Consider the following 144,179-nt stretch of genomic DNA (forward strand, 5'->3'; position numbering starts at 1 on the left):
TCATCCATAAGTATACTAGTATCCATCCATCTCTATTGTTTACCTGAGGTGCCTTTTAGTTGTGCCTATTAAAATATGGAGAACAAAAATGTTGAGGTTCCAAAAATAGGGAAAGATCAAGATCCACTTCCACCTCGTGCTGAAGCTGCTGCCACTAGTCATGGCCGAGACGATGAAATTCCATCAACGTCGTCTGCCAAGGCCGATGCCCAATGTCATAGTACAGAGCATGTAAAATCCAAAACACAAAATATCAGTAAAAAAAGGACTCAAAAATCTAAAATAAAATCATCGGAGGAGAAGCGTAAACTTGCCAATATGCCATTTACCACACGGAGTGGCAAGGAACGGCTGAGGCCCTGGCCTATGTTCATGGCTAGTGGTTCAGCTTCACATGAGGATGGAAGCACTCAGCCTCTCGCTAGAAAAATGAAAAGACTTAAGCTGGCAAAAGCACAGCAAAGAACTGTGCGTTCTTCGAAATCACAAATCCACAAGGAGAGTCCAATTGTGTCGGTTGCGATGCCTGACCTTCCCAACACTGGACGTGAAGAGCATGCGCCTTCCACCATTTGCACGCCCCCTGCAAGTGCTGGAAGGAGCACCCGCAGTCCAGTTCCTGATAGTCAGATTGAAGATGTCAGTGTTGAAGTACACCAGGATGAGGAGGATATGGGTGTTGCTGGCGCTGGGGAGGAAATTGACAAGGAGGATTCTGATGGTGAGGTGGTTTGTTTAAGTCAGGCACCCGGGGAGACACCTGTTGTCCGTGGGAGGAATATGGCCATTGACATGCCTGGTGAAAATACCAAAAAAATCAGCTCTTCGGTGTGGAAGTATTTCAACAGAAATGCGGACAACAGGTGTCAAGCCGTGTGTTGCCTTTGTCAAGCTGTAATAAGTAGGGGTAAGGACGTTAACCACCTCGGAACATCCTCCCTTATACATCACCTGCAGCGCATTCATCATAAGTCAGTGACAAGTTCAAAAACTTTGGGCGACAGCGGAAGCAGTCCACTGACCAGTAAATCCCTTCCTCTTGTAACCAAGCTCACGCAAACCACCCCACCAACTCCCTCAGTGTCAATTTCCTCCTTCCCCAGGAATGCCAATAGTCCTGCAGGCCATGTCACTGGCAATTCTGACGAGTCCTCTTCTGCCTGGGATTCCTCCAATGCATCCTTGAGTGTAACGCCTACTGCTGCTGGCGCTGCTGTTGTTGCTGCTGGGAGTCGATGGTCATCCCAGAGGGGAAGTCGTAAGACCACTTTTACTACTTCCACCAAGCAATTGACTGTCCAACAGTCCTTTGCGAGGAAGATGAAATATCACAGCAGTCATCCTGCTGCAAAGCGGATAACTGAGGCCTTGGCATCCTGGGCGGTGAGAAACGTGGTTCCGGTATCCATCATTACTGCAGAGCCAACTATAGACTTTATTGAGGTACTGTGTCCCCGGTACCAAATACCATCTAGGTTCCATTTCTCTAGGCAGGCGATACCGAAAATGTACACAGACCTCAGCAAAAGACTCACCAGTGTCCTAAAAAATGCAGTTGTACCCAATGTCCACTTAACCACGGACATGTGGACAAGTGGAGCATTGCAGACTCAGGACTATATGACTGTGACAGCCCACTGGGTAGATGTATTGACTCCCGCCGCAAGAACAGCAGCGGCGGCACCAGTAGCAGCATCTCGCAAACGCCAACTCTTTCCTAGGCAGGCTACGCTTTGTATCACCGCTTTCCAGAATACGCACACAGCTAAAAACCTCTTACGGCAACTGAGGAAGATCATCGCAGAATGGCTTACCCCAATTGGACTCTCCTGTGGATTTGTGGCATCGGACAACGCCAGCAATATTGTGTGTGCATTAAATATGGGCAAATTCCAGCACGTCCCATGTTTTGCACATACCTTGAATTTGGTGGTGCAGAATTATTTAAAAAACGAGAGGGGCGTGCAAGAGATGCTGTCGGTGGCCAGAAGAATTGCGGGACACTTTCGGCGTACAGGCACCATGTACAGAAGACTGGAGCAACACCAAAAACGCCTGAACCTGCCCTGCCATCATCTGAAGCAAGAAGTGGTAACGAGGTGGAATTCAACCCTCTATATGCTTCAGAGGTTGGAGGAGCAGCAAAAGGCCATTCAAGCCTATACAACTGACCACGATATAGGAGGTGGAATGCACCTGTCTCAAGCGCAGTGGAGAATGATTTCAACGTTGTGCAAGGTTCTGCAACCTTTTGAACTTGCCACACGTGAAGTCAGTTCAGACACTGCCAGCCTGAGTCAGGTCATTCTCCTCATCAGGCTTTTGCAGAAGAAGCTGGAGACATTGAAGGAGGAGCTAACACTGAGCGATTCCGCTAGGCATGTGGGACTTGTGGATGGAGCCCTTAATTCGCTTAACAAGGATTCACGGGTGGTCAATCTGTTGAAATCAGAGCACTACATTTTGGCCACCGTGCTCGATCCTAGATTTAAAACCTACGTTGTATCTCTCTTTCCGGCAGACACAAGTCTGCAGGGGTTCAAAGAACTGCTGGTGAGAAAATTGTCAAGTCAAGCGGAACGCGACCTGTCAACATCTCCTCCTTCACATTCTCCCGCAACTGGGGGTGCGAGGAAAAGGCTACGAATTCCGAGCCCACCCGCTGGCGGTGATGCAGGGCAGTCTGGAGCGACTGCTGATGCTGACATCTGGTCCGGACTGAAGGACCTGACAACGATTACGGACATGTCGTCTACTGTCACTGCATATGATTCTCTCACCATTGAAAGAATGGTGGAGGATTATATGAGTGACCGCATCCAAGTAGGCACGTCAGACAGTCCGTACGTATACTGGCAGGAAAAAGAGGCAATTTGGAGGCCCTTGCACAAACTGGCTTTATTCTACCTAAGTTGCCCTCCCACAAGTGTGTACTCCGAAAGAGTGTTTAGTGCCGCCGCTCACCTTGTCAGCAATCGGCGTACGAGGTTACTTCCAGAAAATGTGGAGAAGATGATGTTCATTAAAATGAATTATAATCAATTCCTCCATGGAGACATTCACCAGCAGCAATTGCCTCCACAAAGTACACAGGGAGCTGTGATGGTGGATTCCAGTGGGGACGAATTGATAATCTGTGAGGAGGGGGATGTACACGGTGATGAATCGGAGGATGATGATGAGGTGGACATCTTGCCTCTGTAGAGCCAGTTTGTGCAAGGAGAGGTTAATTGCTTCTTTTTTGGTGGGGGTCCAAACCAACCCGTCATTTCAGTCACAGTCGTGTGGCAGACCCTGTCACTGAAATGATGGGTTGGTTAAAGTGTGCATGTCCTGTTTATACTACATAAGGGTGGGTGGGAGGGCCCAAGGACAATTCCATCTTGCACCTCTTTTTTCTTTCATTTTTCTTTGCGTCATGTGCTGTTTGGGGAGTGTTTTTTGGAAGGGCCATCCTGCGTGACACTGCAGTGCCACTCCTAGATGGGCCAGGTGTTTGTGTCGGCCACTAGGGTCACTTATCTTAGTCACACAGCTACCTCATTGCGCCTCTTTTTTTTCTTCTTTGCGTCATGTGCTGTTTGGGGAGTATTTTTTGGAAGGGCCATCCTGCGTGACACTGCAGTGCCACTCCTAGATGGGCCAGGTGTTTGTGTCGGCCACTAGGGTCACTTATCTTAGTCACACAGCTACCTCATTGCGTCTCTTTTTTTTCTTCTTTGCGTCATGTGCTGTTTGGGGAGTATTTTTTGGAAGGGCCATCCTGCGTGACACTGCAGTGCCACTCCTAGATGGGCCAGGTGTTTGTGTCGGCCACTAGGGTCACTTATCTTAGTCACACAGCTACCTCATTGCGCCTCATTTTTTTCTTCTTTGCGTCATGTGCTGTTTGGGGAGTATTTTTTGGAAGGGCCATCCGGCCTGACACTGCAGTGCCACTCCTAGATGGGCCAGGTGTTTGTGTCGGCCACTAGGGTCGCTTAGCTTACTCACACAGCTACCTCATTGCGCCTCTTTTTTTCTTTGCGTCATGTGCTGTTTGGGGAGTGTTTTTTGGAAGGGCCATCCTGCGTGACACTGCAGTGCCACTCCTAGATGGGCCAGGTGTTTGTGTCGGCCACTAGGGTCACTTATCTTAGTCACACAGCTACCTCATTGCGCCTCTTTTTTTTCTTCTTTGCGTCATGTGCTGTTTGGGGAGTATTTTTTGGAAGGGCCATCCGGCCTGACACTGCAGTGCCACTCCTAGATGGGCCAGGTGTTTGTGTCGGCCACTAGGGTCGCTTAGCTTACTCACACAGCTACCTCATTGCGCCTCTTTTTTTCTTTGCGTCATGTGCTGTTTGGGGAGTGTTTTTTGGAAGGGCCATCCTGCGTGACACTGCAGTGCCACTCCTAGATGGGCCAGGTGTTTGTGTCGGCCACTAGGGTCGCTGAGCTTAGTCACACAGCTACCTCATTGCGCCTCTTTTTTTCTTTGCGTCATGTGCTGTTTGGGGAGTGTTTTTTGGAAGGGCCATCCTGCGTGACACTGCAGTGCCACTCCTAGATGGGCCAGGTGTTTGTGTCGGCCACTTGGGTCGCTGAGCTTAGTCATCCAGCGACCTCGGTGCAAATTTTAGGACTAAAAATAATATTGTGAGGTGTGAGGTGTTCAGAATAGACTGAAAATGAGTGGAAATTATGGTTATTGAGGTTAATAATACTTTGGGATCAAAATGACCCCCAAATTCTATGATTTAAGCTGTTTTTTAGGGTTTTTTGAAAAAAACACCCGAATCCAAAACACACCCGAATCCGACAAAAAAAATTCGGTGAGGTTTTGCCAAAACGCGTTCGAACCCAAAACACGGCCACGGAACCAAACCCAAAACCAAAACACAAAACCCGAAAAATTTCCGGTGCACATCTCTAGATACTGCATGTGAAAAGAATTTGGAATCCACAAAAATGGTGGTAATATTAACTTGTAGGCTACAGGTTTGATGACTCCTTCCACTGGAAATGGACCGATGTACACATATAGCTAAGCTCAGCTTGGCTGCGACTAGGTGCACCCAGGGCCAGTGCAAGTTCTCTCTGCACCCTAGGCAAAGATTCAGCCTAGCACCCTCTAAACTGCAAACCCCACCACCACCACCACCACCAGAGGGAAAATGCAGGTGGCCACTAGGTGGGCTGGGGTGAATTGCATCATTATACATATACAGAGAAAAGGGACAACACTTTTAAAGTGATAATTTTAAACAAAATCACTAAATTTTGTGTTCACAATATACTTTCACTTTGAAAGTCCTTGAGTGCCATCTATTCTTTATGTATACATGTTAGCTTGGTAGCTGGCATGTTTGGAATCATATAGGACACTGAGGCCAATTTCATATTTTTTTTTTGCTGCATGCCGGGATTCATTCTATCTATCTATCTATCTATCTATCTATCTATCTATCTATCTATCTATCTATCTATCTATCTATCTATCTATCTATCTATACATATACATATATATATATATATATATATATAAAATCTCATACTAACTTTCAGGATGCTAGCTGTCGGTATTCTGGCTTTCGCATTCTGACAGGTGTCAGTATTCTGGCGCCGGTATTCTGAATGCCGGCATCCTGTATGACAGGATGCCAATTACATCCCTTTAATTGTATGTGTATACATACATATGTACACAAAGACATACATATATTTGTATGCTCCTTATTGTGTTTCTTCCTCTTGTCTGCAAGTTCATTACTGTCCCGCACACAGAGACATCCTTCAGTTTTTTGCTAGATGATTTCAGTTGTGCCCTCCAGTGCCCGGCGCCCCCTAGGAAGCCACCTAAAGCTGCCTAATGGTAGAACCGGCCCTGGATGCACCCGCGATCCATTTGGCATGGGGCGCATGCGCATATACATGGCATGCACATTATCATATAGCTTTTTATTTTTCTATCACAGGTGAGAATAGACACAGCCCAGCGTACCAAGTTGCACCAGCAGCACAGTTGCTTGTGCAGTCATGCAGTGGGATGAATGAATGCAGCTATATCTGTAGCAAGGGGCAAACTTCATGGAAGGCACCTCTAGTCTTAAATTGCTAGTTGAAACCCAGAGTTGACTTCCAGGTCTGAGACTCTGAATTGCCCGTTGCTTGTGGTCAGCAAAAACTTTATAATCGAGAAGAGGCCTTTAGAAGTGAAGAACCAATTTCCTTCCAGATCTTGCCAAATTAATCAACAGAAAAATAGGCCCATATTGCTTGTCTAGGGTTGAGGCATTAAGCCGACTTCATATATAGCAGATCATCCATAAGCATTGGCGTTTCTATAATGGGTGCAATGGGTGCGCTGCAAATGGGCCCCTGGGCCCAGGGGGGGCCCACACCGCACCCATTGCACCCACTTTAACACTTACCTTTCCGGAGTCCAGCGCCGGGACCTGCAATCACGGCGGAAATTGCCGCCAAAATGGCCGCCGCGCATTTGTGGTAGCCAAATTGGTCTCCGGATCATGGTGGGCGCCATGTTTACGGAGACCTGTGCATGCACAGTAGACTCCGGCACAATGCCAGAGTCTACAGTGTCGTACAGAGGAGGGGGCCCACCCAGAGGTGCACACAGGCCCCCTCCTCTGTAGAAACGCCCTGTCCATAAGAATTGAAATTGAATGTTCCCACTCCTCCAAGGCCAGTCTAATTTCAAGCAATTCTTGGTCGGTGATGGTATACTTTTTCTCCAGGCTAAAAGGAATTGGCAAGAGAAAAACATGAAATGGTGAAGTTGTGTGTCTTCAAAGCACTGGGATAATACAGCACCGACTCCCACAGCTGAAGCATCCACTTCTAAAATAAATTTTATTGATTTTATTCCAGGAAAAACACCACCGAGAGGCCATACTTAAGACATCAGGTTGTCTTAAGACAGGAGCTGAGCCGAAGGCCTGTTTAAGGTACTGCAAGGTTGCTCTAGCTTTCTCTGACCTGAGACAGGTCAGACCCCTTACAGGTAAGAGCAGTAATATGTGCGACTAGAGTTGAGAAGTTTCTGCTGAATTTATAATGTGCGAATCCAAGAAATCATTAAACTGCCTTTAGAGATGTTAGAAGAGACCAATTATGGAGTGCCAGAAGTTTCTCTGGGTACATCTGTAGACCTGATCTTGAAATAATATTTCCCAGAAAGAAAACTGAGGCTACTTTAAAAGTGCATTTTTATCAATTTACAGAAGAGATGATTGGAGCCGAGATGGCAGAGGACCTCCTTGACATGTAGACAATGAGACTGTCAGAAAAGAATATAATATCGACCAGATATACAACCACAAATAAAGAAATTAACAAAATGTTGGAATACTTCAGGTGCATTACATAGGCTGAAGGGCATGACTAGAGCCGTAAACTGGGCAGTGCGGCCACTGCAGTAGCACAGGGCAGTGCCCTGGAGGCAGCACCCTTGCTGCTTGTGCATCTGTTTATCACTCTGCAACCAGTTTCACTACTGCAGTGCCAGCCAGAGTGTCCTTCGGAGTGGTGAAGTAGTGCTTCAGAGATGGCGGAACTGCCCAACCCACCCCGATGGGTGCAGACGTACTGTATGATGATTAGTGATGAGCAGGTTCGGTTAATTGGAATCCGAACCCCCCCGAACTTCACCCATTTTACACGGTTTAGAGGCAGACGCGGATCCTCCCACCTTGCTCGGTTAACCCGAGCGCGCCCGAACGTCATCATCCCGCTGTCGAATTCTCGCGAAATTCGTATTTTATATAAGGAGCAGTGCGTCGCCGCCACTTTTACTCGTGCATTGGAGATAATAGGGAGAGGACGTGCAGCGTTCTCTCAGTTGTGTTCAGTGTGCTGCAAATTTCTGTGCTCAGTGTGCTGCAAATATCTGTGCTCAGTGTGCTTGCAAATATCTGTGCTCAGTGTGCTGAAAATTAGAGATGTGCACTTGAAATTTTTCGGGTTTTGTGTTTTGGTTTTGGGTTCGGTTCCGCGGCCGTATTTTGGGTTCGACCGCGTTTTGGCAAAACCTCACCGAATTTTTTTTGTCGGATTCGGGTGTGTTTTGGATTCGGGTGTTTTTTTCAAAAAACCCTAAAAAACAGCTTAAATCATAGAATTTGGGGGTCATTTTGATCCCAAAGTATTATTAACCTCAAAAACCATAATTTCCACTCATTTTCAGTCTATTCTGAACACCTCACACCTCACAATATTATTTTTAGTCCTAAAATTTGCACCGAGGTCGCTGGATGACTAAGCTAAGCGACCCTAGTGGCGACACAAACACCTGGCCCATCTAGGAGTGGCACTGCAGTGTCACGCAGGATGGCCCTTCCAAAAAACACTCCCCAAACAGCACATGACGCAAAGAAAAAAAGAGGCGCAATGAGGTAGCTGTGTGAGTAAGCTAAGCGACCCTAGTGGCCAACACAAACACCTGGCCCATCTAGGAGTGGCACTGCAGTGTCACGCAGGATGGCTCTTCCAAAAAACACTCCCCAAACAGCAAATGACGCAAAGAAAAAAATAGGCGCAATGAGGTAGCTGTGTGAGTAAGCTAAGCGACCCTAGTGGCCGACACAAACACCTGGCCCATCTAGGAGTGGCACTGCAGTGTCACGCAGGATGGCCCTTCCAAAAAACACTCCCCAAACAGCACATGACGCAAAGAAAAAAAGAGGCGCAATGAGGTAGCTGTGTGAGTAAGCTAAGCGACCCTAGTGGCCGACACAAACACCTGGCCCATCTAGGAGTGGCACTGCAGTGTCACGCAGGATGGCCCTTCAAAAAAATACTCCCCAAACAGCACAAGACGCATATTTTAATAGGCACAACTAAAAGGCACCTCAGGTAAACAATGGAGATGGATGGATACTAGTATACTTATGGATGACGAGCGACTGCCGACACAGAGGTAGCTACAGCCGTGGACTACCGTACTGTGTCTGCTGCTAATATAGACTGGATGATAATGAGATAAAATTAAAATATATATATATATATCACACTAGTACTGCAGCTGGACAGGTATATATTATGTAATGACGGACCTGCTGGACACTGTCTGTCAGACTCAGCACTGCAGACTCCTAAAGTAAGCTACTAGTATCAAGAAGATAGAAAAATAAAACCACGGGTAGGTGGTATACAATTATGGATGGACGAGCGACTGCCGACACAGAGGTAGCTACAGCCGTGGACTACCGTACTGTGTCTGCTGCTAATATAGACTGGATGATAATGAGATAAAATTAAAATATATATATATATCACACTAGTACTGCAGCCGGACAGGTATATATTATGTAACGACGGACCTGCTGGACACTGTCTGTCAGCACTGCAGACTCCTAAAGTAAGCTACTAGTATCAAGAAGATAGAAAAAAAAAAACCACGGGTAGGTGGTATACAATTATGGATGGACGAGCGACTGCCGACACAGAGGTAGCTACAGCCGTGGACTACCGTACTGTGTCTGCTGCTAATATAGACTGGATGATAATGAGATAAAATTAAAATATATATATATATCACACTAGTACTGCAGCCGGACAGGTATATATTATGTAATGACGGACCTGCTGGACACTGTCTGTCAGCACTGCAGACTCCTAAAGTAAGCTACTAGTATCAAGAAGATAGAAAAAAAAAAAACCACGGATAGGTGGTATACAATTATGGATGGACGAGCGACTGCCGACACAGGTAGTTACAGCCGTGGACTACTGTACTGTGTCTGCTGCTAATATAGACTGGATGATAATGAGATAAAATTAAAATATATATATATATCACACTAGTACTGCAGCCGGACAGGTATATATTATGTAATGACGGACCTGCTGGACACTGTCTGCAGAATGCGTTTATAAAAACACCACACGACGAGTGTTTAACTTTTTCAGGCAGACAATCACAATTATACTGGTGGTCAGCAGACAATCACAATACTGGTGGTCAGTGGTCACTGGTCAGTCACACTGGCAGTGGCACTCTGGCAGCAAAAGTGTGCACTGTACTTAAAATATGTACTCCTGCTATAACTGCTCCCCAGTCTCCCCCACAATTAAGCTGTGTGAGCAGTGAGCACTCAGCACAGTCAGATAATGATATACAGTATTACATATGATGCAGCACACTGGGCTGAGCACAGATATGGTATGTGACTGTGTCACACTGTGTATCGTTTTTTTTCAGGCAGAGAACGGATTAATTAAACTGGTGGTCACTGGTCACACTATCAGCAGCAAGTAGTACTCCTCCTAATAATATGCTCCCCAAAATTTGTGTCTCTCTCTAGTACTCTAGTCTAAACGGAGAGGACGCCAGCCACGTCCTCTCCCTATCAATCTCAATGCACGTGTGAAAATGGCGGCGACGCGCGGCTCCTTATATAGAATCCGAGTCTCGCGATAGAATCCGAGCCTCGCCAGAATCCGACAGCGGGATGATGACGTTCGGGCGCGCTCGGGTTAACCGAGCAAGGCGGGAAGATCCGAGTCGCTCGGCCCTGTGTAAAAAAACATGAAGTTCGGGCGGGTTCGGATTCCGAGGAACCGAACCCGCTCATCTCTACTGAAAATATCTACGTTCTCTGCCTGAAAAACGCTCCATATCTGTGCTGCATTGTAGTATGTAGTAGGAGGACAGTGCAGAATTTTGCTGACCAGTGACCACTAGTATTATATCAGTACAGTACAGTAGTCCACTGCTCTACCTACCTCTGTGTCGTCAAGTATACTATCCATCCATACCTGTTGTGCATTATAGTTGTGTGCAGTATATATAGTAGGAGGACAGTGCAGAATTTTGCTGACCACCAGTATATAATATATAGCAGTACGGTACAGTAGGCCACTGCTCTACCTACCTCTGTGTCGTCAAGTATACTATCCATCCATACCTGTGGTGCATTTTAGTTGTGCGCAGTATATATAGTAGGAGGACAGTGCAGAATTTTGCTGACCACTAGTATATAATATATAGCAGTACGGTACAGTAGGCCACTGCTCTACCTACCTCTGTGTCGTCAAGTATACTATCCATCCATACCTGTGGTGCATTTTAGTTGTGCGCAGTATATATAGTAGGAGGACAGTGCAGAATTTTGCTGACCACCAGTATATAATATATAGCAGTACGGTACAGTAGGCCACTGCTCTACCTACCTCTGTGTCGTCAAGTATACTATCCATCCATACCTGTGGTGCATTTTAGTTGTGCGCAGTATATATAGTAGGAGGACAGTGCAGAATTTTGCTGACCACCAGTATATAATATAAAGCAGTATGGTACAGTAGGCCACTGCTCTACCTACCTCTGTGTCGTCAAGTATACTATCCATCCATACCTGTGGTGCATTTTAGTTCTGCGCAGTATATATAGTAGGAGGACAGTGCAGAATTTTGCTGACCACTAGTATATAATATATAGCAGTACGGTACAGTACGCCACTGCTCTACCTCTGTGTCATCAAGTATACTACAAAAGTTCAGTAAAATGACCCAAAAATCAAAAATTAAAAGCGTCTGATGAGAAGCGTAAACTTGCCAATATGCCATTTACGAGACGGAGTGGCAAGGAACGGCTGAGGCCCTGACCTATGTTCATGGCTAGTGGTTCAGATTTACATGAGGATGGAAGCACTCATCCTCTCGCTAGAAAACTGCAGTGCCACTCCTAGATGGGCCAGGTGTTTGTGTCGGCCACTTGTGTCGCTTAGCTTAGTCACACAGCTACCTCATTGCACCTCTTTTTTTCTTTGCATCATGTGCTGTTTGGGGACTATTTTTTAAATCTGCCATCCTGTCTGACACTGCAGTGCCACTCCTAGATGGGCCAGGTGTTTGTGTCGGCCACTTGTGTTGCTTAGCTTAGTCACACAGCTACCTCATTGCACCTTTTTTTTTCTTTGCATCATGTGCTGTTTGGGGACTATTTTTTAAATCTGCAATCATGTCTGACACTGCAGTGCCACTCCTAGATGGGCCAGGTGTTTGTGTCGGCCACTTGTGTCGCTTAGCTTAGCCATCCAGCGACCTTGGTGCACCTCTTTTTTTCTTTGCATCATGTGCTGTTTGGGGACTATTTTTTAAATCTGCCATCCTGTCTGACATTGCAGTGCCTCTCCTAGATGGGCCAGGTGTTTGTGTCGGCCACTTGTGTCGCTTAGCTTAGCCATCCAGCGACCTTGGTGCACCTCTTTTTTTCTTTGCATCATGTGCTGTTTGGGGACTATTTTTAAATCTGCCATCCTGTCTGACACTGCAGTGCCACTCCTAGATGGGCCAGGTGTTTGTGTCGGCCAATTGTGTCGCTTAGCTTAGCCATCCAGCGACCTTGGTGCACATCTTTTTTTCTTTGCATCATGTGCTGTTTGGGGACTATTTTTTGAAGTGCCATCCTGTCTGACACTGCAGTGCCACTCCTAGATGGGCCAGGTGTTTGTGTCGGCCACTTGTGTCGCTTAGCTTAGCCATACAGCGACCTTGGTGCACCTCTTTTTTTCTTTGCATCATGTGCTGTTTGGGGACTATTTTTTAAATCTGCCATACTGTCTGACACTGCAGTGCCACTCCTAGATGGGCCAAGTGTTTGTGTCGGCCACTTGGGTCGCTTAGCTTAGCCATCCAGCAACCTCGGTGCAAAATTTTAGGACTAAAAATAATATTGTGAGGTGTGAGGTGTTCAGAATAGACTGGAAATGAGTGGAAATTATGGTTATTGAGGTTAATAATACAATGGGATCAAAATGACCCCCAAATTCTATGATTTAAGCTGTTTTTGAGGTTTTTTTGTAAAAAAACACCCGAATCCAAAACACACCCGAATCCGACAAAAAATTTTCAGGGAGGTTTTGGCAAAACGCGTCTGAATCCAAAACACGGCCATGGAACCGAATCCAAAACCAAAACACAAAACCCGAAAAATTACCTGTGCACATCTCTAATGATGATATATGCTTAGTGGGGTAAGCAGTGGCTGCACAGTGCTGGATGCAATTCAGATATGGGGCTGGGCATGACAAGATATTCTTAGTGCATACCCCGCCGGTTGAATGCCTTCTTCCATTCATCTGCCTGTATTCGGATCAGATTGTATGCTCCCTTCAAATCCACTTTAGTAAAGATTGCTGCCCCTCTGACTCAGTCAGATAACTCTGTAATTAGTGGTATTGGGTAATGATTCTTAGTTGTAACTTAATTCAGGCTTCTGTAGTTGATACAGGGATGGAGGATGGATACCCCGTCTTCTGCAGGAGAAGAGGATGGATGAATAAAACCCTTTTCAAGATTTTCTTTGATGTACGCTGCCATAGCCTGATTTTCTGGAAGTGACTGGGGATTAATATGGCCTCATGGAGGTGTTTTTCCTGGAATTAAATCAATGGGGCAATCCAACTCACGATGAGAAGGTAGTGAAACTGCATATTGTTTACTAAAAATGTCTGAGAAGTCTCTATAAGGCATGGGGGGGGGGGGAAAGATTTTGTTTGGGAGTATTTGTAATCCAAAGTGGAAGCATGAATTGGAGACAGGTATCTCTACAGGAAAGACCCCATTAGATAATTTGTAAGGTAGTCCAATCCATCTAAAGATCATGTTTCTGAAGCCACGGAAGAACGTATGAGGGGCTTTGGGAATGACCAAGAAAGTAAACTTCTGAATGTAATACTCACACTTTAAGCTTCAATGGCAAAGTTTGGTGAGTGATGAATTAAGCTACAAGCTGTCAAATACAGTATATGGATCAAGTTAACAGATCCGCGGGAAGGAGTAGCTCCTACCTAAAGCTGAGGTTATACAGTTCCTGGCTGCTCCAGAATCAGGTAGAAGAGTGCAGGTAGAAACTTGGACTTTTGAGCAAATTCCAAAGTTACTGTGCTGCAAAGGTACAACCTGGTTTTCATGGAGAAATAGTAGCTACTCCTAACCTGGCTTAGTATCTGCAAGCAGAGGTGTATCTAGGGGTCCGAGCGCCACTGGCAAAGTAAAGGACTGGCGCCCCCCATGTTTGAAATAGGGAAGGCATGTGTGTCATAAAACTGATGGATTGATGGCTATGAGAAGCTTTATGAGTAAATATCTGAATTTATCTGTGTTTGATCATAACCTGTTTATGCAGTTTCTTGAACTGACAATGGTTCGCAATTATTTTCTATATAATAGTCAGTACTTCCTGCAGCTACGTGGCTGTGCTATGGGGTCGGCGGTTGCCCCCTCAAATACGAATGTATATATGTTCGGTATTGAAGAGAGAATGTTTCTTGATAGACCTGGGGTCAGTCAATACATCAAGATGTACACCCAGTACATAGATGATATCTTCATTCTATGGGCAGGGGGTGCAGATAATCTTGAGAAATTGCTGACAGAGGTTAACCAAATGAAGTCAACTATTAAATATACTTATTCATACAGTGCGGAGGTAATGCAATTTTTGGATGTCAAGGTTTTTATAAATTCTGGCTGTCTAGAAACCGATATTTATTTTAAAGATGTAGATCGCAATACCTTTCTAACTGCTAGCAGTCATCATTCTTCCACCTTGAAATTGGGGCTACCTTGTCGCAAATGATGAGGGTAGCAAGAATTGTTGATGACCCTTCTAAGATACCGGAGAAATTAGATGTGTTAATTGCTAAATTTATTCAACGAGGGTATGACCCATCAACAGTGCAGTTGCAGAAACAACAGATATTGCAGATGCCAAGATCTCAGCTATTAGAACCCAATAAACGCAATGATGGTAATGTGATTCCATGGGTAAGCACTTACACTGTGGCTAGCCCACTCATTAAACAGGCTACAAAAGCACTTTGGCCTGTCGTTAAGTCGGATAAGGAGCTTACATGTTTTAAAGATAGTAGACCTCTAGCTGCCTTCAAGAGGGGGAGTAATCTCAGGGATAGGCTTGTTAGAACCGTTATCTCTGGTCGTGGGTTACCAAAATTGCCAAATGTGTATAGTAAACCGCCGGGATGTTATAGCTGTCATAGTTGTGTAACATGTCAATATATATTCCCGTGTAAGAGTTTTAAATACCCACAGACAAATTGTATGACAACCAGTTTGCACAACAAACTGCATTTGTTGTGTATGTTATATGCTGTCCTTGTGGTCTTTATTATGTGGGCCAGACCACACAAATGTATAGAGATCGCATGGCCTTGCATCGATCTAGTATAGATTTGTCTCTGTCTGGCAGAAGTATTGATCAACCCTTTTTTAAACATCCCAGTGGCAGAGACCCCTTTTTTACACATCAGGATGGCAGAGACCCCTTTATTACACATCACGGTGGCCGAGACCCTTTTTTTACACATCAAGCTGCCAGAGACCCCTTTTTTCTTTGACACATCACGCTGGCAGAGACCCCTTTTTTACACATCACGCTGCCAGAGACCCCTTTTTTACACATCATGCTGCCAGAGACCCCTTTTTTACACATCACGCTGGCAGAGACCCTTTGTTTACACATCACGGTGGCAGAGACCCCTTTTATACACATTACGCTACCAGAGACCCCTTTATTACAGATCATGGTGGCAGAGACCCCTTTTTTACACATCAGGATGGCAGAGACCCCTTTTTTACACATCACGCTGCCAGAGACCCCTTTTTTCTTTTACACATCACGCTGCCAGAGACCCACTTTTTTTTTACACATCACACTGCCAGAGACCCCTTTTTTACACATCACGCTGGCAGAGACCCCTTTTTTTTTACACATCCCGCTGCCTGAGACCCTTTTTTTACACATCACGATGGCAGAGACCCCTTTTTTACACATCACGCTGCCAGAGACCCCTTTTTTACACATCACAGTGGCAGAGACCCCCTTTTTTTTTACACATCACGCTGCCAGAGACCCCTTTTTTACACGTCACGCTGCCAGGGGAGGAAAAAAGGAGAGAGAGAGAGAGAGAAAGAGAACATCCACACTCACCTCCAATGCTTAGGCTGGCCGAGTGCTGTGCTGCTGCCGGGATCCCGCACTGCGTGGATGGCAGCTGGCAGGGCTCCTTGTCAGTGGTGGGGGCTCAGGCGGGATTCAGGCCTGGCACTGGCTGATGCTTGTGGGCGGGTAGGCAGATGGGAGGCCGCGTGTAGAACACCACATCCCGTCGCTCCCACCACCGAGTTCGCTCCAAGATGGAATGCCTTGCACTAAGACCTAGCACCCGCACCAGCATTCTGGGAAGGTGGGGGAGGGGGGAAGACATCACTGTACATTGGAACTGTGAGAAGTACATTTTTTACACATCACGCTGCCAGAGACCCCTTTTTTACACATCATGATGTCAAAGACCCCTTTTTTACACATTTCGCTGCCAGAGACCCCTTTTTTCTTTTACACATCATGCTGCCAGAGACCCCTTTTTTACACATCACGCTGCCAGAGACCCTTTTTTTACACATCACGCTGGCGTCGCTCCCACCACCGAGTTCGCTCCAAGATAGAATGCCTTGCACTAAGACCTAGCGCCAGCACCGGCATTGGAACTGTGAATGGGAGTGTTGAGTGGGAGGCAGGGCTGCACGGGCAGGCTCCGGAGCTGTCCTAACACCTGCTTCTTCCTGCATTCAGTGTGCTGGCTCCTGGCTGACCCCGCAGCTCAGTGGGGAACTCTCCAAGTCTCTATCACCAGAGTTATGCTCCCTCCACGAGTGCACTGTGTGCAAGGCACAGTTCGCACACACCTAGTTATGGCACTGCCTCCCACACACCCTTATTTTGTTTAAACATGACTTGCACAGTTTAATAAACCCATCATTTCAGTGACAGGTGGTTGCCCCTGGAAAAATATCGCTAAGTTATCGGAGTCATAGATAGCTACAAAAATACCACCTCCATGTTTGATGACTTTTTCCCATTATGAGAAGAGGCAAGAGAAAGAGGACAGTGTCAAGAAGGTGATTAAAAATTAGAGAGGCGGACTTCCGGTGTCGGGTTGGATGTAGCTGGCCACGAGGTTCCGGAGCTCCGTTGCTGCATCGGGCAATCCATTACCATCGCCATTTTTACGGCATCCATCTGCTGCAGCGAGCCTCCCTAAGTGTGTGGGACAGTGGCGGGCACCTATATGGAGCATTATCTCACATCCCCAATGCCTCCTAAAGCACAGAAAACCCTTAAAGGAAAGACCAGGGAATCCAATATGGCGGCCGCCAGTGGGGAGCATGGGCTTCTCCCCACAGGTATTCCTTCCAGCACTGTCCTGTCTTCTGCTCTGGATTTAGCATCTCCTTCTTAAACTGTGGAGCCTCCTATTACGTATTCTGTATTGGTGCAAGCTATTACTAACACTATGAAATCGCTCCTGCAGAAGCAAGTGACACAGCTTCCACAAGCTATACAACAGGTCTGTGCACAGGCTACACAGCTCTGTACTGATGTTGATACACTTGAAAATAAAGTGGGTGCAAATTTTCGTGATATACAAGTCATCAAGTTTGCAAATAGCCGCCTACAGAAAGGTTCTTACCAAATATGGAACAAATTACAAGATTTGGAAAATCGATCGCGACTTAATAATCTACACATAGTGGGGCTCCCGGAGTCAGTGAAGGGTTCCACCATATATCATTTCTTAAAACACTCATTGCCTGTTATGCTTGGGATTAAAGATATTTGTTCTGACTTAGTTGTTGAAAGGACACACAGGCTGGGACCGGCACGGGACCGGAGCAATACCAGAGCGAGAGTAGCGATATTCCATTGCCTAAACTATGTGCATAAGGAGGCTATATGGATGGTGTCATGCAGGAAACGTGATTTGACTTGGAAAGATGCTAAACTTTTAGTGTTTCAAGATTACTCCGCGGGAGTGCAGAAAGCCCACAGGGAATTCTCCCCTATCTGTTCACTGTTCTCTCTACTGTTTCCGGCCAAGCTTCCATATTTGAGGGCGACTCCCCAGTTGACTTTACTTCAGCTGAGGATGCAGCTGCTTATCTCCAAGATGCTGCCCATTCTCCCCGTCTCTCTACTGATGATTCTGCGATGACCTTCATGGATCAACCTGGTTGATTCCACATATATATTCCTTTGCCATACTTGTTGCTAGCTGTGAGAGAGCCGAACCCTAACGAACTTCACCACCCAAGCCCGGATCTGAGTCAGGCTCGGGTTTTCCCGCCTGACTCGGAAACAAAAACGAGGCAAAATGTCATCATGCCGCTGTTGGATTCTCAAGGGTTTTGGATTCCATATAAGGAGCCGCGCGTCGCCGCCATTTTCACTCCGGCATTGGAGAGTGTAGAGAGAGGACGTGTCTCCATCCTCTCAGTGTCCTCAGTGTCCGTGTCTTGTGCTGCATCTGTCCAGTCAAAGTGGTTGTGTCCTCTGCTGTCATATGTCCAGTGCTGCTGTATAGGGTGCTGTGTTGTGCTGTATCAGTTCAATGGTGGTGTATTGTGCTGCATCAGTTCAGTCACAGTGGTGGTGTACTCTGCTGCCATATGTCCAGTGCTGCTGTATAATAAGTCCCTTACAGTGTTGCTGTGTTGCCCTGCATCAGACCAGTGGTAGTGTCCTGTGCATCAGTCAGACCAGTGTCCAGTCACAGTGGTGTCCTCTGCTGCCATATGTCCAGTGCTGCTGTATAATAAGTCCCTTACAGTGTTGCTGTGTTGCCCTGCATCAGACCAGTGGTAGTGTCCTGTGCATCAGTAAGTCCAGTGACCAGTCACAGTGGTGTCCTCTGCTGCCATATGTCCAGTGCTGCTGTATAAGTCCAGTCCATTGCAGTGGAGCTGTGTTGTCCTGCATCAGTCCAGTGGTGGTGGCCCTGTGCTGCCATATATGTCCATTGGTACTGCCGTATATGTCCAGTGATCCTGCCATATATAGTATGTCCATTGATACTGCCGTATATGTCCAGTGGTACTGCCGTATAAATCCCGTGATCCTGCCGTATAATTCCAGTGATCCTGCCGTATAATTCCAGTGATCCTGCCGTATAAATCCAGTGATCCTGCCGTATATATCCAGTGATCCTGCCGTATATGTCCATTGATACTGCTGTATATGTCCAGTGGTACTGCCGTATATGTCCAGTGATCCTGCCGTATAATTCCAGTGATATTGCCGTATAAATCCCATGATACTGGCGTATAATTCCAGTGATATTGCCGTATAATTCCAGGGATATTGCTGTATAATTCCTGTGATACTGGCGTATAATTCCAGTGATATTGCCATATAATTCCCGTGAAACTGGCGAATAATTCCAGTGATATTGCCGTATAATTCCAGTGATATTGCTGTATAATTCCAGTGATCCTGCCATATAATTACAGTGATATTGCTGTATAATTCCCGTGATATTGCCGTATAATTCCTGTGATACTGCCGTATAATTCCAGTGATATTGCCGCATAATTCCAGTGATCCTGCCATATAATTACAGTGATCCTGCCATATAATTCCAGTGATATTGCTGTATAATTCCTGTGATACTGGCGTATAATTCCAGTGATATTGCCATATAATTCCCCTGATACTGGCGTATAATTCCAGTGATATTGCTGTATAATTCCAGTGGTACTGCCGTATAAATCCCGTGATCCTGCCGTATAATTCCAGTGATCCTGCCGTATAATTCCAGTGATCCTGCCGTATAAATCCAGTGATCCTGCCGTATATATCCAGTGATCCTGCCGTATATGTCCATTGATACTGCTGTATATGTCCAGTGATACTGCCATAGTTGTCCAACGGTACTGCCGTATATGTCCAGTGGTACTGCCGTATATGTCCAGTGATCCTGCCGTATAATTCCAGTGATATTGCCGTATAAATCCCATGATACTGGCGTATAATTCCAGTGATATTGCCGTATAATTCCAGTGATATTGCTGTATAATTCCTGTGATACTGGCGAATAATTCCAGTGATATTGCCGTATAATTCCAGTGATATTGCTGTATAATTCCAGTGATCCTGCCATATAATTACAGTGATATTGCTGTATAATTCCCGTGATATTGCTGTATAATTCCAGTGATCCTGCCATATAATTACAGTGATATTGCTGTATAATTCCCGTGATATTGCCGTATAATTCCTGTGATACTGCCGTATAATTCCAGTAATATTGCCGCATAATTCCAGTGATATTGCCGCATAATTCCAGTGATCCTGCCATATAATTACAGTGATCCTGCCATATAATTACAGTGATGTTGCTGTATAATTCCTGTGATACTGGCGTATAATTCCAGTGATATTGCCATATAATTCCCCTGATACTGGCGTATAATTCCAGTGATATTGCTGTATAATTCCAGTGATATTGCTGTATAATTCCAGTAATCCTGCCATATAATTACAGTGATATTGCCGTATAATTCACGTGATATTGCCGTATAATTCCTGTGATACTGCCGTATAATTCCAGTGATATTGCCGTATAATTACAGTGATCCTGCCATATAATTACAGTGACCCTGCCATATAATTACAGTGATCCTGCCGTATAATTACCGAGGTACTGGCATATAACTAAAGTCCAGTGATACTGCTGTATATGTCCAGTGATACTGCCGTATATGTCCATTGATACTGCCGTATATATCCAGTGATACTGCCGTATATGTCCATTGATACTGCCGTATATGTTTATTGATACTGTCGTATATGTTTATTGATACTGTCGTATATGTCCAGCGATACTGCCGTATATGTTCAGCAGTACTGCTGTATAAATCCAGTGATCCTGCCATATAATTCCAGTGATCCTGCCTTATAATTACAGTGGTACTGGCGTATAAATCCAGTGATCCTACCGTATAATTCCAGTGATCCTGCCGTATAATTCCAGTGGTACTGGTTTATAAGTCCAGTGATCCTGCCATATAATTCCAGTAGTACTGGGGTATAAGTCCAGTGATCCAGTCACATAATTACAGTGGTACTGGCGTATAAGTCTAGTGATCCTGCCGTATAATTACAGTGGTACTGGCATATAAATCCAGTCCAGTGATACTGCCATATATGTCCAGTGATACTGCCGTGTATGTCCATTGATACTGCCGTATAAATCCAGTGATCCTGCCATATAATTACAGTGGTACTGGCGTATAAGTGCAGTGATCCTGCCATATAATTACAGTAATCCTGCCGTATAATTCCAGTGGTACTGGCGTATAAATCCAGTGATCCTGCTGTATAATTCCAGTGCATAGGCGTGCGCAGCTAATTTTATTAGGGGGTGCACTGCTGGAGGGGCGTGTCTAGCACCTCCTTTTGGGCGTGTCTCGCACCGCCTTTTGGGCGTGTCTAGCACCGCCCAGGGACATGTTGACCACTTATTTACATTCTCTCAATACACATCACGCTGGCAGAGACCCCTTTTTTTTTTACACATCCCGCTGCCTGAGACCCTTTTTTTACACATCACGATGGCAGAGACCCCTTTTTTACACATCACGCTGCCAGAGACCCCTTTTTTACACATCACAGTGGCAGAGACCCCCTTTTTTTTTACACATCACGCTGCCAGAGACCCCTTTTTTACACATCACGCTTCCAGGGGGGGGGGGGAAGGAGAGAGAGAGAGAGAGAGAAAGAGAACATCCACACTCACCTCCAATGCTTAGGCTGGCCGAGTGCTGTGCTGCTGCCGGGATCCCGCACTGCGTGGATGGCAGCTGGCAGGGCTCCTTGTCAGTGGTGGGGGCTCAGGCGGGATTCAGGCCTGGCACTGGCTGATGCTTGTGGGCGGGTAGGCAGATGGGAGGCCGCGTGTAGAACACCACATGCCGTCGCTCCCACCACCGAGTTCGCTCCAAGATGGAATGCCTTGCACTAAGACCTAGCACCCGCACCGGCATTCTGGGAAGGTGGGGGAGGGGGGAAGACATCACTGTACATTGGAACTGTGAGAAGTACATTTTTTACACATCACGCTGCCAGAGACCCCTTTTTTACACATCATGATGTCAAAGACCCCTTTTTTACACATTTCGCTGCCAGAGACCCCTTTTTTCTTTTACACATCATGCTGCCTGAGACCCCTTTTTTACACATCACGCTGCCAGAGACCCTTTTTTTACACATCACGCTGGCGTCGCTCCCACCACCGAGTTCGCTCCAAGATAGAATGCCTTGCACTAAGACCTAGCGCCAGCACCGGCATTGGAACTGTGAATGGGAGTGTTGAGTGGGAGGCAGGGCTGCACGGGCAGGCTCCGGAGCTGTCCTAACACCTGCTTCTTCCTGCATTCAGTGTGCTGGCTCCTGGCTGACCCCGCAGCTCAGTGGGGAACTCTCCAAGTCTCTATCACCAGAGTTATGCTCCCTCCACGAGTGCACTGTGTGCAAGGCACAGTTCGCACACACCTAGTTATGGCACTGCCTCCCACACACCCTTATTTTGTTTAAACATGACTTGCACAGTTTAATAAACCCATCATTTCAGTGACAGGTGGTTGCCCCTGGAAAAATATCGCTAAGTTATCGGAGTCATAGATAGCTACAAAAATACCACCTCCATGTTTGATGACTTTTTCCCATTATGAGAAGAGGCAAGAGAAAGAGGACAGTGTCAAGAAGGTGATTAAAAATTAGAGAGGCGGACTTCCGGTGTCGGGTTGGATGTAGCTGGCCACGAGGTTCCGGAGCTCCGTTGCTGCATCGGGCAATCCATTACCATCGCCATTTTTACGGCATCCATCTGCTGCAGCGAGCCTCCCTAAGTGTGTGGGACAGTGGCGGGCACCTATATGGAGCATTATCTCACATCCCCAATGCCTCCTAAAGCACAGAAAACCCTTAAAGGAAAGACCAGGGAATCCAATATGGCGGCCGCCAGTGGGGAGCATGGGCTTCTCCCCACAGGTATTCCTTCCAGCACTGTCCTGTCTTCTGCTCTGGATTTAGCATCTCCTTCTTAAACTGTGGAGCCTCCTATTACGTATTCTGTATTGGTGCAAGCTATTACTAACACTATGAAATCGCTCCTGCAGAAGCAAGTGACACAGCTTCCACAAGCTATACAACAGGTCTGTGCACAGGCTGCACAGCTCTGTACTGATGTTGATACACTTGAAAATAAAGTGGGTGCAAATTTTCGTGATATACAAGTCATCAAGTTTGCAAATAGCCGCCTACAGAAAGGTTCTTACCAAATATGGAACAAATTACAAGATTTGGAAAATCGATCGCGACTTAATAATCTACACATAGTGGGGCTCCCGGAGTCAGTGAAGGGTTCCACCATATATCATTTCTTAAAACACTCATTGCCTGTTATGCTTGGGATTAAAGATATTTGTTCTGATTTAGTTGTTGAAAGGACACACAGGCTGGGACCGGCACGGGACCGGAGCAATACCAGAGCGAGAGTAGCGATATTCCATTGCCTAAACTATGTGCATAAGGAGGCTATATGGATGGTGTCATGCAGGAAACGTGATTTGACTTGGAAAGATGCTAAACTTTTAGTGTTTCAAGATTACTCCGCGGGAGTGCAGAAAGCCCACAGGGAATTCTCCCCTATCTGTTCACTGTTCTCTCTACTGTTTCCGGCCAAGCTTCCATATTTGAGGGCGACTCCCCAGTTGACTTTACTTCAGCTGAGGATGCAGCTGCTTATCTCCAAGATGCTGCCCATTCTCCCCGTCTCTCTACTGATGATTCTGCGATGACCTTCATGGATCAACCTGGTTGATTCCACATATATATTCCTTTGCCATACTTGTTGCTAGCTGTGAGAGAGCCGAACCCTAACGAACTTCACCACCCAAGCCCGGATCTGAGTCAGGCTCGGGTTTTCCCGCCTGACTCGGAAACCAAAACGAGGCAAAATGTCATCATGCCGCTGTTGGATTCTCAAGGGTTTTGGATTCCATATAAGGAGCCGCGCGTCGCCGCCATTTTCACTCCGGCATTGGAGAGTGTAGAGAGAGGACGTGTCTCCATCCTCTCAGTGTCCTCAGTGTCCGTGTCTTGTGCTGCATCTGTCCAGTCAAAGTGGTTGTGTCCTCTGCTGTCATATGTCCAGTGCTGCTGTATAGGGTGCTGTGTTGTGCTGTATCAGTTCAATGGTGGTGTATTGTGCTGCATCAGTTCAGTCACAGTGGTGGTGTACTCTGCTGCCATATGTCCAGTGCTGCTGTATAATAAGTCCCTTACAGTGTTGCTGTGTTGCCCTGCATCAGACCAGTGGTAGTGTCCTGTGCATCAGTCAGACCAGTGTCCAGTCACAGTGGTGTCCTCTGCTGCCATATGTCCAGTGCTGCTGTATAATAAGTCCCTTACAGTGTTGCTGTGTTGCCCTGCATCAGACCAGTGGTAGTGTCCTGTGCATCAGTAAGTCCAGTGACCAGTCACAGTGGTGTCCTCTGCTGCCATATGTCCAGTGCTGCTGTATAAGTCCAGTCCATTGCAGTGGAGCTGTGTTGTCCTGCATCAGTCCAGTGGTGGTGGCCCTGTGCTGCCATATATGTCCATTGGTACTGCCGTATATGTCCAGTGATCCTGCCATATATAGTATGTCCATTGATACTGCCGTATATGTCCAGTGGTACTGCCGTATAAATCCCGTGATCCTGCCGTATAATTCCAGTGATCCTGCCGTATAATTCCAGTGATCCTGCCGTATAAATCCAGTGATCCTGCCGTATATATCCAGTGATCCTGCCGTATATGTCCATTGATACTGCTGTATATGTCCAGTGATACTGCCATATTTGTCCAACGGTACTGCCGTATATGTCCAGTGGTACTGCCGTATATGTCCAGTGATCCTGCCGTATAATTCCAGTGATATTGCCGTATAAATCCCATGATACTGGCGTATAATTCCAGTGATATTGCCGTATAATTCCAGTGATATTGCTGTATAATTCCTGTGATACTGGCGTATAATTCCAGTGATATTGCCATATAATACCCGTGAAACTGGCGAATAATTCCAGTGATATTGCCGTATAATTCCAGTGATATTGCTGTATAATTCCAGTGATCCTGCCATATAATTACAGTGATATTGCTGTATAATTCCCGTGATATTGCCGTATAATTCCTGTGATACTGCCGTATAATTCCAGTGATATTGCCGCATAATTCCAGTGATCCTGCCATATAATTACAGTGATCCTGCCATATAATTCCAGTGATATTGCTGTATAATTCCTGTGATACTGGCGTATAATTCCAGTGATATTGCCATATAATTCCCCTGATACTGGCGTATAATTCCAGTGATATTGCTGTATAATTCCAGTGATATTGCTGTATAATTCCAGTAATCCTGCCATATAATTACAGTGATATTGCCGTATAATTCACGTGATATTGCCGTATAATTCCTGTGATACTGCCGTATAATTCACGTGATATTGCCGTATAATTACAGTGATCCTGCCATATAATTACAGTGATCCTGCCATATAATTACAGTGATCCTGCCGTATAATTACCGTGGTACTTGCATATAACTAAAGTCCAGTGATACTGCTGTATATGTCCAGTGATACTGCCGTATATGTCCATTGATACTGCCGTATATGTCCATTGATACTGCCGTATATATCCAGTGATACTGCCGTATATGTCCATTGATACTGCCGTATATGTTTATTGATACTGTCGTATATGTTTATTGATATTGTCGTATATGTCCAGCGATACTGCCGTATGTTCAGCAGTACTGCTGTATAAATCCAGTGATCCTGCCATTTAATTCCAGTGATCCTGCCTTATAATTACAGTGGTACTGGCGTATAAATCCAGTGATCCTACCGTATAATTCCAGTGATCCTGCCGTATAATTCCAGTGGTACTGGTTTATAAGTCCAGTGATCCTGCCATATAATTCCAGTAGTACTGGTGTATAAGTCCAGTGATCCAGTCACATAATTACAGTGGTACTGGCGTATAAGTCTAGTGATCCTGCCGTATAATTACAGTGGTACTGGCATATAAATCCAGTCCAGTGATACTGCCATATATGTCCAGTGATACTGCCGTGTATGTCCATTGATACTGCCGTGTATGTCCATTGATACTGCCGTATAAATACAGTGATCCTGCCATATAATTACAGTGGTACTGGCGTATAAGTGCAGTGATCCTGCCATATAATTACAGTAATCCTGCCGTATAATTCCAGTGGTACTGGCGTATAAATCCAGTGATCCTGCTGTATAATTCCAGTGCATAGGCGTGCGCAGCTAATTTTATTAGGGGGTGCACTGCTGGAGGGGCGTGTCTAGCACCTCCTTTTGGGCGTGTCTCGCACCGCCTTTTGGGCGTGTCTAGCACCGCCCAGGGACATGTCGACCACTAATTTACATTCTCTCAATAAAATCACATGGTGTAATCTAATTTATCCCTAGTTCCTAAAAATACAAGTAGAAATAATACACCCCAGAGAAATAAAATGAAACATAATGGTGCAACCAGTAGCCACTACTGACTCTGCTACGGCATAATCCTGAGTCCTAGCTGCCGCTGCATCCTATCACTACTTACACTTCCCCAACCTATCTCTGACCTAGTGGTGGAACTAAAGAGTGGTGGGCCTTGGTGCAAAATTCACATTACCCCACATGGTATTACCCAAAAGTCACATTATGCCCAACAGTATGATAGAAAATGCACATTACGCCACACAGTATGATAGAAAATGCACATTACGCCACACAGTATGATAGAAAATGCACATTACGCCACACAGTATGATAGAAAATGCACATTACGCCACACAGTATGATAGAAAATTCACATTACGCCACACAGTATGAGCCAAAATTTACATTACACCACATGGTATGAGCCAAATTTGACATTATGTCACACAGTATGAGCCAAAATTTACATTACACCACATGGTATGAGCCAAATTTGACATTATGTCACACATTATGAGATAAAATTTACATTACGCCTCTCAGTTTGAGATAACATTTACATTACGCCTCTCAGTATGAGATAAAATTTACATTACGCCTCTCAGTATGAGATAAAATTTACATTACGCCACACACTATGAGCCAAAACCTACATTACGCCACACAGTATGAGATAAAATTCACATTACGCCACACAGTATGAATCAAAATTTACATTACGCCGCACGATATGAGCCAAAATTTACATTACGCCACACGGTATGAGCCAAAATTCACATTACCCCACGTGTGAATGCGCGTCTGCGCCCCGGCCTGAATAGACCCCATACTACCCCCCAAACACATTATATAATACACAGTGCCCCCTAAACACATATGCCACACAGTGCCCCCACACGCACATTATGTGATACATAGTGCCCCACCAAATACATTATATAATATACATTATACATTACTTGTTGTGGGTGTGTTCGCAGCTGAGCGCTCCTCACCACCTGCCACTCCATGCATAGACAACTACTGACGTCCTTTCTCTCTCCTTCACCCCATCCTTCCCTGCAGTCCTGTATACATGTGGGTTCCAGTAGCGGGTGCAGCTGACAAATGCACCATCTGCTGCCCCTGCAGTGGCATGTCTCTTCCCCTATCGCCAAGCCTGCTGACCGGGTGTAGCGGGCAGGTGTAGAGAGGGAAGCGGTGAGTGGAGGGCGGGCGCGGGTGTATAGAGCGGGGGTGGGCGGGGCATAGCGAGCGGGCGGACGGCCGTAGAGAGCAGGCAGTCTGTGCTGGATGGTGGGAGGTCTGTGCTGGTGGGCGTACAGTCAGGAATAGAACTGCAAGCTCGGCAACGACTCAGCTACAGGCGTGTGTGAGGGGGGTGCTGGACATTAGGGGGTGCCTGTGCGTACCAGGCACCCCCCCTGCGCACGCCTATGTTCCAGTGATATTGGCGTATAAGTCCAGTGATCCTGCAGTATAGTTGCAGTGGTACTGGTGTATAAGTCCAGTCCAGTGATACTGCCGTATATGTCCATTGATACTGCCGTATAAATCCAGTGATCCTGCCGTATAATTCCAGTGATCCTGCTGTATAATTCCAGTGGTACGGGCATATAAATCCAGTGATCCTGCCATATAATTCCAGTGATCCTGCAGTATAATTCCATATAAATCCATATAATTCCATATAAATTCAATCCAGTGGTTCTGCCATGTAAATTCAGTGGTGCTGTCCTGTGCTGTATATTATTTACTCCAATAAAGGGGTTATTAAAATTTTATCCAAATAGTTTTTACAGGGTTTGCTCTGTGAGGTGTAGGGGCAGGGGTGTATCTAGGGGTCTGAGCGCCCCTGGCAAAGTAAGGAACTGGTGCCCCCACCTCCCCCACCCAGGGACACAGAGGGGGGAGTTACAGATAGGCTGAGGTCAGGGACACAGAGGGAGAATTACAGGGAGGGTGCCGGTAGGGACAATAAGGTGGAGGGCTTACAGGGAGGCTGAGGTCAGGGACACTGAGGGGCAATTACAGGGAGGCTGAGGTCAGGGACACTGAGGGGCAATTACAGGGAGGGTGTGGACAGGGACACTGAGGGGGAATTACAGGAGTGTGCGGGCAGGGACACTGAGGGGAAATTACAGGAGTGTGCGGGCAGGGACACTGAGGGGGAATTACGGGGAAGGTACGGGCAGGGACACTGAGGGGGAATTACAGGAGGGTGCAGGCAGGGACACTGAGGGGGAATTACGAGAAGTGTGCAGGCAGGGACACTGAGGGGGAACTACGGGGAGGGTGCAGGCAGGGAGACTGAGGGGGAATTACAGGAGGGTGTGGGCAGGGACACTGAGGGTGAATTACAGGAGTGTGCGGGCAGGGACACTGAGGAGGAATTACGATGAGGGTGCGGGCAGGGACACTGAGGAGGAATTACAGGAGGGTGCAGGCAGGGAGACTGAGGGGGAATTACGAGAAGTGTGCAGGCAGGGACACTGAGGGGGAATTACGGGGAGGGTACGGGCAGGGATACTGAGTGGTAATTATGGGAAGGGTGCAGGCAGGGACACTGAGAGGGAATTACAGTAGTGTATGGACAGGCTCACTGAGGGGGCAGTTGCAGGGATGTGCAGGCAGGGACACTGAGAGGGAATTACAGCAGTGTATGGGCAGGGTAACTGAGGGGGCAGTTACAGGGATGGTGTGGGCAGGGACACTGAGGGGGAATTACAAGGAGGGTGCAGGCAGGGGCACCAAGGGGATATATGCACACATACATACAGTTAAAAACCCCTCTCTGGGTGTGATGGCACTACATGTCCCAGCAAATCCAGTTGACAAGGTGTGCTGGGACTTGTAGTCTCAACACAGCTGGACAGGCAGTCACTGGTCTAGATACCTCTCCATACAGAGCTCTTTGTAACCTGTGATCCAGACTGCCAGGATAGACCATGCAGTGCAGCTACGGTACCGCAGAAAATGTACAGGTATGCTCATGCTGACTGGTACTGATTGTAGTGGCTGCTGTGTGGTGACAGACCGCGTGGGACCAATGAGAAGGGGAGCAGATGAGGAAGAGGAGGTGCCTCGCCCCTCCCCACACCTGGAAGTGCCCTGCACCCTGGCTATATTCACCATCATTGTGACTGTAGTCACAGAGAGTGTCAGAGTGCAATATGCTTCTGAGAGTCCTGCAGTGGATGAGCACTGCTAAGGGATGTACTCAGTGAGAACTACTATGTCATTCTATCCCCTGGCCCAGGTGGCACTGCCAGGTGGCGCCCCCCTCTTGGCCGGCGCCCCTGGCAAATGCCATCCTGGCCAATAGGAAGATACACCCCTGTGTAGGGGTACGCTCTCCTGCCAATGTGATAGTAGAAGGCATGTAAAATCCAAAATACCAAAGTTCAGTAAAAAGACTCCAAAAAATAAATGTAAATCATCTGAGGAGAAACGTATACTTGCCAATATGCCATTAACGATATGGAATGACAAGGAACGGCTGAGGCCCTGGCCTATGTTCATGACTAATGGTTCAGCTTCATATGATGATGGAAGCCCTCATCTTCCCACTAGAAAAATGATAAGAGTTAAGCTGGAAAAAGCACAGAAAAGAACTGTGCGTTCTTTGATGGTATCATTAATTCCCAAGGAGAGTCCAAATGTGTCAGTGGTTGCGATGCCTGACCTTCCCAACACTGGACGGCAAGAGGTGGCTCTTTCTACCATTTGCACGCCCACTGTAAGTGATGGAAGGAGCACCCACAATCCAGTTTCTGATAGTCAAATTGAAGAGGTCACTGTTGAAGTACACCAGGATGAGGATATGGGTGTTGTTGGCGCTGAGGAAGTTGACGATGAGGATTCTGATGGTGATGTGGTATGTTTAAACCAGGCACCGGGGGAGACACCTGTTGTCCATGGGATGAGGAAGCGCATTGTGATGCCTGGGCAAAATACCAAAAAAGCCACCTATTCTGTATGGAATTATTTCTCCACAAATCCGGACAACAGGTGTCAAGCTGTGTGTTGCCTCTGTCAATCTGTAATAGTAGGGGTAAGGACGTTAACCACCTAGGAACACCCTCCCTTATACGTCACCTGCAGCGCATTCATCAGAAGTCAGTGTCAAGTTGTGAAATTTTGGGTAAGAGCATAAGCAGTGCACTGACACCTAAATCCCTTCTTCCTCTTGTACCCAAGCTCCTGCAAGCCACACCATTAACTCCCTCAACGTCAACTTCCTCCACAATCAGGTACATCAGCAGTCCTGCAGGACATGTCACTGGCGAGACTGAGGAGTCCTCTCCTAACCCGGATTCCTCCGAAGGATCCTTGAGTAGTATGCCTACTGTTGCTGCCGGCGCTGTTGTTGCTGCTGGGAGTCGATCGTCATCCCAGAGGGGAAGTCGGAAGACTGCTTGTACTACTTCAACTAAGCAATTGACTGTCCAACAGTCCTTTGTGAGGAAGATGAAATATGATAGCAGTCATTCTTTTGCAAAGCGGGTAACTGAGGCCTTGACAGCTATGTTGGTGTTAGACGTGCATCCTGTATCTGCCATTAGCTCAGTGGGACTTAGAGAATTGTTTGAGGTACTGTGTCCACGGTATCAAATCCCATCTAGGTTCCACTTCACTAGGCAGGCGATACCGAGAATGTACAGAGACATCCAAAAAAGTGTCCTCGGTGTTCTACAAAATGCAGTTGTACCCACTGTCCACTTAACCACGGACATGTGGACAAGTGGAACAGGGCAGACTAAGGACTATATGACTGTGACAGCCCATTGGGTAGATGTATGGCCTCCCGCAGCAACAACAGCATTGGAACCAGTAGCAGCATCTCGCAAACGCCAACTCGTTCCTAGGCAGGCTACGCTATGTATCACCACTTTCCGTAATAGGCACACAGCTGACAACCTCTTACAGAAACTGAGGGACATCATTGCAGAATGGCTTACCCCAATTAGAATCTCCTGGGGATTTGTGATATCGGACAATGCCACCAATATTGTGTGTGCAATACATCTGGGTAAATTCCAGCACATCCAATATTTTGCACATACAATTAATTTGGTAGTGCAGATTTTTTTTTTAAAATGACGGGTGTGCAGGAGATGCTGTCGTTGGCCTGACAAATTGCAGGCCACTTTCTACATTCTCCCACCACGTGCCGAAAACTGGAGCGCCATCAAACACACCTGAACCTGCCCTGCCATCACCTGAAGCAAGAGGTGGTAATGAGGTGGAATTCAACACTCTATATGCTTAAGAGGATGGAGGAGCAGCAAAAGGCTATTAAAGCCTATACATCCACCTACAATATAGGCAAAGTAGGGGAAATGCACCTGACTCAAGTGCAGTGGAGAATGATTTCCGTCTTGTGCAAGGTTCTCCAACCCTTCGAACTTGCCACACATGAAGTCAGTTCAGACACTGCCAGCTTGAGTCAGGTCATTCCCCTCATCAGGCTTTTGCAGAAGCAGCTGGATAAATTGAAGGAGGAGCTAATATGGAGCGATTCCGCAAAGTATGTGGGACTTGTGGATGGAGCCCTTCATTCGCTTTGCCAGGATTCAAGGGTGGTCAATCTGTTGAAATCAGAGCAGTACATTTTGTCCACCGTGCTCGATCCTAGGTTTAAAGTCTACATTGTATCTCTCTTTCCGGCAGACTCAAGTCTGCAGAGGTTCAAAGACCTGCTGGTGAGGTCAACTCAAGCGGAATGTGACCCGTCAACAGCTCCTCCTTCACTTTCTCCCGCCTCTGGGGCTGCGAGGAAAAGGATAATATTTCCTAGCCCACCTGTTAGCGGTGATGCAGGGCAGTCAGGAGCAAGTGCTGACATCTGGTCAAGACTAAAGGACCTGCCAATGATTACTGACATATCTACTGTCACTGCATATGATTCTGTCACCATTGAAAAAATGGTGGACGATTATATGAGTGACAGCATCCAAGTGGGCATGTCAGACAGTCTGTATGTATACTGGCAGGAACAAGAGGCAATTTGGATGCCCTTGCACAAACTGGCTTTATTTTACCTAAGTTGCTCCCCCTCCAGTGTGTACTCCGAAATAGTGTTTAGTGCAGCCGATAACCTTGTCAGCGATTGGCGTAGGAGGTTACTTCCACAAAATGTAGAGAAGATGATGTTCATCAAAATGAATTTTAAATTCCTCCGGGAAGACCTTGACCAGCAATTGCATCCAGAAAGTACACAGGAACCTGTGATGGTGGATTCCAGTGGGGATGAATTAATACTCTGTGAGGAGGAGGATGTACACAGTGAAAGGGGTGAGGAATCGGAGGATGAAGATGAGGTCGACATCTTGCCTCTGTGGAGCCAGTTTAAGCAAGGAGAGATTGACTGCTTCTTTTTTGGTGGGGGCCCAAACAAACCATTCATTTCAGCCACGGTCATGTGGCAGACCATGTCGCTGAAATGATTGGTTTGTTAAAGTGTGCATGTCCTGTTTATGCAACATAAGGGTGGGAGGGAGGGCCCAATGACAATTCCATCTTGCACCTCTTTTTCTTCTTTGCATCGTGTGCTGTTTGGGGACTAGTTTTTTTTAAGTGCCATCCTGTCTGCCACTGCAGTGCCACTCCTAGATGGGCCTGGTGTTTGTGCCACACACTTGTGTTGCTTAGCTTAGTCATACAGCTACCTCATTGCACCTCTTTTACTTCTTTGCATGATGTGCTGATTGGTAGTGATGAGCGGATTCGGTTTTACTCGGTTTTACTCGGTTTTACTCGGTTCTCAAAACGGCATCTTATTGGCTCACGGATGTCACGTGTTTCGGATAGCCAATAAGATGCCGTTTTGAGAACCGAGTAAAACCGAGTAAAACCGAACCTCGCTCATCACTACTGATTGGGGTCTAGGTTTTTAAATGCCATCCTGTCTGCAACTGCAGTGCCACTCCTAAATGGGCCAGGTATTTGTACAGCACACTTGTGTCGCTTAGCTTAGTCATACAGCTACCTCATTGCACCTCTTTAACTTCTTTGTATGATGTGCTGTTTGGGGCCTAGTTTTTTTAAGTGCTATCCTGTCTGCAACTGCAGTGACACTCCTAGATGGGCCAGGTGTGTGTGACGCTTAGCTTAGTTATACAGCTACCTCATTGCACCTCTTTAACTTCTTCGCATGATGTGCTATTTGGGGCCTAGTATTTTTAAGTGCCCTCCTATCTGCCACTGCAGTACCACTCCTAGATGGGCTAGGTGTTTGTGCCGCACACTTGTGTCGCTTAGCTTAGTCATCCAGCCACCTCATTGCACCTTTTTCTTCTCTGCGTGATGTGTTGTTTGGGCCTAGTTTTTTTAAGTGCCATACTGTCTGCAACTGCAGTGTCACTCCTAGATGGGCCAGGTGTTTGTGCCATTTAGCTTAGTCATACAGATGGGTCCTCCGTTATCTTGGCTCTTTCTGCGCCTAGACGGAGGTTTAGTCACGCCTAGGCGATAGCTTAGGTTTCTGAGTTTAATCACGGACAGGCGCGTTGATGCGCAACTAGATACTCAGCATGCAATACACATCTCCACCACTGGTTGGCTAATGCTCCACTAATCCAGTACTTTAGATCGAATAACGGCAGATTGATCTACAAGCTCTGGCAAATAGTCAGTGACGACTGTAATGTTAAAATACAGTCCTGTACTGCATAGTGTACACACAGTTGGTGACCAATGGTCAGACGGAGAGCGTTAAAAAAATAAATAAATAGTTTATACAGACACAAACGAACATGTTAAAACACTTGTGTATGCAGACGCAACTAATCTGTGAAAGATTGTGTATGCAGACGTAACTAATCTGTGAAAGGAATAATGTAGTTTATTGACTATAAAGTATGTAAAGTGCACTAAATACTGTGCTTTTGAATAATGAGCACCCGAGTCCCCTAACGGCATAAACGAACACCAATAGGAAGGAACCGCTGTTAGCAGTACTTTTATACTTGAACTTGTGAATATTCCATGCAGTATCATGGGCAAACGATGAAGGCTCCAGCCTCCCACGCTAAGAGTCCCGGGTTCGATTCCCAAAGTGTGAATCTATATTTTTTTCCCACTGACATCCACTTTATTATAATTTTTTTTCTTTGTAATACATTCAATGAAAGGGTGCACACAGGTTTCACATAAATCAGAGTAAATCTGCAGGAGTGACTCATTCCGCTATATAAAATACACATCGGTAATGAGCACCCGTAGACATACAGTACCAGTAAATATAAATTAGTGCATTCTGATGCAACTAACTGTTTGAGCAACACAGTACTGTAGATCGTCGGTGTTAGAGAATCTGTGTTGTGAGAATCTGTGTTGTACTTAATGAGAAGGGATCACTGCTACTGGACCATTTACACATCTACAGTATCAACGTGACTGCAGTTCTCTACGTGATTTTCATACACAGTATACTGTTGCATATGTATTGTAACCTGACCTGAACTCCCTCCCTGTCTACTTCATGAACTGTGCAGGTTCCCAGGGGAAAAGAGCGATGGGGTAGGGGGAACTGGTGGAAAATACCGTGCTTTTGCATTATGAGCACCCGAGTCCCCTAACGGCATAAACGAACACCAATGGGAAGGAATCGTGGTTTGCAGTACTTTTATACATGAACTTGTGAATCTTCCATGCAGAGTCATGGGCAAGCGATAAAAGCTCCCGCCTCCCACGCTGAGAGTCCTGGGTTCGATTCCCAAAGTGCCAATCTATATATTTTTTCCCCCTGACATTCACTTTTATTATTTTTTTTTCTTTGCAATACATTCAATGGGAAGGTGCACACTGGTTTCACATAAATCAGAGTAATTCTGCAGGAGCGACTAATTCCGCTATATAAAATACACAGCGGTAATGAGCACTCGTAGACATACAGTACCAGTAAATATAAATTAGTGTATTCTGACGCAACTAACTGTTCGAGCAACATAGTTCTGTAGATCATCGGCGTTAGAGAATCTGTGTTGTGAGAATCTGTGTTGTACTTAATGAGAAGGGATCACTGCTACTGTACCATTTACACATCTACAGTATCAACGCGACTGCAGTTCTCTTTGTGATTTTCATACACAGTATACTGTTGAACATGTATTGTAACCGGACCTGAACTCCCTCCCTGTCTACTGCATGAACTGTGCAGGCTCTCAGGGGGGAAGAAGGAAGTGGGATCGGGGTAGGGCGAGGCAGTGGAAAATACCGTGTTCAAAGAAAAGGCATAATCAAAACCAAGGAGAACTGACGTCCTGGACGCAAGATTAACAACTTAGGATTCCTGGAATGCACGACGTCGGAGGCACATGCGCACGACATCTGAGATGATGCGCACGACGTCTGAGATGCATGCTCACAATGTCTGAGACGCACGACAATATTATACATTATACTATACAGTAGTACTGTTATTGATGTGTATGAACAGTTTTTTACAGTTTTACAAGTCCTAAATAATAGAGTACTGTACATTTTTGATCAGTACAGTACATGAAATCTGATGTTGTAATAAATACTTTTTTTTACATTTATATTGATGCTTTTCGAATAAATATTCCATTATACAGTACAGTATGGTACAGTACATAGGGGTAAATGGCCCTATCACCCCTGTGTATTTTAGCTAGGGGATTGTGATGCTCCTTCAGCATTGGCCCATAGCCTGCAAAACCTATGCTGTCTCTCGCTCCATAGCAGAGTGCTGCCATGAGGTGGGGGTTCATGGGACGTGGCCATTTTGTCAATTTGCTCTGCGATCGAGTCCAGTGTATCGCTATGTGCATAGAGCTCGCTTATCCCTATTGCCCCTGTGTATTTTAGCTAAGGGATTGTGGCGCTCCTTCAGCATTGGCCCATATGGCCCATAGCCTGCAAAACCTATGCCGTCGCTCGCTCCATAGCCGAGTGCTGCCACGAGGTGGGGGTTCATGGGTGGCGGCCATTTTGTCAGTTTGCTATGCGATCGAGTCCGGTGTACCGTAATGTGCATAGAGCTCGCTTATCCTTATCGCCCCCGTGTATTTTAGCTAGGGGATAGTGACGCTCCTTCAGCATTGGCCCATAGCCTGCAAAACCTATGACGTCGCTTGCTCCATACCTGAGCACTGCCACGAGGTGGGGGTTCACAGGCGGTGGCCATTTTTTCAGTTTGCTCTGCGATCAAGTCCGGTGTATCACTATGTGCCAAAAGCATGCTTATCCCTATCACCCCTGTTTATTTTAGCTAGGGGATTGTGACGCTCCTTCAGCATTGGCCCATAGCCTGTAAAACCTGTGCTGTCACTTGCTTCGTAGCCGAGTGCCTCCATGGGGCAAGGAGTCACAGGCGGTAGTCATTTCAATAGAGTCTGCCCTGCTACAGAATTGTATGTTTTCCGTACGGTGCATTGAACCTTAACAGTAGAAACGCTCCTGCAGCTTTGCCCTGCTTTATGTAAAACTTGAGTGCACACTTCTATTGAATGTGAAAGTATACTACAGTATGATAGATACAAAAATAAAAAAAATAATAAAGTGTCTGGAAGAAACTAACATACATTTGTACTTTAGGAATCGAACCCAGGACTCTAAGCATGGGAAGCGGAGAACTTCACCACTCGGACACTTCGCCACCGACACATAAATAAACCCATTGATTTTGATTATGCCATAATGGCTATGGGATTAGGACTCTAACATACAATATCCCTAACATCAGTAGGCAACAATGTACTTGTAACACGTTCATTTGCATCTGTGTACACTACTGGTTTTATGTTGAGTTGTCTGCGGGACTTGGGCGCTCACATATTCCTAAAGTACTGTAAATGGACCATACTGTGGCTTTATCACGTTCGTTTGCATCTGTATATGCTATACTATTTGCATCTGTACTGTATATACTGTTATATACTGTATGAAATACTGTAGAGTAATGAGACGCACTAGTAAAGTAGTTCTTACTATGTTTTCAGTATTGTATTTTATGGTAGACCACACGCATGCGCAGTGGTGATTGTAAAAAGCGACATCTGGTGGATGATCGCAGGTATTACACTTAAAGGTAACGACAAACGCTCTGTGCGCCTCCGTACGACTAGGCACGCCTCCCTTACCCAAGCACGCTGCGTATGCCCGATCGCAACTAACACCTCAGCCAGCCAAGATAACGAAGGACCCATCTGTACAGCTACCTCATTACACCTCTTTTACTTCTTTGCATTATGTGCTGTTTGGGGGCCTAGTTTTTTTAAGTGCCATCCTGTCTGCCACTGCAGTGACACTCCTAGATGGGACAGATGTTTGTGCCGCACACTTGTGTTGCTTAGCTTAGTCATACAGCTACCTTATTGCACCTCTTTTACTTCTTTGCATGATGTGCTGTTTGGGGCCTAGGATTTTAAGTGCCATCCTGTCTGCCACTGCAGTGCCACTCCAAGATGGGCCAGGTGTTTGTGCTGCATACTTGTGTCGCTTAGCTTAGTCATACAGCTACCTCATTTTCTTCTTTGCATGATGTGCTGTTTGGGGCCTAGTTTTTTAAGTGCCATCCTGTCTGCAACTGCAGTGCCACTCCTAGATTGGCCAGGTGTTTGTGCCGCTTAGCTTAGTCATACAACTACCTCATTGCACCTCTTTTACTTCTTTGCATGATGTGCTGTTTGGGGCCTAGTTTTTTTAAGTGCCCTTCTGTATATTACTGCAGTGCCAATCCTCGATGAGCCAGGTGTTTGTGCCGCACACTTGTGTCGCTTAGCTTAGTCATCCAGCCACCTCAGTGCAACCTTTTGGCCTAAAAACAATGGCCCTTATTCCGTGTTGATTGCACCAAGCAACTTTTTGCTGCTCGTGCGATCAACTAATCTCTGTGAACACTTGTGCAGCCCTGCTATGCTAAACAAGTTTCACTCAAAACTAGAGTAGCCCTAGACAATGAAAATCTGGGTGTGTTACACTGCGCTTACCATATAGCTTTACAAGTGGCAAATTTTAGTGAAAAACTGTATTCCAGTATATACAAAATCAAGAGGAAGCATGTTAATATAAAAAAATGTTTATTAATAATAAGATAAAAGATTATAAAAACCTAATACCGGTATACTATACAGATAGGACAAAACATATAGACAAACACAAAAACACAAAACATAAAAAAAGATGGTATTTTGTGGGGTAGATACACAGAATTGCGTTTTACTCATCCCCCATAATAAAAGTCCAAATGGATTAACTGGAGAATGAGGCACGAGTAAAAGTACCTGAATGTTTCTATAAAACACCCTTTGCTGGGATGTAAATCCGTTTCTTATGTCCAGAAATCAAAGTCAATGTTGTATACAAGAGCAGTTTTGCTCACAGTAATAACAGGTGTCCGTAGTGAGCAAAGATTGTCCCTGGTATGTAGAAAAGTTCTCCGTCACTGGTGATGAAAAGGGAAGAAATCCAAGAGTCTGCCGGCAGACTGAATCACTTGTGCTGAGATCGACCGGTTTCGCCTGAACCCAGGCTTCATCAGGACAAATGAGCAGTGTGATGTTCCTGGATTATATCCTTGCTGGGCCTTGTATTTCCACCCACACTCTGATGCCATGCGGAGAGTCACTTCCGCCCTTACTATAGTTAATGCTGTTTAATGAGGCTGATTTTGTCCCCTTCTTAAACGGGACTTCCAGTTTATGTTATTTGCAAGTATCTCCATTTAAGCATAAACCAAAAAGGTAGGGACAGAAACAGAAATAGTAATAAAAACAAAAACAACGCAGTCAACATAAAACATAGGACACAAGGCATATGGATATTTATAGGAAAAAACAAATAAAAGTAAGAGATTTTATAAGAGATTTCATAGGAGATTTTGTATAGATTTTTTTGTAGGATAAGATAATAAGGAAAATAATAGAAATATATAAAATAAATAAAAATAGTTATAACAATAATAATAAATATAACAAAAAGTAATATTAGAAATAAGTAGTGGGTAATCAAAAATGACTCTAGTAATTTGCAGAGATCTGAGAGATAGGAACCACCAATTTAGATGATAAATCCGAGCAACATATATGTTGGGTAACTCATATATAATACATGCCTAAAATATAACTAAATAGTGCACATACAAACAGGAATGGATGTATAGGGCTGAGGTGTATATGGGATGTATCTGGAAAAACACATACTAGTAGATCACATATACCGTGTATCGATTATTTAGTACACACAAAGAATGGAATGGATGTATGGAGCTGAGGTGTATATGGGATGTATCTGTAAAAGCACATACTAGTAGAGCACATATATCATAAATTGATTATTCGCATAGGAAGGGATGTAGGTCAATTTCTGCATTAAGACCTTTGGGGGAGAGGGTTTCCAGTTCGAATATCATCCGTGCTTCTTCTTTCAGAAGGAGATTGTCCCAATTTCCTCCTCTCCAAAGTTTCTTCACTAATTTGATCCCTACAAATTTTATATCTGAGAGGTCACTCTTGTGTTTCATCTTAAAATGGTCTGGGACATTGTGGTTCTCTTTGTTGTTTTTAATGTTATTAAGATGTTCGTTTATTCTGATACATAATTTCCGAAAGGTCTTTCCAACATATTGGAGGCCGCAGGGGTACGTGATGAGATATATCACCCCAACAGAGTTGCATGTAATGTGATCTTTTATTCTTAATTCCTTTTCCGTGGTATTTGAAATAATGGTTTTTACCGGTTTGGTGGTAGAACATCTTGATTTTCTACATGCGGCACAGTTGTTGCAGGCATAAAAGCCTGATGTTTTATTCCCTAACCACGTGGGCAGATCTTTCTTGTCCTGTTTCTGGTAACTTTTCACAAGTCTGTTCCTGATGGTAGGTGCTCTTCTGTACACCACTTTTGGTGCAGTAGGGAGAATATTTCTTAGCTCCTCATCGGCTGTAAGGATATGCCAATGCTTCTTAAGGCTCTGTTCCAGTAGAGTTCTTTGGCTGGAGTAATTAGTCAAAAACAGAAGTTCATGATGATTGGTTTCTTTGTTGGTTTTGTAAGTCAGGAGGTCTTTCCTTTCCATGTTGTTGATTGCTTCTACATCTTTCTTCAGGTTTTCGTGGCTGTATCCCTTCTCTTCAAATAGGTTGATCAAATGATTCATCTGGATATCACTATCCTTTGCCTTTGAGCAGTTCCTCCTAATTCTTCTCATCTGGCCCCTGGGGATGTTGGAGATCCATTTTGGATGATGCTTGCTTTTAGCATTCAGGTAGTTATTACAATCTACTTTCTTGACGTATGTTTTGGTCTCAATTCTGTTATCTTCAATAAATATATTGAGATCAAGGAAATTTAGAGATTTATTACTTATTTCGCTGGTAAATTTCAGATTTTCTTTATTATTATTGATTTTATTGATGAAGCATTCCAGATTCTCTTGATCTCCATCCCATACTATAAGTATGTCATCTATATATCTAGCCCATACAATCAGATTCGGTAGGTAGGTGTTGTTGGTCCAAATTTTCTCATTCTCCCATTGTGCCAGAAAAAGGTTTGCATAGGATGGGGCAAAATATGTGCCCATTGCGGTCCCTTTAGTTTGGAGGTAGTATTTCTCCCCATACCAGAAATAGTTATGATTCAGTGTAAATTTTATGGCTTCTATGATGAAGTTGACCTGTTGAGTTTCTAGACCAGACTCATTAATAAGGATTTTTTGAATGTACTTGCATCCTTGTTCATTTTTTATGCTCATATAAAGTGACTTAATGTCACATGATGCCAAGAGATATGTCTCCTTCCATTCTAATTCACTTAGACTGGTTAGTACTTGTGTTGTATCTTTGATATAGCTTCTTTGGTTAACTACTAGAGGTTTTAAAAATTCATTGATGTAATATGAAAGTTTTGAGGTAAGGGAGTTAATTCCAGCTATTATTGGTCTCCCTGGTGGTCTCTTTTCGTCTTTATGTATTTTCTGTAGATGGTAGAAGACTGCTGTCTTCAGATGTTCCGGATAGAGGAATTTGTATTCTCCCTTCGTAAGGATCATATCTTCAGTTGCTTGTTTGAGAATGTTATCTAAATCTTTCTTGAAACTGTCTGTGGGATCCCTTGTAAGTAGCCTATATGTCTCTTCATCTCCCAAAAGCCTTATGGATTCTTCCTCATAATCAGTCTGGTCCATGATCACCACTCCTCCACCCTTGTCCGCCTGCTTAATGATGATATCCTTATTCTTTTCCAGACATCTCAGAGCTTCATTTTCTTTTTTGGTTAAATTCCATTTTTGTTTGGTATTCCCAACATCTAAATTTATGAAGATCAATGGTAGTATTGAATTTATCCAGAAGATAATCTTCTGGATAAATTCAATACTACCATTGATCTTCATAAATTCATTAGGAAAATTAACTTAAAGAAATTCTTTCAGAAAGACGATACACAGATGACAGAAAACAAAGGAGACAACCAGGATCCATTTGTCCATACAAAATTTAAAGCACAATCCTCGTTTTACCCTACACACCTGAAAGGACCTCTCCTTAAGTCCTTCCAAAGACTCGTCGAACTAGACATTATGCATATATCAGATGTTGGGAATACCAAACGAAAATGGAATTTAACCAAAAAAGAAAATGAAGCTCTGAGATGTCTGGAAAAGAATAAGGATATCATCATTAAGCAGGCGGACAAGGGTGGAGGAGTGGTGATCATGGACCGGACTGATTATGAGGAATAATCCATAAGGTTTAAAAACTCAACAGGTCAACTTCATCATAGAAGCCATAAAATTTACACTGAATCATAACTATTTCTGGTACGGGGAGAAATACTACCTCCAAACTAAAGGGACCGCAATGGGCACGTATTTTGCCCCATCCTATGCAAACCTTTTTCTGGCACAATGGGAGAATGAGAAAATTTGGACCAACAACAGCTACCTACCGAATCTGATTGTATGGGCTAGATATATAGATTACATACTTACAGTATGGGATGGAGATCAAGAGAATCTGGAATGCTTCATCAATAAAATCAATAATAATAAAGAAAATCTGGAATTTACCAGCGAAATAAGTAATGAATCTCTAAATTATATTTATTGAAGATAACAGAATTGAGACCAAAACATACGTCAAGAAAGTAGATTGTAATAACTACCTGAATGCTAAAAGCAAGCATCATCCAAAATGGATCTCCAACATCCCCAGGGGCCAGATGAGAAGAATTAGGAGGAACTGCTCAAAGGCAAAGGATAGTGATATCCAGATGAATCATTTGATCAACCTATTTGAAGAGAAGGGATACAGCCACGAAAACCTGAAGAAAGATGTAGAAGCAATCAACAACATGGAAAGGAAAGACCTCCTGACTTACAAAACCAACAAAGAAACCAATCATCATGAACTTCTGTTTTTGACTAATTACTCCAGCCAAAGAACTCTACTGGAACAGAGCGTTAAGAAGCATTGGCATATCCTTACAGCCGATGAGGAGCTAAGAAGCATTCTCCCTACTAAACCAAAAGTGGTGTACAGAAGAGCACCTACCATCAGGAACAGACTTGTGAAAAGTTACCAGAAACAGGACAAGAAAGATCTGCCCACGTGGTTAGGGAATACAACATCAGGCTTTTATGCCTGCAACAACTGTGCCACATGTAAAAAATCAAGATGTTCTACCACCAAACCAGTAAAAACCATTATTTCAAATACAACGGGAAAGGAATTAAGAATAAAAGATTACATTACATGCAACTCTGTTGGGGTGATATATCTCATGACGTGCCCCTGCGGCCTCCAATATGTTGGAAAGACCTTTCGGAAATTATGTATCAGAATAAACGAACATCTTAATAACATTAAAAACAACAAAGAGAACCACAATGTCCCAGACCATTTTAAGATGAATCACAAGAGTGACCTCTCAGATATAAAATTTGTAGGGATCAAATTAGTGAAGAAACTTTGGAGAGGAGGAAATTGGGACAATCTCCTTCTGAAGGAAGAAGCACGGATGATATTCGAACTGGAAACCCTCTCCCCCAAAGGTCTTAATGCAGAAATTGACCTACATCCCTTCCTATGCGAATAATCAATTTATGATATATGTGCTCTACTAGTATGTGCTTTTACAGATACATCCCATATACACCTCAGCTCCATACATCCATTCCATTCTATGTCTGTACTAAATAATCGATACATGGTATATGTGATCTACTAGTATGTGTTTTTCCAGATACATCCCATATACACCTCATCCCCATACATCCATTCCTGTTTGTATGTGCACTATTTAATTATATTCTAGGCATGTATTATATATGAGTTACCCAACATATACGTTGCTCGGATTTATCATCTTAATTGGTGGTTCCTATCTCTCAGATCTCTGCAAATTACTAGAGTCATTTACGATTACCCACTACTTATTACTAATATTACTTTTTGTTATATTTATTATTATTATTATAACTATTTTTATTTATTTTATATATTTCTATTATTTTCTTTATTATCTTATCCTACAAAAAAATCTATACAAATCTCCTATGAAATCTCTTATAAAATCTCTTACTTTTATCCGTTTTTTCCTATAAATATCCATATGCCTTGTGTCCTATGTTTTATGTTGTCTGCGTTGTTTTTGTTTTTTATTACTATTTCTGTTTCTGTCCCTACCTTTTTGGTTTATGCTTAAATGGAGGTACTTGCAAATAACATAAACTGGAAGTCCCGTTTAAGAAGGGGACAAAATCAGCCTCATTAAACAGCATTAACTATAGTAAGGGCGGAAGTGACGCTCTGCATGGCATCAGAGTGTGGGCGGAAATACAAGGCCCAGCAGGGATATAATCCAGGAACATCACACTGCTCAGTTATCCTGATGAAGCCTGGGTTCAGGCGAAACCGGTCGATCTCAGCACAAGAGATTAAGTCTGCCGGCAGACTCTTGTATTTCTTCCCTTTTCATCGCCAGTGACGGAGAACTTTTCTACATACCAGGGACAATCTTTGCTCACTACGGACACCTGTTATTACTGTGAGTAAAACTGCTCTCGTATACAACATTGACTTTGATTTCTGGACATAAGAAACGGATTTACATCCCAGCAAAGGGTGTTTTATAGAAACATTCAGGCACTTATACTTGTGCCTCATTCTCCAGTTAATCCATTTGGACTTTTATTATGGGGGACGAGTAAAACGCAATTCTGTGTATCAACCCCACAAAATACCATCTTTTTTATGTTTTTGTGTTTGTCTATATGTTTTGTCCTATCTGTATAGTATACTGGTATTAGGTTATTATAATCTTTTATCTTATTATTAATAAACATTTTTTTATATTAACATGCTTCCTCTTGATTTTGTATATATTGGAATACAGTTTTCACTAAAATTTGCCACTTGTAAAGCTATATGGTAAGCGCAGTGTAACACACCCATATTTTCATTGTCTATATCGGAAGGGAGTGTGGATCCCCTCCATTTGCTTGCACAGCTGCTCCCTAAATATAGCTGGTGATTAAGCGCAGCCCTCACCTCTACCCATTCCAATTAGAGTAGCCCTAGACCTACTTACCCTGTGCGATGGATCCAGCGTGGATGGGCCCGGCTTTGACGTCACTCCTCCGCCCTCCGTTTGCCTGGACTAACCTGTGTTTTGCTTACCACGCCCCGAAAATGGCAGCAAACGGTAGGTTGACCTCTTGCTGTCCATCTTCTTTGCGGTCACCGCTGCAACCGCTTTCTTCTCTGTAAGCATTGTTGCGCCGGGCAACATCACGTGTGCGCAATGCGCATGCCGCGCATGTGCATTCCAGACCCGTTAACACCGCAGCGAAGAACTGCTGCGTGTGAACGGGTCGGAATGACCCCCAATATTGTGAAGTGTGAGATGTTCAGAATAGACTGGAAATGAGTGTAAATGAATGTTATTGAAGTTAATAATACCGTAGGAACAAAATTACCCCCAAATTCTGTGATTTTAGCTGTTTTTATGTTTTTTTTAAAAATCATCCAGATCAAAATCCAAAACCAAAACATGAAAGGGTGGTTTTGGCAAAACCAACCCAAAACCAAAACACGAGCGGGGAGTTAAAACCAAAACCAAAACACAAAAAGTGCCCGCAGCACATCTCTATATGACTACTTAGTTTCAGTTGCGCAGGAGTGACATCTTCTGGCTGTAATATTTCATACAGACTTGTTCCTCAGGTTTCTTTCCCTGCAACTATTTACAATTCCACACCACCAAATCACCAAAAGTACCTTATTTTCATAGTGCTGTTTTACAGTTTATTGAATGATTTCATTTCTATTCTGCTGCTGTTGTTATGCAGATTTATTTTGATTGTTCTCTATGCACCGGAGGCGGCTAGGACCTCCGGAACTACATATGTATTGAAGATTCCTGGTACATCCAGGATTTCTATATGTTATGTTCCCAACTGAGAAGTTTATATTAGGTGTTTGCACACCACCTGGTTCTTGGCGTGGGAACCTGGCTCTCTGTGTTTGTCTCTGCCTATTTTTCTATGTGTTCTTTTACTGTTGTTTAATAATTTCTATGTTTATATGTCCCCCCATTTCCTTTGTCTTCTCTTCCCCCTGCCCTTTCCCTCAGGATCTGCGGACCAGTCCCCAACTGATAGGTCAAAGGTACTGCATGCTGTATGGCAAGGTTACTTTTTATCAGAGATGAGCGGGTTTGGTTCGTCAAGATCCGACCCCCCCCCCCCCCCCCCGAACTTCATGTATTTTACATGGGTCCAAGGCAGCCTCGGATCTTCCTGCCTTGCTCGGTTAACCTGAACAAGGCCGAACGTCATCATCCTGCAGTCGGATTCTCGCAAGATTCGTATTCCATATAAAGAGCCGCACGTCGCTGCTATTTTCACTTGTGCATTGGAGATTGAACGGAGAGGACGTGGCTACGTTCTCGCCCTGAAAAGCTCCATATCTGTGCTCAGTGTGCTGCAAATATTTGTGCTCAGTGTGCTGCATTGTGGGGACCACCAGTATATTATATTAGTACAGTACAGTAGGCCATTGCTGTATCTTGCAGCTCTGTGTCAGACTCAGTTCTAGACAGTATCCTGAACAGTGCTCAATATGTGCTGCATTGTTGTGTGACCAGTATATACTATATATATAGTAGTATAGTGCAGCATTGTGGTGACCAACAGTATATAGTTGTACAGTACAGTAGGCCATTGCTGTATCTTGCAGCTCCGTGTCACTTCAAGTATCCATATCTGTGCTGCTTTGTTGTGAGCAGTATATATAGTAGTACAGTGCAGCGTTTTGGTGACTAACAGTATATAGTTGCACAGTACAGTAGGCCATTGCTGTATCTTGCAGCTCCGTGTCACTTCAAGTATCCATATCTGTGCTGCATTGTTGTGGGCAGTATATAGTAGTGCAGTGCAGCATTTTGGTGACCAACAGTATATAGTTGTACAGTGCAGTAGGCCATTGCTGTATCTTGCAGCTCCGTGTCACTGCAAGTATCCATATCTGTGCTGCATTGTTGTGAGCAGTATATATAGTAGTACAGTGCAGCATTTTGGTGACCAACAGTATGTAGTTGAACAGTACAGTAGGCCATTGCTGTATCTCGCAGCTCTGTGTCCCTGCAAGTATCCATATCTGTGCTGCATTGTTGTGAGCAGTATATAGTAGTACAGTGCAGCATTTTGGTGACCAACAGTATATAGTTGTACTGTACAGTAGGCCATTGCTGTATCTTGCAGCTCCGTGTCACTGCAAGTATCCATGGGGGTAATTCCAAGTTGATCGCAGCAGGATTTTTGATAGCAACTGGGCAAAACCATGTGCACTGCAGGGGAGGCAGATATAACATGTGCAGAAAGAGTTAGATTTGGGTGGGTTATTTTATTTCTGTGTAGGGTAAATACTGCTGCTTTATTTTTACACTGCAAATTAGATTGCAGATTGAACACACCACACCCAAATCTAACTCTCTCTGCACATGTTATATCTGCCTCCCCTGCAGTGCACATGGTTTTGCCCAGTTGCTATCAAAAATCCTGCTGCGATCAACTTGGAATTACCCCCCATATCTGTGCTGCATTGTTGTGAGCAGTATATATAGTAGTACAGTGCAGCATTTTGGTGACCTTTGGATGACCTTTGGATGTCCTTAAGAAAGATTATAGGGACTTAGGCCAGAAACTAAAAAAAAGGACATCAAGGTAATTTTCTCTGAAATATTACCAGTGCCACGCGCTAGCCCATGGAGATAGAGGGAGATTAGGGAGGTAAATGTGTGGCTCAGAGACTGGTGTAGGAAAGAGGGGTTTTTGTTCTTGGAACACTGGGCGGACTTCTCAGTCAGGTGCCATCTTTTTTCTCGTGACGGATTGCACCTGAATGAGGAAGGGGCTGCGGTGCTGGGGGGTAGGATGGTTAGTAGGTTGGAGGAGCTTTTAAACTAGGAGCCTGGGGGGAGGGTTTAGCTAGAAACTGAGGGTCATGCAGCGAGTATAGTAGGGATGGTGGTAGTGAGATAAATGGGGGTGGAGAAGGGGGGAGGGAAAGTGCAACCGGTAAGGGTATTTGAATGTGTTCTATTAAGGGTGTTAAGAAAGGTATTGCTAAAGCATTAAATAATAACAATTATGTGTCACCATTACAGACTATAGAAAATGTTGTACGGGACTTAAGGTAAAATACTTATGTCAGGGCAGTGAGTTTAGATGGGAACATTGGGTTGACCAAAAAGAAAAGTAAAGTGGGCAATACTAAGTACGGTGGAGTTGGAGAGGGAGCGAGAAGGACAGTCTGTATCAGTAACTCTATGGATGCACTAGTTAACCAGGATGGGAAATCTTTAGGAAAAGAAACAAATAAAGGATCCGATAAACTAAAATGTATGCTTGCAAATGCAAGAAGTCTAGCAGGTAAAATGGGGGAATTGGAATTGTTAGCATCAAAGGCTGAGTATGACATTATAGGTATTACGGAAACATGGTGGGACGACTCTCACAACTGGGTTGCTAACTTGGAGGGGTATTCTCTTTTTAGGAGGGACAGGGATAACAAAAGAGGAGGAGGTGTATGTCTTTATGTTAAACCATCACTTAAACCATACCTGAAGGAGGTTATCTATGAGGAGACTGGTGATAATGTGGAGTCACTATGGGTAGAAATCTCAAGTGGGGGAATTGATGCAAAAAAAATAGTCATAGGCACGTGCTACAAACAGCCAGATATTAGCATACATGAGGAAGAACAACTATTGCAGCAAATCAAAACGGCTGCGGGATTGGGGGACATCCTTGTCATTGGTGATTTTAATTACCTGGATATATACTGGAGTAACGATTCATGTGCTAAAGCCTGGGGCAGCAGGTTCTTAAATATGTTTAGGGTTCACTACTTGTCTCAATTAGTCGAGGACCCAACTAGGAATAAAACTACCCTGGATCTAGTAATTACTAATAATGTGGACATTATATCAAACACTAAAGTTGGGGAGACTTTGGGTAACAGTGATCACTATATGATCACATTCGACATCAGTTTCAGGAAACATAGTTACAGGGGTTCCACCAAAACTTTTAACTTTAGGAAGGCTAATTTCAGTATGCTTAGATGTGCACTTAACAACTTAGAGTGGGAGGTTCTGTTTAATAACAAGAACACTTCGTAAATGTGGGATGTTTTAAAAGGGTTGCTGGATAGCAATATTCATAACTTTATTCCCATGGGCAGTAAACGCAGGAGTATTAAACTCAAACCGATGTGGCTTAACAAGAAGGTTAAGGCAGAAATGGATAAAAAAAACGGGCTTTCAAAGCATTTAAATCTAATGGAAAGGAGGAGTCTTTCAAGTATTACAAGGAGTGTAATAAGAAAGGCAAAAAAAGCAATAAGAGCAGCTAAAATGAAAAATGAAAAGCAAATCGCTATAGAGAGTAAGACCAAACCTAAAAAGTTTTTTAAATACATAAACGGTAAAAGGTTAAAAAAGGAGAATATAGGTCCATTAAAAGATGAATTAGGAGCATTGATAAATGATGACGAAATAAAAGCGGAAATACTGAACAAATTCTTTTCATCAGTATTCACCAGTGAAGAACTGATGGTGGGAGTAGAGCATAACAATTGTGACAATAATGATTCATGGTTAGATACTTGTTTAAGCGAAGAAGTAGTCCGGGAGAGACTAAGCAAAATTAAGATTAATAAATCACCTGGTCCTGATGGACTTCACCCGAGGGTTCTTATGGAGCTTAGTTTACAACTAGCACGACCCCTATACTTGATTTTCAATAGTTCAATTAGATCAGGCATGGTACCGAAGGATTTGCGTATAGCTGAGGTAGTGCCATTATTTAAAAAGGGATCCAAAAATCTTCCGGGAAACTACAGACCAGTTAGTTTAACATCTAGTGGGGAAAATATTGGAAGGAATTCTAAGGGACGTCATACAGGAGTATCTAAAGTCCGCTAGGATTATTAGCAAGAACCAGCATGGGTTTGTGAGGGACAGGTCATGTCAGACTACTTAATTAGCTTCTACGAGGAAGTGAGCAATAATTTTGATCAAGGAAAAGCAGTGGATGTGGTCTTCCTAGATTTTGCAAAAGCCTTCGACACAGTTCCTCACAGGAGACTGATGATCAAATTAAAGGAGATTGGCCTAGAAAAAACTATTTGCACATAGATAAGCAGCTGGTTGGATAGCAGGGTACAGCGAGTAGTGGTCAATGGGAAGTCCTCAACCTGGTCCCCAGTAGTCAGCAGAATACCACAAGGGTCCGTACTCGGACCACTACTGTTCAACATATTTATCAATGACCTAGAAATAGGCCTGGAAAGCACAGTGTCAATCTTTGCAGATGATACTAAACTGTGGATGTGGAGTCCTTGCAGAATGATCTATCTAAACTTGAACTCTGAGCATCTAAATGGAAAATGAGGTTCAATACAGACAAAAGCAAGGTTATGCATTTTGGGACTAAAAACAAACTTGCATCCTACATATTAAATGGGGAACGCCTAGTGGAAACAGAGTTGGAAAAAGATTTGGGGGTATTCATTGATAATAGGCTTAATAACCGTACACAATGTCAAAATGCAGTAAAGAACGCAAGAAAGGTTCTAGCGTGCATAAAAAGGGGAATTGAGACAAGGGACTCGGATGTAATCATGCCGCTGTATAAGGCATTGGTACGTCCGCACCTGGAATATTGTGTTCAATTTTGGGCACCATTGTATAAAAAAGACATCAGTGAACTCGAAAGTGTTCAAAGGCAAGCTACTAAATTGATTAAAGGCCTAGAAGGACTGGACTATAAGGAAAGACTTACTAGGCTGAATATGTATACACTAGAAAAGAGGCGCCTAAGAGGAGATATTATTAATATCTTCAAATATGTGAAGGGAAATCACAAAGAATATCAGAGGAATTATTTATTAAAAGAACACAGTTTAGGACACTTGGGCACTCGATGCGACTGGAGGAGAGAAAGTTCCGAACGCAACGGAGGAAAGGGTTCTTCACTGTTAGGGCAATCAGGATGTGGAATTGCCTGCCAGGGAAGGTGGTAATGGCGGACTCTGTAATTGGATTTAAAAAAGGATTGGATACATTTCTGAATAAAAACGCTAACCAAGGTTATAATACTTAAAATATCAATGTGGTTAATCGGGGGGTAAGATGAGTTATAGTAGCTACAGATGTGTCCTGATATATCGTTGCTGCGTACCGCATAGCGGGCGCCATGCAACTCGTGCCAGCTCCTTGCGCTATAACTCCCGTTATAAGTTGCGTTGTAAATGTGACGTCACGTTATAATTGTAACGTTCATTCTACTTTCTGTCCACCAGATGTCGCTTTTCCTAAACTCTACAGCGCATGCCTCAAATAGCCAACGGACTCTTCATAGCGTCGCCTGCTGATTGGCTGACATTTATTGTGACAATGACGAACCATTAACCACTTCCCTTTATAAGGGAATTATTTCGGACTAGCTTTGTGTTTCAGTCACTACCAGAAGGTCTTCAGCCACACTGCCACTTGATCACGCTAGCTATGGATATTGTTGTTACAGTGTGTACAAATTGCAGGATCACATTAGCGTAAGCAGCTACCTTTTTTTTTTTTAAAGCGTCAAGATACAACACATGACATATACACCCGGAGGGCCCACCTCTACCATGGTTGGCTGTGGCCTAACTAGAACAGCGGCCGCCTGCAATGCTTGAAGACCCGGGTTCGATACGGAGTTCGGCACCCATTTATTATTTTATTTTAATTTATTTATTGATTCTTTTTTAATACAATTAAGTTATTTGGTGTTTTACGTTTCTACTTCTCGTTATATAAAAAAAGTCCGCTTCTACTAAATACAAGGCCAAGCTGCAGCCCTGTTCACGCTATTCATCTAGTCGTTACGTTGTGTACAAAATGATGGATAATACTAGCATAAGCAGCAATACTATTTCGGACTAGCTTTGTGTCTCTGTTGTTTCAAATGGGCAGATTTATTGAATGCAAAGTGCAAATGGGTACCTACAGTATCTCATGAATGCACAGTATGACTGCCAGGTGGTCTCAAGGCACACTGCCGCCCGATCACGCTAGCTATGGATATTGTCGTTACAGTGTGTACAAATTGCAGGATCACATTAGCATAAACAGCATTTCTATTTCAGACATCCTTTCTGGTCTATTTGTTTCAAGTGGGCAGAAATATTGAATGCAAAGTGCAACAGGGAATCTACAGTATCTCATGAATGCACAGTATGACTACCAGGTGGTCTCCAGGCACACTGCCGCCCGATCACGCTAGCTCTGGATATTGTCGTTATGTTCTGTACAAATAGCCGGGTAGCATTAGCATAAACACTCCATGTTAACCTGCTATCAAATACTGTATGACAAAGGATGAAATTATTTTCCAAATTCTGATACAGGTGCATTTGCATTGTGTTCGACCAATAGCAGGGCAGACTCACCAGCAATGCACACAATGGCAATTAGCAGCATTGTCTAAGGTGTCAGCCGCTAAGAGCTCAAACAAATGAGTCTACCTTTTTGATAATTGGTATTACAGACTTGGTGGCACCACAGACAGAGTGGCCACACACTTTACAGACACCTCATACTGTATAAAGCCACTTTGTAGACACAAGAAGCTATCCATTCTGTGATTCTGCATCTTACAGTGTAAACTTGCTACTGGATTCGTCTCTTCGGCCGTATCACCCATACAAGCCCTTGAGATACATTCTGCCGCTTCTGCTTACCTTCAAAGTCAAGTTGTTGCTGTATTCTACTTTTTCTACCACAAACTTTTTCTACTGAAGGATCATCTCACTGGTATACAGTAAGTACAGGTAATTTGTACATTATACAGTATGCCCCTGATTTCTGCATTTACAGTATACACTAATGCTATGAGTTATATGCAAGTGCGGTCGAATACTGGCTGGAATTCGACCGTTTTTAAATTCTACACAATTCGACAGTCGAATCCCGGCCGCCAGGACCCGAATTCAACATATTCAATAAAAAACTGATTCGACAGTCCCGCTGTCGAAAAACTGACCAATTGACGGATAGGGGTATATGCAATTGCGGTCGAATTCCGGCTGGAATTCGACCGTTTTTAAATTCGACACAATTCGACAGTCGAATCGAGCCGCCGGGACCCGAATTCGACATATTCAATAAAAAACGGATTCGACAGTCCCGCTGTCGACAAATGGACCAATTGTCCAGTTACATGGCAGTTACTGTAGGATCTGATTGGCTGGTACTTTGGGGAACATCTACTAAGCAGTGATAAAAGTGGAGAAGAAAGCCAGTGGAGAAGGTGCCTATGGCAACCAATTAGCTGCTCTGTATACTTTTATAGTAAGCAACTTATTAATGTTACGTTAATGCTGATTGGTTGCCATGGGCAACTTCTCCACTGGCTCACTTCTCCACTTTTATCGCTGCTTAGTACATGTTACCCTTTATCTCCTACCACTTTATCTCCATCCAAGGCTTAGTAAATAGACCCCTAAGCCCCCTGCTGCTACTGCACTGTATCATACTGTACCTCCCAACATGACCCTCTCCACTGGAGGGACAAAATGCTTTATTCCTGGAATAATTAAATTACCTGTGGGGAACTACAGTGTACTGTAGTTATTTGAATATGAAGGTGTTTCACCAAAGGTGATGGCTAGCATTAATTAAGTGGGAAGTCCAGGAACACAGCATTCTCTAAAGTATACTGTAGGGGATACAGTAGCTGCCACCTCTAAATGTGAATCTACTGTACCTAAAAATGCTGCCTTTAATAGTAAAATAAACATGGGGGAATACTGTACAGTATGTGTGTCTGGCACTTTGGGGGCATACTGTACATTATGTGTATCTGGCACTGTGGGGGCATACAGTACGTATATCTGGCACTGTGCGGGCATACAGTACGTTTATCTGGCACTGTGGGAGCATACTGTACGTGCAGGGCTGGTTCCACACCTTGTGGCGCCCAGTGCGAAAGTTTCCACTGGCACCCTCCCCCCCCTCTTCTCCCCCCCCAGGCAAAACAGTTAGGCAAAAAACATGGGGAATGGCTTCATAGGGGAGGGGCATAGCCACAGTTATGCCCCCAGAGTTGCCCCAAGTATTTGTGTCCCCCAGTTGATTTTCCCCCTGTAGCTGTGCCTCCTCGCTGTGCCCCCTGTTGCTTTGCTCCCAGTAGCTGTGCCCCCTGTTGCTTTGACCAAGTAGATTTGCCCCAGTACTTGTGCCCTCTTGCTTTGCCCCCATTAGTTGTGCCCCCTGTTGCTTTTCCCCCAGTAGATTTGCTCCCTGTTGCTGTGCCCCCGGTAGCTGTGCCCCAGTAGTTGTCCCCCCTGTTGCTATGCCCCCTGTTGCTTTGCCCCCAGTAGTTGTGCCCCTGTTGCTTTGCCCTCTGTAGCTGTGCCCCAGTAGTTGTGCCCCCTATTGCTGTGTCCCAGTAGTTGTGCCCCCTGTTGCTTTACCCCCAGTAGTTGTGCCCCTGTTGCTTTTCCCCCAGTACATTTGCCCCCTGTAGCTGTGCCCCTTGTGCCCCCAGTTGATTTTCCCCTGTAGCTGTTCCCCCTGTAGCAGTGTCCCCAGTATGTGCCCCCTGTAGTTGTGCCCCTAGTAGTTGTGCCCCCTGTAGATGTGCCTCTAGTATGTGCCCCCTGTAGTAGTGCTCCTTGTAGCTGTGGCCCCAGTAGCTGTGCCCGCAGTTGATTTGCCCCCAGTAGCTGTTCCCCCTGTAGCAGTGCCCTCTGTAGTCATTCATTCAGTCAGCGACGCTGGCTGCAGCCAGCATCCACACAGCCCACGGCACCTGCTGCAGCCAGGGAGGGGGACAGGAGTAGCTGCTCTTGCCATGGCGGTGGCACCCTCGGGGCAGCGGCGCTCCTGGGTAAAAAGCCTGCTTGCCCGTGGCAAAAGCCGCTACTGATCCTAGCAGGTCCTAAGAGCAAGCCATGTGCAGGTTCGTAGGAAGACAAAATGTCCATTTTGTCCCCGAACATGCCTCTCTTCTCTCCTGTTACAGTAGCTAAGCCCCGCACTGTACTGTATGTCCGTGTCTTCCTTCCTTGTACACTAGCCATGTCTATAGATGCACATCTACTGTACAGTATGTACAGTAATTTGCAGTGCCGCTAGTAGACATTTTAACACTGTGTGCAAGAAACTGCAACACCGATTCGCAGACATCACGAGGGGCAATTGAATTGTTTTAACATCCATAATACAGTTCTGTACTCTACTGCAGGGCCGGACTGGCCATCTGGCACTTCTGGCAAATGCCAGAAGGGCCGATGGCCACGTGGGCCGGTCCAGCGGTCACTGAGACACGCTGCCGCTCAGTCCGGCGGCAGCATGTCTCAGCTGTCAGGAGAGGAGAGCGCCCGCCAGCACGGCTGTGTCTGGCGCGGCGGCGTATAGCAGACTTCAAACCAGCCGCCGGTTCGTGAGCCAATCAGAGCTCGCGGACCGGCAGCCAATCAGAAGCCGCCGGTCCGCGAGCTCTGATTGGCTCACGAACCGGCGGCTGGTTTGAACGAAGTCCGCTATACGCCGCAGCGCCAGACACAGCTGCGCTGGCGGGCGCTCTCCTCTCCTGACTCACCCCCGTCCCTCACAGCCCGGAGGAGCAGCAGCAGTAGCAGTGCAGCAGCGGTAAGCAGCTGCAGCACTGGCTGCTGTGGGGACAATTGTATATCTGGCACTGTGGGGGCATTTGTATACCTGGCACTGTGGGGGCATTTGTATACCTGGCACTGTGGGGACAATTGTATACCTGGCACTGTGGGGGCATTTGTATACCTGGCACTGTGGGGACAATTGTATACCTGGCACTGTGGGGGCAATTGTTTACCTGGCACTGTGGGGGCATTTGTATACCTGGCACTGTGGGGGCATTTGTATACCTGGCACTGTGGGGGCATTTGTATACCTGGCACTGTGGGGGCAATTGTATACCTGGCACTGTGGGGGCATTTGTATACCTGGCACTGTGGGGGCATTTGTATACCTGGCACTGTGGGGGCAATTGTTTACCTGGCACTGTGGGGGCATTTGTATACCTGGCACTGTGGGGGCATTTGTATACCTGGCACTGTGGGGGCATTTGTATACCTGGCACTGTGGGGGCATTTGTATACCTGGCACTGTGGGGACAATTGTATACCTGGCACTGTGGGGGCATTTGTATACCTGGCACTGTGGGGACAATTGTATACCTGGCACTGTGGGGGCAATTGTTTACCTGGCACTGTGGGGGCATTTGTATACCTGGCACTGTGGGGGCATTTGTATACCTGGCACTGTGGGGGCATTTGTATACCTGGCACTGTGGGGGCAATTGTATACCTGGCACTGTGGGGGCATTTGTATACCTGGCACTGTGGGGGCATTTGTATACCTGGCACTGTGGGGGCAATTGTTTACCTGGCACTGTGGGGGCATTTGTATACCTGGCACTGTGGGGGCATTTGTATACCTGGCACTGTGGGGGCATTTGTATACCTGGCACTGTGGGAACAATTGTATACCTGGCACTGTGGGGGCATTTGTATACCTGGCACTGTGGGGGCAATTGTTTACCTGGCACTGTGGGGGCATTTGTATACCTGGCACTGTGGGGGCATTTGTATACCTGGCACTGTGGGGGCAATTGTTTACCTGGCACTGTGGGGGCATTTGTATACCTGGCACTGTGGGGGCATTTGTATACCTGGCACTGTGGGGGCATTTGTGGATCTGTCACTGTGGGGGCATTTGTATACCTGGCACTGTGGGGGCATTTGTATACCTGGCACTGTGGGGGCATTTGTGGATCTGTCACTGTGGGGGCATTTGTATACCTGGCACTGTGGGGGCATTTGTATACCTGGCACTGTAGGGGCAATTGTGGATCTGGCACTGCACTATTGGGGGCATATAATGTAAATTTTGGCTCATACCGGGTGCTATAATGTAAATTTCGGCTCATACCGGGTGCTATAATGTGAATTTTGGCTCATACTGTGTGGTATAATGTGAAAGAGGCACCAGTACTAGATAGTATAAGGGGTACTACTATTGTAGTGCATAATGCGTATAAGGGGTGTATGGTGTGGTAAACTACACTGAAGGCCACGCCCCCTTTTGAGTGGCCACGCCCCCTTTTCAAGAATGCGCGCCTTCGGCGCGCGCTTATTTACAAACTTCACATTTCCATACCCCCACTTAAAAATTTCCACTTCAACCACTGGTTGTGTGTATTTTAATATTTAATATTGTATGTTGTTAGAATATTAATTATATTTGTAAGAGCATAGACTAATAAGTGGGAGGAGTCAGGAATAGTAAGGGGAGGAGTCACAGAGGTGGGCCTGTGTGCTTCAAAAATGCCAGGGCCTATTTTTAGTCCCAGTCCGGCCCTGCTCTACTGTACAGTATATTGCAAAAAAAATTATATAATGGAGTGCCAAAAATTACAGTACAGGTCAGTATTTACTGTACATTATCTTGTCTCCATAGTTCCTGACGTGAAACATGACAGTAAAAATCAGCAAATCTATGAGCCAGATAATTGCAAAGATGAAAAAAGAAAACAAGACAACACGACAGATCCAGGCTTGGCTTAAAGAAAGTGGTGTTGTAGTTCATTTACAGACTGTGCGCAATCATGCTTTTATGAGGATGCGCCGCAGATATAGAACTCCTTCTGAATGCACATGGTAAGTACAGTAGAAGACTGTAGATACAGTACTGCACTTTACAGATTCATTGGACAGTAGATCAGTGATGTCCGGTGAGGTCAATGGCTGGGGAGGTACTGGCTTCTCCAGTACATCCTCAGCAGCACAAGAACGCAAACCTCAGTTCACTTTTTAGGAACATCAGATACAGTACATTAGAGTACTTGGGGGTGGTCTGCTACAGATGACATTGTGTATACAGTACTGTATACTGTGATTAAAGGACAGACCCCAAAGTACTCAGACAACTCTAGCACTCTGAGCAAGATCTTTTGAAGTGCCCTCCAATCTCCCCAATGTGTGAGTCGAAGGCGCACGTGGTTCTAGAAAAGTGGGTGGGGCCTCACAACTAATGTATACAGTATACAGTATTATGTTATTACATTATAAATATATACAGTATACCACATTATCACACCACCCTACACACACAAGTGGCAGCCTTACACATAATGAACACGGTAGTGCTCTTTACAAGTAATGCCCCCAGTATAGTGCCAGTTACACGTAATGCCCCCAGTATACTGTAGTGCCAGTTACACGTAATGACTCAGTATAGTGCCAGTTACACGTAATGCCACCAGTATGGTGCCAGTTACACATAATGCTTCCTATAGTGCCATTTACACATAATGCCTTGTGTAGTACCAGTTACACGTAATGACCCCCTGTAGTGCCAGTTACTGTACACCTAATGCCTCCTATAGTGACAGTTACATGTACTGTTCCTGTAGCGCAAGATACAGTACATGTAATGACCACCTGGAGTACTGCTCTTTCCACTCCCCAGTGCCACTTGCTGTGGGGACACTGGGATAATTATAATTCTGTAATTACTGTATACTGTACAATAATTTTGGTGTATTACTGTAGGAGAGTCAAAAAGATTGTTGAAGAATTAACTCGTGCGGATGATGAGCGTACTGCTGGACAAATAAGATGCATTCTTCATTCAGAATATAATCTGGACATCTCATGTTCCAGTATCAAACGGATGCGGAGAGAAATGGGATGGAGTTATGGTCAGACAAGGTACAGTAAAATACTGTATACCAACCCTAATTTATTTAGTAATACTGTAAGTCTTTAACAATACACTGAGTGACTGCATTGTCCACATTTTTATTTGCACAGGATAAATCCCATGATCAGAGATGTTAATAAAGAAAAGCGAGTTGAACAAGCTCAACGGTGGATTGACAGTGGTGAAAACTTTAATGATGTAATTTTCACAGATGAAACTTCTGTTTCTATGGAGAGGTTCTCAAGAATGTCCTTCCGCAAACGTAACTTTATCTCATTGAAACCACGTGCAAAGTTTCCATTAAAGGTCCACGTATGGGGAGGTATAACTCGCATGGGTGCTGGACCTATGTGCATTTTTGAAGGTACTGTACAGTGTTAGTTCTAAACAATGCAGAACAAATATTTTTTCATTCCTGTATTGTAAATGACAGTATACAGTACAATACTGCAATGTGTTCTTGTTAGTGACAAACATTTCTTATCTCTGTAGGGATTATGTATAAGATCTTCTTCCAAGAACACATATTGTAGATAAATGTTTGATGCCATTTACCAGACAATACTATCCATCTAGACACAGAGTTTTCCAAGATAACGACCCTAAACATTCTGCTTCTGCAAAATTCATGGAAGAGAGAGGAATAAATTGGCAGAGTGAGTATTATCCTAATGTACAGTAACAGTATCCACTAATTATTGTGCAATATGCATTTATTATAGTTGACTTTGTATTGATTGAATTACTGTACTGTGCAGTATGCTAATAATTTATTTTTATGTGCTATTGTATACTGTAGGTCACCGGACATGAATCCTATAGAAATGGTCTGGGCACAATTGAAGAGGTTCATCAGGTGTGATGTGAAACCAAAAAATAAACAAGAACTTATGGCTGGGATAAAGAAATTTTGTGAAGAAGTACTGACACCTGCCCAGTGCAATAATTACATAAACCATCTGGACAGAGTGTTGCCTGTCGTCATTGAACGAAATGGTCATGCCACTGCTATGTAGTTTCTCCAGTACCTCTCACTTGACTCAATGTTCCCTTCACTGTCCACCTCACAACACATCTCCCTCCCTTCAGTGTCGACATCACATACTTTATATTCCTCCCTGCAGTACCTTAAATATCCATCTCTCAGCACTCCGTACAGTACAGTACTCACACTGAGAAGGGTCTGAGAAGAAGGAAGAAGAGCAGAGTTGAAGAATATAAGCCTGTGATATTACCATATACAGTATAACAGTCTTTGGTATCTCTCTACTTGACATTGTCTCTCCCCTGAAACTGTATCTCTCTCCCACCCTCTCTCTATTTTCTCTGAAACTGTATCTCTCTCCCTCCCTCTCTCTCCCCATGTTACTCTCTCTCTCCCTCGCTCATATTTCTCCATGACACCATCCTGCTGCTGCTCCTCCTCCTCGGGCTTCTGCAGCACTTTGCCCTGGGATCCCTGCTGTCCAGAGTTCCGCTGCTGCTGCTGCATTTGACACTACTTCTGACCCTGCTGTCTGGTGGTCCAGGTAAGCCCTCAGTGAGGCTCCCTCTCAGTGTAGGTATTGTGTTTCACATATGTCACTGTATGTTTCTGCATTGTAAAGTATTTCCTGTGCGCATAGCGTTCTGCGATATTCCACCTCATAGTGGTTAGGGGGCTGTAGATTGGTCAGGCCGCAGGCATCGCTTAGGCGCTAGGCAGCAGGTACCCAGTCGAGGTCCGCCTCCACGCATTACTTCCCAGTCAGGCTCCCCTCACAGGTAGGCTGTTAGCTGTGCAAAGTTCCAGTCAGTGACAGAGCTGCTCGCTTGTGTGTGCCTCCGCCCGCGGCGCTTTCTCTTGTGTATTCCTGTCCTAGGTACCAGAAGTGTGATCGCTCGTCATGCAAGTGGGCAAGATAGAGTCAGGTAAGCAAACCTGTATGCCGTGTGTGTTACGTAAGTTTGTCACCCCGTTCCCCACCCCTCCCCCTGTTCGTGGGCGTTTCCGTCCGTGGTTGCACCAGGTGGTTCTGCACCTCACGGGCATCCAGTCTGAGGCCACAAGTGCCAATGATGACCTATTATTGAGCTCGCCAGTGGGTGTCCCTCCTCCCCTCCTCTCAGTTCGTGCATATGTAGGTTGTTGTCTCCTTTACAGGAACCATCCAGGACTCCCAGCCATTCCAGTCTAGCGAGCCAAGGCCACCCCCGAGGGGAACCAGGGGCATCCAAAGGGGAGCAGAAGGTCCACCCTCGGTAAGTGTAATAGATACCCGGCCCCTCCTACATATACACCATCTCTCCCGCTCCTGACTCTTTTTTAACATGAAACCCTCTCTCTCTCCCCCTTCTCTTTCTTGTTCCTCTCTCTACTGCATGGGATTTGATATTGACACCAGCAGGGTGGGCTTTCAAGGTTTTGCTATGGGGCTATTCAAAGTTTTACTTTCGGCCCTGCCTGGCAGTACTCAATTTCAGACATCTACAGTATACTGTACTGTAGGCTGTATCTGAAATGTCAGATTTAGAGAGACACTTTGTTAAGCATTGTTGTGACATGTTGTGAACATCCGAATACTACTACTGTACTAACGATACTGTATTTCTATTATCTTCTTCCCACCATGCACTGAACTACTGTACACTGAGCCAAATGCAGTTTGTTGGGTGTAAGAAATGCAAAATTCATGAAAGAGAGAAATAAATTGGCACCACACAACGCCAAATACAGTACATCGGCAGCGCACACCGCCAGAGTGAGTATCATTCTAATCTACTGTATTCACTAATTATTGTACAATACAGTATTGATTGAATTACTGTACTATACAGTATGCTAATATACTGTATATTAGTGTACTGTAGGTCACTGGACAGGAATCCTATTGAATTGGTCTGGGCACAGTTGAAGAGGTTCATCAGGTGTGATGTGAAAACAAAAAATAAACAAACACTTTTGGCTGGGATAAAGATGTACTGTAATACACTAAATGAACAACAACAAATACTGTACAGTAATAATAAATATTTTTTACAAAGAACGATAAATATAGTCAAACAGGGTATTTGCAAATGACATTAGTCTTCGGAGTTCTCTGAAAATAAAAAACAATGTACTGTATTAGAACAGTAATACAGGTTGAGTACTATACAGATAAGATCAAGATACAGATAAGGTTGAGAAACAGTGGTGAAATTAACCTTAACTTAACAAAAAATGTCTTACCAAGAGGAGGTGGATTGCCGGATTCTGGCTGTGGTGGGACTGCAAAAAACAAACAATTTTTTTTTGTCATTTTGGGATGTACAGTACATTTCTACAGTATTATTAGTGTCACTCAGAGGGAATTTGGGGGTAGTAGTAAATCATAATACAGTATGCAGTCCAGTAGAATACAGCACTGTACAATACTAGGCAACTCAATGGTGACAATCCTGAAAGTAGTTACAGTAGGTACAGTAAGTACAGTATACAGTACTTACCATACCCCCTACCTTCTAACCCACTTTTTCTGCAGCCTAACCCTAAAAACCCCTCCACAGCTTAGCCCTAACCCTCCACGCCATAGACTAACCTTAACCTCCACCAGCGATGCCTACACTTATCCATCCCTGGCGGTGACTAACCCAAACCCCTCTTCCCTGCAGCCTATCCCTAAACTCTCTCTTCTCCTTACACTGTAATACTAACCCTCACCAGTTATCGTAGCATCTACTGTCAATGTTAACCCCCCCACCCCTGCAGCCTAACCCTAACCTGATCGCACCTGCCTCTTTTAAGTTAGTCTCCCCTAAAATGACTACTGTTTCCTTTGGCTTTCTCCACAAGTTTATCAACGGCTCACCCACACCTAGCAATGGTCCTGCTGGATTCTTTCAGGACAGTCCATACACAGTAATGTAGACTTTTCTATAATTTACAGTATTTTTCCGTGTACAGTACATGTACAGCAATGTACAGTGCAGAAATACTTAATTATTGACGGTACAGATGTGCCGGCATCATGAAGTGGGTGGGTGGTCGGGTGGTGGTAGTAGCGGGAGTGCTAGGGGGTCCTGGAGACCATATTTGGCCCTCGCCCTCCTGGAGGCCTGTCAATGGTGAAAAATAATAAAACACATTGGACCCTGTACAGTAGTTACTGTATCGAACACATTGGCCACAGCATTCACATTGTCCCCAGGAGTGATCAAACAGAAGCATTCACCCCCACATGGTTTAAATTTCACAAGGTGCACATCGCACCTGTGGCCTATTTCAGATCAGATCGTAGATGTACTGTAGATGTGCTACATTTAGCACATCTACGATCAGTTCTACAATCAGTTTCACAGACATGTGGGAGGACGCCCAGCATGTCTGGCCCTACACCCCAGCATACAGTAGGTACAAAAGCATTGCATGGCTGCAAATATTGGGGTAGTAAAGCATAATACAGTATACAGCACATTAATACTTTGTACTGTAATTACAGATAGGAGAGGGCTACTGAGGCAGCTTGTCCCACCCTCCTCTTACTGTGCCTCCCTAAACCCTACCATGAATAAACATACAGTACATATGAAATGCAACAAGGAAATCCCCACAATGCCCTACCACTCCCCACTGGAAAAAATACACAGTACTGTACATTACTAGGGCTACAGTATTTTGGAAGTCAAAATCCTAGGCAATTTTGGGGGTACTGTAGGTATACATGAATGGCAACTTTACAGCATTTACTGGATTTTGACCTGGTGAATGGCGAATACAGTACATTAAAATACTGTACTTTAGTGCAGTAGATTTTAACATACAGTACTGTACTGTACTGGATTCAGCAAGCATTGCAGAAGTCTGAAGATTATTCCCACTTGATACTGTAAACAGCCATGAGGGATCTTAATACTGAAAGTTATTAATAATTACAGTACAGTACCTTGGAGGTCTACCTCTTCTACAGGCAGTGCTGTAAAAAAAATAGTGCACTGTCAGTTTACTGTACAATACTGTACCTCAAACCCATGTGAACAAACACAATACAGTGAATGGATAGAGAAGGTAAAGGCCAATGAGATACACTTTACAATAATGTACACTGCACATGTGGTGTTTTATTTAAATTACAGTAGAAAAGGTACTGTACAGTACAGTTCAATACTCTGAGGTACAGTATACTGTAGGTTTAGTTCTCTACCGTAGACCTCACAGGGCCCTAATCAAAATGCAGATTTAGGGCACCCCTCCCTCAAACAATCCAGCATCCCCAATACTGTACTTAAAAAAACACTGTCCACCCAACCCCCTCCACCACACACCCAGCTTTGTGGAATTTAAAATTATATGCAAAATTAATGTACTGTATGTTATACTGCACAAAATACTCCAGAAATGTCCTATAGTGTATACAGCCTTGTGGTTGGCCTCTTATGGCAAGCAGAGACCCGTGAGACCTAAAGGACCTAAGCAGATGCTTTGGTTAACTTGTAGTAAATCCTCCACTGTGTACTGTAGTGTAGAGACAGTGGAGGTCATTCCGAGTTGATCGCTCGCTAGCTGTTTTTAGCAGCCATGCAAACACTTTGCCGCCGCCCACTGGGGAGTGTATTTAAGCTTTGCAGGAGTGCGAACGCTTGTGCAGCCGAGCTCTGCAAAAACAGTTTGTGCAGTTTCAGAGTACAGTAGCTCTGAACTTACTCAGCCCTTGTGATCACTACAGCCTATTCGTGTCAGTATTGGACGTCATACACCCGCCCAGCGACCGGCCAGCCACGCCTGCATTTTCTCCGACACGCCTGCATTTTTCCAAACACTCCCTGAAAACGGTCAGTTGACACCCAGAAATGCCCCCTTCATGTCAGTCCTCTTGTGTTCTGCCGTGTGAATGGAATCGTCAATATATTCCATTCAAACGGCATGGAACCATTGTACGACGTGCCTGCGCATTGCAGTGCATACGCATGCGCAGAAAAGCAGATTTTTAGCCTGATCGCTACACAGGGAACAAATGCAGCTAGCTATAAACTCGGAATGACCACCAGAATTACTAAAAGTTAGAGACAGTACAGTCAGTAATGTACTATACAGTACAGTAGTTCTTACTAGAGATGAGCGCCTGAAATTTTTCGGGTTTTGTGTTTTGGTTTTGGGTTCGGTTCCGCGGCCGTGTTTTGGGTTCGAACGCGTTTTGGCAAAACCTCACCGAATTTTTTTTGTCGGATTCGGGTGTGTTTTGGATTCGGGTGTTTTTTTCAAAAAACACTAAAAAACAGCTTAAATCATAGAATTTGGGGGTCATTTTGATCCCAAAGTATTATTAACCTCAAAAACCATAATTTACACTCATTTTCAGTCTATTCTGAATACCTCACACCTCACAATATTATTTTTAGTCCTAAAATTTGCACCGAGGTCGCTGTGTGAGTAAGATAAGCGACCCTAGTGGCCGACACAAACACCGGGCCCATCTAGGAGTGGCACTGCAGTGTCACGCAGGATGTCCCTTCCAAAAAACCCTCCCCAAACAGCACATGACGCAAAGAAAAAAAGAGGCGCAATGAGGTAGCTGTGTGAGTAAGATTAGCGACCCTAGTGGCCGACACAAACACCGGGCCCATCTAGGAGTGGCACTGCAGTGTCACGCAGGATGTCCCTTCCAAAAAACCCTCCCCAAACAGCACATGATGCAAAGAAAAAAAGAGGCGCAATGAGGTAGCTGACTGTGTGAGTAAGATTAGCGACCCTAGTGGCCGACACAAACACCGGGCCCATCTAGGAGTGGCACTGCAGTGTCACGCAGGATGTCCCTTCCAAAAAACCCTCCCCAATCAGCACATGATGCAAAGAAAAAGAAAAGAAAAAAGAGGTGCAAGATGGAATTGTCCTTGGGCCCTCCCACCCACCCTTATGTTGTATAAACAAAACAGGACATGCACACTTTAACCAACCCATCATTTCAGTGACAGGGTCTGCCACACGACTGTGACTGATATGACGGGTTGGTTTGGACCCCCCCCAAAAAAGAAGCAATTAATCTCTCCTTGCACAAACTGGCTCTACAGAGGCAAGATGTCCACCTCATCTTCACCCTCCGATATATCACCGTGTACATCCCCCTCCTCACAGATTATCAATTCGTCCCCACTGGAATCCACCATCTCAGCTCCCTGTGTACTTTGTGGAGGCAATTGCTGCTGGTCAATGTCTCCGCGGAGGAATTGATTATAATTCATTTTAATGAACATCATCTTCTCCACATTTTCTGGATGTAACCTCGTACGCCGATTGCTGACAAGGTGAGCGGCGGCACTAAACACTCTTTCGGAGTACACACTTGTGGGAGGGCAACTTAGGTAGAATAAAGCCAGTTTGTGCAAGGGCCTCCAAATTGCCTCTTTTTCCTGCCAGTATAAGTACGGACTGTGTGACGTGCCTACTTGGATGCGGTCACTCATATAATCCTCCACCATTCTATCAATGTTGAGAGAATCATATGCAGTGACAGTAGACGACATGTCCGTAATCGTTGTCAGGTCCTTCAGTCCGGACCAGATGTCAGCATCAGCAGTCGCTCCAGACTGCCCTGCATCACCGCCAGCAGGTGGGCTCGGAATTCTGAGCCTTTTCCTCGCACCCCCAGTTGCGGGAGAATGTGAAGGAGGAGATGTTGACAGGTCGCGTTCCGCTTGACTTGACAATTTTGTCACCAGCAGGTCTTTCAACCCCAGCAGACCTGTGTCTGCCGGAAAGAGAGATCCAAGGTAGGCTTTAAATCTAGGATCGAGCACGGTGGCCAAAATGTAGTGCTCTGATTTCAACAGATTGACCACCCGTGAATCCTTGTTAAGCGAATTAAGGGCTGCATCCACAAGTCCCACATGCCTAGCGGAATCGCTCCCTTTTAGCTCCTTCTTCAATGCCTCCAGCTTCTTCTGCAAAAGCCTGATGAGGGGAATGACCTGACTCAGGCTGGCAGTGTCTGAACTGACTTCACGTGTGGCAAGTTCAAAGGGCATCAGAACCTTGCACAACGTTGAAATCATTCTCCACTGCACTTGAGACAGGTGCATTCCACCTACTATATCGTGCTCAATTGTATAGGCTTGAATGGCCTTTTGCTGCTCCTCCAACCTCTGAAGCATAAAGAGGGTTGAATTCCACCTCGTTACCACTTCTTGCTTCAGATGATGGCAGGGCAGGTTCAGTAGTTTTTGGTGGTGCTCCAGTCTTCTGTACGTGGTGCCTGTACGCCGAAAGTGTCCCGCAATTTTTCTGGCCACCGACAGCATCTCTTGCACGCCCCTGTCGTTTTTTAAAAAATTCTGCACCACCAAATTCAAGGTATGTGCAAAACATGGGACGTGCTGGAATTTGCCCATATTTAATGCACACACAATATTGCTGGCGTTGTCCGATGCCACAAATCCACAGGAGAGTCCAATTGGGGTAAGCCATTCCGCGATGATCTTCCTCAGTTGCCGTAAGAGGTTTTCAGCTGTGTGCGTATTCTGGAAAGCGGTGATACAAAGCGTAGCCTGCCTAGGAAAGAGTTGGCGTTTGCGAGATGCTGCTACTGGTGCCGCCGCTGCTGTTCTTGCGGCGGGAGTCCATACATCTACCCAGTGGGCTGTCACAGTCATATAGTCCTGACCCTGCCCTGCTCCACTTGTCCACATGTCCGTGGTTAAGTGGACATTGGGTACAACTGCATTTTTTAGGACACTGGTGAGTCTTTTTCTGACGTCCGTGTACATTCTCGGTATCGCCTGCCTAGAGAAGTGGAACCTAGATGGTATTTGGTAACGGGGGCACACTGCCTCAATAAATTGTCTAGTTCCCTGTGAACTAACGGCGGATACCGGACGCACGTCTAACACCAACATAGTTGTCAAGGACTCAGTTATCCGCTTTGCAGTAGGATGACTGCTGTGATATTTCATCTTCCTCGCAAAGGACTGTTGAACAGTCAATTGCTTACTGGAAGTAGTACAAGTGGGCTTACGACTTCCCCTCTGGGATGACCATCGACTCCCAGCGGCAACAACAGCAGCGCCAGCAGCAGTAGGCGTTACACGCAAGGATGCATCGGAGGAATCCCAGGCAGGAGAGGACTCGTCAGAATTGCCAGTGACATGGCCTGCAGGACTATTGGCATTCCTGGGGAAGGAGGAAATTGACACTGAGGGAGTTGGTGGGGTGGTTTGCGTGAGCTTGGTTACAAGAGGAAGGGATTTACTGGTCAGTGGACTGCTTCCGCTGTCACCCAAAGTTTTTGAACTTGTCACTGACTTATTATGAATGCGCTGCAGGTGACGTATAAGGGAGGATGTTCCGAGGTGGTTAACGTCCTTACCCCTACTTATTACAGCTTGACAAAGGGAACACACGGCTTGACACCTGTTGTCCGCATTTCTGGTGAAATACCTCCACACCGAAGAGCTGATTTTTTTGGTATTTTCACCTGGCATGTCAACGGCCATATTCCTCCCACGGACAACAGGTGTCTCCCCGGGTGCCTGACTTAAACAAACCACCTCACCATCAGAATCCTCCTGGTCAATTTCCTCCCCAGCGCCAGCAACACCCATATCCTCCTCATCCTGGTGTACTTCAACACTGACATCTTCAATCTGACTATCAGGAACTGGACTGCGGGTGCTCCTTCCAGCACTTGCAGGGGGCGTGCAAATGGTGGAAGGCGCATGCTCTTCACGTCCAGTGTTGGGAAGGTCAGGCATCGCAACCGACACAATTGGACTCTCCTTGTGGATTTGGGATTTCGAAGAATGCACAGTTCTTTGCTGTGCTGCTTTTGCCAGCTTGAGTCTTTTCATTTTTCTAGCGAGAGGCTGAGTGCTTCCATCCTCATGTGAAGCTGAACCACTAGCCATGAACATAGGCCAGGGCCTCAGCCGTTCCTTGCCACTCCGTGTGGTAAATGGCATATTGGCAAGTTTACGCTTCTCCTCCGACAATTTTATTTTAGGTTTTGGAGTCCTTTTTTTACTGATATTTGGTGTTTTGGATTTGACATGCTCTGTACTATGACATTGGGCATCGGCCTTGGCAGACGACGTTGCTGGCATTTCATCGTCTCGGCCATGACTAGTGGCAGCAGCTTCAGCACGAGGTGGAAGTGGATCTTGATCTTTCCCTAATTTTGGAACCTCAACATTTTTGTTCTCCATATTTTAAAAGGCACAACTAAAAGGCACCTCAGGTAAACAATGGAGATGGATGGATTGGATACTAGTATACAATTATGGACGGGCTGCCGAGTGCCGACACAGAGGTAGCCACAGCCGTGAACTACCGCACTGTACTGTGTCTGCTGCTAATATATAGACTGGTTGATAAAGAGATAGTATACTCGTAACTAGTATGTATGTATAAAGAAAGAAAAAAAAACCACGGTTAGGTGGTATATACAATTATGGACGGGCTGCCGAGTGCCGACACAGAGGTAGCCACAGCCGTGAACTACCGCACTGTACTGTGTCTGCTGCTAATATATAGACTGGTTGATAAAGAGATAGTATACTCGTAACTAGTATGTATGTATAAAGAAAGAAAAAAAAACCACGGTTAGGTGGTATATACAATTATGGACGGGCTGCCGAGTGCCGACACAGAGGTAGCCACAGCCGTGAACTACCGCACTGTACTGTGTCTGCTGCTAATATATAGACTGGTTGATAAAGAGATAGTATACTCGTAACTAGTATGTATGTATAAAGAAAGAAAAAAAAACCACGGTTAGGTGGTATATACAATTATGGACGGGCTGCCGAGTGCCGACACAGAGGTAGCCACAGCGTGAACTACCGCACTGTACTGTGTCTGCTGCTAATATAGACTGGTTGATAAAGAGATAGTATACTCGTAACTAGTATGTATGTATAAAGAAAGAAAAAAAAACCACGGTTAGGTGGTATATACAATTATGGACGGGCTGCCGAGTGCCGACACAGAGGTAGCCACAGCCGTGAACTACCGCACTGTACTGTGTCTGCTGCTAATATATAGACTGGTTGATAAAGAGATAGTATACTCGTAACTAGTATGTATGTATAAAGAAAGAAAAAAAAACCACGGTTAGGTGGTATATACAATTATGGATGGGCTGCCGAGTGCCGACACAGAGGTAGCCACAGCCGTGAACTACCGCACTGTACTGTGTCTGCTGCTAATATATAGACTGGTTGATAAAGAGATAGTATACTCGTAACTAGTATGTATGTATAAAGAAAGAAAAAAAAACCACGGTTAGGTGGTATATACAATTATGGACGGGCTGCCGAGTGCCGACACAGAGGTAGCCACAGCCGTGAACTACCGCACTGTACTGTGTCTGCTGCTAATATATAGACTGGTTGATAAAGAGATAGTATACTCGTAACTAGTATGTATGTATAAAGAAAGAAAAAAAAACCACGGTTAGGTGGTATATACAATTATGGACGGGCTGCCGAGTGCCGACACAGAGGTAGCCACAGCCGTGAACTACCGCACTGTACTGTGTCTGCTGCTAATATAGACTGGTTGATAAAGAGATAGTATACTCGTAACTAGTATGTATGTATGTATAAAGAAAGAAAAAAAAACCACGGTTAGGTGGTATATACAATTATGGACGGGCTGCCGAGTGCCGACACAGATGTAGCCACAGCCGTGAACTACCGCACTGTACTGTGTCTGCTGCTAATATAGACTGGTTGATAAAGAGATAGTATACTACTAATATTATATATACTGATGGTCAGGTCACTGGTCACTAGTCACACTGGCAGTGGCACTCCTGCAGCAAAAGTGTGCACTGTTTAATTTTAATATAATATTATGTACTCCTGGCTCCTGCTATAACCTATAACTGGCACTGCAGTAGTGCTCCCCAGTCTCCCCCACAATTATAAGCTGTGTGAGCTGAGCAGTCAGACAGATATATAATATATATAGATGATGCAGCACACTGGCCTGAGCCTGAGCAGTGCACACAGATATGGTATGTGACTGACTGAGTCACTGTGTGTATCGCTTTTTTCAGGCAGAGAACGGATATATTAAATAAACTGCACTGTGTGTCTGGTGGTCACTCACTATATAATATATTATGTACTCCTGGCTCCTGCTATAACCTATAACTGGCACTGCAGTAGTGCTCCCCAGTCTCCCCCACAATTATAAGCTGTGTGAGCTGAGCAGTCAGACAGATATATATAATATTATATATAGATAATAGATGATGCAGCACACTGGCCTGAGCCTGAGCAGTGCACACAGATATGGTATGTGACTGAGTCACTGTGTGCTGTGTATCGCTTTTTTCAGGCAGAGAACGGATTATAAATAAAACTGGTGGTCACTATCAGCAAAACTCTGCACTGTACTGAGTACTCCTAATGCTCCCCAAAATTAGTAAATCAAATGTCTCTCTAATCTATTCTAAACGGAGAGGACGCCAGCCACGTCCTCTCCCTATCAATCTCAATGCACGTGTGAAAATGGCGGCGACGCGCGGCTCCTTATATAGAATCCGAGTCTCGCGATAGAATCCGAGCCTCGCGAGAATCCGACAGCGTCATGATGACGTTCGGGCGCGCTCGGGTTAACCGAGCAAGGCGGGAAGATCCGATTCGCTCGGACCCGTGAAAAAAAACATGAAGTTCTGGCGGGTTCGGATTCAGAGAAACCGAACCCGCTCATCTCTAGTTCTTACATGGTAGTGGAGGAGTCTCAGGCCACTCCCCATCCTCAGATTCCTCCTCTGGTAGTATGGGGGGAATGCACTGTGGATAAAGAAATGATAGTTCACTTTATGAAATGATAGTAATACAGTACAGCATACAGAAATACTATACAATATCATACGGCAGCACATGTGAACACCAATAAAGTACAGTAAGAAGATTATTGATGCTGGAGCCCAACATTCTGTGTACTGTAATGTAATGTGCTGTACCATGGAGTGCCCGAAGAACAAATCAATCACTAATACAAAAGACAAATCTGTGTTCTCCTACAGTACCTACTAGTGATGAGCGGGTTCGGTTCCTCGGAATCCGAACCCCCCCGAACTTCACCCATTTTACACGGGTCCGAGGCAGACTCGGATCCTCCCGCCTTTCTCGGTTAACCCGAGCGCGCCCGAACGTCATCATCCCGATGTCGGATTCTCGCGATATTCGTATTCTATATAAGGAGCCACGCGTCGCTGCCATTTTTCACTCGTGCATTGGAGATGATAGTGAGAGGACGTGGCTGGCGTTCTATCAGTTTCTGTGTTCAGTGTGCTGCAAATATCTGTGCTCAGTGTGCTGCAAATATATGTGTTCAGTGTGCTTTATTGTGGGGAAAGGGGACCACCAGTATTATATAGTAGGAGGACAGTGCAGAGTTTTGCTGACCAGTGACCACCAGTATTATACGTTCTCTGCCTGAAAAACGCTCCATATCTGTGCTGCATTATAGTATATAGTAGGAGGACAGTGCAGAATTTTGCTGACCAGTGACCACCAGAATTATATCAGTACGGTACAGTAGTCCACTGCTCTACTAACCTCTGTGTCGTCAAGTATACTATCCATCCATACCTGTTGTGCATTTAAGTTTTTGTGCGCAGTATATATATAGTAGTAGGACAGTGCATAATTTTGCTGACCACCAGTATATAATATATAGCAGTACGGTACAGTAGTCCACTGCTCTACCTACCTCTGTGTCGTCACGTATACAATCCCATCCATACCTGTGGTGCATTTAAGTTTTTGTGCGCAGTATATATATAATAGTAGGACAGTGCATAATTTTGATGACCACCAGTATATAATATATAGCAGTACGGTACAGTAGTCCACTGCTCTACCTACCTCTGTGTCGTCAAGTATACTATCCCATACATACCTGTGGTGAATTTAAGCTTTTGTGCGCAGTATATATATAGTAGTAGGACAGTGCATAATTTTGCTGACCACCAGTATATAATATATAGCAGTACGGTACAGTAGGCCACTGCTCTACCTACCTCTGTGTCGTCGAGTATACTATCCCATCCATACCTGTGGTGCATTTAAGTTTTTGTGCGCAGTATATATATAGTAGTAGGACAGTGCAAAATTTTGCTAACCACCAGTATATAATATATAGCAGTACGGTACAGTAGTCCACTGCTCTGCCTACCTCTGTGTCGTCAAGTATACTATCCCATCCATACCTGTGGTGCATTTAAGTTTTTGTGCGCAGTATATATATAGTAGTAGGACAGTGCATAATTTTGCTGACCACCAGTATATAATATATAGCAGTACAGTACAGTAGGCCACTGCTCTACCTACCTCTGTGTCGTCAAGTATACTATCCATCCATACCTGTGGTGCATTTAAGTTGTGCGCTGTATATATAGTAGTAGGCCATTGCTATTGATATATTACTGGAATATAATTCCACACATTAAAAAATGGAGAACAAAAATGTGGAGGGTAAAATAGGGAAAGACCAAGATCCACTTCCACTTCATGCTGAAGCTGCTGCCACTAGTCATGGCCGAGACAATGAAATGCCATCAACGTCGTCTGTCAAGGCCGATGCCCAATGTCATAGTAGAGAGCATGTAAAATCCCAAAAACAAAAGTTCAGTAAAATGACCAAAAAATCTAAATTAAAAGCGTCTGAGGAGAAGAGTAAACTTGCCAATATGCCATTTACGACAAGGAGTGACAAGGAACGGCTGAGGCCCTGGCCTATGTTCATGGCTAGTGGTTCAGATTCATATGAGAATGGAAGAACTCATCCTCTCGCTAGAAAACTGCAGTGCCACTCCTGTCTGACACTGCAGTGCCACTCCTAGATGGGCCAGGTGTTTGTGTCGGCCACTTGTGTCGCTTAGCTTAGTTACACAGCTACATCATTGCACCTCTTTTTTTTTCTTTGCATCATGTGCTGTTTGGGGACAATTTTTTGAAGTGCCATCCTGTCTGACACTGCAGTGCCACTCCTAGATGGGCCAGGTGTTTGTGTCGGCCACTAGGGTCGCTTAGCTTAGTCACACAGCGACCTTGGTGCACCTCTTATTTACTTTTCCTCATGTGCTGTTTGGGGACTATTTTTTAAATCGGCCATCCTGTCTGACACTGCAGTGCCACTCCTAGATGGGCCAGGTGTTTGTGTCGGCCACTTGGGTCGCTTAGCTTAGTCACACAGCTACCTCAGTACGCCTCTTTTTTTCTTTGCATCATGTGCTGTTTGGGGACTATTTTTTGAAGTGCCATTCTATCTGACACTGCAGTGCCACTCCTAGATGGGCCAGGTGTTTGTGTCGGCCACTTGTGTCGCTTAGCTTAGCCATCCAGCGACCTTGGTGCACCTCTTTTTTTCTTTGCATCATGTGCTGTTTGGGGATTATTTTTTGAAGTGCCATTCTGTCTGACACTGCAGTGCCACTCCTAGATGGGCCAGGTGTTTGTGTCGGCCACTTGTGTCGCTTAGCTTAGCCATCCAGTGACCTTGGTGCACCTCTTTTTTTCTTTGCATCATGTGCTGTTTGGGGACTATTTTTTGAAGTGCCATCCTGTCTGACACTGCAGTGCCACTCCTAGATGGGCTAGGTGTTTGTGTCGGCCACTTGTGTCACTTAGCTTAGCCATCCAGCGACCTTGGTGCACCTCTTTTTTTCTTTGCATCATGTGCTGTTTGGGGACTATTTTTTGAAGTGCCATCCTGTCTGACACTGCAGTGCCACTCCTAGATGGGCCAGGTGTTTGTGTCGGCCACTTGTGTCACTTAGCTTAGCCATCCAGCGACCTTGGTGCACCTCTTTTTTTCTTTGCATCATGTGCTGTTTGGGGACTATTTTTTGAAGTGCCATTCTGTCTGACACTGCAGTGCCACTCCTAGATGGGCCAGGTATTTGTGTCGGCCACTTGGGTCGCTTAGCTTAGTCACACAGCTACCTCATTGCGCCTCTTTTTTTCTTTGCATCATGTGCTGTTTGGGGACTATTTTTTAAATCGGCCATCCTGTCTGATACTGCAGTGCCACTCCTAGATTGGCCAGGTGTTTGTGTCGGCCACTTGGGTCGCTTAGCTTAGTCACACAGCTACCTCATTGCGCCTCTTTTTTTCTTTGCATCATGTGCTGTTTGGGGACTATTTTTTTGAAGTGCCATTCTGTCTGACACTGCAGTGCCACTCCTAGATGGGCCAGGTGTTTGTGTCGGCCACTTGTGTCGCTTAGCTTAGCCATCCAGCGACCTTGGTGCACCTCTTTTTTTCTTTGCATCATGTGCTGTTTGGGGACTAATTTTTTGAAGTGCCATCCTGTCTGACACTGCAGTGCCACTCCTAGATGGGCTAGGTGTTTGTGTCGGCCACTTGTGTCGCTTAGCTAAGCCATCCAGTGACCTTGGTGCACCTCTTTTTTTCTTTGCATCATGTGCTGTTTGTGGACTGTTTTTTGAAGTGCCATTCTGTCTGACACTGCAGTGCCACTCCTAGATGGGCTAGGTGTTTGTGTCGGCCACTTGTGTCAATTAGCTTAGCCATCCAGTGACCTTGGTGCATCTCTATTTTTCTTTGCATCATGTGCTGTTTGGGGACTATTTTTTGAAGTGCCATCCTGTCTGACACTGCAGTGCCACTCCTAGATGGGCTAGGTGTTTGTGTCGGCCACTTGTGTCAATTAGCTTAGCCATCCAGCGACCTTGGTGCACCTCTTTTTTTCTTTGCATCATGTGCTGTTTGGGGACTAATTTTTTGAAGTGCCATCCTGTCTGACACTGCAGTGCCACTCCTAGATGGGCTAGGTGTTTGTGTCGGCCACTTGTGTCGCTTAGCTAAGCCATCCAGTGACCTTGGTGCACCTCTTTTTTTCTTTGCATCATGTGCTGTTTGGGGACTATTTTTTTGAAGTGCCATCCTGTCTGACACTGCAGTGCCACTCCTAGATGGGCTAGGTGTTTGTGTCGGCCACTTGTGTCGCTTAGCTAAGCCATCCAGTGACCTTGGTGCACCTCTTTTTTTCTTTGCATCATGTGCTGTTTGGGGACTGTTTTTTGAAGTGCCATTCTGTCTGACACTGCAGTGCCACTCCTAGATGGGCCAGGTGTTTGTGTCGGCCACTTGTGTCGCTTAGCTTAGCCATCCAGTGACCTTGGTGCACCTCTATTTTTCTTTGCATCATGTGCTGTTTGGGGACTATTTTTTGAAGTGCCATCCTGTCTGACACTGCAGTGCCACTCCTAGATGGGCTAGGTGTTTGTGTCGGCCACTTGTGTCAATTAGCTTAGCCATCCAGCGACCTTGGTGCACCTCTTTTTTTCTTTGCATCATGTGCTGTTTGGGGACTATTTTTTGAAGTGCCATCCTGTCTGACACTGCAGTGCCATTCCTAGATGGGCCAGGTGTTTGTGTCGGCCACTTGTGTCGCTTAGCTTAGCCATCCAGCGACCTTGGTGCACCTCTTTTTTTCTTTGCATCATGTGCTGTTTGGGGACTATTTTTTAAATCGGCCATCCTGTCTGACACTGCAGTGCCACTCCTAGATGGGCCAAGTGTTTGTGTCGGCCACTTGGGTCGCTTAGCTTAGTCACACAGCTACCTCATTGCACCTCTTTTTTTCTTTGCATCATGTGCTGTTTGGGGACTATTTTTTTAAGTGCCATTCTGTCTGACACTGCAGTGCCACTCCTAGATGGGCCAGGTGTTTGTGTCGGCCACTTGGGTCGCTTAGCTTAGTCACACAGCTACCTCATTGCGCCTCTTTTTTTCTTTGCATCATGTGCTGTTTGGGGACAATTTTTTGAAGTGCCATCCTGTCTGACACTGCAGTGCCACTCCTAGATGGGCCAGGTGTTTGTGTCGGCCACTTGTGTCGCTTAGTTTAGCCATCCAGCGACCTTGGTGCACCTCTTTTTTTCTTTGCATCTGTTATGAGCCACGGCTGTGGCTCATTCCTGTTTTGCATTTTGGTTGTGTATTTTGTGTTTTGCTTCTGTTTATGTTCCCCGTGGGTGTCATGGGGTGCTTGGAGCTCACCCTTAAGGAGAGGATACTGTTATGAATCACAGGTAGTGGTTCATTCCTATTTTATGTTTTTAGTTCTCTTGCAGGCCAGGATTTCCCATTGCTCTGGTTTAGAAGATTATTGTTTTTCTGTCAGTGGTGAGTCTGTGTTATTGCAGCCTGTTTCCATGTGGTTGGCCTCACCTGTCTGCTAATTGCATCTTGTCAGTTTGGAGTCATGCAACAGGGCAGCTGCACGACATAATTAATTAGGCCTCTCTGTTATATGCTGGCTCAGTGCAATTCACAGACGCTGGTGATATTTCCTGGTTTCCAGAGTTCTTGAGTTCTGAGCTAGTCCCTGCCAGTGCCTGAGCTCCTGTCTAGCAATGTCTGTCTAGCTGCTTCCGGTGTCGGTTCCTGTGTCGATTCCTGTGTCAGTTCCTGTGTCTGATTCCGTGTCCTGCCGTGAAGCATTCCTGTCCAGAAGTCCTGTGGCTTTGCCTGTGCCTGGTCGAGTTTCTGGCTTCTTGGTGTCCACCGGTCTGTCGTTTGGGATTCTGCCTGTCCTCCAGTTCTGAGAGTCTGTGTCGGCAGCATTGGGGGTTCCTGTCCGTTTGCCAGTATTTGTACCGGTTCTGTGAGTAGCGGCTTTGCCGCGTCCGTCGGCCTAGGCCGCTGTATTCCTTTGTTATATTTACTTACTGGTGTTTTGCAGAGGGTTCTGCTTATGCTGTCACCGCCGGTACACAAAAGTATTGTGTCGGCGTGTGGACAGCATTTCCTTTGGTTGTTCTTTTCCTTTGGCGGCAAGCCGCCCATACATTTAGTTTTAGGCTTGTCAGTAGCCCCTGGCTTTGATTGTTTCAGTTAGAGGTCCCCTTGTTATTACCCTGTCTCAGTTCACGCTTTGTCTCCCTTCAAGACCTGCGGGGGCATCGGAGTTGGGCAGACCTAATCCGCCCTTCAAACGCGGCTGCCATGGGCCCAAGAAACCATAGTCATGCAGTCGTGAACTGACCACACGGGTAAAACAACGGAGGTAGGGTGCTTGGGGCTATTCCACACCACACCTTGTTTCAGCGTCACGTTCTGGTGCTCAGGACTCACTACGCAACATCTCCCTTGTTCTGAGCACCAGGAACCTAACATTATCACCAGCCATACAACAAAAAAGAAATAAAGCTTTTTCTTTTTTGGTCCAGTCCAGTGTCTTGTCTAGAATCCAGTCCTGTCTACAATTCAGTGTGCAGAATCCAGTCCGGTGTTTAGAATCCAGTCCTATCTAGAATTCAGTGTGCGGAATCCAGTCCGGTGTTTAAAAATCCAGTCCTGTCTAGAATTCAGTGTGCAGAATCCAGTCCGGAGTTTAAAAATCCAGCCCAATCTTGTCTTGCCTAGTTTAAAAATCGTGTCTAGTTTTGTCTTGTCTAGTTTGAAATCCTCCTATGCCTACTATGCAAGCCCTGCAAGCATCTCTCTCAGCCCTGAACTCTGCTTTCAGTGCTTTGAAACCTGAGCGACTGGAAGTTTTGCAGCAATCCATAAAGCAACTGCAAAACCTTCTGACTAAAATTTTGCTTATCTTGCCAGAAGTTATTGAGAGTTCATCTACCTCTAAAGAGACTCTTGCTCACAATATGGTGACAAGAGAATCCTCAGGTTTAATTAGAGAGAAAAAGTTTGAAAGTTTTCTGCGGCCCAGGCTCTCAGAAGAGGAGCGTCTGCGTCGCAGAAACTTAGATTTATGCCTATATTGTGGGGGTTTAGGCCACTATTTGCAGACCTGTGAGTTGCGCAAGCCAAAGTGTGGCGACAAGTCCTGCCCTCTGGCCAAGTTTAGTCAGGACACAAGACCTACTCCTGTCTCTACTGTGGCAGAGGTACTTGTCACACAACCCACACTTAAAAGCACTCTGTCCTATAATTGGGGTCCTTGGGCTAGGGAGCCCCATTATAGATTCAGGAACCAAAGGAGAATGTTTCTCTCCTCTCTTGAGGTTCCTGTTGAAGCAGAGTTGCAAGTTCCTGGAGTGGTGCCCGATGCCCAGGTTCCTGGAGTGGTGCCCGATGCCCAGGTTCCTGGAGTGGTGCCCGATGCCCAGGTTCCTGGAGTGGTGCCCGATGCCCAGGTTCCTGGAGTGGTGCCCGGTGCCCAGGGTCCTGGAGCGGTGCCCAGTGCCCAGGGTCCTGGAGCGGTGCCCGGTGCCCAGAGTCCTGGAGCGGTACCCGATGCCCAGAGTCCTGGAGCGGTACCTGATGCGCAGAGTCCTGGAGCGGTACCCGATGCCCAGAGTCCTGGAGCGGTACCCGATGCCCAGAGTCCTGGAGCGGTACCCGATGCCCAGAGTTCTGGAGCGGTACCCGATGCCCAGAGTCCTGGAATGGTACCCGATGCCCAGAGTCCTGCAGTGGTACCCGATGCTCTAGGTTATAGAGGGACATCGAATATTATAGCTCAGGTGTCAATACCAGAAGGGGTCTCAGAAGCTGTTACCCCAGGTAGAGACTTGAAAAGCGCAACTCCAGAGAATGTGTCTAAAACCATAGTTCTAGAAGGGAACTCGAGAAGCAAAACCCCAGAAGGGATCTTTGAAGTAATATCCCCAAGTGGGGTCTCGAGAGACAAAGCCCCAAAGAAGGGTCTAGAAGTCGCTTCCCCAGGAAAGGACTCAAGAGGCATAGCGTTAGTGGAGGTTCTGAAGGTAATAGCTTCAGCAAAAGTCCCGGAAGTCTTAGTCCCGGGAGAAGTTTCGATAATTATCGACTCAGAGAGGGAGGCCGACGGCTCGGTCCCAGTGAGGGAGGCCGACGGCTCGGTCCCAGTGAGGGAGGCCGACGGCTCGGTCCCAGTGAGGGAGGCCAACGGCCCGGTCCCAGTAAAAGAATCCGAGGTGCTGACCCCAGCGGGGTTCCCGAAGGCCACTGCCCCAGTGGGGTTCCCGAAGGCCACTGCCCCGGGTGGGGTTCAGAAAGTCACTGCCCCGGGTGGGGTTCAGAAAGTCACTGCCCCGGGTGGGGTTCCGAAAGTCACTGCCCCGGGTGGGGTTCGGAAAGCCACTGCCCCGGGTGGGGTTCGGAAAGTCACTGCCCCGGGTGGGGTTCAGAAAGTCACTGCCCCAGGTGGGGTTCAGAAAATCACTGCCCCAGGTGGGGTTCAGAAAGTCTCAGCCTCGAGTAAGGTCAATAGTGACAAGGTCCTAGCTAAGCACTCTAGTCAGTCAGATGGGAAGGAAGCAGATCCTGACTCTGTTGATATCTCAACATCTATAATCTTTGATGGGGACTTAGTCCAATTGCTGGCGCTTTACAAACACTATTACACCATTTTGTTGTCTAGACCATTTCTGGGCATCACTTCAGAGAACATTGTGCTCTATCTGATATATTCCTTTAGAGGAGAGCCTTTTGAATGGGCGACCAGCCTAATGAAAGCTGAAGATCCCATTCTTCAGGATCCCCCAGCATTCAGTGATGCAGTTATTAAAAGTTATGGTTCCAAAGAAATTGGTTCAGGTTCCTCTGAGTCACCCGTCTTGTCTGCTGAGAGTCCACCAAATACTGTAAACTCGGCACAAGAGTCTCAGCCCGTTGTTTTGACTGCAGGATGTGCTTTTCTGTCTTCTTCTTATAGTAGTACTTTGCCTGAAAGTTTAGCTCCCAAGGTTAAGAAACCAATCTCTGATTTGAACCCAGCCTTGCTGGGAGGTACCATCAGTTCAGACAATGTTTGGGGAATTACCGTGGTCAGACCTCAAGAGCTTTGTAAGAAGAAGAAGAAGAAGAAGAAGAAAAATAAATAATTATTGACTCTTGCCTTGATATTAAAAAAAATAAAATAAAAAAAAATAAAAATTTTTCCTTGTCTTGTGTTCAGTGGCCACCGTCAAGGGGGGGGGGGGGGGGGGGCACCGTTACAAGCTGTTGCCACAGCTTGTTTCTGTTAGACCAGTGTGTCAGGTTTTTTTTTGTATCCTTTGTTTTGGAAAGTCTGAATTTTTGGGTCCTTTTACCCCTCCTCAAGGGGGAGGGGTAATGTTATGAGCCACGGCTGTGGCTCATTCCTGTTTTGCATTTTGGTTGTGTATTTTGTGTTGTGCTTCTGTTTATGTTCCCCGTGGGTGTCATGGGGTGCTTAGAGCTCACCCTTAAGGAGAGGATACTGTTATGAACCACAGGTAGTGGTTCATTCCTATTTTATGTTTTTAGTTCTCTTGCAGGCCAGGATTTCCCTTTGCTCTGGTTTAGAAGATTATTGTTTTTCTGTCAGTGGTGAGTCTGTGTTATTGTAGCCTGTTTCCATATGGTTGGCCTCACTTGTCTGCTAATTGCATCTTGTCAGTTTGGAGTCATGCAACAGGGCAGCTGCACGACATAATTAATTAGGCCTGTCTGTGCAATTCACAGACGCTGGTGATATTTCCTGGGTTCCAGAGTTCTTGAGTTCTGAGCTAGTCCCTGCCAGTGCCTGAGCTCCTGTATAGCAGTGTCTGTCTAGCTGCTTCCGGTGTCGGTTCCTGTGTCGATTCCTGTGTCAGTTCCTGTGTCTGATTCCGTGTCCTGCCGTGAAGCATTCATGTCCAGAAGTCCTGTGGCTTTGCCTGTGCCTGGTCGAGTTTCTGGCTTCTTGGTGTCCACCGGTCTGTCGTTTGGGATTCTGCCTGTCCTCCAGTTCTGAGAGTCTGTGTCGGCAGCATTGGGGGTTCCTGTCCGTTTGCCAGTATTTGTACCGGTTCTGTGAGTAGCGGCTTTGCCGCGTCCGTCGGCCTAGGCCGCTGTATTCCTTTGTTATATTTAGTTACTGGTGTTTTGCAGAGGGTTCTGCTTATGATGTCACCGCCGGTACACAAAAGTATTGTGTCGGCGTGTGGACAGCATTTCCTTTGGTTGTTCTTTTCCTTTGGCGGCAAGCCGCACATACATTTAGTTTTAGGCTAGTCAGTAGCCCCTGGCTTTGGTTGTTTCAGTTAGAGGTCCCCTTGTTATTACCCTGTCTCAGTTCACGCTTTGTCTCCCTTTAAGACCTGCGGGGGCATCGGAGTTGGGCAGACCTAATCCGCCCTTCAAACGCGGCTGCCATGGGCCCAAGAAACCATAGACATGCAGGCGTGAACTGACCACACGGGTAAAACAACGGAGGTAGGGTGCTAGGGGCTATTTCCACGCCACACCTTGTTTCAGCGTCACGTTCTGGTGCTCAGGACTCACTACGCAACATCTCCCTTGTTCTGAGCACCAGGAACCTAACAGCATCATGTGCTGTTTGGGTACTTTTTTTTGAAGTGCCATCCTGTCTGACACTGCAGTGCCACTCCTAGATGGGCCTGGTGTTTGTGTCGGCCACTTGTGTCACTTAGCTTAGCCATCCAGCGACCTTGGTGCACCTCTTTTTTTCTTTGCATCATGTGCTGTTTGGGGACTATTTTTTGAAGTGCCATTCTGTCTGACACTGCAGTGCCACTCCTAGATGGGCCAGGTGTTTGTGTCGGCCACTTGTGTCGCTTAGCTGAGCCATCCAGCGACCTTGGTGCACCTCTTTTTTTCTTTGCATCATGTGCTGTTTGGGGACTATTTTTTAAATCGGCCATCCTGTCTGACACTGCAGTGCCACTCCTAGATGGGCCAGGTATTTGTGTCGGCCACTTGGGTCGCTTAGCTTAGTCACACAGCTACCTCATTGCGCCTCTTTTTTTCTTTGCATCATGTGCTGTTTGGGGACTATTTTTTGAAGTGCCATTCTGTCTGACACTGCAGTGCCACTCCTAGATGGGCCAGGTGTTTGTGTCGGCCACTTGTGTCGCTTAGCTTAGCCATCCAGCGACCTTGGTGCACCTCTTTTTTTCTTTGCATCATGTGCTATTTGGGGACTATTTTTTTGAAGTGCCATCCTGTCTGACACTGCAGTGCCACTCCTAGATGGGCCAGGTGTTTGTGTCGGCCACTTGGGTCGCTTAGCTTAGTCACACAGCTACCTCATTGCGCCTCTTTTTTTCTTTGCATCATGTGCTGTTTGGGGACTATTTATTGAAGTGCCATCCTGTGTGACACTGCAGTGCCACTCCTAGATGGGCCAGGTGTTTGTGTCGGCCACTTGGGTCGCTTAGCTTAGTTACACAGCAACATCATTGCACCTCTTTTTTTCTTTGCATCTGTTATGAGCCACGGCTGTGGCTCATTCCTGTTTTGCATTTTGGTTGTGTAATTTGTGTTGTGCTTCTGTTTATGTTCCCCGTGGGTGTCATGGGGTGCTTGGAGCTCACCCTTAAGGAAAGGATACTGTTATGAACCACAGGTAGTGGTTCATTCCTATTTTATGTTTTTAGTTCTCTTGCAGGCCAGGATTTCCCTTTGCTCTGGTTAAGAAGATTATTGTTTTTCTGTCAGTGGTGAGTCTGTGTTATTGCAGCCTGTTTCCATGTGGTTGCCCTCACCTGTCTGCTAATTGCATCTTGTCAGTTTGGAGTCATGCAACAGGGCAGCTGCACGACATAATTAATTAGGCCTCTCTGTTTTATGCTGGCTCAGTGCAATTCACAGACGCTGGTGATATTTCCTGGGTTCCAGAGTTCTTGAGTTCTGAGCTAGTCCCTGCCAGTGCCTGAGCTCCTGTCTAGCAATGTCTGTCTAGCTGCTTCCGGTGTCGGTTCCTGTGTATATTCCTGTGTCAGTTCCTGTGTCTGATTCCGTGTCCTGCCGTGAAGCATTCCTGTCCAGAAGTCCTGTGGCTTTGCCTGTGCCTGGTCGAGTTTCTGGCTTCTTGGTGTCCAACGGTCTGTCGTTTGGGATTCTGCCTGTCCTCCAGTTCTGAGAGTCTGTGTCGGCAGCATTGGGGGTTCCTGTCCGTTTGCCAGTATTTGTACTGGTTCTGTGAGTAGCGGCTTTGCCGCGTCCGTCAGCCTAGGCCGCTGTATTCCTTTGTTATATTTAGTTACTGGTGTTTTGCAGAGGGTTCTGCTTATGCTGTCACCGCCGGTACACAAAAGTATTGTGTCGGCGTGTGGACAGCATTTCCTTTGGTTGTTCTTTTCCTTTGGCGGCAAGCCGCACATACATTTAGTTTTAGGCTAGTCAGTAGCCCCTGGCTTTGGTTGTTTCAGTTAGAGGTCCCCTTGTTATTACCCTGTCTCAGTTCACGCTTTGTCTCCCTTTAAGACCTGCGGGGGCATCGGAGTTGGGCAGACCTAATCCGCCCTTCAAACGCGGCTGCCATGGGCCCAAGAAACCATAGTCATGCAGTCGTGAACTGACCACACGGGTAAAACAACAGAGGTAGGGTGCTAGGGGCTATTCCACACCACACCTTGTTTCAGCGTCACGTTCTGGTGCTCAGGACTCACTACGCAACATCTCCCTTGTTCTGAGCACCAGGAACCTAACATTATCACCAGCCATACAACAAAAAAGAAATAAAGCTTTTTCTTTTTTGGCCCAGTCCAGTGTCTTGTCTACAATCCAGTCCTGTCTACTATTCAGTGTGCAGAATCCAGTCCGGTGTTTAGAATCCAGTCCTGTCTAGAATTCAGTGTGCGGAATCCAGTCCGGTGTTTAAAAATCCAGTCCTGTCTAGAATTCAGTGTGCAGAATCCAGTCCGGAGTTTAAAAATCCAGCCCAGTCTTCTCTTGCCTAGTTTAAAAATCGTGTCTAGTCTTGTCTTGTCTAGTTTGAAATCCTCCTATGCCTACTATGCAAGCCCTGCAAGCATCTCTCTCAGCCCTGAACTCTGCTTTCAGTGCTTTGAAACCTGAGCGACTGGAAGTTTTGCAGCAATCCATAAAGCAACTGCAAAACCTTCTGACTAAAATTTTGCTTATCTTGCCAGAAATTATTGAGAGTTCATCTACCTCTAAAGAGACTCTTGCTCACAATATGGTGACAAGAGAATCCTCAGGTTTAATTAGAGAGAAAAAGTTTGAAAGTTTTCTGCGGCCCAGGCTCTCAGAAGAGGAGCGTCTGCGTCGCAGAAACTTAGATTTATGCCTATATTGTGGGGGTTTAGGCCACTATTTGCAGACCTGTGAGTTGCGCAAGCCAAAGTGTGGCGACAAGTCCTGCCCTCTGGCCAAGTTTAGTCAGGACACAAGACCTACTCCTGTCTCTACTGTGGCAGAGGTACTTGTCACACAACCCACACTTAAAAGCACTCTGTCCTATAATTGGGGTCCTTGGGCTAGGGAGCCCCATTATAGATTCAGGAACCAAAGGAGAATGTTTCTCTCCTCTCTTGAGGTTCCTGTTGAAGCAGAGTTGCAAGTTCCTGGAGTGGTGCCCGATGCCCAGGTTCCTGGAGTGGTGCCCGATGCCCAGGTTCCTGGAGTGGTGCCCGATGCCCAGGTTCCTGGAGTGGTGCCCGATGCCCAGGTTCCTGGAGTGGTGCCCGGGGCCCAGGGTCCTGGAGCGGTGCCCGGTGCCCAGGGTCCTGGAGCGGTGCCCGGTGCCCAGAGTCCTGGAGCGGTACCCGATGCCCAGAGTCCTGGAGCGGTACCCGATGCACAGAGTCCTGGAGCGGTACCCGATGCCCAGAGTCCTGGAGCAGTACCCGATGCCCAGAGTCCTGGAGTGGTACCCGATGCCCAGAGTCCTGGAATGGTACCCGATGCCCAGAGTCCTGCAGTGGTACCCGATGCTCTAGGTTATTGAGGGACATCGAATATTATAGCTCAGGTGTAAATACCAGAAGGGGTCTCAGAAGCTGTTACCCCAGGTAGAGACTTGAAAAGCGCAACTCCAGAGAAGGTGTCTAAAACCATAGTTTTAGAAGGGAACTCGAGAAGCAAAACCCCAGAAGGGATCTTTGAAGTAATATCCCCAAGTGGGGTCTCGAGAGACAAAGCCCCAAAGAAGGGTCTAGAAGTCGCTTCCCCAGGAAAGGACTCAAGAGGCATAGCGTTAGTGGAGGTTCTGAAGGTTATAGCTTCAGCAAAAGTCCCGGAAGTCTTAGTCCCGGGAGAAGTTTCGATAATTATCGACTCAGAGAGGGAGGCCGACGGCTCGGTCCCAGTGAGGGAGGCCGACGGCTCGGTCCCAGTGAGGGAGGCCAACGGCCCGGTCCCAGTAAAAGAATCCGAGGTGCTGACCCCAGCGGGGTTCCCGAAGGCCACTGCCCCAGCGGGGTTCCCGAAGGCCACTGCCCCGGGTGGGGTTCAGAAAGTCACTGCCCCGGGGGGGTTCAGAAAGTCACTGCCCCGGGTGGGGTTCAGAAAGTAACTGCCCCGGGTGGGGTTCGGAAAGTCACTGCCCCGGGTTGGGTTCGGAAAGTCACTGCCCCGGGTGGGGTTCAGAAAGTCACTGCCCCAGGTGGGGTTCAGAAAATCACTGCCCCAGGTGGGGTTCAGAAAGTCTCAGCCTCGAGTAAGGTCAATAGTGACCAGGTCCTAGCTAAGCACTCTAGTCAGTCAGATGGGAAGGAAGCAGATCCTGACTCTGTTGATATCTCAACATCTATAATCTTTGATGGGGACTTAGTCCAATTTCTGGCGCTTTACAAACACTGTTACACCATTTTGTTGTCTAGACCATTTCTGGGCATCACTTCAGAGAACATTGTGCTCTATCTGATATATTCCTTTAGAGGAGAGCCTTTTGAATGGGCGACCAGCCTAATGAAAGCTGAAGATCCCATTCTTCAGGATCCCCCAGCATTCAGTGATGCAGTTATTAAAAGTTATGGTTCCAAAGAAATTGGTTCAGGTTCCTCTAAGTCACCCGTCTTGTCTGCTGAGAGTCCACCAAATACTGTAAACTCGGCACAAGAGTCTCAGCCCGTTGTTTTGACTGCAGGATGTGCTTTTCTGTCTTCTTCTTATAGTAGTACTTTGCCTGAAAGTTTATCTCCCAAGGTTAAGAAACCAATCTCTGATTTGAACCCAGCCTTGCTGGGAGGTACCATCAGTTCAGACAATGTTTGGGGAATTACCTTGGTCAGACCTCAAGAGCTTTGTAAGAAGAAGAAGAAAAATAAATAATTATTGACTCTTGCCTTGATATAAAAAAAAAAAAAAAAGGATTTTTTTTCCTTGTCTTGTGTTCAGTGGCCACCGTCAAGGGGGGGGGGGGGCACCGTTACAAGCTGTTGCCACAGCTTGTTTCTGTTAGACCAGTGTGTCAGGTTTTTTTTTGTATCCTTTGTTTTGGAAAGTCTGAATTTTTGGGTCCTTTGACCCCTCCTCAAGGGGGGGGTAATGTTATGAGCCACGGCTGTTTATGTTCCCCGTGGGTGTCATGGGGTGCTTGGAGCTCACCCTTAAGGAAAGGATACTGTTATGAACCACAGGTAGTGGTTCATTCCTATTTTATGTTTTTAGTTCTCTTGCAGGCCAGGATTTCCCTTTGCTCTGGTTAAGAAGATTATTGTTTTTCTGTCAGTGGTGAGTCTGTGTTATTGTAGCCTGTTTCCATATGGTTGGCCTCACCTGTCTGCTAATTGCATCTTGTCAGTTTGGAGTCATGCAACAGGGCAGCTGCACGACATAATTAATTAGGCCTCTCTGTTATATGCTGGCTCAGTGCAATTTACAGACGCTGGTGATATTTCCTGGGTTCCAGAGTTTTTGAGTTCTGAGCTAGTCCCTGCCAGTGCCTGAGCTCCTGTATAGCAGTGTCTGTCTAGCTGCTTCCGGTGTCGGTTCCTGTGTCGATTCCTGTGTCAGTTCCTGTGTCTGATTCCGTGTCCTGCCGTGAAGCATTCCTGTCCAGAAGTCCTGTGGCTTTGCCTGTGCCTGGTCGAGTTTCTGGCTTCTTGGTGTCCACCGGTCTGTCGTTTGGGATTCTGCCTGTCCTCCAGTTCTGAGAGTCTGTGTCGGCAGCATTGGGGGTTCCTGTCCGTTTGCCAGTATTTGTACCGGTTCTGTGAGTAGCGGCTTTGCCGCGTCCGTCGGCCTAGGCCGCTGTATTCCTTTGAAATATTTAGTTACTGGTGTTTTGCAGAGGGTTCTGCTTATGCTGTCACCGCCGGTACACAAAAGTATTGTGTCGGCGTGTGGACAGCATTTCCTTTGGTTGTTCTTTTCCTTTGCACATACATTTAGTTTTAGGCTAGTAAGTAGCCCCTGGCTTTGGTTGTTTCAGTTAGAGGTCCCCTTGTTATTACCCTGTCTCAGTTCACGCTTTGTCTCCCTTTAAGACCTGCGGGGGCATCGGAGTTGGGCAGACCTAATCCGCCCTTCAAACGTGGCTGCCATGGGCCCAAGAAACCATAGACATGCAGGCGTGAACTGACCACACGGGTAAAACAACGGAGGTAGGGTGCTAGAGGCTATTTCCACACCACACCTTGTTTCAGCGTCACGTTCTGGTGCTCAGGACTCACTACGCAACATCTCCCTTGTTCTGAGCACCAGGAACCTAACAGCATCATGTGCTGTTTGGGTACTTTTTTTTGAAGTGCCATCCTGTCTGACACTGCAGTGCCACTCCTAGATGGGCCAGGTGTTTGTGTCGGCCACTTGTGTCGCTTAGCTTAGTTACACAGCTACATCATTGCACCTCTTTTTTTCTTTGCATCATGTGCATTTTGGGGACTTTTTTTTGAAGTGCCATCCTGTCTGACACTGCAGTGCCACTCCTAGATGGGCCAGGTGTTTGTGTCGGCCACTTGTGTCGCTTAGCTTAGCCATCCAGCGACCTTGGTGCACCTCTTTTTTTCTTTGCATCATGTGCTGTTTGGGGACTAGTTTTTGAAGTGCCATCCTGTCTGACACTGCAGTGCCACTCCTAGATGGGCCAGGTGTTTGTGTCGGCCACTTGTGTCGCTTAGCTTAGTTACACAGCTACATCATTGCACCTCTTTTTTTCTTTGCATCATGTGCATTTTGGGGACTTTTTTTTGAAGTGCCATCCTGTCTGACACTGCAGTGCCACTCCTAGATGGGCCAGGTGTTTGTGTCGGCCACTTGTGTCGCTTAGCTTAGCCATCCAGCGACCTTGGTGCACCTCTTTTTTTCTTTGCATCATGTGCTGTTTGGGGACTAGTTTTTGAAGTGCCATCCTGTCTGACACTGCAGTGCCACTCCTAGATGGGCCAGGTGTTTGTGTCGGCCACTTGTGTCGCTTAGCTTAGTTACACAGCTACATCATTGCACCTCTTTTTTTCTTTGCATCATGTGCATTTTGGGGACTTTTTTTTGAAGTGCCATCCTGTCTGACACTGCAGTGCCACTCCTAGATGGGCCAGGTGTTTGTGTCGGCCACTTGTGTCGCTTAGCTTAGCCATCCAGCGACCTTGGTGCACCTCTTTTTTTCTTTGCATCATGTGCTGTTTGGGGACTAGTTTTTGAAGTGCCATCCTGTCTGACACTGCAGTGCCACTCCTAGATGGGCCAGGTGTTTGTGTCGGCCACTTGTGTCACTTAGCTTAGTCACACAGCTACCTCATTGCGCCTCTTTTTTTCTTTGCATCATGTGCTGTTTGTGGACTATTTTTTGAAGTGCCATCCTATCTGACACTGCAGTGCCACTCCTACATGGGCCAGGTATTTGTGTCGGCCACTTGTGTCACTTAGCTTAGCCATCCAGCGACCTTGGTGCACCTCTTTTTTTCTTTGCATCATGTGCTGTTTGGGGACTATTTTTTGAAGTGCCATCCTGTCTGACACTGCAGTGCCACTCCTAGATGGGCCAGGTGTTTGTGTCGGCCACTTGTGTCGCTTAGCTTAGCCATCCAGCGACCTTGGTGCACCTCTGTTTTTCTTTGTATCATGTGCTGTTTGGGGACTATTTTTTAAATCTGCCATCCTGTCTGACACTGCAGTGCCACTCCTAGATGGGCCAGGTGTTTGTGTCGGCCACTTGTGTCGCTTAGCTTAGCTATCCAGCGACCTTGGTGCACCTCTTTTTTTCTTTGCATCATGTACTGTTTGGGGACTATTTTTTGAAGTGCCATCCTGTCTGACACTGCAGTGCCACTCCTAGATGGGCCAGGTGTTTGTGTCGGCCACTTGGGTTGCTTAGCTTAGTCACACAGCGACCTTGGTGCACCTCTTATTTTCTTTTCATCATGTGCTGTGTGGGGACTATTTTTTAAATCGGCCATCCTGTCTGACACTGCAGTGCCACTCCTAGATGGGCCAGGTGTTTGTGTTGGCCACTTGGGTCGCTTAGCTTAGTCACACAGCTACATCATTGCACCTCTTTTTTTCTTTGCATCATGTGCTGTTTGGGGACTATTTTTTGAAGTGCCATCCTGTCTGACACTGCAGTGCCACTCCTAGATGGGCCAGGTGTTTGTATCGGCCACTTGTGTCGCTTAGCTTAGCCATCCAGCGACCTTAGTGCACCTCTTTTTTTCTTTGCATCATGTGCTGTTTGGGGACTATTTCTTGAAGTGCCATCCTGTCTGACACTGCAGTGCCACTCCTAGATGGGCCAGGTGTTTGTGTCGGCCACTTGTGTCGCTTAGCTTAGCTATCCAGCGACCTTGGTGCACCTCTTTTTTTCTTTGCATCATGTGCTGTTTGGGGACTATTTTTTGAAGTGCCATTCTGTCTGACACTGCAGTGCCACTCCTAGATGGGCCAGGTGTTTGTGTCGGCCACTTGGGTTGCTTAGCTTAGTCACACAGCGACCTTGGTGCACCTCTTTTTTTCTTTTCATCATGTGCTGTTTGGGGACTATTTTTTAAATCGGCCATCCTGCCTGACACTGCAGTGCCACTCCTAGATGGGCCTCGTCAGATGTGTGTGTTGTGAGCTCCTGAGTTCCACTCGAGTGTCGGATTACACCCAAGATCCCTGGAGCCCTTACCAGCTGGGATGGAGCCTCCCAGGGGTAAGGAGAAGCAGTTTCCCCCGGTTATGGAGCCTGACCCAGGGGAACCTATACTGTGCAAAGGCTCTGGTGCTGGGGATTCAAGTCCAGTGTCCCAGTCTGCTGTAAAATCATCCTGCATGCAGTCTACTATGGAGGTCACCGTGGAAAGCCCCAGCAGTGTGTCTAAAGCCTATGGTTTAACTACAATTACTGACCTATCTACAACAGCTGGTTTATCTACACCAGTGTTCCCTGATCCTGCAAAGACTGCTCCTAGTTTGCCTACTAGTGGATCCCCTGCTGCATCTGTTAATGGCCGGAGCATGGAATCTTATGTGGAGCCGCTGCAGAGTACCGGGGGCTGTGCTCCCTTTACAGCGGATGCTAGCGGCGGAGTCCGGTGGTCAGGAGAGCCGGTGAAGACCTTAATAGGCAGCCCTGAGCTCCCCCCTGCAAGTGCTGTGAATGGCGTCGGGATCCGGCGTCTGGAAGTGAAGCCGCTGGAAGGAGAGTGTTCTGCCGCTGGAGCCCCTGCTGACGCGACGGTGAAGAGGTTAGTAAGTCCGGCCGTCTGCGGGTTCCCTGCGTGTGATCGTCGCTCTGTAGATGCAGGGGCTGGTATAGTGGCCCCTGGGTCTGCGGCACCAGTGTGCACTGCTGCCAGCCTTAATGTAAAAAATCAAAAGGAGGTGGAGGAGGTTTTGGATGGTGATAAGGACAATCAGGGAATAAAGTCCCCTGCTAGTAATGTTCCATCCATGCCAACAGGTGTTACTAAAGTGGTTCCCCCCATGGTAAGTTCGGCTGCCAATAAATCAGTGACAATGATTAAGGAAGGTGACGTTCAAGTGGCGCCTATTTCTACATCTGCTGTGCTTAAAAAAAATCCTGTGTGCCCAACTGGTGATGAGACATCTATGATTAAGGAAAAAGTGACTGGGGGCTCGGTTGCTGTGAAAATTGAGGGGTGTCTAGTGAAGATGACCCCCTGTACAGTGAATTTAAGTCCCCCCGTTTCCGTGCCATCTGGATCTGCTTTGTTGGTGTGTGAGGGAAAGTCTGTGGCTGCTACCGATGCTACCGTGGGACCGGTGACCAGGTCCAGAGCTGTTAAACCTGTGGTAGCCCCTGCAAAGTTTATTGTGGGTATCTCAGGGATCGGTGATGTCAAGAAACCAGCCACTGTCGCCTCTGTGTCAAAAACAAAGAAGCCGGGGCTGAAGTGTGATGCCTTGGTGGAGTCAGGTTCGTTGCTCGATGTGGTATCCTCTGACACTGAACAAACGCAAGCACAACTCTCATCCGCTGCAATTGGGGGTAATCTCCCTGCGACAATTAAGTTGGAGTGTAGGGCGGCTGGTGCCCGGAGTGTATCCTTTGACCTGCCTGTGGAGGACCAGGACAAAGTGACAGAGCAGTCTGTCTGTGAGACGGGTTTGTCATCTGGCGACTCCCAATCTTCTTGTGGGACTAGCATGGCAATTATCGATGAGGGTACTAAGGAAATGGAGATGCAGGACTTTGCTAGCACTGGTGAATCGAGTATTGACATTGCTGAGTTGAAAATGTTAGTTGTTTAGAAGGGAATTTTGATTGCGGAGTAGAATAGGAGGAGGAACACTTGTCCAAAATGGGAAAGGGAGAGGATGGAGGGGGACATACGCAGGTTGGAGCTTGAATGTATATGTTTGGAGGCCAGGATGCTAGCACTTCAGAAAGAGCTGGAGGAAGAGGAGAAAATTGAGTGTGAGCCAAGTGGATCGACAGTGCCTGAGGAAGAGGATCCAAGGTGTGATGGTGGTGCTTCTGCTGGTGAAGATGCTGTGGATTCTGCGATGGATCAGGGCCTGGAGTGTAATGTTGCTATGGTGGAGGAGGCGTCTCCTCTTTTGATTGTGGAATAGCGGTTGGATGGTGGTCTGGGAGGTGTCGCTGTTCAGGCTGGTGTTGCTTGCTCGGGGTCGACCTCCCAAGATCTGGCCTCCTCCGCTGGGAAGCAGGTTGCGTCCATGGTGGGTCCGGCGCGTGCCGGTGAGATGGCTGAGGCGAGTCTCCCCAATCTGCCTACGGGTGGTGGCGTTAGCAAGCCAAGCACGGTGGCAGGGGTGAGTGGTGCCAAAGACGCCACTGGCACTAATGTTGATGGTGTCACTTGCTCTTAGGCTAGGGCTAAAACAAAACATGTTGCCGAGACTGGTGTTAAGAGTGTGTCGGTGGGTCCAGTGTCATCATGTGGACTTGCCCAAGGTCTTCCGGCATTAAGGAAAGAAGATTTATCTGCAGAGGAGCGGGCTATTGTTGATGGTCTATATGGTAGCTTGGGCGTACCTGTGAGATCCTTGCCAGCTATATCCATTATTAGAACCTCTTTGGCCAATAAAAATGCTAGTTCTTTATCTATTGGGCAGGGTGAGGGGCGGGGTAATGTTGTAGGCACTGTTGGGCAGGCCTCGCCTCAGGTAGTTCCTAAGCTGGGCTTGTCCTCTTATGCGGGTGCTGTCTCAAGTGGCAATAGGATTGTTGCTGCAAAGGTGTTTTCGGCTTCTGATCATGCTGGTAAGCGTCGCAACGTGGTTTCACTTAAGTGGATAGGGGTTGAGGAACCCCCTTCTAAAGGGGATTTCCTGGAAATGGTGTTCTCATTGGGTTTCCATGCCCCTGATCTTTTTGCTTGCATCCACCCTGTAAAGACCCCTGACTACGACCTTAGTTTCATATCTTACCAAGGGCTGCGGGTGTTCTGGGAACAGTGGGAGCTAAAGGTGGGGTGTGAGCCGTATTGTCGCTATAAAGTGGCGGCTGTTACTCGCCAGGATAGAGTCCGTGCAACTGTATTGGTCAGGAATGAATCCCTCCCTGCTGCAGATATTGGCTATTGGTTAAGTCGATATTGCGACATCTTGTCTCCTCTGGTGAAGATTGATTTCACGAAAGGTGTGTGGGGTGGAGCCTGGTCGGCTGTGATCAGGCTTAGGCATAATGGTCAGGTGCCTTGCCATGTTCCCTCTGCTGCTTTCATTGGGAGAGACAAAATCCAATGTTTTTATCCTGGTCAACCTAGACAGTGTCACCGCTGCGGAGACTTTCGTCACCTAAGCAGTGACTGTACTGTCCTGAAATGTGCCCTCTGTGGTAAAACTGGGCACGTGGCAAGGGATTGTGGCAACGTAACCTGCAACCTTTGTGGGTGCGAAGGCCATCCTTATAGTAGGTGCCCCAAGGCCTCCCATAACCTTGAGGTTATGGGGGAAGAGCTAGAGAGGGAAATGGGTCGTCTTTTTGAGGAGGAGCGACGGGAGGTTGTAGAAAAGCAAGTGGTGAGGGCGGTGGTAGAGAAGAACAGTGTGGTGAGGAAGGTGTCTGCTGAGGTGGATAAAGATGGCTTTCAGGTGGTTGAATCTAAGTCAAGGAAAAGGTTGGCCAAAAGAAGGGATTCAGACCCTGGTATTTTTTGTGTTAATAGATTTCAGTTTAACTCTGAGGAAGAGTCTGAGGTGGAGGACAGTGATATCGTCTTATCTGAAGGGCAGCTTGTCCAGGTCCCAAAGGATAAACCCAAGAAACAAAGAAGGAGGTCCTCTGTTAAGAGTTCCTTTGGGGAAGTAGCATCCGTGGTGGAGGGGAAGGGGTGTAGGAGGAGTGAAAGGAGGAGAAGAAGTAATGAGGTTGATAGTTCTGGTCATGTGTCTTCAAAAGTTAGATCGGTGGTAACATCAGACACTGATGGGAAACCTCAGAGTTCAGTCGGGGAAGATTTGGGGGATTTTTCCTCCATGCCTTCCTGTGCCCCTCAAATCCTGTCCTCATTGCCCCATGATCTCGTGGATCCTTCCCCTGTCCCTGTGGAGCCTAGGTCCTTTCCCGCTTCTCCAGGAGCGTAGCCTCCTGATCCGGGTCCTCCTCATGATGATTTGGGCCGAGATATTTCTGCTGTTTTGGGGGAGGCTCAAGGCATGGACCTCTCTGTCTCTCCCACTGCAGGTGAGAGTGATACTGAGGAGGTGTTTGTTGGGGAGGATGATCCTCTTCCCTTGGGGACTAGTTTCAAAAGGTATGGCTCCGATGAGGAGTCAAGTAGTCAAGCAAAGAGAAAGTGATTGGGTCCTACCTTACAATCCAATGAAACATGGATCCCCAGCCTATACGATGTGCCACAATTAATGTGGCTTCCGTTTTGTCCGAACGTGCTCGTTTCATGGCCTTTGATTTTTTCAGCACAATTGAGGCTGATTTTTTATTTTTGCAGGAGACCAGAATTGGTGATCTGGCGGTTCTTCATAGAGCAAAGCGTGAATGGAGGTGTGGACCGTCTTTCTGGTCTCTTGCGGCCGAGCCGTACGGTGGGGTGGCGGTGCTTTTTACCGGTATGGTAACCGTGCACAGGATTGTAGAGTTACAGGTAGGTAGGTGTATGGTTTTGGATATCAACTTGAAGGGACAGAACCTACGGCTAATTAACATCTATGGGCCCCAGTCCCCAAGGGACAGGAGATGTCTCTTCACGGAGATAAAACCGTTTCTTTTTTCAGCCCGGCAGATTGTCTTTGGTGGCGATTTTAACGCTATCACTAGGCCAAAAGACAGGGGGGCACAAAGACAACCCTTGGTCATGATTCCAATTTTTTAGCTAGCATGACTAGGGAGGCTGGTCTGGTGGATGTGCACGTTCGCCCTTTTCCAGACCTCACGGGTTACACCTTCTATTGTGGTAGTCGTAGGTCTAGGATAGATAGGTTTTTTGTTAAGGAGTCCGCGAAAACTTTGCCTCCTGAGGTGAAGCTAGTAGAGTTCTCCGATCACTGTATTCTGAGTTTTGCTTTGAATGCTTCGGAAACCCCTCAGAAAGGGCGGGATGTTATGAGCCACGGCTATGGCTCATTCCTGTTTTGCATGTCAGTTAGGTATTTTATGTTATTCTTCTGTTCATGTTCCCCGTGGGTGTCATGGGGTGCTCGGAACTCACCCTTAAGGAGGGGATACTGTTATGAACCACAGGTAGTGGTTCATTCCTATTTTATGTTTATTAGTTGTTTCGCAGGCCAGGATTTCTGCCGCTGGTGAGTCTGTGTAATTGCAGCTTGTTCCCATGTGTTCAGCCTCACCTGGCTGCTAGTTGCATCTTGTCAGTTTGGAGTCATGCAACAGGGCAGCTGCATGAGATTATTAATTAGGCCTCTCTGTTATATGCTGGCTCAGTGCTATTCACAGACGCTGGTGATATTTCTGGGTTTCCAGTCTGCTTGAGTTCTGAGCTTGGTTCCTGCTAGTTCCTGAGCTTCCTGTGTCGATTCCTGTGTCAGTCCCTGTGTCGATTCCTATGTCTGATCCCGTGTCCTGCTGTGAGGCGTTTCTGTACTGAGGTCCAGTACCTTTGCCTGTGCCTGGTCAAGTTTCTGGCTTCTTGGTGTCCACCGGTCTGTCGTTTGGGGTTCTGCCTGTCCTCCAGTTCTGAGAGTCTGTGTCAGCAGCATTGGGAGTTCCTGTCCGTTTGCCAGTATTCGTACCGGTTCCGTGAGTAGCGGCACTGCCGCGTCCGTCGGCCTAGGCTGCTGTATTCCCTTATTATTTCTGTCACTGGTGTTTTGCAGAGGGTTCTGCTTATGCTGTCACCGCCGGTACACAAAAGTATTGTGTCGGCGTGTGGTCAGCATTTCCTTTGTTGTTCTTTTCCTTTGGCGGCAAGCCGCACATACTTTGGTTTTAGGTTTGTTAGTAGCCCCTGGCCTTGTTGTTTAGCCTTGTTATCACCCTGTCTCGGTTCACTCTTTGTCTCTCATTAAGACCTGAGGTGGCATCGAAGTTGGGCAGACGTAATCCGCCCTTCAAACGCGGCTGCCATGGGCTCAAGCAACCATAGTCTCGCAAGAGTGTACTGACAGCACGGGCGAGACAACGGAAATATGACGCCAGGGGCTATTCCCTTTCCATTCCCCTTTCCCAGCATTACGTCCTGGTGCTCTGGACTCGCTTCATAACATCTCCCTTGTTCTGAGCACCAGGAACCTAACACGGGGTCTATGGCGGCTGAATTCGGGGCTCCTGAAGGAGGAGATGGTGAGACAGTCCTTTAGAGATTTCTTTCAACTACAAGAGACTCTTTTGGAGGCAGGTTGGAGTAGATCCGAGTGGTGGGAGGAGTGTAAAAAGCGTACTCGGGGGTTTTTCCGTAGGCTGGTAGCCCGGAAAAACTTGAGAAAACAAAATGCCTACTATGACTTGCGAAGGAAACTTGATTTCTTGATCTCTGAGCATGGAGATAGTGGGGAGATCTCTCGGGTGAAGGCTCGGTTGAGGGAATATCAATACAGTCGCATGGCTTCCTTGATTTTGGAGAGGGATTATGGAGCTTACCACTCACCTGATCCCTGTCAGAATTGTAGAAAGTCGGTTGATCTGAAGGAGGTGCAGGGTTTGGTTGATTCTCGGGGTGTCCTTCGTGAGGATAGGGAGGGCATTCTGGGGGTCATCAGATCCTACTACTCCAATCTTTTGTCCGAGCAGCCACTCATCAGAGAAAGGATGGAAAGGTTTCTTAGGGAGACACCTGGGCTCGGGGGCCTTGATGCCTCTTTTGACTCTTTGGGAAGTGATGTGATGGCGGAGGAGATCTGGAAGGCCATAGACGGTTTGTCTATAAAGAAATCTCCGGGCCCGGATGGCTTAACATCTGAATTTTTTAAGGTATTTTCGGACCTCTTGGTTCCTCATCTTGTGGAGGTTTTTAATGAGAGCCTGGCTGAGGGTTTGCTCCCTCCCTCCATGAGGTTGTCCGCCCTCATATTATTGTCCAAAGGTAAGGATCCATCTCGTGTTGAGAACTGGTGCCCCATCGCTCTTCTCAATACAGACAGGAAGATTTTGGCAAAGGTGCTCTTCAATAGGCTGATGGAAGTTTCCGGGCTGTTGTTTTCTTCTTCTCAGCATGGTACCGTGAAAGGCCGTAGCACCTTTAGTGCCGTCCTTGGCGTCCGGGAGGCTGTGGAGCGATGTCGTGCTGAGAAGTGGGGAAAGTACTTGCTGGCATTGGATCAGTCGAGGCATTCGATAGAGTCAATCATGAGTACCTGTGGGCCTTGCTTGAAAGGTATGGACTTCCAGTGAGGGTGGTGGATTGGCTTCGCGTTATTTATAATCAGGCCGAGAGTTTCCCGCTTGTCAATGGTTGGGTAGGTCCTGCCTTCGCGGTTAACTCCGGTGTCCGTCAGGGTTGTCCCTTGAGCTCCCTTCTGTATGTGTTCGCAATCGACCCTTTCGTCAGGAGGGTTGAAAGTGGTGCACTCGAAGGGTTGCAATTGGGGCCGGAGTGTCTGCTGAAGGTGGTGGCCTATGCAGATGACGTCACGATTGTCGTGTCGTCTACGACTGAGGCACGTGATGTGGAACACCTTATCTGCGAGTACTCTGGGGCCTCGTGCTCCATGATAAACCAAGACAAATGTGAAGCTTTCTGGATGGGGGAGGGAGGTGAGGGTTTCAGCCTGCCGGACAGCCTTCCCCGGGCCAATTCGTCAATCAAAATCTTAGGGATTTGGTTTAGTCGTGGTGATTATACCACTCTAAATTGGGTGAGTAGGCTGGAAGTTGCTGCCCGTAAAGTAGAGAGCTGGAGAAGATGGAAATTTTCTCTCAGGGAAAGGGTTGACCTGTGTAAGACTCACCAGATCCCGGTGTTTCTTTATGTCAGTTATGTGTGCTGTTTGCCTCAATCTTTGTGGTCCAGGATTTATTCTTTATTCTTCCTGTTGTTGTGGGAGAACAGGATGAATCTCGTTAAGAGAGGCATCACCTACAGACCGAGGGCAGAGGGTGGACTTGGTATGGTCAACCCTGTGGTGTTTTTCACATCCACTTTTGTAAAGTTACATTTTGGGAGTCTGTTTTTGGAGGCCCCCCCTCGGTGGGTAGAAGGCTTTAGGGTTTGGGTGCACCCCTTCCTCAGGTCATGGATAGATGACGGTCAGGTGAGAAACCTCCGAGTTGATAAATGCGGATACCTCCCGATCTACGTCATCTCGTGCTTGAAGGTGACAAGGCTATGGGAAATTTTTATGAGTGAAGTCAAAGGCTTCTCTAGAAGGGAGTTGGAGAGGAGCATTTTGCGATCTCATTTTTATGCCCAGCCATCGCTAAGGGACTGCCCGGGCAATGTGTACTCAGCTGGGTTGAATCTGATTAATTCTCGGAGGATCCCACTGAAGTTCAGGGACATTGCCTGGCTTCTTTTTCAAGGGAAGCTTTATGTTAGGGGGAAGATCGGGTTTCGAGGTGCCAGTGATCGTGTTTGCCCACGTGAGGAGTGTCCTGGGGTGGTGGAGACTGTGGACCACTTCTTGCTCGAGTGTCCCTTTAATGTAAAAATTTACAAAGCCGTTTCAGCCGCTTTACGCCTTCCGTGCCTTTCGGGGCTTAGTTACCCTGAGTGGGCGTATGGGGCGTTCATAAAGAGGTTTGGGAGGTTTGATTTAGTCACCATTTACTTAGTTAGTTTAGCGGTCAGGTACCACACTTGGAGTGCACGGTGTCTGGTTTCCCTTAGAAGGTTAGTCCTTCCCTGTACTGAGGTGGTTGGTACCATTCTTCACGAGGTAAAGAGGATGATGGATATAAATCGAGGGAGGATGGATGCCGTCAGTTGGTCCAGGCTTTGGCGCCATCTGAGACCCCCTTGAGTGGGTGGCTGAAGTCTTTCCTTCCTTTCATCCTTCTGGCTTTCTTTTCTTTCACCCACTGTAGATTTTGTGTTATAGTTTTTTTTATGTTATGGTTTTAACATACGACTAAAAGCTCACCTCACTTTCTCTATGTTTGGATTTTGTTGTGTGTTATGGCTTGGTTTTGTACATATTGGTCTGTACATTGCTATTGATTGTCTATTTGACAAACTATTATTAATCTTGCCAGTGCTATGGACTTTTGAGTTTATTTGGCATTGCCTCTTCATACACTAATCTGATATATTATGCCATCGTAGTCGGACTAAAGACTTTGGACAATATTATTTAAGTATGGCTTTTGGCTGGTATCACCTTTGTTTATGTAAGTTATTTTTTTCTTGTGTTTGTTGATTGCTTTGTTTTGTTGTTGCAATTTTTCTAATAAAAACATAGCCACTCCTAGATGGGCCAGGTGTTTGTGTCGGCCACTTGGGTCGCTCAGCTTAGTCACACAGCTACATCATTGCACCTCTTTTTTTCTTTGCATCATGTGCTATTTGGGGACTATTTTTTGAAGTGCCATCCTGTCTGACACTGCAGTGCCACTCCTAGATGGGCCAGGTGTTTGTGTCGGCCACTTGTGTCGCTTAGCTTAGCAATCCAGCGACCTTGGTGCACCTCTTTTTTTCTTTGCATCATGTGCTGTTTGGGGACTATTTTTTGAAGTGCCATCCTGTCTGACACTGCAGTGCCACTCCTAGATGGGCCAGGTATTTGTGTCGGCCACTTGTGTCGCTTAGCTTAGTCACACAGCGACCTTGGTGCACCTCTTTTTTCTTTTCATCATGTGCTGTTTGGGGACTATTTTTTAAATCGGCCATCCTGTCTGACACTGCAGTGCCACTGCTAGATGGGCCAGGTGTTTCTGTCGGCCACTTGGGTCGCTTAGCTTAGTCACACAGCTACATCTTTGCGCCTCTTTTTTTCTTTGCATCATGTGCTGTTTGGGGACTATTTTTTAAATCGGCCATCCTGTCTGACACTGCAGTGCCACTCCTAGATTGGCCAGGTGTTTGTGTCGGCCACTTGTGTCGCTTAGCTTAGCCATCCAGCGACCTTGGTGCACCTCTTTTTTTCTTTGCATCATGTGCTGTTTGGGGACTATTTTATGAAGTGCCATCCTGTCTGACACTGCAGTGCCACTCCTAGATGGGCCAAGGTGTTTGTGTCAGCCACTTGGGTCGCTTAGCTTAGTTACACAGCTACCTCATTGCGCCTCTTTTTTCTTTTCATCATGTGCTGTTTGGGGACTATTTTTTAAATCGGCCATCCTGTCTGACACTGCAGTGCCACTCCAAGATTGGCCAGGTGTTTGTGTCGGCCACTTGTGTCGCTTAGCTTAGCCATCCAGCGACCTTGGTGCACCTCTTTTTTTTCTTTGCATCATGTGCTGTTTGGGGACTATTTTTTGAAGTGCCATCCTGTCTGACACTGCAGTGCCACTCCTAGATGGGCCAGGTGTTTGTGTCGGCCACTTGGGTCGCTTAGCTTAGTCACACAGCAACCTTGGTTCACCTCTTTTTTTCTTTGCATCATGTGCTGTTTGGGGACTATTTTTTAAATCGGCCATCCTGTCTGACACTGCAGTGCCACTCCTAGGCCTATATTTACTAATATTCGTGTTTGAGTCGGTTTGTGTAGTGTTTAAACTCGTTTTGTATCGTGTGCATTTTCATGCAACTTTTTGAAACTATATACGCCAAGTTACTAAGCAGTCGACTTTATGGTTTTCGTGTTTTCCGTTGTCGATGCCAGTCGTTTTTTTTTTTGCACATATACGGCCGTCATTGTCGTTTGCGTATGTGTTTTTGTTGTTTTTAAAGGTTTATTTTCTATGTTAAATGCGGCAGGTTTTTTTTTTTCATCCATGGCCGCATTTTCACTTTTAGTTTCGTTTTTCATCCCCGTTCATGATTGGTTGTGTTTCAGATGTAGGAGTGTCTGTGCGCAACCATATAAATACGCCCCAAACCGTCCGCACCTCGTGGGTTTAGTTAGTGGTGTGGAGGGAGGTTGTGTTGTGGAGGTTGGTGAGTAGTTGGTTTGGTGAAGAGTTTTTTGGGCGATTTCTGAGTGTAGTATAGTGTTTGAAAGTAGTCTTGTCATTCTTGTAGTCTTGTTTTGTTTTTTGTTTTTCTAATTTTTTGTCCAAGTTATTTTGATTTAGAGTCCCTTGTCGTGTGTGTGTGTGTGTGTGTGTGTGTGTGTGTGTGCGTGTGTGTGTGTGTATGTGTGCGTGTGTGTGTGTGTTGTGCAGTGGTAGTGGAGGAGTGTGTTGTTTGTTTTTAATTTGTCTGTGTTAATTGTTTAACAAGACAATTATGTCTGACTCAGAGGTGAGTGAGGTGGTGGGTGTGAGTGAGGGGGAGGAGGTTGGTCAGGTGGAGGAGGTGAGTGAGAGTGAGGTTAGTAAAGTGGAGGAGGTGGGTGAGGTTGCTGCATCAGCCTCAAGTGACAGTGATAGTGACAGTCAAACAGCTCCGCAGCCACGCACCACTACTAAGACTGGGCGGAATGTAAAGTTTAGTTATGCAGAAAATGTGGCATTGGTGCGGGAGCTGATGAAGTATCAGCGGCAGCTTTTTGGGCCTGATTCCGCCAAGGTGCCAACACGGAAGAAGACGGTGTTGTGGGCTAAAGTTGTTTCTGCTGTAAATACTGAGGGGGTGGTCAAGCGGACGGTACTATGACATAAAGCGACGTGTCAAGTCCAAAATGGCCAAGGAGGCGAAGTCTGCTCGCGAAACCGGTGGTGGACACCCCTATATTGCCAGATATCTGGACTATGAGGAGCCCATGTGGAGTTTAATACCTCCTGAAGTAGTGTCTGCAACCCATGTCCGTGATTCCGATCTGCCCAGGAAGGATGGTGAGCATGTGTATTTGTCTTATCATTCCATTCCATTACTTCTGTCTTTATGTTTTTTGTTAATGTGTGTCATGTGACGTTGCATATTACTCCCATCTTCATGTGTGTGTCAGCAAATCCATTGTTTTTGGTTTATTTTTTTACCAAACCCAATATAACATAGTACTTTAGAGTATGTCATGTGGTTTTTTTTCAGTACATTTTACATGTGTAGTTTGGACTTGGTGTGTCATTGAATTGTACAGCAATAATGTTTTCCTTTGGCACATTTGGCAGTTTGTAAGTTGGCCTATGTTTTGGTTTTCAGTTATCCATGTGCAATGTTTGTAAATCAGTGGTTGACATGTTAGTGGCTGTAGTAGTGTAAAGTGGCTTTGAAGCCAGTTACATGTCTCATTTCATTAGTACTGTATGTAATCTTGTTTAAGATCAAACCAATATTTTTTGGTACATTTAGTCTGTATTTGTACCCTGACACAACACTGCAGACTTAGTTACCGTACTATTATGATGGTTTTTTTTATGTGTTTTGGTTTTTGCCTCATATTGTGCTAATGTGTGTTTGTAGTGCCACATCACAGAGCATTTTATAGATTGCATCTTTCATTAATGACATAACATTATTCAATGAAGATGTGTGTGTTTTGGGTAGTTAGTGTATGTATTAGTAATTGTGGGGCAGATTTCTTAAGCCTGGTGAAGTGATAAAGTTGAAGTTGTTAAATTACCAAACAATCAGCTCATAACTTTCATGTTACAGGCTGGGTTTGCAAAATGTCACTTAGGAGCTGATTGGCTGGTGCTTTATTAACAACCACTTTATCATTTCACCAGGATTATTAAATCTGCCCCTGTGTCCTATGTCTGTGTTCTGTACATTATTTCCTGTGTTGCACTTTCCATAGTGCATATGGCTATTGGCCAATGTGTGTGTGTTTTTTTTTTAAACATTTATGCTTTTGTACAGAAATTATGCACACATAAATAAGCATCCATTTGAGAAAGATTTAATGTTTGTAAACATAATGGGTGGATGTATCAACAATAGCATGAATAAATGAGTTCTTTTTTTTGTTTTATTATTTACAGTGTTGAAAAAAAAAACAGTACTGGTCGGCCTACAGTCACTCCCATTACATCTGATGATGATGACGCTGCGGAAGCAGGTAAAGTGTCCATTGTAGTATAGGTTACAGTATGTTTGTAAAGGAATGGCCATACCAAAAGTACACTTTAAATTCCAGGTCCATCCCAAGAATTTTTGACCAGCAGAAGGAGGACTCCTATAGCACACCAAACAAAAGTACATGTGGCAACAAAGAAAGCAAGGTCTGATGTCCAATCACAACCACAGCAGTCTATTCCGCCACGAAGATTGTCTACAGTTTCTTCGGTACCACCACTCCAAATTTTGGTTACACCTCCAAGACGCCACCCACACTCCCCACATCTTGTTTGTGAGTCAGAAATTGTAATGATGAAATAAATTAATCATCTCATAATAATCCATTTAATGAGACTAATTCCTTTCTTCAACCACACGTCACGTCATTAAAATCACATTTATCAGACACAAAAGATTTTTTAAATAAAATACAGAATATCCAGTGGAAGGATACATATGCGTTCCTGACACTGGATGTGCAAGCATTATACACCAATATCCCTCATAATTTGGGTGTCCAAGTTATCTCCAAATTACTTAAAAGGACCTCTACACTTGATAAAAAACACCAGGATTTCCTTACACAATGCATCACCTTTATTTTGTCACACAACTATTTCATTTTCAATCACAAATATTATTTACAGCTCACTGGCACCGCCATGGGGACCAGGTTCGCTCCCAGTTATGCCAATCTATATATGGGTGACCTTGAGGACACCCATGTGTGGTGCACTGACTGGGTAGCGAACCTGGTCTTCTATGGTCGGTATATAGATGACCTTTTTATTATTTGGGATGGGGATTCTATTTCTGCCTCTTCTTTTGTTACCAGTCTCCAATCTAATTCACATAATCTCACTTTCACTTACACCTATGATAGGAGCCGCATGAACTTTTTGGATGTGACCCTCCAGATACAAGATAACCAAATAACCACATCCAATTTTGTCAAGCCAGTTAACACTAACTCATACCTACACTATAGAAGTGCCCACTACACACCTTGGAAAGATAACATACCCAAGGGACAACTAATGCGTCTGAGACGCAACTGTTCTGATATAGAGACTTTCAAAATACAAGCCGAGGAACTTCTGGAATCTTTTAGAAATAGAGACTATCCACCAAATCTTCTGAAAAAAGCATTAGAAGAGGTCCTAGACATGAATAGACAAGATTTGTTACGCCCCTCCTCCCCAAATAAGATGGAAAAATATGACAGAAAAGAGAGAGAGATGGCCTTTATCTGTAAATATAATAACTGTGCAAAAGAGATCAAGACAATAATTGAAAGAAACTATAGAGTTCTGAAACATGATAACATTCTTGGGAACCTCCTACCAAATAAACCTCAAGTGATTTATAGAAAAAACAGAGCTTTAAAGACTATACTGGCTCCCAGTTTCTTCAAAACCCCAACAATAGAGAAAAATACAAACAAAAATGACTCAAACTGGTTGACAAAGAAACCTTTGGGTTTCCATAGGTGTGGAAAAAATGGATGCACAATGTGTCAACACATGGAACGCAAAACTACTTCTATTTCCATTCCACCGTCTAATGAAAAATACCTATTGAGATCCTTTTTAAATTGTAATTCAAATTTCGTGATATACTTGTTGACATGCGGATGCGGTCTAAATTATGTGGGCCGAACCACAAGACCATTACACACGCGATTTATGGAACATCGACGGAACATAATACGCAAATACATGGCTCACAGTGTATCACGACATTATTACAATGAACATAATAACAATCCTGCTTGTCTTTCGATAAAATGTCTTGAACATATCGCCCCTACGGATAGAGGAGGACACCGATTTAATAAACTCTGTCGGAGGGAAGTCTTCTGGATGTTAAAGTTTAACTCTTTACATCCAGATGGACTGAATGAAGCAATTGAATTAAATTCGGTCCTCTAGTCTGGAGCTCTTATATTTACCCTTGTTCTATGGTTCCCTCTCTCCTCTCCTTATGCACATCATTAGAATGTATAGGTCCTATAGACTCTACAGGTTTCCTTGGGAAGATCTAAAAGCCAAAAATTGTAAACTTAAATCTAAATCAACTCCCGTTCTGGAGGGTATACACACATGTATATATATCTATTTAATAACAAATGACAAATCCCTTATGAAAAAATGTGTACCATAAAGGTCTAATTAATAATTGAGCACCCTCACATGTAACCAGTGGTACAAATCAAATTTAATTAAATTATCTGTGGGTATACCTATTCAAGGTATATTATGTCTTAAGGCGTAGCTGTGTTTACAGATGCAGGTATGTGTGTTATATACACACATATATATTAGTGGTAATTAAATCTTATAGAACTACAATTACATTCAAAATGTGTTTTAAATTTATTATTATTTTTTTTTTTTTTATTATCATAATTTTTTCATTCTCTATTCTCGTTTTTGTGTTATTGGTTTTAATTTGTTTTAACTATGTTTGTTTACTATTTATAATATTATTTATAATATATTGACAAGTATACAAAGAAACTCTGTTCATATGTATTATTAGTTACAGTGACTAGCTCTAAATAAGAAACATCCTGTACCGAATCACTGCAAGGAAAACTTGACAAATATTATATAATGATTCCAGTGCGTTCTCCCTCTCTCATATATACTTTACATCTTTTCTATCTAACTTGTACACAATGTATCTCTGTTGCCAATTAAAGCCATACTATTTGCGTGATATGTAACTAATTAGTAGTACTGAAAAGACTAGACAGTACTCTCCATGAAGGGGATTTTTCTCCTATGAGATCACCAAAACCATGTGACGTTTGTGAACCAATGATAACACGGTCACGTGATCGGAGACTCGGGGTCACGTGACTGGAGAGGTTTCTCTGAGCATGTAAACTGTGAACAGTGTCCTCTGAGAAGGGGATGACTGAGTCTCCGATCATGTGACTAAAACCACATGTTATATCGGACCAATAGGACTACCTAGACTCCCGATCACGTGTCTTTTCAGGTCACGTGACCGGTTTCATTCAAATGTAATTCTATGTATAAATTAAATACTAATGCTCGTTTTGAGGTGGGATTTGCTTTATATATAACAGCAGATCTCTGTGCAAATAAGGATATGATTATAATTATATTTTGTGACGGTTTGCAACATTTTTAATTAAGCACCAGACAGGTGTTTTTGATCAATTAATGAAGCAGGGTATAAATAGAGACCCAATATACAGTGTATTTATGCTCCTGAGGAAGCTGGATCACCTTGTTGCCAGCGAAACGCGTTGAGCCCTATACCCCACCTGGGCACCACTCCACGACACATTGGGACTCTGACATTCTCGGCATTCATTTGGACTTTGCTCCTATCACTGGGATTCATTCCCCAAGGATAAAGAACCGGATCCACACAAACAGCTAGCAATGGACCCTTCCTAAAGCTGATGCCATTAAACATCTCATCTGTGGAAACCGGTAATTATCTGCTGCTACAGTGATTGCCACTTTGGAGACTGTCCAAGCCGTGTAAATCTGTATATGTCCCAAAGGAAAGTGGATGTATAAGTGACTATACCCAGTGGGCACTATTATACTTTATATTTTAAGTGTTATTTAGATCAATAACAGGATTTCACACCTGTCTTTTTAAATGATTTAATAAATTGACATTTTATTCAGCAAACCGTCCTTATATAATTCTTACAGCCAGCGCTGGTACTTGTGTTTTTTATTCTATTATATTCAGGGATCTGACCATCCCCATACCAGCTGCTGCTGACTGCGCACTTACATATTCTTTTACTTTTCTTAATGAGACTAATTAACTCTAAATTCCTCAAAATCTGCTATACTTACCGGCAAAAAAAAATAAAAAATGGATTCAGACCAAAATGGCCTTGTCCACATCCAGTAAAGATATGTATGTCCACTTCAGCCATACAGCAGCAGATTGTGTTGAAGATGCTGCAAAATAAACACATGTGTAAGATAGCAAAATAGTAATATTTTTTAAAACAATTTAACTTATGTGTTTGTCGTAACATTGGCACCAACATGCCAAAACATTACTAAGTTTCAGATTGAAAAACTATAAGGCCAAAAAAAAAAAATTTAAGTGAGTTTTTATGGTGGAGTATGTCTGATCTACCATACAACTCGTGCTTGTTTTCTTGTTTTCATAATGAAGTAAACAGACACATTTGCAACAAACAGGAATATGTGTGTGTTTTGTAGTACAGAGTGATGATGTTGCTATGCCCCATTTAAATACATGTGTTCCATGTTTCTTGCTTTGCTTAAATTTTTCAACCATATGTCAAATTTACGCAAAAATGGTTCTAATTCCAGATTCTAGTACTGGTACCAGCATCCAGATGCAACAGCAGCAACACTGTGACATGGATGAGACAATCATGTTACAAATGCAGCCATTAAGCCAAGGAATCAGCCACCCAGCACCTGTGAGTACACCACCACAGCAAAGCACTCCACCACCACAACACAGCCCTTCACCAGTAGCACAAGGCCCTGATCAAGTGTTTTGGGACAGTTGGGCTACACAGCAGGCCACTAATCAAGATTGCCTGCGTAGGCAGACCCAAATTTTTGCTAACCTACCAGCTCACCTCAGAAGAATCAGCAGAAATATCAGTCGCCAAAATGAACCACCCACCAGAATTGCCAATACCATGGAAATCATGCATGCAGACATTACACATGTCATGGGCAACTTACAATGCATAATGGAGGAACAGCACAGACAACAGCAAAGCTACATCAACATCTTAGAAAACAATCAAATGATCAATGAATCTATCACAAGAATTTTAGAGAATCAAAATGCTGCATAACGTGAACTTAATGCCACCCTCACTAACCTCAATGAAACACTCAGATCCCAGCACCATCAGCATCCAAGCAGCAGTTCTGGTATGACTACTCCTATTCTATCGCCAGTGTCCTCACCACCTAGGCGCTCCACCAGAGTACGCCAACATGACAGTGGTAAAGGCAAAGGCCAGTCCAAGCAGCCAACCACAAAACAATAAAAAATAGATACACCGATTTCTGTATAGAGAAGTAAATAAAAACATTTAGTAAGTGTCGTTTTGTCACAATATCTATTACACTTAACACCATGGACATTTTTAGAACATCATTAATTATAAGTGTTATAAACAACAACAGGATTTTGGCAAAAACATTTATTCTTTCACATCTTAGAAATTTTAAGAATAAGGACAAAGTTATTGGATATGCACATTGATGTTAGCATGCAGTAACAAGCCCACTTGATTTTTTTCTAATCATTACTCTTTCTAGATTCCAATCATTCTTATATCCTGCAGCCAGACTAATTGGCAGCCATGCAAAATGTCTTTAGCATGCAGTAACAAGACCACTTGATTTTTTTCTGATCATTACTCTTTCTAGATTCCAATCATTCTTTTATCCTGCAGCCAGAGTAATTGGCAGCCATGCAGATTTATCCATGAACAATACAAATTACAATGTGATTGTTAACTATTTTACCTTTCTTCTCTATACAACATTACAAGAATAACAGAATTGAGTTGCCTAAAAAGGTCCTAATATGTTGTGATTGAATTTAGATAATTCAGTGCCAAAATGAATGTCATTATTGTTGGGCCATGTTTGTGTGTGTTAAAAATGAGTACTCAGTTTCTTACACATGATGCAGAAACAAAGAAATGTATATTTTTTACATTATCACAAATAATGTGTATAATAATGGATATATGTGGCAAACTGTGTGTTGACTTACAAATCAGCCAGTTTACTGCAGCAAACATTGCGAAATAAATTATTTTGGATGAGACTAAGATTGTGTCCCTTCAATACGATGGAGCATCACACATAGGGACTAGAGATGAGCGGGTTCGGTTTCTTTGAATCCGAACCCGCACGAACTTCACTTTTTTTTTCACGGGTCCGAGCGACTCGGATCTTCCCGCCTTGCTCGGTTAACCCGAGCGCGCCCGAACGTCATCATGACGCTGTCGGATTCTCGCGAGACTCGGATTCTATATAAGGAGCCGCGCGTCGCCGCCATTTTCACACGTGCATTGAGATTGATAGGGAGAGGACATGGCTGGCGTCCTCTCCATTTAGATTAGATTTAGAAGAGAGAGAGAGAGAGAGATTGCTGTGATACTGTAGATTAGAAGAGAGTGCAGAGTGCAGACAGAGTTTAGTGACTGACGACCACAGTGACCAGTGACCACCAGAGACAGTGCAGTTGTTTGTTTTATTTAATATATCCGTTCTCTGCCTGAAAAAAATGATACACAGTCACACAGTGACTCAGTCTGTGTGCACTGCTCAGCCCAGTGTGCTGCACATCAATGTATTGTATATAAAGCTTATAATTGTGGGGGAGACTGGGGAGCACTGCAGGTTGTTATAGCAGGAGCCAGGAGTACATGATAAATAATATTATATTAAAATTAAACAGTGCACACTTTTGCTGCAGGAGTGCCACTGCCAGTGTGACTAGTGGTGACCAGTGCCTGACCACCAGTATATTAGTAGTATTGTATACTATCTCTTTATCAACCAGTCTATATTAGCAGCAGACACAGTACAGTGCGGTAGTTCACGGCTGTGGCTACCTCTGTGTCGGCACTCGGCAGGCAGTCCGTCCATCCATAATTGTATTATATACCACCTAACCGTGGTTTTTTTTTTCTTTCTTTATACCGTCGTCATAGTCATACTAGTTGTTACGGGTATACTACTATCTCTTTATCAACCAGTGTACAGTGCGGTAGTTCACGGCTGTGGCTACCTCTGTGTCGGAACTCGGCAGGCAGTCCGTCCATCCATAATTGTATTATAATATATACCACCTAACCGTGGTTTTTTTTTCGTTCTTTATACCGTCGTCATACTAGTTGTTACGAGTATACTACTATCTCTTTATCAACCAGTGTACAGTGCGGTAGTTCACGGCTGTGGCTACCTCTGTGTCGGAACTCGGCAGGCAGTCCGTCCATCCATAATTGTATTATAATATATACCACCTAACCGTGGTTTTTTTTTCGTTCTTTATACCGTCGTCATACTAGTTGTTACGAGTATACTACTATCTCTTTATCAACCAGTGTACAGTGCGGTAGTTCACGGCTGTGGCTACCTCTGTGTCGGCACTCGGCAGGCAGTCCGTCCAACCATAATTGTATTATATACCACCTAACCGTGGTTTTTTTTTCATTCTTTATACCGTCGTCATACTAGTTGTTACGAGTATACTACTATCTCTTTATCAACCAGTGTACAGTGCGGTAGTTCACGGCTGTGGCTACCTCTGTGTCGGCACTCGGCAGGCAGTCCGTCCAACCATAATTGTATTATATACCACCTAACCGTGGTTTTTTTTTCATTCTTTATACCGTCGTCATACTAGTTGTTACGAGTATACTACTATCTCTTTATCAACCAGTGTACAGTGCGGTAGTTCACGGCTGTGGCTACCTCTGTGTCGGCACTCGGCAGCCCGTCCATAATTGTATATACCAGTGACCTAACCGTGGTTTTTTTTTCTTTCTTTATACATACATACTAGTTACGAGTATACTATCTCTTTATCAACCAGTCTATATATTAGCAGCAGACACAGTACAGTGCGGTAGTTCACGGCTGTGGCTACCTCTGTGTCGGCACTCGGCAGCCCGTCCATAATTGTATATACCACCTAACCGTGGTTTTTTTTTCTTTCTTTATACATACATACTAGTTACGAGTATACTATCTCTTTATCAACCAGTCTATATATTAGCAGCAGACACAGTACAGTGCGGTAGTTCACGGCTGTGGCTACCTCTGTGTCGGCACTCCGCAGCCCGTCCATAATTGTATATACCAGTGACCTAACCGTGGTTTTTTTTTCTTTCTTTATACATACATACTAGTTACGAGTATACTATCTCTTTATCAACCAGTCTATATATTAGCAGCAGACACAGTACAGTGCGGTAGTTCACGGCTGTGGCTACCTCTGTGTCGGCACTCGGCAGCCCGTCCATAATTGTATATACCAGTGACCTAACCGTGGTTTTTTTTTCTTTCTTTATACATACATACTAGTTACGAGTATACTATCTCTTTATCAACCAGTCTATATATTAGCAGCAGACACAGTACAGTGCGGTAGTTCACGGCTGTGGCTACCTCTGTGTCGGCACTCGGCAGCCCGTCCATAATTGTATATACCAGTGACCTAACCGTGGTTTTTTTTTCTTTCTTTATACATACATACTAGTTACGAGTATACTATCTCTTTATCAACCAGTCTATATATTAGCAGCAGACACAGTACAGTGCGGTAGTTCACGGCTGTGGCTACCTCTGTGTCGGCACTCGGCAGCCCGTCCATAATTGTATACTAGTATCCAATCCATCCATCTGCATTGTTTACCTGAGGTGCCTTTTAGTTGTGCCTATTAAAATATGGAGAACAAAAATGTTGAGGTTCCAAAATTAGGGAAAGATCAAGATCCACTTCCACCTCGTGCTGAAGCTGCTGCCACTAGTCATGGCCGAGACGATGAAATGCCAGCAACGTCGTCTGCTAAGGCCGATGCCCAATGGCATAGTACAGAGCATGTCAAAACCAAAACACCAAATATCAGTAAAAAAAGGACTCCAAAACCTAAAATAAAATTGTCGGAGGAGAAGTGTAAACTTGCCAATATGCCATTTACCACACGGAGTGGCAAGGAACGGCTGAGGCCCTGGCCTATGTTCATGGCTAGTGGTTCAGCTTCACATGAGGATGGAAGCACTCAGCCTCTCGCTAGAAAACTGAAAAGACTCAAGCTGGCAAAAGCACCGCAAAGAACTGTGCGTTCTTTGAAATCCCAAATCCACAAGGAGAGTCCAATTGTGTCGGTTGCGATGCCTGACCTTCCCAACACTGGACGTGAAGAGCATGCGCCTTCCACCATTTGCACGCCCCCTGCAAGTGCTGGAAGGAGCACCCGCAGTCCAGTTCCTGATAGTCAGATTGAAGATGTCAGTGTTGAAGTACACCAGGATGAGGAGGATATGGGTGTTGCTGGCGCTGGGGAGGAAATTGACCAGGAGGATTCTGATGGTGAGGTGGTTTGTTTAAGTCAGGCACCCGGGGAGACACCTGTTGTCCGTGGGAGGAATATGGCCGTTGACATGCCAGGTGAAAATACCAAAAAAATCAGCTCTTCGGTGTGGAGGTATTTCACCAGAAATGCGGACAACAGGTGTCAAGCCGTGTGTTCCCTTTGTCAAGCTGTAATAAGTAGGGGTAAGGACGTTAACCACCTCGGAACATCCTCCCTTATACGTCACCTGCAGCGCATTCATAATAAGTCAGTGACAAGTTCAAAAACTTTGGGTGACAGCGGAAGCAGTCCACTGACCAGTAAATCCCTTCCTCTTGTAACCAAGCTCACGCAAACCACCCCACCAACTCCCTCAGTGTCAATTTCCTCCTTCCCCAGGAATGCCAATAGTCCTGCAGGCCATGTCACTGGCAAGTCTGACGAGTCCTCTCCTGCCTGGGATTCCTCCGATGCATCCTTGCGTGTAACGCCTACTGCTGCTGGCGCTGCTGTTGTTGCCGCTGGGAGTCGATGGTCATCCCAGAGGGGAAGTCGTAAGCCCACTTGTACTACTTCCAGTAAGCAATTGACTGTTCAACAGTCCTTTGCGAGGAAGATGAAATATCACAGCAGTCATCCTACTGCAAAGCGGATAACTGAGTCCTTGACAACTATGTTGGTGTTAGACGTGCGTCCGGTATCCGCCGTTAGTTCACAGGGAACTAGACAATTTATTGAGGCAGTGTGCCCCCGTTACCAAATACCATCTAGGTTCCACTTCTCTAGGCAGGCGATACCGAGAATGTACACGGACGTCAGAAAAAGACTCACCAGTCTCCTAAAAAATGCAGTTGTACCCAATGTCCACTTAACCACGGACATGTGGACAAGTGGAGCAGGGCAGGGTCAGGACTATATGACTGTGACAGCCCACTGGGTAGATGTATGGACTCCCGCCGCAAGAACAGCAGCGGCGGCACCAGTAGCAGCATCTCGCAAACGCCAACTCTTTCCTAGGCAGGCTACGCTTTGTATCACCGCTTTCCAGAATACGCACACAGCTGAAAACCTCTTACGGCAACTGAGGAAGATCATCGCGGAATGGCTTACCCCAATTGGACTCTCCTGTGGATTTGTGGCATCGGACAACGCCAGCAATATTGTGTGTGAATTAAATATGGGCAAATTCCAGCACGTCCCATGTTTTGCACATACCTTGAATTTGGTGGTGCAGAATTTTTTAAAAAACGACAGGGGCGTGCAAGAGATGCTGTCGGTGGCCAGAAAAATTGCGGGACACTTTCGGCGTACAGGCACCACGTACAGAAGACTGGAGCACCACCAAAAACTACTGAACCTGCCCTGCCATCATCTGAAGCAAGAAGTGGTAACGAGGTGGAATTCAACCCTCTATATGCTTCAGAGGTTGGAGGAGCAGCAAAAGGCCATTCAAGCCTATACAATTGAGCACGATATAGGAGATGGAATGCACCTGTCTCAAGTGCAGTGGAGAATGATTTCAACGTTGTGCAAGGTTCTGATGCCCTTTGAACTTGCCACACGTGAAGTCAGTTCAGACACTGCCAGCCTGAGTCAGGTCATTCCCCTCATCAGGCTTTTGCAGAAGAAGCTGGAGGCATTGAAGAAGGAGCTAAAAGGGAGCGATTCCGCTAGGCATGTGGGACTTGTGGATGCAGCCCTTAATTCGCTTAACAAGGATTCACGGGTGGTCAATCTGTTGAAATCAGAGCACTACATTTTGGCCACCGTGCTCGATCCTAGATTTAAAGCCTACCTTGGATCTCTCTTTCCGGCAGACACAGGTCTGCTGGGGTTGAAAGACCTGCTGGTGACAAAATTGTCAAGTCAAGCGGAACGCGACCTGTCAACATCTCCTCCTTCACATTCTCCCGCAACTGGGGGTGCGAGGAAAAGGCTCAGAATTCCGAGCCCACCCGCTGGCGGTGATGCAGGGCAGTCTGGAGCGACTGCTGATGCTGACATCTGGTCCGGACTGAAGGACCTGACAACGATTACGGACATGTCGTCTACTGTCACTGCATATGATTCTCTCAACATTGATAGAATGGTGGAGGATTATATGAGTGACCGCATCCAAGTAGGCACGTCACACAGTCCGTACTTATACTGGCAGGAAAAAGAGGCAATTTGGAGGCCCTTGCACAAACTGGCTTTATTCTACCTAAGTTGCCCTCCCACAAGTGTGTACTCCGAAAGAGTGTTTAGTGCCGCCGTTTACCTTGTCAGCAATCGGCGTACGAGGTTACATCCAGAAAATGTGGAGAAGATGATGTTCATTAAAATGAATTATAATCAATTCCTCCGCGGAGACATTGACCAGCAGCAATTGCCTCCACAAAGTACACAGGGAGCTGAGATGGTGGATTCCAGTGGGGACGAATTGATAATCTGTGAGGAGGGGGATGTACACGGTGATATATCGGAGGGTGAAGATGAGGTGGACATCTTGCCTCTGTAGAGCCAGTTTGTGCAAGGAGAGATTAATTGCTTCTTTTTTGGGGGGGGTCCAAACCAACCCGTCATATCAGTCACAGTCGTGTGGCAGACCCTGTCACTGAAATGATGGGTTGGTTAAAGTGTGCATGTCCTGTTTTGTTTATACAACATAAGGGTGGGTGGGAGGGCCCAAGGATAATTCCATCTTGCACCTCTTTTTTCTTTTCTTTTTCTTTGCATCATGTGCTGATTGGGGAGGGTTTTTTGGAAGGGACATCCTGCGTGACACTGCAGTGCCACTCCTAAATGGGCCCGGTGTTTGTGTCGGCCACTAGGGTCGCTAATCTTACTCACACAGTCAGCTACCTCATTGCGCCTCTTTTTTTCTTTGCGTCATGTGCTGTTTGGGGAGGGTTTTTTGGAAGGGACATCCTGCGTGACACTGCAGTGCCACTCCTAGATGGGCCCGGTGTTTGTGTCGGCCACTAGGGTCGCTAATCTTACTCACACAGCTACCTCATTGCGCCTCTTTTTTTCTTTGCGTCATGTGCTGTTTGGGGAGGGTTTTTTGGAAGGGACATCCTGCGTGACACTGCAGTGCCACTCCTAGATGGGCCCGGTGTTTGTGTCGGCCACTAGGGTCGCTAATCTTACTCACACAGTCAGCTACCTCATTGCGCCTCTTTTTTTCTTTGCGTCATGTGCTGTTTGGGGAGGGTTTTTTGGAAGGGCCATCCTGCGTGACACTGCAGTGCCACTCCTAGATGGGCCCGGTGTTTGTGTCGGCCACTAGGGTCGCTAATCTTACTCACACAGTCAGCTACCTCATTGCGCCTCTTTTTTTCTTTGCGTCATGTGCTGTTTGGGGAGGGTTTTTTGGAAGGGCCATCCTGCGTGACACTGCAGTGCCACTCCTAGATGGGCCCGGTGTTTGTGTCGGCCACTAGGGTCGCTAATCTTACTCACACAGCTACCTCATTGCGCCTCTTTTTTTCTTTGCGTCATGTGCTGTTTGGGGAGGGTTTTTTGGAAGGGACATCCTGCGTGACACTGCAGTGCCACTCCTAGATGGGCCCGGTGTTTGTGTCGGCCACTAGGGTCGCTTATCTTACTCACACAGCGACCTCGGTGCAAATTTTAGGACTAAAAATAATATTGTGAGGTGTGAGGTATTCAGAATAGACTGAAAATGAGTGTAAATTATGGTTTTTGAGGTTAATAATACTTTGGGATCAAAATGACCCCCAAATTCTATGATTTAAGCTGTTTTTTAGTGTTTTTGGAAAAAAACACCCGAATCCAAAACACACCCGAATCCGACAAAAATAATTCGGTGAGGTTTTGCCAAAACGCGTTCGAACCCAAAACACGGCCGCGGAACCGAACCCAAAACCAAAACACAAAACCCGAAAAATTTCAGGCGCTCATCTCTAATAGGGACACATGTATTCCTCAAGGCTAACATATTATATATGGAGGAATGTTTAATTAGGACACAGGTTCACAAACTCGGGCCTCAGGACCCCACACAGTGCATGTTTTGCAGGTCTCCTCACAGAATCACAAGTGACATAATTAGCTCCACCTGTGAACCTTTTAAAATCTGTCTGTGAGTTATTCATACACCTGTGCTTCTACTGGGTTACCTGCAAAACATGCACTGTGTGGGGTCCTGAGGGGCGAGTTTGAGAACCTGTGCATTAGGACGTTACACACAATCATAAAGTAAAATACTAAATACATTACTATGTGGATTATGTTTGCTTGTACTAAACTTACAATGCAAGTTTATTAACACTTATCCAGACTTCATGCATACAAATCATTATCTGTTGTTTTGAGTTTTAAAATAAACACAATACAGATGCTACATTTGTTTAGCATAAAGCGAGGGTATGTTTGTATGTCTCAAGGAGACAGACACATTGGGGGTCATTCCGAGTTGTTCGCTTGGTATTTTTTTCTCGCAATGGAGCGATTAGTCGCTAATGCGCATGCGCAATGTCCGCAGTGCGACTGCGCCAAGTAAATTTGCTATGCAGTTAGGTATTTTACTCACGGCATTACGAGGTTTTTTCTACGTTCTGGTGATCGTAATGTGATTGACAGGAAGTGGGTGTTTCTGGGCGGAAACTGGCCGTTTTATGGGAGTGTTTGAAAAAACGCTACCGTTTCTGGGAAAAACGCGGGAGTGGCTGGAGAAACGGAGGAGTGTCTGGGCGAATGCTGGGTGTGTTTGTGACGTCAAACCAGGAACGACAAGCACTGAACTGATCGCAGATGCCGAGTAAGTGTGGAGCTACTCAGAAACTGCTAAGAGGTGTCTATTCACTATTTTGCTAATCTTTCGTTCGCAATTTTGATAAGCTAAGATTCACTCCCAGTAGGCGGCGGCTTAGCATGTGCAAAGCTGCTAAAACAGAAAAAGGTGTGTATACTGGCGCCGGCTGTAGGTCAAGTAATGATAAACATAGTACAAATAGGATTAGGTAAAATATAACCACTATTTTATTAAACAATCTTAACAGATGTAGAATATTAAAATATTATAGCAATTGCTAAAAGTAGTAAAATGGCAAAAAATAATAAAAAAGATATAATGATAATAAGGAACCACTGGTTATGTCCTTTAGGTGTAATGTCCCAAATCTCTGACTAGGACTCAATTCCACTTAAGCTCACAAGTTCAATTGAAGAAATATATGTTGTTACCAGACTTGCTTCCGGAAAGGGAACCCGCTAGGAGTCTCATACATGAAGATCCAAATTTGCAAACAGGGGTATATCCGGGTCTGTAAGTGACTTGTGCTGGAGTTTTATCCGGTGGATGCAAAAGAGTCCCTAGTGCCAGAGTTGTTGTTGGAAAAACACCTTGTGGTCCTTACACAGATAGCTCAACGCGTTTTGCTGGTCTTGTAGCTGCCAGCTTCCTCAGGAGCATAAACTAATGTATTGCCAGTGCCATTTATATACCCTAACAATTAAGGAATAACACAAAACATCTGTTGTCTCCATTCTAATTCATTGACTAATATTGTGCATAATATACTTTAAAACACAGCAGAAGACAGTCATCCATAAGTCTCAAGGATACAATGTATTTATTTAGAAAAACGAAGGTGGGAAATATCATAAAACATTAAAAATATTCATTTGAATCAATGTCATGTGATCGATCCCGGTCACATGACCAATAGCTGCCAATGAACGCTATCTGAGGAGTATTCGTAAGCTCCCGCCCGTGGACACGTGACCTTCTCCGATCACGTGATATTTGGAGCTCACCAAGACTCTTCCTTGCGGTCCACGAACCCGGAAGTAACGGTGCGCTGGTTGGAGCGCATTGCGTGTAGAGCAGAGGTGAGCGCTGCGCTCCATTCTCAGTGGAGCCCAGCGCGAATACTTAATGACTTTTAAACATATTGTAATCATTATATAACTTGGAGGAAAGATAGAGAAAAGATGATAAAGGCTAAATACGAGCAGTCGGAAGGTATTGTTTCAGACGAGGAATATTACAGAACCAGTTATCACACATATTGTGCAGCAGTGTATCTCAGATAACTAAGTCCGGATACACACACTGTATTACATATTATATATACTGAAATATTCCACACTACAGTGATTGGCCAAAGGATAAAATCTAGCCTATAATTATCATATGTACAGAGCAATTTCTATGGAGATCATACATAGATAAATGATGAACCATATACAATTTTTTATATATATATTCACATGTAGTATGGATCAAATTTCCATGTTGTAGGTATACAGTTAGTAATATCAGAAAAGGAGGGAGAGTATGAATGCTTAATTAAAAAGTGTAAGGATAGCCAATATATATATATAGGGGCTAGGAAAGACAGGGGATCCCGGAGATACGAGGGACAAAACCAGTGTTAATCTATGACATATATATATATTAATAACACATTGAAATCCTATTAAAGTTTGTCAAACATCCTGAAAACATAGGGCATCACATTTTCATTGTACTGTATTTAACTCGATACTTTCATTTAACCCATCCGGGTATAAGGATCCAAATTTTAGTATCCAGTATATTTCTCTTGAGCAAAGTTTATTGAACCTATCCCCCCCTAGGGGTAGGGGGGACATGCTCAACACACACCAAGGAGAGACTCTTTGGGTCCCCTAAGTGGATCTGTGTAAAGTGTCTCGATACTGTTAGGGTCTCCTGCCCTGTGCTGCCACGTCGTCATGGCAACCGGGAGACAAGTGCTAGCGGAGTTACCTGAGCGCAGCTGATACTCCGGTTCGGGTCTTTTGCTGTGCAGTGGTTATAGGCTCTGTGCATGGCAGGGGATCCGGTGCTGGTTTTTGTGCTCACAGTCTGTGAGGTCTGAGTGGGGCGTGGACAGCACCTGCTTTATAAGGCCTCTTCTCAGGGTAAGCAGATGCTGCTGAATCTTTGTTGGTTAGTCAGTTTCTGAAAGTTAGCCAGTACTGTGTAGCTTTGTATTTGTTTGTTGCTTACTGCAAATAGGCCTGGGGATTTGGTATTACACTCTGCCAATCCAGACCTAGCAGTAAGACTGGAGTCAGTCGTTTAGCTTGCTGGGGTTCTGTTACTACTCTGTGAACTTAGCAAGTTTGCGGCTGTATTCTAAGACTTGCCTGTCTAATCCTGTCTCACTGTGCTAGGTGTCAGGGGTCAGTTTAGTGGCAGTAAGCTGAACCTGTGCACTGCAAGTGAGAATTAGGATTGTGGAGACTCTCCTTGTGTCTATCATTCCATCTCTGACCAAGGAGTTTACTGCCACACCCGTTGGTAACCCTTTAGGGTTTTGCTGTTGCCCTTAGCAACAGCATTTCGGGTTCTCTACGTATTAAAACACAACATCTTGCTTTTCCCATCTGAGCAGTTCTAATACAAGGGAGATACCCAGTTCCTTAGCCTCTGGGCTTCTCTGTTCACTTTGTGTGTATTTTGTTAACCTATCACCTTCTGTGTACGTTATGTCATATTCCCCAGTCTGTCTGTAAGTCCATTTGTTTTGCATAACAGTTCAAACACCAGTACATTCCTGCAGGCACTGGAGTGCATAACAGTCCTGACACCAGTACTTTCCTGCAGGCACTGGTGTGCATAACATATTCAGCAGCCTAATACTCCTGTTGAAATTTTGTGGGAATATGGAGCATACCCCTCAAAATACGTTGCAACAGGTGGTCGATCAGGTGCAGGTCCTGACTCGACAATTTAATGATTTGTCCATTAAAATGCACACCTCCCAGGCTGCTGGCGGAGCTCCCGCAGCAGCAGCACCTGCAGGGGTTAAGGAGCCGAAAGTAAATCTCCCGGATCGTTTTTCTGGAGATCGCTCGCAGTTCTTTTGTTTCAAGGAGAGCTGCAAGCTATACTTCCGGCTTAGGCCTCAGTCTTCTGGGTCGGAGATCCAGCGGGTGGGCATAGTGATTTCCTTGCTACAAGGAGACCCACAGGTCTGGGCATATGGGTTGCAGCCTGACTGTCCGTCGCTTAAAAGTGTTGATGCTTTTTTTACGGCACTGGGCATGTTGTATGATGACCCTGACAAGACGGCCTCAGCCGAGGCTCAGATTTCGATCCTTAAGCAGGGGCGAAGGCCAGTTGAGGTTTACTGTACGGAGTTTCGGAGGTTGGCCCATGATACCCAGTGGAATGACCCAGCCCTGAGACACCAGTACCGAAGAGGTCTTTCTAACCAGATAAAGGACCAACTGGTACAATATCCCTTGCCTGATAGCTTGGATCAGCTCATGCAGTTATCCATCCGGGTGGATAGACGGCTGAGAGAGCGTAGGCTTGAAAGGGAGACTGAGATTTCCTTCCTTCCCAAGGGAACCTCAGACTCTGAGGAATTTTCAGAGGAGCCTATGCAGATTGGGGCTACCCGCCTCTCCTCGCGTGAGAAGACGCGGAGGAGACAGCAGATGTTGTGTTTGTACTGTGGGAATAAAGGTCATGTGGTAGTATCATGCCCAGAAAAGCCGGAAAACTTCAGGGCCTGAGGGTGATGGGAAATATCCTGTCAGGCCAGAAGTCAGAATTTCCCAAGAAGACTTTTATCATTCCGGTGACCTTGAAGATCCTCGGTCAAACTGTCAAGACTGAGGCCTTTGTGGACAGTGGGGCCGACGGGGTTTTTATGGACCGCCAATTCGCCCTGAAACACTCTGTTCTCTTAGTACCCTTGGCATCATGTATTCAAAAGAAGAGGGGTAGGGGAAGGGAATTATCTGTTGCACTGGAAAATAATACCTTACCTGAACAGGTAATGTAAGAAAACCCCTTTTTTTTATAGAAGCATAATTTTTAGTTCTCAAGTGGGGGTGCAACCACAGATCATATATGGTATAGACGCAAACAACAAGAAAAAAGTGATCTGTTAATGGTGCACTGGGTTTTTTTAAAATTTAACTTTTATTTGCTGTACTAAAATATGATTAATCTATCTTGCTAGATCGAAAACACTATGCGAAATATTAACAACATATATGTGAAAAGATTATGACACTGTGAGACAATACAAAGAAGAATAAATATAAAAAGAAGAATTAAAACAGCCTGGGTGTCTTTACTGTGTCTGTGTATTATATATTTGTTATATCCTTTTATTAGTAATTTTAATACCTGAATGTGTTACTAAATATGTTCACAAAAGTTTTTAATTTTTGAAACTAATGTTTCTTATCTAAGCTCAGCTGTAGTTCTTGGCTGGCAGCCAGATCACAATATGCAACAATGTTTGCTGCAGCCGTAAGTTGCTATTACTAATAGCATCTAAGTTAGAAGGGAAGCATGTATTAATTATGTTGCACACTGTATCATTCAGTGTACAGCTTATCTGATTTAATATAAATGCTATTATCATACAGCAATCATGGGTTGTAATTCAATGCTGACCACTTCTATAATTTAGTATACGTGCCATTAACACACAGCAATCCTAGAATATAATTCAATGTTAGCCGCTTGCTTGTATTAGCCGTGATGTCTGCGATTAGATAGCCTTTATTTTCACTGATTCTCTCCAGTGACCCGCAGGGTGTCAGTTTATATTAATGCCTTATAGCAGACCTAGAGATATTAGCGCTTTTGATCCCCTGTCTGCTATTCCATCATTAGTACACCTGATTACTATATCCAGAAGTATTTCCACTTTATTATTATTATTCCCGATCTTGCACATATATATTAGCAGATGATATGACACTATATACAACACCACTATAAACGGGTTTTTTATATATAAGTAGGTAGTATCACTTCTTGATATGACTACCACTAAACATTGGTATACATTCAGGTTTGACTATACTGAATTGAACCGTGTGATCTATTTTTCAATGCCGTACTTTCTGCCTGTAATACACACTATTTCTGGCTAAGCATTGTTAATACTGAAATTATAAGTAACACATTCAATTTGAATTAAGCACAGTAGGACACCAGGCTGGAGTCCTACGTACGTTTCGCATACAGGCTTTAACGAGGTAACCGGAAGCAGCCTCCGACTGTCCCTTTTAAAGTACTCGTTACCAATAATCGTGCGTCTCGGAGTTTCAAAATTATATGCGCGCCAAAGTCCGTTGAGATCCATGATCTCTTTGTGTATTAATTGCCCTGCATGTTAATTAGATAAGTACTCCTAGAGAAGTCCTAATCTCCCCTTAACTGATAGTACCTTCAGGATCAAATCTACGTCTCGGTAATCATATGAGCCGCTTTTCATGAGGCTCAGATCGAGATGCATTGGACTGATCTTTTTTCTTTCTCTTTTTTTCTCTTTTATGAAGTCAATGGTGTTTAACACTCTAGATGACAGTTGTTAAACACATCCTGTTAATCCGTGCTGTATTCACGTGAGGCTATAGTATTATCCTACATAGATGCCCTTGTGGAATAAATGGGTTATATATCTATTTTATTGGCCCCTAGAATTTGCTATTAATTATTATTTATGGTTATTTAGTACTTGATATTAATAAAAATATCTATTTGTTTTTACCTTTGTGTGAATAAAAATCCATTTTTAATGATATTACTGTTTTTTCACAGTGTTTTTCTATATTAAGCACCGTGTAATTGTAATTAATCCATGCGTGATCTAAAAGTGTAAATCGTGTATATTCTGTGAAAACAAATTTAATATAAAGTGAAAAATAAAAATGAATTGCAATGAAGTATGTTATTGCAATAAATTAAATTAAAACCAATGTGTCAATAGTGCATTTATCTGAAAGGAATTATGAATTAGAAAGTGGGATAACTGCGAATAATTATTTTACAGTATGTATGTGATGATAATGTGCGTGAAATGTGCCCAAAATATGTATATTATTGTGTGAAAAGAAAGGGGGGGGAAAGAGGGGAGAAACACCTCAATATTGAATTGAAATAAAATGAAATAAACCAACCCAAAACCAAACAAAACACAGCAAAACGAGACCCCTAAAGTAAGTGATTAAATGTGTTGAATAAAAATAATAATAATAATAATAATAATAATAATAATATAAATATAAATATAAATAAAAAAGGAGGAAAAATTAGTTATTTTTTTATTTTTATTTTTAACCTAAATTGTCAATAATGGATGTATTGATTCTGTCTGAATTAGATCAATTAGTGCTTAATTGAACTTTGTGGAGAATCTCCTCTCCCAAAACTATATACATTCTCCCTTTTTGATCAAAAATCCATGTTATTGGATATAGTATAAATTTTTATCAGGTAATCCATGCCCACTCATTCATAAAGATAGAATGATCCATATTTAGAGTGATAATTATCTGTCCATCCGTCTATGGAGTGATTGGATCCCTATACAAGCACCTAACTCTGATCATGCTTCAAAAAGAGCTTATTAATAATAGTAGAAGAAATCCATAGAAAATACTGTGCAAATCTTGAAACCCTACCATCTCATAAAAACGCCTTCATATTTAGTTATAATGAAATCATATATCTGACTTTCAGGTAAGCAAGATGACATCAACTGTATTTGTAATAGTCACCATTAACACTGGGACATTGCTTCATGCATTTGTCTGCTCACTTTCTTAGAGTTGATAGGGATATCAGCATGTTCTAATTGTATATAGAGGAAAAAGGGGAGTTATATTTAGACTTCTCTAGACTATCATATTTGTTACTGCTATATATACCATCATCCATACAGGAGTAATTCTTATTGATATTTGTTAATTTGTCATACATTTTTTAGTGCAATTTTCTGGGGCTTAATATATTCCATAATAACAATAAATATGGACTTGGTTTAAGAAAGAAAGAGAATAAAATAATAACCTAATGCGGAAGGTATGGCTTCCTACTGAGATTAAATCATGGTAGGGAAAGTAAGGAAAAAAAGGAAAAAAAAAGAGAGAAAAAAAAAAGGGAAAAAAAAAGGAAGGAAAAAATTGGAAAAAATTCCGGATTACATTTTCTTAAATCTCTACCGCTGATGGGTGATTTGTGTGAATCCAATCAAACACTATTATCCATTACTATCCTGAAATTCTTATTTTAAAGAAAGGGTAAGTAGCTGTTATATTCATTGATGCCATTCGGTTTCATACTATCAAGAAGAAAAATCCACCTGGTCTCTTTCCTTAGGAGTTCTCCATCTAGGTCTCCTCCTCTTAGACCTAGCGTGATTTTCTCCATGGCGAATGCCTTTAGATGTTTCGGGGAGCTTTCGTGGGATTCCAGAAAATGCTTTGCAACTGGTGTCAGAGTTTTGAATCTAGCTCTATCATTTCTGGCATTTCTTATTGACCCCACATGCTCCAAAATTCTCTGCTTAAGAGGCCTGATGGTCTTTCCTATATATTTTTTATGGCATGGGCATTGTAGTTGGTAAATCACTCCCATTGTTCTACAATCAATATAATCCTTGATAAAACAGGTTTTCAAAAATTTGTCTTGAAAGGATTTAGTTTCTACCATATATTGACAGGCTTTGCAGTTCCGACATTTATGAGATCCTGTAGTGTTGTAGATATTCTTTTTAGATGTTGATAGATGGCTTTTCACGAGTGTGTCCCTCAGACTCCTAGATCTTCTCCAACTGGCTTTAACCTTTGATGGTAATATTTCTTGAAGGTCATTGTCTGTCATAAGAATATGCCAGTGTCGTTGGAGGATCTGTAAGATCTGTCTCCATTCCGTATTGAAAGTACCTATGAATCTGATACAGTCATAATTGGTTTGTTTCTGTTTTCTATCTGTGTTCGTGACCAGTAAGGAATCTCGAGTTCTTTGATATGTTTCCTTTTTGGCCATCTGAATTTTCTTATGACTGTAACCCCGTGCTCTAAATCTCTTGGTAAGTTCTTGACATTGTGTCTTGAAGGTTTGGGGTTTGGAACAATTTCGTTTAATCCTTAGGAATTCCCCTTTTGGAACTCCTTTTATTGTTGATGGCAAATGGGAGCTTGTGGCGTGTAAGATGCTGTTAGTCGCGGTTTCTTTTCTATATAGATCTGTTGATAATGTACCATCTTGCTCTTTGTTGATCTTTAAATCCAGGAAATTTATTGAAGTTTGACTAATCTCAAAGGTCAGTTTGAGGTTGAGGGAATTGCTGTTGAGTTTGTTGATAAAATCCTCAAACATATTCCTACTACCCCCCCACACTATCATAATGTCATCTATGTATCGGAGCCATATAATAATATGCTCCGTATACATTTCGTTTTCATCTGTGAACACAAATTCCTTCTCCCACCATCCCAGGTAGAGGTTCGCATATGTTGGGGCACACGTAGTGCCCATTGCAGTCCCTCTTACCTGGAGATAGTAGGTCTCATTGCAGACAAAGAAATTTTTTGTCAGCACAAACTTTAACAGAGAGAGAATGAAATTGTTAAGATCACATGTGATACTCATATTCAAAAAATACTCTGATGCATGCACTCCTATTTCATGGTCTATGCTGGTATACAGACTCTCCACATCACAGCTTATTAGCCATATATCTGTGGGTAGGATGATGTCCTGTATTTTGGTAAGTACATCAAGAGTATCCCTCACATATGAGGGTAGAGATGTCACATGATTCCTTAAATGATGATCTACAAAAATACTTGCCTTCTCTGTTAGGCTACCAATTCCAGAAATAATTGGTCTACCTGGCGGTTTGTGTTCATCTTTGTGTATTTTAGGTAACAGATACAGTGTGGGGGTTTTTGGGTTGTCCACCTTGAGAAAATCCCAGTCCTGTTTTGTTATAATTCCCTCTTGATAGGCCTCTGATATAATTCTATTGTACATGCCCATAAAATTACTGGTAGGATTAAAGAACAAACGCTTATAGCAGTTAGAGTCTTGTAACTGTCTTGATAATTCTTCCATATACATCTCACGTGGCCACAAAACTATATTACCCCCTTTGTCTGAAGGTTTAAAGATTATATCTTGCCATTTTATCATCTCTTTAAGAGCTTGCCTCTGATTTTCAGTGAGATTGTCTGCCTGATGATCTCGAGGATTAGATCTCTTTAATTTATCAAGATCTTTGGAAACTAACTTTTGTGAACATATTTAGTAACACATTCAGGTATTAAAATTACTAATAAAAGGATATAACAAATATATAATACACAGACACAGTAAAGACACCCAGGCTGTTTTAATTCTTCTTTTTATATTTATTCTTCTTTGTATTGTCTCACAGTGTCATAATCTTTTCACATATATGTTGTTAATATTTCGCATAGTGTTTTCGATCTAGCAAGATAGATTAATCATACTTTAGTACAGCAAATAAAAGTTAAATTTAAAAAAAACCCAGTGCACCATTAACAGATCACTTTTTTCTTGTTGTTTGCGTCTATACCCTTGGCATCAGAAATTGAGATTTGTGGGTTAAACGGGGAACCATTATTCCAAGGTAAAATTACCTCTTGCACTAGCCAGATTTCTTTGTTTATTGGAGCCACACACTCTGAAAAAATTGTCCTTTTATGTGACTGTCTGTACTTTTGCCCCATTGGTGTTGGGGTTACCCTGGTTAAGGGCTCACAATCCTCAATTTGACTGGGTCTCTGGGGAGATTCTTAGTTGGGGTACTGATTGTTTCAGGAGTTGCTTGAGCCTTCCAGTCAGGCTCTCGCAGCTAAGTTTGCCAGGATTGCCAGGGTGTTATGCAGATTTTGCGGACGTGTTCTCCAAAAAAGTTGCAGAGGTACTACCTCCCCATCGCCCCTATGACTGTGCCATTGATTTGTTGCCAAATGCTAAGCTTCCCAAGAGCAGGTTATACTCCCTGTCACGTCCTGAGACTCAGGCTATGGCAGAGTACATTCAGGAGAACTTAGCTAAGGGATTTATCAGACCTTCACAGTCTCCAGTTGGGTCGGGGTTCTTCTTCGTGGGTAAAAAGGACGGTTCGTTGCGACCCTGCATCGACTTCAGGGAATTGAACCGTATCACGATTAAAAACTCATACCCACTGCCTCTCATTTCGGTCTTGTTTGACCAGCTTCGTACTGCCACCATTTTTTCTAAGATTGACCTACGCGGTGCGTACAATCTAATCCGAATAAGAGAGGGGGATGAATGGAAGACTGCCTTTAATACCCACTCAGGGCATTATGAATATTTGGTGATGCCTTTTGGGCTCTGTAATGCCCCGGCAGTCTTCCAGGATTTCATGAATGATGTGCTCAGGGAATATTTGGATAGATTCTTAGTTGTATACTTAGATGACATCCTAATCTTCTCCCATTCCCTGGAGGAACATCGGAAGCATGTACGCTTAGTCCTCCAGAAACTCAGAGACCACCGGCTTGGGGCGAAGCTGGAGAAGTGCGAATTTGAAGTTCAGCAAATCGCATTTCTAGGATATATTATCTCCCCAGAAGGTTTCCAAATGGAGGGTTCCAAGGTACAGGCAGTCCTGGATTGGGTGCAGCCCACTAGTTTGAAGGCGCTTCAGCGTTTCCTGGGCTTTGCGAATTTTTATAGACGATTTATCGCTGGATTTTCGTCTATAGTGGCGCCCTTGGTGGCACTCACTAAGAAAGGGGCGGATGTTGCTCACTGGTCTTGTGAGGCTAAAGCGGCTTTTGCCCGTCTCAAAAGGGCATTTGTTTCGGCCAAGGTGCTGCGACACCCAGATCCAGAGCGTCCTTTTGTGGTGGAGGTGGATGCCTCTGAGATGGGTATTGGGGCAGTGCTTTCTCAGATGGGAGTGTCTGATAATCGCCTTCATCCCTGTGCTTACTTTTCCCGTAAATTTTCGCCTGCCGAGATGAATTATGACGTGGGTAACCGGGAATTGTTGGCTATTAAGGATGCACTCGAGGAGTGGAGACACTGGCTTGAGGGGGCTAAGTTTGTGGTCTCAATTCTCACTGACCATAAGAATCTGGCATATTTAGAGTCAGCGAAGCGTCTCAATGCCAGGCAGGCACGATGGGCTTTGTTTTTTGCTCGCTTTAATTTTTTGATAACATATCGCCCTGGGTCAAAAAACATCAAGGCTGATGCGCTCTCGCGGAGTTTTGCTCCAATCCAGGAGACCACCGAGGAGCCGTTGCCCATTGTTTCCCCATCATGTATTAAAGTGGGCATTACCCAGGACCTCTTATCATTAGTCCTTAGAGCACAGGAGCAGGCTCCTCCAGACCTTCCGGTAGGTCTTTTGTTTGTGCCTCCTAGGTTAAGACAGCGAGTGTTCCTGGAATTCCATGCCAAGAAGTCTGCAGGTCACCCGGGTATTGCCAGAACTCGGGAGTTGCTATCTAGGGCGGTGTGGTGGCCCTCGGTGGCTAAGGATGTGGATCAGTGGGTTCGGGCATGTGACATCTGTGCCCGAAATAAGACTCCTAGAGGGGTTCCGGTTGGCCCATTACATCCACTCTCTATCCCATCTAAGCCATGGACCCACATTTCAATGGATTTTGTGGTGGACTTGCCCAAATCCTCGGGGATGACAGCCATCTGGGTTGTCGTTGACAGGTTTTCGAAGATGGCGCACTTCGTTCCACTGGTTGGGCTGCCATCGGCCAGACGCCTGTCTGAATTATTTATGCTGCATGTTGTGCGTCTCCACGGGTTGCCACTTGATGTGGTCTCTGGCCGCGGATCCCAGTTTGTGGCCAAATTCTGGAGGGCATTTTGTTCCGATCTCCAGATTTCTGTCAGCTTGTCGTCGGGCTACCATCCGCAGTCTAATGGGCAGACTGAAATGGTGAACCAGTCCTTGGAGCAGTTCCTCAGGTGTTATGTCTCCAAGTGTCAGACTGACTGGGTTGCTCATCTGTCCATGGCGGAGTTTGCCTATAACAACGCGGCTCACTCTGCTACAGGGATCTCTCCATTCCTTTGTGTGTATGGGCTTCATCCTAAGGCCAATTCTTTTGACCCCCTGGACTCCACGCCTGGTGGTTCCTCTGTGGTTTCGGTCCTTAGAGGTATTTGGCGGAAAGTGAAGAAAGCCCTTGTGTCTGTGTCATTAGTGACCAAAAGGGTTTTTGATAAGCGGAAAAGACCCTGCAGCTTCAAATTAGGAGACTTCGTCTGGTTGTCTACCAAGAATTTGAAGTTGAGACAGCCATCTCATAAGTTAGGCCCCCGGTTCATCGGCCCTTATAAGATCACCAGGGTTATCAATCCGGTGGCATTTCAGTTAGATCTGCCCCGTTCTTTGGGTATCAATAAAACCTTTCATTGTTCCCTTTTAAAACGGGCGATTAGTAATCCTTCTTCCAGTGGAAGACCTTCCCCTCTTCTGATACGTGGCCAGAGGGAGTTTGTTGTTGAAAGGATTCTTGACTCCAAGGTGGTTCGAGGTCGGCTGTCATTTTTGGTGCACTGGAAGGGGTATGGCCCGGAGGAGCGGTCGTGGGTGCGCAGTTGTGATCTTCATGCCCCCAGACTGATACGCTCTTTCTTCTCGCAGTTCCCCGATAAACCCGGTGGTAGGGGTTCTTTGACCCCTCGTCAGAGGGGGGGTACTGTTAGGGTCTCCTGCCCTGTGCTGCCACGTCGTCATGGCAACCGGGAGACAAGTGCTAGCGGAGTTACCTGAGCGCAGCTGATACTCCGGTTCGGGTCTTTTGCTGTGCAGTGGTTATAGGCTCTGTGCATGGCAGGGGATCCGGTGCTGGTTTTTGTGCTCACAGTCTGTGAGGTCTGAGTGGGGCGTGGACAGCACCTGCTTTATAAGGCCTCTTCTCAGGGTAAGCAGATGCTGCTGCATCTTTGTTGGTTAGTCAGTTTCTGAAAGTTAGCCAGTACTGTGTAGCTTTGTATTTGTTTGTTGCTTACTGCAAATAGGCCTGGGGATTTGGTATTACACTCTGCCAATCCAGACCTAGCAGTAAGACTGGAGTCAGTCATTTAGCTTGCTGGGGTTCTGTTACTACTCTGTGAACTTAGCAAGTTTGCGGCTGTATTCTAAGACTTGCCTGTCTAATCCTGTCTCACTGTGCTAGGTGTCAGGGGTCAGTTTAGTGGCAGTAAGCTGAACCTGTGCACTGCAAGTGAGAATTAGGATTGTGGAGACTCTCCTAGTGTCTATCATTCCATCTCTGACCAAGGAGTTTACTGCCACACCCGTTGGTAACCCTTTAGGGTTTTGCTGTTGCCCTTAGCAACAGCATTTCGGGTTCTCTACGTATTAAAACACAACATCTTGCTTTTCCCATCTGAGCAGTTCTAATACAAGGGAGATACCCAGTTCCTTAGCCTCTGGGCTTCTCTGTTCACTTTGTGTGTATTTTGTTAACCTATCACCTTCTGTGTACGTTATGTCATATTCCCCAGTCTGTCTGTAAGTCCATTTGTTTTGCATAACAGTTCAAACACCAGTACATTCCTGCAGGCACTGGAGTGCATAACAGTCCTGACACCAGTACTTTCCTGCAGGCACTGGTGTGCATAACAGATACACTATGTCTCTCATATTTCTTAATAATATTCCTGCGGTGTTCCATGAACCTGACATGCATGGGCCTAGTGGTCCTCCCAACATAGTGGAGGCCACACCCACACGTAAGTAAATAAATAACATATTTTGTGTCACAATTCATAAAGGATTTAAGTTTATATTGTTCATTGCCTGGTAGAGTTAGAGAGCTTGTTTTTCTAGGCATATGTGTACAAGTTGTGCACCGAGACTTCCCACAATTGAAACACCCAATTGGTTTAATAGGTAACCACTTACATCCTATGGGTGTCTCGTTTTTTCTCTCCATGGGGGCCAGAAAGGTAGGGGCTAAGATGGTTTTTAGAGATTTATTTTTCCTAAAAATCACCATAGGTTTAGGGGGGAGCACATGATTGAGTGTACGATCTTGTTTTAGGACTCGATAATTTTTAGAGATAATAGATCTAATTTCTGATGCTGAACTATTAAATTTACACACAAATGCCAACTGTCTCTCATTATTAATGTTATCTGTATTATTTTTGTTTTTATTACTATTGCTATTATCGTGAATTTTAGGGGTGAGTAATTCCATTCTATCCATACGGTACACATCATCAAAGGCTTGTTTCAATAGACTCTCAGGATATTTTCTTTGTCTCAGAGAGTCCATTAATTCATTAGCCTGTAGTGAAAACATATCAAGGTCAGAGCAGTTTCGTCTAAGTTGCATCATCTGCCCCCTGGGGATGTTTCGTTTCCAAGGGGCATGATGTGCACTATCAAAATGCAGGTAAGAATTTGTGCTCACTGGCTTAATGTAATTGGATGTGACGATATGATTATCTATGACATCGAGGGTCACATCCAGGAAATTAATATGTTCCCGGCTATAGGTGGAAGTGAAAGTCAAATTATAGGTATTATGATTAAGGTTTGATACAAAAGAAGAAATACTCTGTGGATCCCCATCCCAAATAATAAAAAGATCGTCAATGTACCGACCATAGAAGTCCGGGTTCCCCTCCCAGCCGCTCCCCCACACAAGGGAGTCCTCAAGGTCCCCCATGTACAGGTTCGCATAGCTGGGGGCGAACCTGGTCCCCATGGCCGTCCCCATAATTTGTAAATAATAAGTGGAAAGAAACAAAAAATAATTATGTGACAATATAAAAGAAATTGACTGGAGTATAAAATCCTGGTGTTTTGCACTGAGTTCACCATCCGAGGACAGTTTTCTTGAAATCGCATCTATTCCTGCTGAGTGAGGAATGTGCGTATACAGAGCCTGTACATCAAGTGTTAGAAAATGATAAGTATCTCTCCATTGTATATTAAGAATTTTATTCAAAAAATCAGTTGTGTCCTTAAGATGTGACCTCAGCGCAGATACACGTGGTTGAAGAAATGAATCAACATAGGAGGAAAGATTAGACGTTATAGACCCTATACCAGAGATGATAGGTCTCCCGGGAGGTGTAGTGAGGGATTTGTGGATCTTAGGAAGAAAATAAAATGTGGGAGAAGTGGGAAAATTGGTAACAGTATCATCTTTGGTATAGGGTCTATAACGTCTAATCTTTCCTCCTTTGTTGATTCATTTCTTCAACCACGTGTATCTGCGCTGAGGTCACATCTTAAGGACACAACTGATTTTTTGAATAAAATTCTTAATATACAATGGAGAGATACTTATCATTTTCTAACACTTGATGTACAGGCTCTGTATACGCACATTCCTCACTCAGCAGGAATAGATGCGATTTCAAGAAAACTGTCCTCGGATGGTGAACTCAGTGCAGAACACCAGGATTTTATACTCCAGTCAATTTCTTTTATATTGTCACATAATATTTTTTGTTTCTTTACACTTATTATTTACAAATTATGGGGACCGCCATGGGGACCAGGTTCGCCCCCAGCTATGCGAACCTGTACATGGGGGACCTTGAGGACTCCCTTGTGTGGGGGAGCGGCTGGGAGGGGAACCTGGTCTTCTATGGTCGGTACATTGACGATCTTTTTATTATTTGGGATGGGGATCCACAGAGTATTTCTTCTTTTGTATCACACCTTAATCATAATACCTATAATTTGACTTTCACTTCCACCTATAGCCGGGAACATATTAATTTCCTGGATGTGACCCTCGATGTCATAGATAATCATATCGTCACATCCAATTACATTAAGCCAGTGAGCACAAATTCTTACCTGCATTTTGATAGTGCACATCATGCCCCTTGGAAACGAAACATCCCCAGGGGGCAGATGATGCGACTTAGACGAAACTGCTCTGACCTTGATATGTTTTCACTACAGGCTAATGAATTAATGGACTCTCTGAGACGAAGAAAATATCCAGAGAGTCTATTGAAACAAGCCTTTGATGATGTGTACCGTATGGATAGAATGGAATTACTCACCCCTAAAATTCAAGATAATAGCAATAGTAATAAAAACAAAAATAATACAGATAACATTAATAATGAGAGACAGTTGGCATTTGTGTGTAAATTTAATAGTTCAGCATCAGAAATTAGATCTATTATCTCTAAAAATTATCGAGTCCTAAAACAAGATCGTACACTCAATCATGTGCTCCCCCCTAAACCTATGGTGATTTTTAGGAAAAATAAATCTCTAAAAACCATCTTAGCCCCTACCTTTCTGGCCCCCATGGAGAGAAAAAACGAGACACCCATAGGATGTAAGTGGTTACCTATTAAACCAATTGGGTGTTTCAATTGTGGGAAGTCTCGGTGCACAACTTGTACACATATGCCTAGAAAAACAAGCTCTCTAACTCTACCAGGCAATGAACAATATAAACTTAAATCCTTTATGAATTGTGACACAAAATATGTTATTTATTTACTTACGTGTGGGTGTGGCCTCCACTATGTTGGGAGGACCACTAGGCCCATGCATGTCAGGTTCATGGAACACCGCAGGAATATTATTAAGAAATATAAGAGACATAGTGTATCGAGACACTTTACACAGATCCACTTAGGGGACCCAAAGAGTCTCTCCTTGGTGTGTGTTGAGCATGTCCCCCCTACCCCTAGGGGGGGGATAGGTTCAATAAACTTTGCTCAAGAGAAATATACTGGATACTAAAATTTGGATCCTTATACCCGGATGGGTTAAATGAAAGTATCGAGTTAAATACAGTACAATGAAAATGTGATGCCCTATGTTTTCAGGATGTTTGACAAACTTTATTAGGATTTCAATGTGTTATTAATATATATATGTCATAGATTAACACTGGTTTTGTCCCTCATATCTCCGGGATCCCCTGTCTTTCCTAGCCCCTATATATATATATATTGGCTATCCTTACACTTTTTAATTAAGCATTCATACTCTCCCTCCTTTTCTGATATTACTAACTGTATACCTACAACATGGAAATTTGATCCATACTACATGTGAATATATATATAAAAAATTGTATATGGTTCATCATTTATCTATGTATGATCTCCATAGAAATTGCTCTGTAAATATGATAATTATAGGCTAGATTTTATCCTTTGGCCAATCACTGTAGTGTGGAATATTTCAGTATATATAATATGTAATACAGTGTGTGTATCCGGACTTAGTTATCTGAGATACACTGCTGCACAATATGTGTGATAACTGGTTCTGTAATATTCCTCGTCTGAAATAATACCTTCCGACTGCTCGTGTTTAGCCTTTATCATCTTTTCTCTATCTTTCCTCCAAGTTATATAATGATTACAATATGTTTAAAAGTCATTAAGTATTCGCGCTGGGCTCCACTGAGAATGGAGCGCAGCGCTCACCTCTGCTCTACACGCAATGCGCTCCAACCAGCGCACCATTACTTCCGGGTTCGTGGACCGCAAGGAAGAGTCTTGGTGAGCTCCAAATATCACGTGATCAGAGGAGGTCACGTGTCCACGGGCGGGAGCTTACGAATACTCCTCAGATAGCGTTCATTGGCAGCTATTGGTCATGTGACCGGGATCGATCACATGACATTGATTCAAATGAATATTTTTAATGTTTTATGATATTTCCCACCTTCGTTTTTCTAAATAAATACATTGTATCCTTGAGACTTATGGATGACTGTCTTCTGCTGTGTTTTAAAGTATAGTATGCACAATATTAGTCAATGAATTAGAATGGAGACAACAGATGTTTTGTGTTATTCCTTAATTGTTAGGGTATGTAAATGGCACTGGCAATACATTAGTTTATGCTCCTGAGGAAGCTGGCAGCTACAAGACCAGCGAAACGCGTTGAGCTATCTGTGTAAGGACCAGAAGGTGTTTTTCCAACAACAACTCTGGCACTATGGACTCTTTTGCATCCACCGGATAAAACTCCAGCACAAGTCACTTACAGACCCGGATATACCCCTGTTTGCAAATTTGGATCTTCATGTATGAGACTCCTAGGGGGTTCCCTTTCCGGAAGCAAGTCTGGTAACAACATATATTTCTTCAATTGAACTTGTGAGCTTAAGTGGAATTGAGTCCTAGTCAGAGATTTGGGACATTACACCTAAAGGACATAACCAGTGGTTCCTTATTATCATTATATCTTTTTTATTATTTTTTGCCATTTTACTACTTTTAGCAATTGCTATAATATTTTAATATTCTACATCTGTTAAGATTGTTTAATAAAATAGTGGTTATATTTTACCTAATCCTATTTGTACTATGTTTATCATTACTTGACCTACAGCCGGCGCCAGTATACACACCTTTTTCTGTTTTCACAACTTTGTCGGGAATTGACCTTCCCAATACAGGCTGCCGTTGATAGCACACTCTTTTATTCTCTTTCTTTGCAAAGCTGCTAAAAGCAGCTTGCGAGCGAACAACTCGGAATGACCCCCATTCTGAGTAATGGTTTTTAATAGAAAAATGGTGCAACATATATTTAGGCTTACACAACAAATGAAAGAAGCAAACAAAACTTACCTTAAAAATAACGAATTATGAGGTCTTGCCTAACCTGCCTCCCTACAACTGTACTCCAAGTATCACCAGATGTCTCTAATTCCTCTGCTTGCTGGCTGCTTTCTTCCTCCTCATCCTCCTCCTCAACATGTGGCAGATGTTGTTGAAAACACATGTTATGAAGAAGGCAGCAGCAGAACACAATTTGAGTCACCTTCAAGGGACTATACAACAAAAGGCCACCAGACTTATCCAGACACCGAAACCTAGATTTCAGCACACCAAAACATCTTTCTATCACATTCCGCGTGGACTTATGTGCATGATTGTAATTGTGTTCAGCAGGGGTATCAGGTCGGGACAATGGAGTTAGAAGCCAAGAGAAACAGCCATATCCTCCATCACCTAAAAGACAGATATAGTAACGTGATTAATGTTAAGATACAGCAACACATAAGTAACACACTGTGGGGCAGATGTATTAACCTGGAGAAGGCATAAGGAAGTGATAAACCAGTGATATGTGCAAGGTAATAAAGGCAGCGGGCAATCTGTCCCTAAATGATAATTTACATATTGGAGCTGATTGGCTGGTGCCATTATTACCTTGCACATATCACTGGTTTATCACTTCCTTATGCCTTCTCCAGGTTAATACATCTGCCACTGTATTTGGACAAAGTAGACACAGGCCAACAAATATCAAATTACATACCCAGCAGACATCCATCTGGCATTTGTCCATCCTCAAACTTATCAAAGAGGGATGACTGACTGAGGATTAAGGAGTCATGGCAGCCCCCAGGGTAACCAGCAACAACACTCATTATTTTGAGATTTGCATCACAAACCACCTGCACATTTGTGGAGTGCTCTAGATGACGATTAGTATAGATATGCTGCCTGCACCTAGGTGGTCTCAGCTGAATGTGTGTGCAATCTATGTCTCCCAGCACATTGAGCATGCCAGCCAGTTCATAGAAATCTACCCTGACAGCATGCCACTGAGACTCCTGGGTAGGAAAGCAGATTGAGGCATCGATGTGGGGCTGCAATACAGCCAACACCAGTGTGTATATTTGAAAGAAAATTAAACATGAGTTTTTAGGACATAAATGGCCACCGAGAAATTAAAACAAACAAAAAACAGAGGAGGTAGTTAGGTATACATCACTAGAGATGAGTGGGTTCGGTTCCTCGGAATCCGAACCCCCCCGAACTTCACCCATTTTACACAGGTCCGAGGCATACTCAGATTCTCCCGTATGGCTCGCTTAACCCGAGCGCACCCGAACGTCATCATACCGCTGTCGAATTCTCGCGAGATTCAGATTCTATATAAGGAGCCGCGCGTCACCACCATTTTTCACTTGTGCATTGGAAATGATAGTGAGAGGACGTGGCTGGCATCCTCTCATCCTCTCACTTTGTTTCAGGGGGCTGCATATCTTTATTCTGGGGACCAGCAGTATTATAGGAGGAGTACAGTGCAGAGTTTTGCTGACCAGTGACCACCAGTATTATACGTTGTCTGCCTGAAAAACGCTCCATATCTGTGCTCAGTGTGCTGCATATATCTGTGCTCACACTGCTTTATTGTGGGGACTGGGGACCAGCAGTATTATATAGGAGGAGTACAGTGCAGAGTTTTGCTGACCAGTGACCACCAGTATACGTTGTCTGCCTGAAAAAGGCTCCATATCTGTGCTCAGTGTGCTGCATATATCTGTGCTCACACTGCTTTATTGTGGGGACTGGGGACCAGCAGTATTATATAGGAGGAGTACAGTGCAGAGTTTTGCTGAACAATGACTACCAGTATACGTTGTCTGCCTGAAAAACGCTCCATATCTGTGCTCAGTGTGCTGCATATATCTGTGCTCACACTGCTTTATTGTTCGGACTGGGGACCAGCAGTATTATATAGGAGGAGTACAGTGCAGAGTTTTGCTAACCAGTGACCACCAGTATTATACGTTCTCTGCCTGAAAAACACTCCATATCTGTGCTGCATTGTAGTATATAGTAGGAGTACAGTGCATAATTTTGCTGACCACCAGTATATAATATATAGGAGTACGGTACAGAAGGCCACTGCTCTACCTACCTCTGTGTCGTCAAGTATACTATCCATCCATACCTGTGGTGAATTTCAGTTTTGCACAGTTTGCTGACCACCAGTATATAATATATAGCAGTACGGTACAGAAGGCCACTGCTCTAACTACCTCTGTGTCGTCAAGTATACTATCCATCCATACCTGTGGTGAATTTCAGTTTTGCACAGTTTGCTGACCACCAGTATATAATATATAGCAGTACGGTACAGTAGGCCACTGCTCTGCCTACCTCTGTGTCGTCAAGTATACTATCCATCCATACCTGTGGTGCATTTAAGTTTTGCACAGTTTGCTGACCACCAGTATTTAATATATAGCAGTACGGTACAGTAGGCCACTGCTCTACGTACCTCTGTGTCGTCAAGTATACTATCCATCCAAACCTGTGGTGCATTTAAGTTTTGCACAGTTTGCTGACCACTAGTATATAATATATAGCAGTACGGTACAGTAGGCCACTGCTCTACCTACCTCTGTGTCGTCAAGTATACTATCCATCCATACCTGTGGTGCATTTAAGTTTTGCACAGTTTGCTGACCACCAGTATATAATATATAGCATTACGGTACAGTAGGCCACTGCTCTACCTACCTCTGTGTCGTCAAGTATACTATCCATCCATACCTGTGGTGCATTTCAGTTGTGCGCAGTATATATAGTAGTAGGCCATTGCTATTGATACTGGCATATAATTCCACACATTAAAAAATGGAGAACAAAAATGTGGAGGGTAAAATAGGGAAAGATCAAGATCCACTTCCACCTCGTGCTGAAGCTGCTGCCACTAGTCATGGCCGAGACGATGAAATGCCATCAAAGTCGTCTGCCAAGGCCGATGCTCAATGTCATAGTAGAGAGCATATAAAATCCAAAAAACAAAAATTCAGTAAAATGACCCAAAAATCAAAATTAAAAGCGTCTGAGGAGAAGCGTAAACTTGCCCATGTGCCATTTACGACACGGAGTGGCAAGGAACGACTGAGGCCCTGGCCTATGTTCATGGCTAGTGGTTCAGCTTCACATGAGGATGGAAGCACTCATCCTCTCGCTAGAAAACTGCAGTGCCACTCTTAGATGGGCCAGGTGTTTGTGTCGGCCACTTGGGTCGCTTAGCTTAGTCACACAGCTACCTTATTGCGCCTCTTTTTTTATTTGCTTCATGTGCTGTTTGGGGACTATTTTTTTGAAGTGCCATCCTGCCTGACACTGCAGTGCCACTCCTAGATGGGCCAGGTGTTTGTGTCGGCCACTTGTGTTGCTTAGCTTAGCTATCTAGCGACCTTGGTGCACCTCTTTTATTCTTTGCATCATGTGCTGTTTGGGGACTATTTTTTAAATCTGCCATCCTGTATGACACTGCAGTGCCACTCCTAGATGGGCCAGGTGTTTGTGTCGGCCACTTGGGTCGCTTAGCTTAGTCACACAGCTACCTCATTGCGCCTCTTTTTTTCTTTGCTTCATGTGCTGTTTGGGGACTATTTTTTTGAAGTTCCATCCTGCCTGACACTGCAGTGCCACTCCTAGATGGGTCAGGTGTTTGTGTCGGCCACTTGGGTCGCTTAGCTTAGTCAAACAGCTACCTCATTGCGCCTCTTTTTTTCTTTGCATCATGTGCTGTTTGGGGAGTATTTTTTTTAAGTGCCATCCTGCCTGACACTGCAGTGCCACTCCTAGATTGGCCAGGTGTTTGTGTCGGCCACTTGTGTCGCTTAGCTTAGTCACACAGCTACCTCATTGCGCCTTTTTTCTTTGCTTTATGTGCTGTTTGGGGACTATTTTGTTGAAGTGCCATCCTGTCTGACACTGCAGGGCCACTCCTAGATGGGCTAGGTGTTTGTGTCGGCCACTTGGGTCGCTTAGCTTAGTCATCCAGCGACCTCATTGCGCCTCTTTTTTTCTTTGCATCATGTGCTGTTTGGGGACTATTTTTTTGAAGTTCCATCCTGTCTGACACTGCAGTGCCACTCCTAGATGGGCTAGGTGTTTGTGTCGGCCACTTGGGTCGCTTAGCTTAGTCATCCAGCGACCTCGGTGCAAATTTTAGGACTAAAAATAATATTGTGAGGTGTGAGGTGTTCAGAATAGACTGAAAATGAGTGGAAATTATGGTTATTGAGGTTAATAATACTATGGTATCAAAATGACCCCTAAATTCTATGATTTAAGCTGTTTTTGAGGGTTTTTTGTAAAAAAAACACCAGAATCCAAAACACACCCGAATCCGACAAAAATTTTTCAGGGAGGTTTTGCCAAAACGGGTCCGAATCCAAAACACGGCCGCGGAACCGAATCCAAAACCAAAACACAAAACCCGAAAAATTTCCGATGCACATCACTATACATCAACTGTGTTAATATTCTAGAAAATGAGGGCTGTGAGATTCCTATGACATCCCCAGACACAGCCTGAAAGCTGCCAGTAGCCAAAGAGTGCAACACAGCCAGGAGTTTGTGCAGGCCTGAGACAGAGCGAGAGCGTGCTGTCTCAGGGTCTAGGCCCAGTTTGACAAGGTCATACAGACGGAAAATGTTGTTACGATTTAGACGGAGTATCTGTATGACCGTATCATTGGACAATGCGTTCAAGTTTAAACGCCCCCTAAAAAAACGAGGCCTGCGCAGCCTCCGCGGAACCTCTACAACCTGCTGACCATGTTCAGTTTGTTGGCCCTGGTTACTTATAGGCTGATGTCTGAGTCTGAGGAATCCCACAGCACACAAAATATCACTGTCCCACAGTCCTGCTGCCATTTCTGAGTGTAGGTGGATTGAAATGGGCCTAAGATCCTTTTATAAGCATCCTTTTTCAGGTGTGAGTGATTTGTTAGTTGTAACACATGTAAACACGCCTGAAAAAAGCAGGTCTATTTTTTTGCTGCTTTTTTTAACGAATCGCAAAAAAATACGACCGCAATTGAGCACTCAGAGACTAACACCCAAATACGACTGATTAGTTAATACCCGTGTTGTATGGAATAACAGCCGCGTTTGACCGATGGTCTATTTATTCGTATTTTTTAACTTTGCCGTTAAAGCCATTACGAATAGCCCAAACACTGCCGAGATTTGTGCTTAGTGAATTCCCGTGTTGGGACTTACAAAAAAAAACACAAATCGGTCAAACTCGGATTATTAGTAAATATAGGCCCTAGATGGGCCAGGTGTTTGTGTTGGCCACTTGGGTCGCTTAGCTTAGTCATCCAGCGACCTCGGTGCAAATTTTAGGACTAAAAATAATAGTGTGAGGTGTTCAGAATAGACTGAAAATGAGTGGAAATTATGGTTATTGAGGTTAATAATACTATGGGATCAAAATGACCCCCAAATTCTATGATTTAAGCTGTTTTTGAGGGTTTTTTGTAAAAAAACACCCGAATCCAAAATACACCCAAATCCGACAAAAAATTTTCAGGGAGGTTTTGCCAACACCTGTCCGAATCCAAAACACGGCCGCGGAACCGAATCCAAAACCAAAACACAAAACCCGAAAAATGTCCGGTGCACATCACTAGTACCTACTGTACTGTGCTGTAGCTACTGTATACTACTCTACTTTGGACAGCATGCGCAGAAAGGTGCAGTGCTGTACAGTATCCATACAGAAAAACAGGGGAAGACCAGCAGTAAGATGGCTTGACAACTACAGTATTACTGTATGTTGTACAGTATCTACAGTACTACGTACAGTATACTATCACACTATCAACACTGAGCCGCTTCAGGGAAGATACAAATTTGCTTAGGGCAGCAATCCATAGGGTCATCATACTGTAAATCATCATTAACAACAGAACATGATGTACAGTACAGTTCAGTACTTACAGCCATGGGAGAGGCCTGGTCCATCCAGGAGGCAGTGCTGCTGCCACCTCCTCATCGGAGGAGCAGGATGAACAGTAAAGGGTTGGCTCCGGGGGCTCAGGGCTGCTCCAGCACTCATAGCTGTCCGTGATGGGGCCTGAAGGGCTGCTTGGCCCTGCTTCTTCCTGCTGAACTGTGGATCAAAAAATGGTAGCACAATTTTCAGTAAGACAGACCGGGGAGGGAGGGTGGGAGGAGATGAGGTTGGTGATACTGTATACTGTATAATAGGGAATAATGAAGTATTTTGTGTAGAGGAGGGAGACACACACACACACACACACACACATTTTCAACAATTTAGAAATACAGTATACTGTATGCATACAGTTAGCCCTTATTAAATAACTCACAAAGTAACAAAAACAAGTACTGTACTTACTATGGGGAGGGCTGTGCTTGCCTCTCCAGTGGAGGATGGGTGGACGGGTGGTGGTGGGTCCTGGAGGACACGGTGGGCCCTGGTCCGCCTGGAGGCCTGTCACTGTGGTAAAAATAATAAAACACATTGGCCCCTGTACAGTAGTTACACTGTCCCCAGCAGTGATCAAACAGCATTAACACTGTCCCCAGCAGTGATCAAACAGAAGCATTCATCCCCACAAGAATAAAGCAATTGGCCCCCCCACAGTAAGCAAACAGATTGGGGGTAATTCCGAGTTGATCGCAGCAGGAATTTTTTTTAGCTGTTGGGCAAAACCATGTGCACTGCAGGGGGGGCAGATATAACATTTGCAGAGAGAGTTAGATTTGGGTGGGTTATTTTGTTTCTGTGTAAGGTAAATACTGGCTGCTTTATTTTTACACTGCAATTTAGATTGCAGATTGAACACACCACACCCAAATCTATCTCTCTCTGCACATGTTATATCTGCCTCCCCTGCAGTGCACATGGTTTTGCCCAAATCCTGCTGCGATCAACTTGGAATTATCCCCATTGTTCCCCGTACTAAGCAAAAACAGCAGGCCCAGTAGTAACTTTTGGGGTAGTAAAGCATAACACGGTATACAGTACTTACCATACCCTCTACCTTTAACCCACATTTTTTGCAGCCTAACCCCAAAAACTCCTCCACAGCTTAGCCCTAACCCTCCCTGCCACAGACTATCCTTAACCTCCACCAGCGATGCCTAAACGTAACCATCCCTGGCGGTGACTTAGCCAAAGCCCTCTTCCCTGCAGCCTATTGACTTAGCTTACTTATTGAGGTTCCGGGAATGCCGGATGGTCGGGTCGTGGTGATGGTGGTGGTGGTGGTGGTGGAAGAGGTGGGAGCCGGAGGGCGCGGTGGGCCCTGGTCCGGCTGGAGGCCTGTCACTGTGGAAAAATAATAAAAATCATTGGCCCCTGTATAGTAGTCACTGTATCAAACCCCCCCCCCCCCCCCCCCACAGTAAGCAGACACATTGCAAAAAAAAAACAGGCCCGGCAGTAACGTAGCATCTACTGTCAAGGTGAAACCCTCTGCCCCTGTACTTACCTGGTAAGGGAGGGAGGGTGCCACTGGGGCCCTCCAGAGGATCAGCTCCCTGGCTAGATGGGTGGAGGCGGGGCCTACGTTCTGTGAAAAAGAAACATTATTTAAAATCCCTACCAAATCGTCACCCCCTCCCAAAAAAAATTATAATATAAATACAGTATGCACCCATATTATACAGTAATTAATCATTAAAAAAAAAAAAAATCAAAGGATACTGTCCGTATGCCAGCTGAGGGATTTCCAGCAAATGGTAAACAGATGCCAGAATCACAACTGTAGGACGACATGTTCTACTGTAGATCGACAGGTCAGAAGGGCAACATTAGTTTTTCACATTTTTTTTTATTTTTTGAAAACTTTTTCATGCAGTACTTTATGATCCACATGGACTACAATTGGGAACGGAAACCTGTGGCAAGTGCAGCGGTAGCGGAGGGAGGAACCTTGCACGAAACATGGCGAGCAAAGCGAACCATCCGAGGGGGCTCGGTGCACTACTTGGGGTTCTCGGTCGCTACTGTATATGGAGGAAACCACACCAAATAAACATCAAAAACTCATGTTTACCATCTCACCTGTCGACACAGATCGTGTCAACCTGCAGACCCTATCATCCTAGAAACCCTGTCACCCTACAGTACTTAGTGTTGACCAATAGTGGTCGACCTAGACACTGTCATCCTGCAGTAGTTACTGTCGATCTTCCATACAGTACCAGACCCCTTGAGCAAGCCCTGTACTTACTGTACTTGTAATAATAATAATAATAATAATATACTGACTTGGCTGCAGTACTGTACAGTAATACTTTTTAGTATACTGTACTGTAGTACATAAAAATGTAATGACAGTAATAAAAAAAATCACTGTACTGTACCTCTAGCAACTTTGGCCCTCAATAGTTGCAGACTCTGCGGTTCCCGTCTAACCAGGTCACGTCATCTCCTCTGGAGAGCCGGGATACCTCTCTCCCTGTGAAGTCTACACAGGATCTCCTGTCTGGCACATTCATATGCTGCCAATTTCTCAGCATTAATGGCCAGGGGCCTGTCAATATGCCGCACAAGTATCTGTAGCTCCTTACTACTGAACCTTCTTGCCCTGTGCACCATTTTGTCACAGAGGTAATAATAATGGCGCCACCCGCCCTATCACGCTAGCTGTGGATATTGTCGTTACAGTGTGTACAAATTGCAGGATCACATTAGCGTAAGCAGCTACCT

The sequence above is a fragment of the Pseudophryne corroboree genome, chromosome 7, assembly GCF_028390025.1.
Source record: "Pseudophryne corroboree isolate aPseCor3 chromosome 7, aPseCor3.hap2, whole genome shotgun sequence".
Lineage (NCBI taxonomy): Eukaryota > Metazoa > Chordata > Amphibia > Anura > Myobatrachidae > Pseudophryne > Pseudophryne corroboree.